The sequence below is a fragment of the Chenopodium quinoa genome, unplaced genomic scaffold (assembly GCF_001683475.1).
Source record: "Chenopodium quinoa cultivar QQ74 unplaced genomic scaffold, ASM168347v1, whole genome shotgun sequence".
Classification (NCBI taxonomy): Eukaryota; Viridiplantae; Streptophyta; class Magnoliopsida; order Caryophyllales; family Amaranthaceae; genus Chenopodium; species Chenopodium quinoa.
This window is the reverse complement of record NW_018744662.1, coordinates 1,118,108-1,261,077: the sequence shown is the minus strand read 5'-3', so window position 1 is coordinate 1,261,077 and position 142,970 is coordinate 1,118,108. Positions and strand designations below refer to the sequence as shown.

The window sequence follows — 142,970 nt, the reverse complement described above, 5'->3', positions numbered from 1 at the left end:
TTTTTAAATTTTTTGTATTTTTTTAACTTTTTTTGTTTTTTTTTAATTTTTATGAATTAAGATAAATGGTCCAATTATATCATGACACGTGTCATGTTTAAACCCTAATTACTAACGGAGTTAACGACCGTTGGTCATTAATGGCACTGGGTGAATTTTTTAAAAACTGGGTGGCATTTGGTGAATTCTGAAAAGTCTGATGGCATTTGGTGAATTTTAAAATTGCTCAGTGGCATTTAGTGAAATAGTCGTTAATTAAATTAACGATGTTGCACGGGAATTAGACATGCAACTTTATTTGAAATGAAAAAATGTGAACTTATTCCCGTCAAAAAAAAGAAAAATGAGAACTTATTGACCACCATTCTAGTATAACATTAATGCTTAATTTAATGATAAAAAATAAGTATTACTGTATAAAAATGGAATAAACTTGTGTGGAGTACTGTAGACGACCTAGTTTAAAATAATATTATTGTAGTGAACCTAAGCTTGTTGAGGTTCATATGCGTGCAACTGATGTCATGTTAAACATAGTAACCCTAATTTTAATATAATGAGTTTTATTTATGGATAATTTGCCAATTACTACCGCAAGTTAATAATACTTTGTAAATTACTACCGCAAATTAAAAAAGTTGTGAATTACTACCGCAAAAAAATTTAAGATGTTGCGATTACTACCAAACCCCATTAAACTCAACTATGATGTCATTATATCCCTTTAACCCGTGTTTGACCATGGTTAAGAGCTTTAACCAACCCCCCCCCAAAAAAAGAAAATGGTTTAGGGATATAATGACGTCATGGTTAAGGGCTTTAACCATAGGTTAAAGTGATATAATGACGTCATAGTTGGGTTTAATGGGGGTTTGATAGTAATTGCAACATCTTAAAATTTTTTGCGGTAGTAACTCACAATTTTTTTAATTTGCGGTAGTAATTTACAAAGTAGTATTAACTTGCGGTAGTAATTGGCAAATTTTCCTTTATTTATTGATTTTCTTTTTTTGAAGGGTTAGGTTAATTATAATGACCCTAATTTTTACATAGTGACTTTTTTATTCATATTATTGACTGGTGTATGAAAACTTTCTTTTTGAAAAATTTAACCTCTTCTAACCTTTAAAATAATGACTTTTATTTTAACATAATAATCTTTATTTTAAGACATTTTTAAAACTAATAAAAGTATGAAACGATCAAAGTGTCTCAAGTATTAGTATTTCACAATAAATTAATGTGAACCCGTTCTATTTAAGATGAATAAAAAACCTCTCTTATCTTAATTATTTATTCTAATCATCATATTAATATAAGGTCTTTTTTTTTACAAGAAGAAAAGGAATTTCATTAATAAAATATAGCCAAACGACTCTTACATATAATTCCTAAGAAATCAAGAATTCCAACACAATTACATAACATCTTAAACCTAAATACATCCATATCGCAGATTTGATCAACAATTGCCTTAATTAAAAACTCCATCTGAAACGATACAATCTGTGAGTTCGCACTAATTCAGCTTGATGTCGTTTGAGTGAAAATACCCACCTTAATTAAAAACTCCATCTGAAACAATACAATCTGTGAGTTCGCACTAATTCAGCTTGATGTCGTTTGAGTGAAAATACCCATGTGGTCCTCAAGATTCATGTAGAGATTATGAAACTCTAGATTTTTAATTCTCGCCATACAAACATAAAAAGAAAATATAATCATCATCTAAAAGATTGATGAGATACATTTATTAAAAACAATTAAAAGATTTTTTATGCTTACCACCAGTAAGAATACCAGTGGAAGCCCTACAAAGATTCACAACTGAGACCAAGAGAAAAAGAAATGATAGAGATGGAGAGAAAAGAAAGAAGAAAACTTTCAAAAACATTAAAAAAACCAAGCAATAGAGGATAGAAAAACCCTTTTAAAAAAAACCCTTCCAAGAGAAAAAGCTTAGAGAAAACTAAAAAAAACCCTTCCAAGAAAAAACCGGAGGGAACCAATGCTTGACTATTAATGTGTTACCATATTAATATAAGGTCTTATTTCAGTGGATTGATTTTCCTTTTTTTTTTTTTGGGCTTTTGTCATAAAAACAAAGATTTTTTTTTTTCGTACTTCAAAGTCTTTCTCCACCGTACCCTTCCCTACCACCACACCAACCACACACCAATCTCATCAATATACATAGCCATCACCACCATTGCATTGGCTCCACACGTGCACCCATGACCCACCCCCTTACCCAATCTCATTACTAGCCATTATTCATTCATCTACGATGATATGTCATTAAGCACATCACCCCAACACACAATTTTTGTTCCACTACGTGCACCAAGGCTATGCTTACAATTGTTGTTTAATCTAGAGCCAAACCTTGAATATAACAGAGAATTGAAGTATGCTTGGAGTATTATTTTATATAGATATACCCTAAGGAGTGTTAATACAATGGAGGCAGTTCAGAAGTATTATATATTGACTCGACCTAACTCGAAAGTGACCCTATTTAGAATTCGATATTTACATGGATACAATAATTTACATGATTCAAATATGTACTAGACTCGATCCGTGTCAGGCCGACTAGTCCCAATCCAAACCTCAAACAATGACCTAAATTGATCCCTCTTATTATAAAATTGGATAGAATATATACAGCGTAGGGCCTGTTCGCATTTACTTAATTTCAATTCAGTTCAGCTTCAATCAGTTCAGTTCAGCTCCTAATTTCCCTTTCTCATAATATATTCATTTCAACTCAGTTCAGTTCAGTTCAACTCCATTCAGTTTAGTCAGCTCAGTTCAATAAATGTGAACAGGACCGTAATCTATCAATGTAATAATAACACTAATCGATGCAAAAACCTTATCATGCAAAATACGTTAGGAGTATTACATAATTCAATAAGGAGTAGTGATATATTAATTAACCCTAAAACAAGCATGAATACATTTCTTAAAAGGGAAAGATATATGCAGCCCGATATAAGAAGATAAAATTGAAAAGAATTAACATAAAATTAACATTTATTACGCCGATTTACTCGTGAATTGTTGAAAAACTCCCAACTTAATGTACTAAAAAAGGAAATATATTAAATGCTTACATGTACCCTTCTAAAATAATACAAAGTTTTTTTTTTTGGTAGATCAAGGTGATAAAAAATTGGGCCGAGATGGGCATAGGTAAAAATTTTCATCCCCAACCCGCTAAATAGTGACAGGAATATTAGATCAAAGCGGGCTTTTAAAGCTATTTTGAGACTGGACTGATACTTCTAACACCTCTAAATTTTTGACAAAAACACTCGTCGATTGATGTATGTGTTAGCTTCTTATGTAGATTTGCATTTATCACTAGATTATTACTCCTCAAAAGAAAGTAGAAATAAAAAAAATAAATAAAAAGTCATGAGATTTAGTGTAGAAGGTAGTAATATTTGTATGGATCCGGTACATAGATGGGTCCACAAACGTTGAAAGGAACAAATAAGAATCAAAAAAAACTTTTTTGGAACTACGTTGCTCCCTCAAATCAAGGCTAGTTTTCTTATTGCGGATATATTTTGTGTGATATATTTTGTGGAATATTTGGTATTATCTTTCATATTGTTTCCTAATTTCTAGTAACCTAATTAAGGTATCTCTAGGAATTAGCATTGTATATATATGTTTTGCTCCAATTAATGAAAGGTTAAGCCGTAAGTTTATACAATTCTACATGGTATCGGAGCCTTGGTTTTTTTTCTCTCTGTAAACATCAATAATGGCCGTCGGGGATGACACATCTCCTCCACCGGCACCTACAAAAATTGAATCAAACTCCCCTTTCTACCTTGGACCGCAAGATCGGCCCGGGGATTACATCACCTCACAACGTCTAAAATTGGACAATTTTCACGATTGGTCTCATGCCGTGCGACTTGCTCTTTGCTCTCGCCGGAAATTTGGTTTTCTTGATGGTAGTATCACCACCTTCGAGCCGCCATGTACGAAGGATGATTGGGTAACAATTCAATGTATGTTAGTTTCTTGGCTCATGAACACAATCGATCCCGAGGTAAAATCTATGCTTTCACATTATGATAATGCTAAGAAATTGTGGGATGATTTACATGAGCGTTTTTGTCTCGTTAATGGCCCTAGAATTCAACAGATTAAATTTGAAATTAATAGATGTGAGCAATTGAAAAACATGACAGTTGCGGTTTATTATAGTAAATTAGCGGTTTTGTGGGATGAACTTGATAGATTGGAACCCCTAATTTCTTGTAATTGTGGGAAGTGCTCTTGTAATGTTGGGAAGCAACACGCACAGCGGCGTGATGGGGATCGTCTCCAACAATTTTTGCTCGGTTTGTACTCTGATTATTATGCTGCTTTGCGTTCTACATTGCTCTTGCAAGATCCCTTGCCCTCTTTGAACAGAGCATACCAACAGGTTTCACAGGAGGAGAATGTTAGAGGGATTTCTCGTACAAAGGAGGATCCTGCTCCTGCTCTCGGGTTCGCTGTACGAACTGCTGCAGGGAGGGGTCGTGCAGGTGGCGCCGGTGGTTCTGACAGGCAGCTGCCAGTGTGTGACAAGTGTAAGAAAGTGGGTCATGAAACCGTGAAGTGTTGGTCCGATAAAATTTGTTCTTACTGTAAAAAACGAGGCCATGAAGAAAACCGCTGTTATGACAAACATGGCTGGCCGGAGGGTGCTGCTGGCAGCCAGGGGGGGCCACCCGCAGCTAGTCGTGGTCGGGGAGCTCCGGTGAAGGCTAATGCAGTTTCGGGTGGTGGCTCGAAGTCGGAGGATACAAGTTCTTTTGCTTCGGGTCGTTTATTCTCTAGTGAACAATGGAAGGCAATTACGGGATTGATGGGTAATGCTACAATTTCTGATAATCGTTTGAGTGGTAAGTTTGATGACACCTCTTGGATTATTGATACAGGAGCTACACATCACGTAACTGGAGAAAAATATTGGCTTTTTGACACAAAAAGCTTCGAGTGCCCGGTTGGTTTGCCCAATGGAGACACGGTGTCGTCGTCTCTTATTGGCTCTGTTTGTTTATCGGACAAGATTACTCTCACCGGAGTACTCTATGTCCCTAATTTGAGTTGTAACTTGATTTCTGTTTCGCAACTCAACGATGACCTTAATTGTACTGTCCAATTTAACCCTTATATTTGTGCTATACAGGACCACACGAAGGAGCTGATTGGAACGGGGACTAGGAGAGACGGATTGTATTACTTTAGCAAAATGGATTCGGTGCATCATGTGAGCGCTGCAAATTCAGAGTTGGAGTTGTGGCATCGTCGTATGGGTCATCCTTCTGAGAGGGTAGTTAAGTTGCTTCCCACAGTTAGTAATAAAGCTTGGTTAAATAAAGGATGTGAAGTATGTATGCGTGCTAAGCATCCTAGAGATAGTTTTCCTTTGAGTGACAATAAAGCATCTAGAATTTTTGAAAAGATACATTGTGATTTGTGGGGTCCGTATAGACATGTTTCGTCATGCGGTGCTCGTTATTTTTTGACAATAGTTGATGATTACTCTAGAGCCGTTTGGATTTATTTACTGAATGATAAAACGGAGGTTTTCCGTAAGTTCTTGATGTTTGTTGCTATGGTGGAAAGACAATTTTCTCAAACCATAAAAATTGTGCAAAGTGATAATGGTACGGAGTTTAATTGTTTGCATGATTTTTTTGATACTACGGGTATTATTTTCCAGACCTCTTGTGTGGGTACTCCGCAACAAAACGGGAGGGTTGAGAGAAAACATAAGCATCTTTTGTCTGTTGGGAGAGCTTTGAGATTCCAGGCAAACTTACCTATTTATTTTTGGGGTGAGTGTGTACTTGCCGCGGCTCACCTAATTAATCGTACTCCTACTCCATTGCTACAAAATAAAACTCCATTCGAAATCCTATTTGATAAACCCCCTATGCTTGGTGCCATTCGTACCTTTGGGTGTTTATGTTTTGCTCATAATCAGAAAACTAATGGAGATAAGTTTGCTAGTAGAAGTCGGAAGTGTGTTTTTGTGGGCTATCCTTTTGGGAAGAAAGGGTGGCGTTTGTATGACCTTGACTCCAAAGTTTTTTTTGTGTCTCGGGATGTTAAATTTTTTGAGGATGTGTTTCCGTTTGCTACTCCGGTCAGTGTTAACATTGAGCCTAATGACTTTGATTCTCAATATGCTATTCACGATGATTTTGTTGAGTTTGAGGAGTGTGATGGCAGTGTGGAACGTGATATGCCCAATGGTGTCCTTGAGGGCAGATATTTGGGTGACCATGACCCTGCGAGTGCATCTACGGCAGACCACCAAGGTCTTGCTTCAGCTCACCCGCAGGAGGAGGCTGTGGGCGCGGGTTCTTCAGCACAGCAGTCCATCAGCCGTGATGAAAATGGCAGTACAGGGGCAGCAGATCAGCAGCCCTTGGGGCGAGGTTTTCGGGACAAAATTCCCTCGGTTCGTCTTCGTGATTTTGTGACTCACTCAGTTTTTGCTAAAAATCCGTCTCCCTCCATTCCGTCTTCCAATACTCCTTCAGGTACTCCTTATCCTTTAGCACATTATATAAATTGTGACAAGTTTTCTGTGAATTATTGTAAGTTTATGGCAGCTATTGTTGGTGGTCATGATCCGAAATCTTTTAGAGAGGCCATGAAACATGAAGGTTGGAGACAATCTATGCAGGAAGAAATTAGAGCCTTGGAAGATAACGGCACTTGGACCTTAGAGCACCTTCCTCCTGGCAAACGTGCTCTAGGGAGTCAATGGGTGTATAAGACAAAGTATTTCTCTACTGGTGATATTGAACGACTTAAATCTCGTTTGGTCGTTTTTGGTAATCATCAGCAGGAAGGCATAGATTATGGTGAAACGTTTGCTCCAGTTGCAAAGATGACCACGGTTCGGGCTTTTCTTGCAATTGCAGCATCAAAGAACTGGGAACTCCATCAAATGGATGTGCATAATGCTTTCTTGCACGGTGATCTTGCTGAGGAGGTATACATGAAATTACCTCCCGGGTTTGAAGGTGCAGATCCTTCATTAGTGTGTCGCTTGAGGAAGTCCTTGTATGGGTTGAAACAAGCACCGAGGTGTTGGTTTGCAAAGCTAACAACGGCTTTGAAAGGGTACGGCTTCATTCAATCTTACTCTGATTATTCTCTTTTTACATATACTAAAGGCACAGTTCAGATTAATGTCTTAGTATATGTTGATGATCTTATTATTTCTGGTAATCATTCCGCTGCACTTGTTGGTTTCAAGGCGTATCTCAGTGATTGTTTCAAAATGAAGGACCTAGGTCCTTTGAAATATTTTTTGGGGATAGAAGTTGCTCGTAGTGCTTCAGGTTTATTTTTATGTCAACGGAAATATACGTTGGATATTATTTCTGAAGCAGGTTTATTAGGGGCAAAGCCGAGTGGTTTTCCCATGGAGCAAAACCACAAGCTCGGTCGTGCCACAGGTGAGCTTCTTGCGGATCCGGAAATGTATCGTAGGCTTGTTGGTCGTTTGATTTACCTTGGGGTAACTAGACCAGATTTAGCATACTCCGTTCATATCTTGTCTCAGTTTATGCAAGCGCCACGCATTGAGCATTGGGATGCAGCTCTTCGTGTTGTTCGTTATTTGAAGGGTACCCCGGGTCAGGGTATCTTGTTGAGTGCTACTAGTGATCTCACCTTGGAAGGTTGGTGTGATTCGGATTGGGCGGCCTGTCCCCTAACTCGTCGTTCTGTCACAGGTTGGTTGGTGTTTTTGGGGCATTCGCCTATCTCTTGGAAGACTAAGAAGCAACCAACTGTGGCGACATCTTCTTCAGATGCCGAATATAGGGCAATGTCTGCAGCCACTTGTGAGCTCAAGTGGCTTAAGGGTTTGTTGTTGAGTTTGGGTGTGCAACATCCTCAGGCGATCAAGTTATTTTGTGACAGTCAATCTGCTTTGCACATCGCAAAGAATCCGGTCTTTCATGAGAGGACCAAACATATTGAAGTGGATTGTCACTTTGTTCGAGATGCGATTGTTGAAGGCTTGATTTCTCCATCTTATGTTCCTACAACTTCTCAATTGGCCGACATTTTCACGAAGGCTCTTGGGAAGTCACAGTTTCACCATCTTTTGTCCAAGTTGGGCACTCATGACCCTAGTGCTCCAACTTGAGGGGGGGTATTGCGGATATATTTTGTGTGATATATTTTGTGGAATATTTGGTATTATCTTTCATATTGTTTCCTAATTTCTAGTAACCTAATTAAGGTATCTCTAGGAATTAGCATTGTATATATATGTTTTGCTCCAATTAATGAAAGGTTAAGCCGTAAGTTTATACAATTCTACATTTCTTCATAGTACGTGAAAACCCATTAAATTATAATTAAGATTATTAATTACAAGTGTATAAAAAAACCATATAGTTGATTCATTTCATATGGGGTCATTTAATCACCCCTTTAAAATCATTGACTCTTTTGCTTAAATAAAAAATAATATATGTGAGAGAAAATTAAACAACATACTAAGCAAGTAGTACGTGTGAAACAAAAAGTCCATCTTCTTCAATTTTTTCCTTACATTCATGCTTAGGAAACAACAATAATACCAACATTAACGGGAAAACTTTCGTCTTCATCTTCTTGGGAAACACCTTTTCATCTTCTAAATATTAATTACATCTTCTTTGTCTTAATTCTTTTTTATTATTTATATATGTAATAATAATAACTCATTCAAGTTATTTCTTTTTTCGACTTTTCAAGGGTTCCTTTATATCTTATGTAAAGAGTGTATAGCACAAACAAATTTTTATAGGTTATGTGGTGTTGATATTATTACTTATGAAGATGAAGAAAAAGAAGGAAAAGGTCGAACCGGAGAGGATCCTGATCCGTTTTTATGCACACACGCATTGCGTGTGTGCATGTTAAAGGAGGACATGGTGGCTCGTAAATTGGGGGAGATTATTGTTGCTTTTCATCCTACGGAAACTTGATCGTTTTTTCGAGTTTCGGCCGCGGCGGCGTACATGGGAAAGCCAGGCATTGCTCTTCATGTTCTCCTTTGTTTCTAATTTTTTTCAAATTTTTTTCCTTATCCATCTATCGTGTAGTTTATTTTGCAAAAAGATTTAAATGTATTTTTTCTATGGTTGATTTTGATTTATATTTTTCTTATCCATCTATCATGTAGATTTTTTTTTTTTAATAATTATATTTTTGTTAAGAAATAGTATTGGTTTTTAAAAAGTGGTGTCCTTCTTAAGAAGTACTCCATAGGTACTCTTTTTTTTTTGGATGAGAAAATAGGACAATAATATTAGTTGTAACTTGTAACATTGATCGGATACCGACTTTTTTTTTTTTTTTTTTTTTTATATAATTAACACAATGTTTATTGAAATAAAGACATTGCTGGTTTTCCCTACTTTCAATTATTTTGTAACAATTGTACCTTATCATTTCATTCAATTCTTCCTTTCCAATAATGTTTTTGCATTGGTATGAATTGTACAACCATTCGATTTTTTTTTCTTTTCATAGTATATCGTTTAGTGAGCATAAAGAGTATCTATGCTGAGTTGTTGACGAGATTTAATCTTAGGTAGTGTTTGTTAAATTGTTATAATAATACTCAAAATTTAAGCCAACTAAAATACTCGTAGTTGGCTTTAACGATGACTATGGTAATAACTAATACGGATCCTTTTTTTTAAATAGTAATAAGGATCCTTTTGCTAAAGGTTGTTAATTTTTTTTTTTCCTTTTATGGAAAAATAAGCATCTGGGTAGAGTTTGGCCATGGAGGAATTGAACCTTAGATAGAAAATAACCATTATCAAGTTTTTTAATTTTTTTGCTAATATTGAGATCTGATTTAATGCTCATTAATTTTGCACTTGTATTCTTTACCTTAAAAAAATAATATTCGAGTATTATTTATCACAACTTGAATTTAGCTACCGTGTATGGCAGATTGGCAGGTAGGGCAAGTACTAAGGAAAATAAGAAAAGACACCTTAACCACCTGAAGAACATTTTCATTGTTGTTGCAAATTGAGAATAGGATTTTATTTCTTCATGTTTGGTACAAATGTAGAAATGCAAAACATTGATGATTTTATATTATTATTCTTATCTAGATTTAATATATATTCAGGTCAATAAATATAAATATGAAAGAAAAGTACTTTATCATTATTCTTTAGAGGTGTTTATGGGTGGTTAACCGTACTGAAAGTATTTGGTCTTTTTGTAAATCATAATTAGGTCCTTACAGTTTTTTGGTCCAATATTTACGGGTTAAATACGAGTTGAGAAGGTTTATTTACAACAAAAATCCCCAATCATCGAGAAACTTACCAAGTGAGCTAACACTTTGTTGGTTTGACATACTGACGTGTGAGTGTATGAAATTTTTTATTTTTTTATTTATTTTGTTGGGTAAGGAGAAAAACCCTGATCGTAGCTCAACCCTCACGGTTTTTTTGGTTCGGTATTTGCGGGTCAGTCACTTTGAGAGTGAGGGGAAAGGGTAAAGGATCCCTATTCTCAAAGTGTTTTTAGTGGGAATTGAATCCCCAACCTTAAGATTAAGAAGGTGATAATCTTAACTTGGTTTTATTTTTAGACACCTTTGCAAAAGACCTAAAAAAAAAAGGTGAGTGTATGAAAATGGGTTGATACAAATTGCAAAGAGTACGAAAATGAATCCATTATTGAGTAGTTTCTAACTTCCTACTTTTGACTTTGCTGCTTAATTGTATTGGGCTAATTGGCTATAAAGTACGACCTATTTCTTTAGTCTCTTGGGCCAGTCCAAAACAATAAATTTAAGACTAATTAAATCTGTTAATTAACATACAAACTATAATGCCTCTTGAGGTCATATCCCAGAATGATTAACCAACTTGAATATTGAATATAAAATACTACCTCCGTTTCATATTATGTGCAATAAAGAAATATTTTATAATCCCTTCGTTCTTATTTGTTAGTCACTTATTTCATTTTGGTGTTCCAAAATGTTAAAAGTTAGTCACATTTGCTTTTTTCAAGTACCATTGATATAATTTTTTTTTACCAAAATTCTCTGAAATTTGCTAAAAACCAAAAATATTTGTGCAAATTTAACTTTTTCATGTAAATTTTGCTTTACCATGTAGTTTAATTACTTTCTCTCTACTTTTATGCATACCCGATGTAATTTTATTTTTTCAATGTACTGTTGCTACTTCTTATTCATGTTTATTAATTCCCGTAAAATTGCCCAAAAGTGACTATCAAATAGGGACAGAGGGATTATCTAACAAATAATACCCCTTTGTTGCACATAGGGCGTGTTCGGCGTTAGCTTTTGAGTAGCTTTTAGTGGTTTGACCAAGTCAAACCACTACTCAACAAAAAATGTGAGTGTTTGGCAAAATAGTGGTTAGGGTAGCTTTTAGTGGTGGAGGTAGCTTTTGTGAAAAGTTAGAAACATTAGCTTTTGAAATTAGAGGTAGCTTTTCAAGTAGTTGTTGAAAATTTAATCTATAGTTTTAAAAATAAAATATTGATTTTTATATGTAACAGCTAGTCAACCACTACTTTACCGAACACTCATATCTAAATTATTTATCTTCACAGCTAACAGCTTGTTGACAGCTAACAGCTACCTACACAGCTAACAGCTACCTCCACAACTAACAGCTACCTCCACAGCTACAGCTACCTTCACAGCTATATTTTGCCGAACACGCCCATAATAAGAAACGGAGGTAATATATTTTCAGGTTTTTCGTTAGTTAATTTTTAATTTTTGTCAAATAGTGTGTGTAAAAAAAAAAAAAAATATTCCATCCGTTTTTAAATACTTGCTCCACTTTCTTTTTTTTTTTTTCCGGCCGTTTTTAAATACTTGCTCCATTTCCTTGTTTGGAAATCTTTTACAATATTTAATTAATTTTTCTCACCTAGTGGACCCAGCATATTATACTGCGTATTCTATTAATTTCATATTTTCTATACTCCAATTCTCTCGACTACTTTGATTCATTTTTCTCGTGGACCCAACATAACTCATACTTCGTATTATATTAATTTCATATTTTTAATTCCAATTCTCTCAACTACTTTTGCTTTTTATAATTTTTTATTCTTCCCCTTACCCCAATACCTCCATTTTTTATTATTTTCTCCAAATTAACCTAAAAATCCGCTCATGGAGAAATGAAGCAAGTAATTAAAAATAGTTGAAAAAAGAAAAATAGAGCAAGTATTTAAAAACGAAGAAAGTATTATCTTTTTCATTTTCTTGGTACCCGCAAAATCAACCCAAAAGAGTTATTCTTTCCGGGACGGAGGAAATATAATATAATCCCTCGATTTCAAATTAGGTTAGACACTTTGACTGACAAGTTTAGCAGTTTAGGAGATAAATTTCCTAATAATCAAATCTCGTTTGCTACTCATTTAACTTATCACCTAGCTTAGTGGCACAATTTTAGTACTCTTTTTTCAAGTATAACCCAAAACATATTTTCTATCTTTATTGCTCTTCAAAGTTATGTTGAAAAAATAAAAGTTGTTCCTTTCCTTCAACCAAGCATGTCTAACACTTCCACTAAACTCCACCAAGTTATTGCCAAAAACAACGCATGAAAACACCAAATTTCACATGTCAATGCCCAATTCAATTTCACCTAATCATATCGAATCTTCTCATCATTCTTTCTTAGATTGTGTAATTTTCAAGTCTTTTTCTTCCCTTAATTTCTTTAGGGTGTTCATTTCAATTTAGTCCATAAATGATAGTTGTGGTAGTGTGCCAATGAAGAGGCTTTGATAGCTAGCATTGATTACTAATAGTACTTCATGGAATGATGGAAACTTAGGATGAGAGTAAGTTAGTAACAAAATCTATCATTTATCAACTTTTTTGCACATGTGGGATATGCATGGCGATATTGGAAAATTGTGAATTGACATTGCTTCAAAGCTATAAATAGTTGGAATAAAGTAGGAATCTGCCAACAATTTCTAGACGTGTTATGTTCTTGAGTTAATATATCACAATTTTCAAGAAGGGTTTATAATTACAAGTGTTACTTAAATTGACTTGTGTCGTAATAGGTGATACAAAGTATTTACCGCGAATTATTTATCCGAATTATTCCTTGCCAGTTAAGCTAGTGGTACTTCTAAATGGAAAACTTTGATAAGTTGATGGTTGCCATTTGCATGATGCAAAGGCTCAAAGCTAAGATGAGCATCTTGGTTTTAGATGAAAAATGTATGACCACTATGTTGATAAAGTTTATGACCATAAACTTTTATAAGGATCGAATGAATAATTATAATGCATAGACATCGTATGCAATTCTTTTTGGCATTCTCCTTTTACATTATGCTTAATTATTCTAAGATCTTTTTGATATATTTGTGGAATCTTGGACCAAGTCCAAGAAAATACTTAAATAATTACAAGTAGATTGCAGTATTCCCAAGCTTTGTCTTGGTTGTACCAAGATACAGACGACGTAAGAGGAGGTAGTCTTACTTTAATTTATCTTTTTTTTTTTATTAGTATTATTTTTTTATTGTGAAATGGTCTAACTTTGCCACCAACTCGTGGGTTTTGCTTAATTAAAGTCATATGTTTCTTTTTTTTTTTTAAAAAAAAAATGTTTTCATAGATATTTATAACAACTATAATTTTTCTTGGATCGAAGAATAAATAACAAATTCATTTGTTAAAGTAGGAAAATAAATAATACTTCGTATTTTTTCTTATGGTTTATGACATGATTACTTTTGGTTGAAGAATGGAAGTGTGAAGCCGATGAAGTTGTTTATTATTGAAGTTTTTGTGCTTTGTTTGAATGCTATTGTTTCAAAATTGACTGATTTTGCAGTGTTTAAGTGCAACACGAGTATTATGTCATGTGTAGAATGAAATTTTTCGTAATTTATTGATTGTTTTGGTATAGACTATAGAATAAGTACTACTTTAAATATATTAGTAAAAAAAAAAAAAAAAAAAAACCATTATTATTTTTAAGAATATTTTTTTTGGTAGGTACACTACAAGTTCATTGTCTTGTAGGCCAACGTAAATAATTAAGAGGTATGTAATATGTCTTTTTTCATAAAAATTATAACATGAGATTTGATCTTGTTTTTTAGACATGTGCAATATATATGCTCTAAACTAACGACTAATAAAAAAAAAAAACCCTTTCTCATCCTTACATGTTACATATTGCTATGAAGATTGCTATGGATAGGATTATGCTTTTTTAAAAAAAAAAATTATTTATGAGTTTTAGTCTAAGCCTCTTAGCTAACATAAAAAATACAAAATAAATTACGGAGTAAAAAAAGGGGGGTAAATTAAATTTCCTAAAATAATTGAACTAACTCATCTCAACAACACAATCACCTTGATGGTGAAATTTTTGAAATTCACATCCTCTAATAATTTAAGTTTTCAATGACACTAATAATACTCGTTACGTTGGTATAAAGTATATTAAATGACATCGTTTAAATATCAACAAAAAATTGTGTTGATACCAACACAACTTATATTTCATGTGAGAAGTACTTTACTGGCTACTAGCCTACTAGTGATATCATCTAAGCACAATCTAATACCAATAAGCATTATTAGAGTTATAAGAGATTCAAGTTATTACATTAGTTGATGAGAATTTCATGAAATATCTAATGTTAAATGATGAAAACATTTAATTTATTGCTTATATAAGTTGTATACTACTTGTATGTAGAGGTGGCCATTGAGGTGGATTAATTTAGCCTACCCCATGTTTACTAGCTGGCAGAGCTTGAAGCAACTCTGACTTGGAAGCAATCAATTTGATCCACCTAATTGGCTAATTGGGTGGAGTCATAGGTTGAACTTGCTATTCGCCAACTTGGTTCAAATTGGCTTATATTCATACCGCTTAAGAGCTTTTATTTATTTTTTATTTTTTTATTTTTTTTAAAAAAAGTAGTTTTAACCGATCCAAATCAAGTTAAGAACCGACATTGTTTCAGCTTATGTTAAAGACTAACCTAATTCATACAATAGCCACCATCCTTAGGGCCTGTTCACATTGACTGAACTCAGCTGAACTGAACTGAATATTTTATAAGAGATGGAAATTATGAGCTGAGCTGAACTAAGCTCAGTTGAACTGAAAATAAACGTATGGGAACAGACCCTTAGTTGCACAAAAGTCATATAAAAAAACAGTAAAATAACACATAAATTGTGACATTGGCTTAAGAAAATCATTTACCTTACTAGTAAAACTTAAACATAATTATGTTTTGGCCAAATCTCATTAAAATCATATATTTTGTATCCTGTTAAAAATTATAATTAGTCCTCATTTCAAAAATACTAATGATGTCATCAAATAGCTCCCCCACCAAAAAATTCAAGCTTTCTCAAATCTCAACGTTTGAAATTCTTGTCCTAACATAAATTTTAATAAAAAATTATCATAATTTATCTCAAAAAAAAAAAAAAAAGGAAAAAAAGTAGTGAGCTGAAGGCTCCTCTAACAAGGGTGGTTGTCAAGAAAGATCGAAGCTGAATCTCCGTCGTGTACTCCTCACCTCTCTTTCTCTCTCCTCTCAATTCCCCGCATACTTCGCAGATTATCCTCTTCCTCTTATTATTACCCCCATTTTGCTCTTTTTCCTCTCAATTTTCTAGATTACACAAGGAAAAAAAATTAATAAAAATCCCACCTTTTTTCCTTGTTTAGTTCTATTATCATCTTTTTTTAATTACCCTTAATGAATTCCCCATTTTCTTGGGATTATTTTGAATAAATTTCCTTTATTTTGTTGTTGATATTTATTGCTGATTTTGTTTGTCTTTATTTGTTTTGTTGTTGTTAGAAGGCTGTTCATTTCATATCCAATCATTTGAAATTGTGGATAAAAAGGAAAGAATTGTACAGTAAATTTATTTTTTGGGGTCAATTTATCTGTTGTTAGATTGAATTTTGCCCATTTTTGTGTGTGATTAGATCTTCTAGGAACATTCTTCTTCAATTTTGAATTTTTATCAAGTTTTAAGGGACCAAGTTTAGGGGTTTTTTCTTATCTGGGTATTGGAAATTCAAGCATTTTAGCTCAAAATTTGAACCCTTTTATCAAATCTAAACATTTGTATCCTTGAATTTGAACATCTTTGATCAATTCAGAAAACCCCAGAAAGAAAAAAAAAATGTATGCTACAGAAAGCAAAAGAAATATGTCATTTGAGTACCAGGCACAAATAATCAATTATAGGCCTAGTCTTCATACAAGGAGGGCAAATTTGACAGTAAAATTTCAAGATATTTATGGGTTTTCAGTTGAAGGGAATGTTGATGATGTGAATGTGTTGAATGAGGTGAGAGAAAAAGTGAGGGAACAAGGAAGGGTTTGGTGGGCATTGGAAGCTAGCAAAGGTGCTAATTGGTACCTTCATACTCAAGTCTCATCAACCCTAAAAGCATCCCTTAAATTATCAGCTTTAGCTAATGCAATCACTTTGAAAAGGTTGATTAGGAAAGGGATTCCACCTGTTTTGAGGCCTAAGATCTGGTTTGCATTATCTGGTGCTGCTAAGAAGAAATCGACCGTGCCTGAGAGTTATTATGATGATCTTATTAAGGCGACCGAGGGCAAGGCCACGGCCGCTACCAAACAGATTGATCATGTGAGTTGAATTGGTTCTTTTTGGGCTGTGTTGATCAGTCTTACAGTTGGATTTTTTATTGTTATTGTTTATTTGCAGGGTGGATTTATTTTCTGTACATTGTAATCAAAATGTGTTGTTTTCTGTTGACTTTGATTTTGATTTTGATGTTAATATGTGTATTTAACTTTTTTAAGCATTATGCATTGTTCATAGCTGATTCTTTTAGTAAGGTTTTCTTATTTTTAATTTACAATCGTCATCAAATTAATGGACTAGTTGCTGGATGAGAACATGTGATTTCTTTGTACGGTATAATAGGTTAACTGTAGAATTTGCCTTATCGAGGTTTCTTTGTTTTGCACTTTGTCAAAGAAGACATGGACCAATCCATCTCCTTTCTCTTTTGTGTGTACTTCATGGTAATTGATGCCATGATGCATAGCATTCATTTGGTAAGATTTGTGTGATGATGTATCTTCACCCTAGTTATGTGTGATGAGCCATGGAAGGGGTAGTGGCATTCCAATGTGGTGAGGCATTCCTGTCATAGTTGGTGGTCATGAGGTTTTGTATGAGTTCTAGCTTGGTGAAGCTATAGATAGAATTTGATAGTCATGTTTATGGCATCACGCTATCACTTTAGTAATTTGCCTACAGATCTCAAATTTGGAGCTCAGTGGATTTTTGTTGATATCGCTTTTACTATAGTTGCAGTCTTGCAGTTCTGTCAGAGCAATTCAACTGATATAGAAGTGAAAGACAAGGGAACGGTTATCCTTGTGAACCCTTTTAATCCTCCAAATGCGTGCAAATCATGTACTAGTAGTTTGTAAATATGGTGGTGTAATTTTAGAGAAAATTAGTAACATCATTTTACAATTGTGATTTCATACATATATGTTGTTCACTCCCTCTAATAAGGGACAATATGAACTTAAAGTGCAGAGCCAAATAGTGTGGCTAGTAACTGGGTTGACAGCTTTCCTGTATGCACACATTACAAATTCATTGCATAACGGCGAATGAATTAGTATAGCAATTTAATTTTTTATATTTAATATCTCCTTGGCCATATATATGTCCATCGTCCATGGCAGGAAAATGGGAAATGTGGCTATGCATTTTGATTTGAGTATATGTTGGAATATGTGTAAATACTTTTGCAGAATTCATGAAGTCTCCTATATATTTGCAGGACTTGCCTCGGACTTTTCCTGGCCACCCTTGGTTGGATACACCTGAGGGCCATGCAGCACTCCGGCGTGTTCTTGTTGGGTACTCTTTTCGTGATTCTTATGTTGGTTACTGTCAGGTGATTCTATTATCTCATTTAATGTTGCAAAATAAGGGAATTGACATTATTAGTGCTGGTACACTTCATGTTTCTCTCATTTTCGTATCATTCAATGATTCTTCAATTGAAGAATTTAGGCTGATTTTAATATTGTTTGTATGATTGTATCAATCGTCATGATTCTTCAATTGAAGCATTGATGCTGATTTTAATATTGTTTGTATTATTGTATTAATTGTCATAAACATACAACATTCATTTCTACTCCCTCCACTCCTTTATATGACAGAAAGGTGTCTTGTACTTGTAGAACCGTACTCCTGCTCCACATATTAACCTAGTTCAATTGGTGTTTCAGGGTTTGAACTATGTTGCAGCATTACTATTACTCGTTATGAAAACAGAGGAAGATGCCTTTTGGATGCTAGCTGTCCTGTTGGAAAATGTGTTAGTCAGTGACTGTTATTCAAATAACTTATCTGGGTGCCATGTTGAGCAAAGAGTATTTCAGGATTTACTCACTCAAAAGTATCCGAGGTACTATTGTATTTCCATTAGAAATTGATTGCCCTATGATATCAACTGTTTTGATTGTTTTCATAAAAAAATTTGAAACAAAAAACTGCAGGATAGCTACTCATTTGGAAGCCTTAGAATTTGATGTCTCCCTTGTTGCCACTGAATGGTTCTTGTGCCTCTTTTCAAAAAGCTTACCTTCAGAGGTTTGATCAAATAATTTTATCTTGTCTATCTGTTTTTCAATATTTAAAGTTTGTTCCCCCTCATAACTGCTACTCTTCTGGAGTCCATTCCACAGACAACTATGCGGGTGTGGGATGTTCTATTTTACGAGGGAGCTAAAGTTTTGTTCCACGTAGCTTTGGCTATATTTAAGGTGAGTCTTTACTTATCCTCTGTGCTATTAATATCTTAGTCTTCCAATTTTTGTTTGTAGGTCAAATCTCTATGAATTAGACATGGTTAGAGTGAGTTTGCGACGATATGATGAACAGATTCTTATACAGTATACTATTTACTTGCAGATGAAAGAGGATGAGTTGCTTCTGAGCCATCATGTTGGTGATGTAATAAGCATATTGCATAAAACTACTCACCACATGTTTGACCCTGATGATTTATTGACGGTAAGCTGAAGTTCATACTGAATTTGCTTTTTGGAGTTGGCCATATCAGTTTTTAGCTTAAAATACTATGCTACTTAGATTCCTCATTTTACCTTAACCTGTGTTGGATCTTCAACACTCCAACATATGCATTGCCACTCATTTGGGACCAAAAGATAACAGGGAAATCTTACATAAAATAGGGATGACACTTTCTTGACTCGAGTACAAGAGTCCATGCAAATTAGTCACTTGTTCATCCTGGAGTGAGCTGTCAATTAATCTGCAATCATCTCCATTCAAAATTTTGGATCCTGATTACTGGGCTACTTTGTGCAGGTGGCTTTTGATAAAATTGGTTCTATGACCAACATAATATCAAAGCAGAGGAAAAAGCAGGAACCTGCTGTCATGAAAGAACTTGATCAGAGATTTAGACGGCTGAATTCCCTTAACGATGCAAGTTAACTATCCAGTTAGCCTGTAGACCTAAAGTGTAATTGTACATGCCCCAGGCATAACTGCAAGTGCAACTATGACCGGAGGCATTTTGATGTTTGTAATATACCGAGTACATTTTCTGCAGAATTGTAGTTACATATTTTGTAAATTAACAGAATGTAACAAAAAAAACTAATTAAATCCCTAAAGAGGGCTGCTTCTAATATATGCCCCTTATTGGCTTGTTCATTTCTCACTAAGAGCAGCAAAGACATAGGGAAACAAGATGGAAACAGTTTTTGTTCAACCACTTCAAATCCAGTTCTCTAGTTTGTCAAATGATGATTAAAAGAAAATCGTGTGTTTTTACGTAGCAAGTAACCAAGATGCTTGATATACTTGAAAAGACAACTTTAGCTTTACAAAATTGCCGTGGCTATACACAATGAATATTGATCGCAAAATAGGGTATAAGTGTGCATAGTTAGCAGAGTTGACAGACTTCACAGCTTATATAGCAGTTCGATAAATATGACATTTTCGCCAACTTTTTTTTACAAGGATCTAAGGAATTTACAAGTCAGCGAGTCAAGAGATAAAGTAACTTGGAGAATTGGTGGGAGAGATATCCATGTCCTCCAGATTGTCAACAGGAGTAACGCACACATTGGCTTCCAGCTGTCCTGCCACATTTGTTACCATTGGGTTATGATTATGTTCCGGAACATCATCTAACATGCGGGGAAGATCACCATACATATTCATCAGATGGGAGAAATCACCGTAACAATCTTGCTGCTCTTCGAGTATATAGTTCCAAGTAGGTGGGCGAGAGCATGGTATTTGACCAGAAATCTGAGAGTGTCCGCACCTGTAGGCAATTTCCCTGTGCTTTCTAGTCCAGTCAGGATGGCTCCAGAGATAAAGGGGAGGAGTAACATTGTTCCATTGTGATAGTTGCTTTTCACGAGTATCACAAGATCCAGGAAGGTAGAATGCCTGACAGCAAACAAATCAATTGCATACCACATACCTCAAAAGTCAGATCTAATAATGAAATAAGGAAAGAAATTAGACTACTTCAAACCACATACCTCGCCAGAGAGTAGATATGAATCCTCCCATATCAAATCATACCTTGTGCGGGTCGGGCCTTTCCCAGAATCAAGCCTACAATGACAATTTACTTTGACAGGGGAAAAAATGGAGTAAAGAAGAGATTCAGTAACAAGAAAACGCATGCCCATACCTCCGAGTTTCTGGTGGGACAATAAAAATGAGAAGCTTTGGGTTAAATTGAAGAGCCTTATTGATGAACTGGTTAGCCAGTGATGCCTTAACTCCGAAAGGAGGATTCAGCCCCATTATCTAGCCAACAGAAAAAGAATAAAGGCACAAGTTCAATGAACAATGAAAAAGTAAATAATATCAAGTCTGAGCCAGGCATTTCACCAGTCGAGAGCCTTCTGCCAGTTCTCCAGATTGAACACTAAACCAATCCCTTCGTTCAAAATTGAAATCATTCTGCAGTACGTTGAATAACAAGTCAACACAAAACAGTATCCCATATTACAATTTTAATCATGCATAGTACTGACAGAAAAATAAAAATGGCCTCTGGATCAAGAACAGAGCGAATAAATCTTATGTGCATTCTGTTTCCTAAACCAGGTAACCTAGTAGAACAAAGAAAACAAAGAAACAGCTGATCTCATTCTTAATTAATATCTAACACAATATATACAAGACCCAGCCAATGATATTCTCATTCTTACCAGATTTTCCAGCTTACAAACAAAGCCCATGATTGATTAAACCTTAAGAAATAAGCCACGGTTAAAAAATTTCAACAACCCATATAACAAAGCATTGTCAATTAGTCCAACCTTCCTAATAATGGCTTTACCACTGGAATTTAATCAACACCATAGAATTCTGGTCTTAAATCCAAATCCTAGGGAGAGGGGAATCGAGACAGTTCTCATTATCTTATCAGTATCATACTATTCAACCACTCAAAGGTCTGACATGGACAATTTTCCTTTATTTCACTTCATAGAGACATTTCTCTTTCAATTTCATTAATTCTATGATAAATTACAATTACTAAGGCTTTTGGAGCTAGGCACATTCCAAGCAACAATTTAAGCCATTTATACAAGCAGGCTAGCAGCATGCTAGCATCTACTAAACAATTATACATATGGAGGCTTCTACACTGGATACAAAATGCTGATTTTATTATTCCTCCCAGGCAAGCCATAAATAGTAAATGGGGGTGATATGAGTCATAGGACGGCTGACATGTTTAATCTAGTATTATGAGCAGCTGTACTATTACCAAATGTGCAGATTATGTGAGAGAGTGGTGGTTTGTGGACTTTCTATGATATCATATTATGTACCAGAAAAGCAGTGTCTTGGTAACTATGTCTAGCTAGTCAAGACTGGAACTAATGACAATGGTCAAAGTACCAAATACCAACAGTATCAAGATGCCAATTATTAATTTATAAGTAATGGTAATGATTCCCCACCTTTGATGGAAAGAGATCGAAATTTTTGAAATAGCACTTCTTCCCAACATCAACCAGCTTCTTTTTCATCAAACAGCTGAATTCATTAGCACCACAGCAGAAGTCCACTATCTACAACACCATAGGCAATTCAAATTACATCAGCAACTCAGTGATGATACCAATAATCATATTAGGATCTACCATCTGACTAGCTAGACTGCTATAATGTTGCCTCAACTAGCTTTGCTTTGACTTTTAACCCTCTTCGCAATATTGACACCGCATATATACACAAGAGGTGCTGCTACATTTTTTTTTTTTTGTAGATTTTTTCAGTGCTTGGAACTTGAGTACTAAATAAAGAAGGTGAGATTAAGGAAAGTATTCTCACCATATCACCGTCTTGGACATACCAATGTAGCCTTTCAACAATCTGGAAAAGTAATTAAAAAAAATGATTATGAGTAAGGGATTTTGGATTTTTTTTTATTTATTTTTGGTACAGGGAGGAGGAGGGGTGGTGGGAGGGATGCTTTTATGTGATTTACAATACCATTAACAACCACATGGAAACTGCAAGGGAGCAAAAGATGTGCTAATCAGAAATCAGGCATCAATGATAACATTTGTAGGTTCCAGCAGTAAAAGATCAAGGGGAGCCCTGCATGGATTTCTCCCCAATTTCAAATGAGCACAACAGATAGTGCATAAACTTAATACTCCAAACCTCATGTTTTATTTCAAATACGTTAACCACTCCCCTACACACAGATTGCCATCATCGTTATAAAAGACTATGCTCATGAATATGCAGCTATATGGGTAGTATAAACAGGAATCAATCTAACAAGGACAGGAAAACAGTAAGCCCTCAACATGTACTTTGCAGTGAAGACTTTGGTCTTAAGTTATATAAGGGGTCAAGGATCTTAAGGAAACCATCTGTCAAAACAATGCTATAACAGCCACATTATATTTTATACACCTGAAGACTGAACCCACCAAAGTCTAACATTAAAACAGCCTTCACAAAAGGCACTTTACAACAGTGTGGTGTGATCTGGAAAGAAAATTAATTCAAATATCATCATGGCTAGCCAATTAAAGCAGTTGTAATATATTTGTACACGTGTGTACATCATAGCCATGATGTCACATCAACAGCTTAAGTTAGTGCAGTGTATGAAGTTAATGTTTGTTAAGTCCAATGACAGCATATAAACCACTGCAGCCAGAATAAATATACACAAAAGGTGAACCAAGATACAAACAACTGACATGAAAAAATCAAGGAATTTTTTTAGAATGACAAGAGAGGAAACTTTACGAGCTATTTTCTCACAAAAAACCTGCTGAGGTTAAGCTAATGGTTTCAGAAGCAGTTTTAATGTAAAAAGAATAAAGAAATTCATGAGATATATTCGAACAGCACAAAGGTGAAGCTGCTAAAACACAAACTCTATTTAACCTCATGCCACTCACTACACTTCTATGTTGTCCATCGCGAACGCAGAGAACAATGTGTTATAAAATTGTTAAATGTTGCCAAATTGTTAAAATCCCACCTCCTTTAGATATTTCAAGTGCTTTCCTAGACTATCATATAATTTTCCTAGGCCTTAGATTACCTTGTCATAATTATATCAATTCATTGTTCACAAGGAAAGCAATGTAAGTCCAAAAAGTTCTTTAGGGAGCAGTGAATAAGCTTCCTACTCAAAGTAGTGTTGCTTAATTATTTGTGTTGCATTGTAGACCTTTATAGATTATGTATTGCCAGACTTCGCCACTTGTTTAAAGCAAACACCCCCAGATTTCCCAAGAGTCCTAAAATAAATAAGTATTTGTTGTCGACTTGTGCCTTCCTTGACATGCTCGCCTTCACGACCCTCATCTCCGCTCTTTTCACCAATAGAAAATTAACTCAACACTTGCTTGTGTTGCCATGTGTTCACAAAATCCCTTTCAGCACTCAGTTTATGCCCTTGTCGCCACATGTACATGAACACGCGTCAGTCAAAAGACTCAAAACACACTAAGACCATGTGACCACATGCAAGAACACTTGAGACCCAGACGCAACCTCTTTTTAGCAGCTACCATCAGACACCACCGTCCTCACAAACACACACACGCACACAAATTATTTCCATGATTTCAGAAAATCAAAAACATACGAACCATAAGTTTCTACCTCAAAATTGTTCATTAATAAGGATAACATTTCAACGTAACACTGTAGCTGATGTGGATCTAAGTGATACAACAAGGCAACGACTTTAATTGTCAAGCTGATCTTACCAAAGAAAGAAAGTTCAGAAAACAATCTTAAGCAACTGAAAATATTCATAGACATCCACCCTTCAACTGGGTGTAGCAGTAAGTATTTATTAAAAAAATAAAAATAAAAAACATGCAATCCCTATGAGCTCAAAAGACTAAGAAACCTAAGGACTTAAAGCTCACAAGCGCAAGGCCACACGCCAACTACAGATTAAAAAGGCTAACTAAAAGAAAGGCCAAAATGTACAACCCATAATTTAAGATACATGATAAAACCATGTTAGCAAATAATCAAAAGAAAACAATAACAACAGATGAAAGCTCACAATTGCAAGCTCACATGCCTCTCTAAGCCTTGATCCAAACTTCCCAAGAGATTACAATCCAAAGCCCAATGTATTTAAGATCTCAAATGGCTCATTAGAAGGAACTTAATTATAACTTGTGCTGATAAACCCTTCCACTTCTAGGAACTCTTGAAGCTTCTTGGGTCTCATCAGTAGCAAGCTTTCTAAAAATCTAGTAGTAGTAACAAAAACACAAGTTCTACAAGAAAACAATCGTAGCAATACTATAATCTTTTCATTTAAAAGGTAAAAACACAATCAAGGAAGGCCCTATAAACTGTTTCCAGACTTTCCACAGTTTCCCAAAATTATCAAAGTCATAGTAGTCATATATTCTAATTTGGTCAATGTGCTTCCAGAATAATGCACTACTGCAGTAAAGCATATTTATAACACATCTTGTACAAGTTCATTAAGTAATTAATGTAACAGTTTTAAAAAAATAAAATTAAAAAAAAAAATCTCATAAAATTTATACACAAAATTTATAACATTCCCTAATAAATTTCTCACAAAATTATACACAAAATCAGTATTATTCCTTCAATCATGACATTTGCAGTAAAATAGCAATTAGTTCACCTATATTCAGTTGTTTGTGAAAGTTAAAGTAGAAGAATCATCATAAAAGAGTTTTCTACTCTGGTAATAGAAGAACTTGCCTCTTGAAGCTTATCCGGTTTCGTGAAGTGTCGTCCATAGGATGAATAGGACATGCCATGTATAAAAGGTGCAAGATACACATTAAGCCTTTTCTGCAACCATATAGCCAATATATGTGCTTCAATTAGCATAAAATAGTTTACTTGAAATCAATCCCATTTAGACATTGTTCCTTTCGCCTTATTTATTACTCTGTTAAAATCAGACTAAACCAAACTAGTCTTACAAAATTCAGATCAAACCAAAACTTTGTATTTCCATTTGCATATTGTCATATACCTTTAATTACATACTTGCAAAAATTATATAAATAAGATTTTTTGAAAAATACACATTGAGACGAATCTAACAATATCCCAATTGATAATGATGTTCTTATACATTCACATACAACTAAGGTCAAAGTTCAGGAAAATCAGACCAAACCAAAACAATTCAGATAACAGACCAGATCAGAATTTAAAAATTCTGTTCAAAACACATTTTTAGGTAAAGAGTACAAAGCCTTAATCCCTTAAGCCATCATCTTACACTTGCCAAAGGAAATGAAGGTGCATGCAGATTAATAAGTCAGCGAGCAGAATGCCAGCCTAATAATCAGGAGCAAGTTGGTGTAAACCTAGAGCAATATGGCAAGAGATTAAGATGCAAGGGTGATTTTCACAATGTCCATCTCAATTTATAACATAGAAACTTACACACTATCCATTGTAGATGGAATGCTACAGATGCACAATTGCAACTTGCAAGTTAGTTGAAGTCATTACCACACTTATTCATTCTAGTATACTAAAATCTGAAATGTAAAAAAAAAAAAAAAAAAAAAAAAGTGAAATATAAATCAAATAAAGTTGTTTCAAGCAAAAGAAGGGGATGCTACAAAATTTCATGCAGTAGAAAAGTTTTTAAACATTCATTTTATCATCACCTTTACAAGGCGATTTCAGCAATATATAAATCACGATAAATGGGTAAGACACAGGCAGCAAGCTGGCATAAAAAGCGTAGCCCGTAATTACCTGCATGTGAAAAAATATTTGATATTCACATCCCCACTTTACCCATCAGTTTTTGCCCAAAGTTTCCATATGGTAAGGGTACAAAGCAACAATAACACAAACCCATCCCCAAAGTCAAAACTTCACTCCAAGTTTATATTATTGTTGGTTGTTATTAAACAGATTTTTCATTTACATTGAATACTTTTGATTCCCAAAATAAGCAAAAGGTTATATCAGAGATTTACCGTAGCATCTACACATCAAATGTCATTTTGGCCTATAGTCCATTAACAAATACTAGTATCCCGGTAACAATATGCACAAACATGATTACTGAAAGGAAAGTTCATTAACAGTCCAAAACTTCCATATTGGGAGTTGGCAAAGCAATCCTGCGCTACAGTGGGTCTTTGGGACGTTTTTCCAAAGTGAGCCAATTTTGGCAAATATTAACCAAAATGGTTGCGTGGCAAAAGTATTTACCAAACTAAGCTTCCAGGCTAAAACGCTGTCTCGGTCAGCGTTTTATGCCTGGTTTTTTTTTAAAAAAAAAATCAACCTAAAAACGCTGTCTGGACAACGTCTTTGTTGTTGACCTTTTTTTTTAAAATTTTTGTAATTGCCTTTTATTTATAAAAATGTTTTAAAAAAAAAAACAGTTATACCAAAGATGCTGTCCAGACAGCGTTTAACTCTGGAACTATAAACGCTGTCTCAGACAGCGTTTAACTCAGGAACTATAAACGCTGTCTCAGACAGCGTTTAAGGTTATTAATGAAACGCTGTCTGAGACAGCGTTTCTGTCGTTTTTTTTTTCCCTCCAACAGCGTATTTCATTTCATTTCCTCCTCCTTCATTCTCAAACCCCTTCTTTCCCAAACTCTAACTTAATCCCCCTCTCTCTCATACTTGAGCTCCTCCGTGTAGACCGCCGCCGGCGCCGCCACCTCCACCGTCGCCCGCCGTCACCTCCACCGCCGCCCTCCGTGTAGCCCACTATACACTCCCCTCACCCTGAAATAGGTATTCATTCAACTTTCTTTGTGTTTTAAATTCTAGGGTTTATGTTGGTGATTTCTAATTTTTTTGGAATTGGGTTAAAATGTTGATGAGGTTGAGTTGTTAGTGTTAAAAATATTGAATTGTTAGTGTTGGTATTGTTGAATTATTAGTGTTGGTAATTGTTGAATTGTTAGTGTTGATAATGGTAGTGTTGATATTGTTAGTGTTGATAATAGTTTGGATAATGTTGAATTGTTGTTGTTGGTTTTGTTGAAAATTGTTGACAATGGTTGATAATTATTAGGTTTTGAACAATTGTAATTACCTACATTGTTGTGTAATAATGGTGATTTAGGGGTTCTTAGTAGTTAATTTGTAGAGTATATAAAAATTTTTTGTTTGATTGTGGTGATTTAGGGATGATTTAACGGCTTTACGTAAAATGTGTTTTGTTTGTTATGTAGAATATGGCTGGACAAAATGTAGCGTTATGTCGATGGGGAGGTGAAATTTTGTGTAATGGATCAAATGTGGAGTACAGTGGAGGGAATATGGACCTTATAACACTTGAACTGAACATGACTGTGACTGTGATGAATGAGGTTCACAGTTGTATTGGTTCAAACCCTATGACTGTTGAACTGAACCTTAAAATGAGGTGTGATACTGGTCATGGGGTGCAAGTGTTACCTGTCTCTACGAACAGACATTTGAAAGGTTTGAGGAGCATGGTAGGAATGAAGGGTTTTCCCAATGAGATATATGTAGAAACAGTGCCTATATGTACCCAACAAAGTACTCGGGCAGAAGCAAGCTACATATGTCTCTGATAACAACACTGCGTCCTTCCAAGAGCCCGCAAACCACATTCCATCGAATGCATATGGGATGGGTTCTTTCACTCGAATGATGCAGGACGACCAATTTCACTTGCCTTTTAGTTCTCATATAGCTTCACCAGTACATGCGGGGGGACGCGTGACAGTGTTCGGCCAGCCTGCTCCGTCGTCATCGAACACCGTGGCATCTTCGCCGATGCAATTGCATAGCTACTCTCCTATGCAAGGTGATGATGGTTCACCGTTTCGAGAAGAGCCAAATCATTTTGATGATGTTGTGAATAATGAATTGTCGGTGTATGATGTGTATGCGGAAATGGATGATGAGGACGAGAACGGAGAGGGGGATGATGAACCTACACAGGTGGAAGATGGTCAGCCGTTGGTTAGAACTCCCATACCTTGGTTCAGTGAGGTACCCGAGAACTATGAAGTTGATCAGTATTGGGCCGAATCGGGTAGCCACACCTCTTTTGTTCCCGGGGGAGAATTTGAGAAGGGAATGTATTTTGAGAGCAAGAAACTGCTTGCTTCAAGAAATGGTGAAGATGTATTCTATTCAGAGGAATCAATTCTACACCACAGTGACCTCGAATGATGGTGTCCTACATCTGCGGTGCAAGAAGAAATGTGGTTGGATGCTACGGGGTACCAAATCGAGTGAGCACTCACGTGGTTTTACCATAGTCACGTACAAAGGCCCGCATCGGGAGACATGTATCACTGAAGTACTATCTAATGATCACCCACACTTGGATTCGTCCGTAATAGCCGAGTATGTGAAGTCCTTTGTGCGGAAAGATCCTTCGTTGAAAGTGGAATTCATACAGGAACTGATCTCGAAGCAATTTCATTTCGATGTCCCGTATCGACGAGCGTGGTATGCCAAGGAGAAAGCTATAGCTGAGATATTTGGGGATTGGGAGAGTTCATATGGCAGACTTCCCCACTTCATGCAAGCACTCCTACGGTCGAACCCGGGAACATGTGTCGTATGGAAACACAAAGCTTTAGTGGATGGTGTATACTACAGCAACATGGAAGTGTTTGAACGAGTGTTTTGGGCCTTCGGTCCTTGTATCGATGGCTTTAAACATTGTATGCCTGTTTATGCCTTTCAATCGAAATTAGTATTCAATATATTGTGTTAGTGTTTGGTGTGTAACGTTTTCAATGAACAGATATCATGGACGTACGGGATAGGACACCCGGACCTGTTGACCCTTCTGACACTACAGGACACCCATCGGAGCGTCGACGTATGGAACCTGACGGTAATGATTCATCTTTAACGTTTTTGGATTCTTTGATGTACTATCTTTTGTTACTTATAAATGCTCCTGTGTTTTCAGGGTGACGTAGCGAAGCCACTACAGTGGAGGCACTACAGGACCCCCTGTGTTGTCCATGATCGCTGTCTTGAGTACGTGACGTACGCTGGCTTTGGCGGTGTACATCGTTTGGGATTCAGGGAGATCGACCGACACCTTGTCACGGCGTTAGTGGAGAGATGGAGGCAGGAGACGCACTCCTTCCACCTACTAGTTGGGGAGGCGACTGTGACATTGCGGGACGTGGCAATACTGACGCGCCTTCCAGTACAGGAGACTGCGGTGACGGGATCATTTCTAGTCGATCCTGTTGGATTGGTTGTGCGGGTTCTCGGGGTGCAGCCGGGTCCCAACGATGTTAGGGGCTCCGCCTTGAGGACGGTCTGGTTACGAGATACTTTCCAGGGCTTGCCTGCGGACGTCGATGACGCCACAGTATAAAGATACGCTCGAGCGTACTTGTTCTTCCTCATATCCGGCGTGTTGTTCGGCAACAAGAGCGGGAGCCACTTGCAGCTTATTTACCTACAGCTGTCAAAAGCTAACACGACATGACAACCCGATACAAACCCAACACGAAATAAGCGGGTTTGGGTCAAGAATTCTCGACCCGTTTAAATAATTGGGTTGACACGAACCCGACACGTAATTAAACGGGTTAGGTTTGGGTTGAAATTTTCAACCCGAAACCGACACGCATAACCCGATTATGTAAATGGGTTGAACAACAACCCGTTAACACGAACCCGACACACTTAACCCGATTATTAAGTAGTAAAAGATACCTGATTTTTTATTCTAAACTTCTACTGTACTGATTTTGTAGAAAGCATTGGCGCTATTCTTAAATTTTGGTAATTGTTTGGCGGTTTAATCTGGCGGTCAAATAATTTTTTTTAACTTTTTTACATTTCCCTTTTTCACTTTAGAGGATTCTAGATAGGCTTACCCGTACTCAGTTATTTGAAGTGGAGCAGCAAGCACAGTTAAAACAAACTTAATCACATATGTAATCCACGGAATTAAGTACTGATGCATGTTTTAGAAGTTATCATTTTGAAGGTTGGGACTTGGGACAACTCTTAGTATTGGTTGCGTTGCTAAAACCACTAGCTTTTTATTCTTGTAGTATCTTTTGCCAAAATTAGTAACTTTAAGCTCTTGTAGTATCATTAATGATGTATGTCTTTTTAATTACTATGTTGAATATTAATTAATTTATTATATATTATGTGGGTTAAAAGGTTACGCGGGTAACCCGTTTAATAAACGGGTTAGGTTTGAGTCAAGGGTTTTTTTCAACCCGTTTAATAAATGGGTTAGGTCAAGGGTTTTTCGAACCATTTAATATTGACACGATCACGAACACGACACGTTTGACAGCCCTAGCTCTATTCATGCTAAACAGTCTAGGCCGCACCCGCCATAGTCCACTTTATAAGCCCAAGATGGAAACCATGTGGCAATCAAGAGTAGCCCCTTAGCCTTATAAAGTAGACATAATTATCTTGTTTCAATGTGGGATACACATCCCAACACTTTTACAGACTTTCAATGTGGAAACACTTCCACCCATATGGATTAGTTCATGGGCACAAAACTCCCGTACATGTGAGTTGTCCATAATGGCTAGATGCCAACCCAACCCTACCTTAGCTCTAATACTATGTCAAACGAGTGTGGTCCACAACCACCACTATGTGTCCACTTTATAAGTCTAACCGATATCCACCTCAAAACCTTATGACAATGAGAGGAGTAATGCCTTGGCCTTATAAAATGGACACAACTTTCTTCTTTCTTCAAAATGGGATACACCATACACATCTTTAACACTTTTACCCTCTTTCTACTACCTCCGTTACATATTAGTTGCAACTTTCAGGTTGACACGGATTCTAAGACAAAATTTCATAATATTGGATTAATGAATTAAAGAAGGGGTAATTAAGCAAGGTAGGAGAGAGAAAGTGTATATGATTAATAAATTACCCACCACCATCAACAACACCCACCCCACCACCGTCGGCCAGCAGTAGCCATCCCACCACCGACGGCCAACAGAAGTCATCCCACAACTGTCGGCCAGCAACAGCAATCCCACCACTGTTGGCCAGAAGCAACCACCACACCACTGTCGGCCAGCAACAGCCACCCCAAAACACACACCTCAGACCCCTTTTAACCCAAACCACTCTAAAACCACCCCTTTTCAACCCAAACCGCCCTGAAACCACCCAATCTCAACCCGAAGCATCGTAAACCACTCCTCTCCACCTCAACAACCCCGAAATCACCCCTTCTTAGGTCAAACAACCCCGAAACCACTCCCTTTTAGCTCGAACCACCTTATCACTACCCTTTCTCAACTCAAACCACCTCGAAACCGTACCCACTTACCGCAAACCACCCTAGAAGAACCACCCCCACTCACTCCCAAAAACCACCAACATTCAACCTAAATCGCCCCAAAACTGACCCTGAACCACACCGAAACCACCCTCACTCACCCTAATCAACCCAGAAAATGCCTCGAGCCACCCCAAAATATCCTACCCACCCCGTAAATCAGTAGATCTAAACAATTGTTTTTCAAAAAAAAAAAAAAGAAGAGAGAGAAAACGGAACACCACAGGAGAAGTCGGAGGCGACGAGTTTGACAGTGGTGATGAGTATTGACGAGGTTCGTTGAAGGTGGTGGTTAGATGTAGCAACGACAACGGTAAAGGTGGTGCAGTGGTGGTCTAATTATTTTGTGGGAGATGAACGATTTTTTATGATTGTTGATTTAATTGGGTAACACTATTATGTTAAATAAGTTAGATTAGAAATTTAATGAAATCTGATTTTGGAAGCTAATTGTGTTTATGAAATCTTTAGTAAGGGTGTTTTTGTACTTTCATTGAAAAAAATTTACTATAAAGGGAAAAATTTGGAAAGTTGCAACTAATATGTAGCAACTCTTTTTGGCAAAAGTTGCAACTAATATGTAACGGAGGTAGTATGTGGGAAAACACTTCCACTCAGATGTGGTTTGTTCATTGGCCCAACAATTCACTTAAACAAATGTTGTTTTAGAATAATAACTACTCCTAAAATCCTAATCTCCCTATTTACTTGAAAAAATATTGGAGACAAAAACGATTAACCCATCTCCACTGATTTGGCAATTCTTCCTATATATGGTCTAGAAGTGACAAGGCTCCTAGCATTGCATAATTTTCCCTTGGTTTAGAAAATCCCCACTAAAACAATAATCATCTTCAAAGATTATCAAGTCTTACTTTCTATCCATAAGTATGACACGAAAAAAGCTACTCAAATTTATCAAATTAGATGCCATAAATGGGTTTCATATAGAAATCAACCTGCTGCAGATTAAAAGACAACTTATTGAGAAGATAAGCACTAGATTTCAAAGTTGCTATCCCCTCCCAATGAAATTCCCAGCTGGCAAAAGCTGACCCAACCCGACAACCCGACCTGAACCCAACCCGAAATAAATGGGTTTTGAGTGAGATTTTCAATCCGTTTAAGTAATTGGGTCAACCCGAACCCGAACTGAAAATAAACGGGTTAGGTTCAGGTTGAAAATCCCAACCCGAAAATAACCCGCCTTAACTCGTTTAACTAATTGGGTCAGTTTCAGGTCGGGTCAACCTGAACCCAACCCGTTTAACCCAATTAGTTTAAATGATATTTGGCCTTTTATTTGCAAATATGGGCCAAAGCCCAACCTATCCAAAGTCTAAAACAAAGTATGAAAGTAAAACCTAACTACTACATTTTCTTTGTCACGCCGCTTTCACCCATTCTCTCTCCTCTCTTTGTGTTTCAATATTTATCATCAAGATTTTCAGATTCAATGAAATTCACTTTTTTTTTTTTTTGAAAAAAGGGAATTCACTTGTTAAAAGGTCAATTATCCTCGCATTATATGTCATTTTGTTCAATCTATGCTCGTTAATCTTCCACCGCTCTTTCGTCAAGGTAATATACCCATCAATTTTATTCCTTTTATAGTTATGCAATTTAATTTTGTTATGAAATGTTGAAAATGTTGATTGTTTATTTGAACTCGTGATTTCTCTACATTTTGCTTGCTGAAATTAGTACTTCCTTGCTTTTGAAAATCTGGTTGATTGTCATTCTTCGGGTATACTTTTGAATTCTAATTATGCATTTTTTTTCTATGCACAAGCTTGAGGAGTCAAATGATGAACGAATGAAGTTTATGAACATAGATATGGTTGAGATAATTTAAAGAAGAAAGTCTACTTAGACTTGAGCCATACTTGTAATATCACCAAGTTTATACTACTATTTTGGTTGGAAATGTAATTGTCTAATTATTTGTGTTAATTATTGATTGAATGAAATTATACAAAAGGTTTTTGGAATTACCAGGTTGAACAATCTAAGGTTTAACCAAAAAAAAAAAAAAAAGGTCAAATCAGGTTGGGTTCAGGTCGACCCGTATAAATTCAGGTCGGGTTCAGGTTCATATTTTTGACCTGTTTATTAAACAGGTCGGGTTCGGGTTGGGGGTGTTGACCCGTTTATGTAAACAGGTCAACCCGAACCTGACCCGACCTGAACTGTTTGCCAGCCCTACTCAAAATGCTAAAACCAACTTCATAATGACTAAAAAACCCTGAATTGCCAAGCTCAAACAAGTCCACAAGCAAGAGACATCACAAGTAATTTTCTTTATTTAAAGAACTTTGAAATTCAAATAAAGCAACTCTATTTAACCTGGTTTCCCAAAATACTTGTCCTTGGACGAGAGCTTATACAAAATTCTTTTATCACACTGCCCATAAGGCTTTTGATCATTATGACAATGGTTAGAATTATATAAACCACCTAAAAAAAATCTAAAGCACTAATTAGATTGAGAGTAATGTGTTACTAGGGTAATAAAAGTCAAACAAAACAAAATGAATGTAAATATAAGGGAGGAGGAAAAGGTGATAGAGTGATTACAAGGAGTTTTATGTAATGGTGGTGTGGTGATACGTGAAGATAGAGGAACTATTACTTTCATTTTGGGGGTAATGGTTACACTAGGGGGAGGGTGGGTAATTATTATCCTCATTATGAGGTTAATGATTCCTCCACCTCTCTCTTTTCCTCATGCCACAAATACCTTACTTCATTTACAAACACCTTATCTCCCTACAACACCACCTCTAAACTTATGTTTTTCAAAGCTTGACTTTTAATATCCCCTTTATTTATTACCCCCAATCCAAGCATGGCCTATATCTAATTACAAAAGCTTTTAAAAGACAATCACTTAATCTAATGGCACAACTTATACACACAAATCCAAAGTCACTTGATATTGAACATGCAAGCAACTCAGCATATACTAAAATAAGATTCAGATGAAGTATACCTCATTATCCAATAAGGTCTTATCACGTTCGGAGGCAAATCTTATTAGTGAAATATGATTCATACAGTCGTCTTCTGAAGGGGCAACCTCATACGTGCTGCAATACATGGCGATAAATATTATTTCTTGGGAATACATGATAATGAACACAATGGATATAATGAATACATGTTGCAAAAAGAAAGCTATAAAACCAAAGAAATCCCACAAACCTGAACACTTTTGACAAGTGGCACCATATAGAGTTTTCAGTAGCCTCTACATTATGTTTAACAAAATGAAGGCAATGGACCGTGATTAGTAGTGACCTAATTGTAGGCTCAAACAGCTTTTTTGGCTTCAGAAGTTTTACCCAAAAGTCACCCTTGCAAAAAACCGAAATCTCAGGCTGTACATAGGAAAGCTCGTATCTCCACGCTACAACTTGTTTAAAAACCTTTCTGAGGCCATCATCAGAAACACCAGTTAAGAACATCTGGAGATTCACAGTATCAACAGGCTTTTCCTTGGGCCAAAGAAGGGGCAAAAATGTAAATGAAACAAGTTCATTTTCCTGGTTTATGAATTGATAATCAGTCACACTCTCTGGGAAAATCTCACCCTCTTCATCCGAAGATTCCATCAAGTAATCCAAAATGACTGCACAAGTCAAAATATATATAAGCTCCACTGTCTACTTCAAGCAGGCCCGTCCCTGCGCCAAATTTGACTTCATAACTAAATCAATAAATCCTAACATTTAAGGGTTCTGCAATACATTAGCAACCAAATTTGATTTAATTATCAAATAAGGCTCATACTTTTAGGGATCTTTGATTCAATTATCAATTTCTTTTCTAACAACATAATCACTGATTATGATCTTTCATAATTTTAGTAATTAGAACCAATAGTTCACATTTTCGAACCCTCAACTTATTATACTGACAATTAGATTAAATCAAAGATAAACCCTAGACTATTAAATGATGAGAAAAAACAGGAACAAAAAAATTCTTGAACAAATAAATTATTCATATTTTATAAAAAGGCGAAATTGATCATAACACTTAAAAAAAATGCAAAAAATTACAGAGCATTGCAGCAACAAAAACAAAGCAAAATCATGTAATATGCAACAATCAAAAATGGTGAAAGAACACAGAGATGGAATTGCTTGAAATTGAAACACATTGCACATAATCAACAAAAAGAAAGGAAGCAGATGAAAATGCAGGAAATTACGAAGCACTTAAAAAAGAAACATAATTATGGGTGATCAAAAGCAAATATAGAATTTTAGAAAATTATAATCATCATAAGAAGTAAAAATAGGGAAGGGATTCATACTGAAGTTGAAAAATCGCAGAAAATTTGGAGCTGAAACCCTAGAAGAGAGAATGTGAAGAAGAAGTGAAGAATTCTGGAAAAATGAAATTGAACGTGGAAGGACGAAGGAGTGGGAAGTTTTAGCAGGATTTTGGTGTCATATTTCAGTGGCGTTGTACACGTGTACGAAGTAGTAAGTATAATACTACCAATTTTAAAATAAAATAAAATAAATTTTGAGTTGTTTTTTAGTTTTCAGTTTTTTGTAAAAAAAATCAAAAATAACAAGTAAGAAAAAGGTGTTTTTACTTTTCCATTATCGATTTTTATAGAATATTATTCATATGATTTTAAAAAACAAAATACCACAATAATGTGATGCCAAACAAAAAACTCAAATGCTTAACTCGTTTTTGGCCTCGAGGTTTTGGCACTTGCCCATTTTAGTATTTTACTGCGAGTATGGAATCAGATATATGAAATAGATTTGTGATTTAGAAAATTTTATTGATTGTGATTCAAGTGTAATTGCAATTCAAATTTTTTAATTTTTTTTTGAAAAATTAATCTATCTATATAAGTAAATTTGAAAACAAAGTTTTATTGAAACCAAAGTTTGTGAAAAAAATAAATAAACAAAATTATACAATACATCGTAATATACAATGTATTAATACCCTAGTACCCATAACGTACATGTACATGTCATGTGCTCGGTATGGATACTATTGTCCATTGAAATACTGGTTAAACTTGTTTTTGGACTATTGCTTCCATAGTTCCATGTTCTCCTAAAAAAAATGTTGTGTCTTTGTAATTCAAAATTTCAAAGTAAAAAACATTCAAGTTTTACATTCTACCCTCACTAAAATAAGTTTCGTCCTCAAAACTCAAAATCTAAAAAAATTTAGACCTAAATGGTCTGACTTACGATGGATTTTTCAAGCCTAACTTTTAGACCTATAGGAAAAATTAGCCTAAATATTCGAGATTCTTAGGCTAAATGGACCGATTTGGGATGTGGTTTTGAGTTAAACTTCGAGCGGGGCTCCAAAAAATGGTTTATTTATCACCTCTAATTTGACTTTGCAAAGTTAGATCGATTTGATATGTGAGAGGTTTCAATTTTATAAAGTGCTTCTTCTTACTAAAAGAAAAATAATAACAATAGATGTATTTGTGGTATTTTCTCTCATAAATAATGTGTGAATCCGAACGAATTTTGATACTAATATAAGTTAATGAACAGTTTATATAAATTATTGAACATATTTACTTTTAAAATTTAGATATAAGTTTTTTGACATTTCATATAAGTTTATGAAAATTCCATACAATTTATTAGCTATATCGGTTTTTGGGTGGGTGGATTCACAGTTGAAACAGACTCACCCAATACTTTATGTTTTCACTTTATGAATGAGAATCTCAAGGGGGGGATCAATGTGAAAAGGAAGGGAAATGAAATACATTAGAGAGAGAAAGCAAATGAACTATAAATTCCGATCCTTAAATGTGATGCTAGAAGTGTAATGGAAAAAAAGAGTTTTACAAAATCCAAGTTTCAATTTCCTTTAAAAAAAATAAAAATTTAAGACATTTGTATTTCCTCAAGATTTGAAATTCATTTCAATTTGAATTGATTAAATTTTAAACACTAATTTTGTTTTTATTTGACATTGTAGCATATGTATGTATAAGGAAAATTTTAGTAATTTTGAGATGATTGCATGTGTGGTCTTCCTAAGTTAAGCACCGTTCGAGTCTTATTGAAAATTATTTCACACAATTTTTGCCGATAAAACACTATGGCCATATATATGAGATATATATATGCACTAAGGGCCTATTCACATTTACTGAACTGAATTGAACTGATTAGAGCTGAACTAAACTGAATAGAGCTAAAATAAATATTTTATGAGAGAAGGAAATTAGGAGTTGAAGTAAACGTAACTTAACTGATAGGAGTTGAACTTAACTGAACTGAACTAATTGGAGTTGAACTGAAATTAAGCTGAAGTGAACAGGCCCTAAGACGGGGTTTCGCTAGCTGTCGCCGTTATTGATGGTGGTGGTTGATCAAATTGGTGGTGTTGGCTGACGGCAATGGTCGTGGTGGTGGTATAAGGCGTAGGGCGCGAGAAGAAATGGGAGAGAATATAGTCAGGGTGTAATGGTCCATTCACACCAAAATAACGACGAGTTTGATTAATTTTGTGGGTGACGTTTAGCGATTCACTTTTGTTATCAAAAATCACAAATTCACAACAAACTAGAATACTAAAATTCAATAAACCCCTGCATTTTGCCAGCTTCCTGCAACCATCATCCAAACCCAGAAAAACCCCACCATTTTCATCACTCTGCAAAATCCTCATCATCTTCTTCCCCTTAAACCCCTCAAAAACCCCACAATTTCATCTCTTACAAAACCCCATTTCAATCCAAAAACCCCATTTCAATGTCAAAACCAACCCCTCAAAGCAATGATCTCTCAAACATAGACCTAAGTCCAGAAGATTTCAATTCATCCCTCCCCATAAAGAAAGTCCCATATGGAGACGTATTCGAGGCGGCTCGAGCCGGAGACGTCGACCGCCTTCGATATCTCCTTGAATCTGGTGTTAATGTCAATGCCAGAGATCAGTGGGATTCAGTGGCACTTTACTATGCTTGTTTAGCTGGTCATCTTGAAGCTGCTCGTATGCTTCTTGAAAATGGCGCCATTTGTGATGAACATACTTTTGATGGTGATCGTTGTCATTATGCTGCCCTTAACATGAAGGTTAGGAAGCTTCTTAAGGCGTTCGAGGCTCGCCCGCCTCCCCTTGGACCGCTTCAGGCCGCTTTGAGGGAGACTTTTCTTGGGTGTACCGCAAACCGGGATAATTTGGAACTGTCTGATAGTCAGCTTCAGTTTTCTGGTCAGTTTTTGTTAATCTGCTTTTGAATTGTGATTTTTATGAGTTTTTTTGCTTGATGTTTTTAGATTTTTTTTGATAAATTTATCAATGTTTTGCCTTTTTTGAAAACTATAGGAGCACATGATTTGGATAAGATGTTATATGATAAAACATTAGTTGCTGGTTAGTTGAGGAAAAAGCATGGTATATTGGTATGTTATTGTGTCAAATGAAGGACATTTACTTTAATCGACCCAAAACGGATGGTTATGTGCTTACGTATACAATTGTAAATGATCGGGTGCTAAATTGTTGGAACTTTAGCAGTGGGAAGCTAGTTTCGTGGTATATGATTATCATATCCATTTGTTTTGCCCATCTGATCAATAATTGTAAGGGGAATGATACCTAGTTGAGGAGCCAAATAATTGGTTGGTTGTCTCACTAGTGCATACATATGAAGGTGTTGCCAATAAGTGAGAAAACTTTAGGAATGGATTTATTTGACTATGAACTATGAAAGCTTGGCATGAATAAAGTGGCAACTGAATTTAGAGTTTGATTGCAAACTTCAGTTCATGACATTCCATTCTTGGAGTTTTGCTGGAGATACTAGTTATAGCTTTTCTATTCGTAGTATTATAGAAGTGATACTTCCTCCGTTCTTTTTTAATTGCAATGGTGGAGTTTTACATTTGCCAATGCACATTTTCTGCCGTTACTAATTAAGTTAAAGTTATAAAAAGGCGATACTTGGAAAGTATATATCGAGAAAAATCAAACAAGTAAGGAATTTATGTGAATAGTGTAAATATCCAAGTTCCAATTTTGTGATTAAAAAGGAGGTAGTATTAGGTATTTTCTTGTGGTGCATCTATACGTGGAAATGGCTGACTTCCTATGAACAGAATTGACAAATATGTTGATGTATTTTATAAGCAAGTAATTACATGGTTTCATCATTCTGTTGGAGAGGTGAGCACAGGATGGGAAAGGTGATATTTGTGTAGTAATATGAGTAATTAAGGCCAGGAATTGCTCTGTTTGCATACATTTTTCTGTGGATAACCAGACCTTGGGGAGTCAAACCTGTTTCCTAATTTAATTATAGTACTTCGCATTTCTAATTCCATCGGGACAATAAAGTTATTACAGTTCAGGAGAATCAGGATTGGACGTACAGGGTGTGGTAAGGTTGTGGAGGGATTAAGGGAGGGTGGAATGATGTTAATTTTTTTCTTTCAAATTATAGTATTGATGAAGGTAATAGCCTGTGGAAGTCACTGTCCTTAACGCCTGAGCATCAGAACCTATACTTGTAGAGATAAAATCAAAATTCTCATATTAAAAAAAATTATAGCTTAATATGACTAAGAGAGAGAATATTTTGAAATTTTGCACCTAAGATTCTTTTGCTCAGTTTGTGGATATTTTAAGGGTTTTTCTGAGGTCCTTGGTTCGACTATATGACTTATGGACTTGTCATAGATGTTTCCTGTAAAAACTATAAGTTATATTTTCGAAGAGATCTATGCTCATTAGTTTTTGGTAATACACCTGGTTCCAGCCACCATCCTCTCCCAGAGCTCTCAGAGATAAAGAATGAGTACACCCTCTGTTTTGTATTGATCGCAAATAATAGGGTGCTCACAAAGTTTAAGAAAATAGGGTGGGAGCCCAAAATAGGATTTTTTTATAAATAAAGTATTGTTATTAGGAGAGAGAAATAAAAATAAAAAGTAGTGTAAGTGGGGTTGGTAGGAAAGAGAAATAGTAAATATTTGTGAAAGTGGGTTTAGTGGGAGAGAGAAATTATAAAATAATAGTGGGTCATTTCCAAATATAGAATTGTTGCAATTAATATGAAACGGATGTAAAAGGAAAGTGTTACGATTAATACGAAACGGAGAGAGTAATATTCAAATTAAATTTCTCCTTGATGGTCATGAATTGAAATACCATTTTCTCCCCAATACTCATTGCATCCTTGCTATTTGAACGCTTCTGGATGTTTTTGGTCATAAATTCTTCATGAAGTTGTATGCCATCTAACTTTTAGAATTAGGGTATTTGACATTCTGTTTATCTTTTGCTCTGCAGGCTCTTCGATGCTAGATGGACTCAATTACAATCACTTTCCTCCAGATATTGTATTTTATGTGCATGGTAGGCCCATAGAAGCTCATAGAGTAATTTTAAGTGCCCGGTCACCATACTTTAAAAAAAAATTTGAGACTGTTTGGAAGGATCGAAGAGAAGTACGATTCTCAAAGGAAAAACTATCTCACCCTGCTCTCTACAGCCTTCTCCACTTCTTTTATTCTGACCGGCTAGAGGTTGCAGTAGATGACATGGAAGACTTAGTCAGAATTTGCAGTGTGTGTCATTGTGAAGCATTACGGAGAGTAATTGAGAAAGAACTAAATCACCAAAGATTCACAGACTTCAAGGCTTTGCGAGAAGTAGACAGTTCTCAGAGACGTTTTATATTGCAGGGTTTGTCCCTTCCCGAGGAAGACCGTCTTCCTGCTGCTTTACATCATATTCTTCTACTCTCCTTGACCAATTCCTCTATGGAACAGGATTTTGATAATGTTGCTGATAGCTTAGTAACTTCTGTTGGTAGATTACAAATCCATGAGCATGAAGATGATCTTGCTGATATAACCGTTCGAGTTGATGGACGGGTTTTCCGTTGTCATCAAGTCATCCTGGCTTCCAGATCAGAGTATTTCAAAACAAGAATATCCAGGATGGATGATTTCCTGGAGGTCAATGATGACTTGCTTAGTCATGCCCTTCCCTGTCTTGAAGAGCATGATCTAAGCCATGAGGCATTTGAGAAAATGATAGAATATATGTATGTGCTTTTTCTCCCATTTCTGCATTTTGCTGCACGTATACTTTGTTTAGTACTAATTGTGGTGAATAGCTTATTAGCTATCTAACTTATTGCAGGTTCTTGAAGACTGTTACTAATTTCTTAGTACATACTACATATCACATGGTTGATTATGGTTATATGGTATACTATTTATGTACTGGTAGTCGTTATTTTAGGGTGGGATTCGTATGCTGCTACATTAGACTTCCTGGATCCTTCTCTAATTTTAGTATGGTTGCATTTGGCGTTAGTCTACGCAAGCATGGTCTGATTTGGCGAGTCCTGTTACGCACATTTCTTATCCTCTTTGGCATTTGCTAACTTTGTACTCATCTCCTTGGTTCAAGGTACACTGATGGTTTAAAAAAATGTGGAACCTCGACAGGTAAGACCGTAAGATGCTTAAATTTTGAAACTTGTGTGTAGATTTTTTCCCTTTTCTGTAATTCTTGACATTTCATCTTATCAGGCTGAGGAGTTATTTGATGCTGCTTCAAGATATCTGTTATTTCCCCTAAAGCGTGCTGTAGCTGATGCACTACTCCCACACCTAGAAATGGCCTCACCTTCAGAACTATGCCATTGGCTGCTATTAGCAGATATGTAAGTACTTCATTGTTAAAGTATCACATATTCTTATCTTCACTAAGTACACCAGATGCATCAGATCAAGTTTCATGCCTTGTTCCTTTGTCTGCCTGCATGTTTTATTTATTTATTAGAATAAAGTATCGCAAAATGTATTATTAATGTGATTTGCATAGGGGATACTCATGGTTTACTAGAGATATAGTTATGACATCCTGTTCAGATTCTAGGTTGAACATTCACACTAGACAGTTGATGTCATGTGTGCCTACCTCCTACATTGATACACTAAGCACACATAAGTATGTATTTGATATGTTGATAAATAAAAATATGATTTTTTTTACAGGCTTGAAGGCGTGTCAATTATTCTTATGTTTATTCCCCATAATAACACGTGGACAATTCAAAGAAAAAACCTATGGATTATGCTTTTATCACATGGCCAAGGCTGCCGCCTATCATAGTGTCTTGTTATTCTGATTTTGCAGATATTAAAAAAACACATATAATACTATAGACTACTTTTGGTACTTGATAGTAAGGTCATTTTGGGTTAATTAGGCTCTATTCTAATCGACTTATTATGTCTGAATTATTTTACTTGTAGTTAGCTTATTTGAACTTATCTTGTCTAGTTGTCTGAAATAATTCAAAAGAATTCGAACAGATTAGGGCCTTAGGCTCATCTCAGGCAGTTCCAAATTTATTACTTTTGGTTAAAATATCTTCATTTTGACCGTGCCAGGAAAAAAGGATGTCTTTACTGTATTAATATAATCTTATCATCATTATTTATTGGATCTGATCTCAGGCCCCCTCCAACAAAACTTACTATTTCTTACTCGAAAGTACACTATTTGATTTGAGTTCGAATTATATTGAATTGGTATATTATCTTTTCTTGTCATACAGACATCAGTATGCATTATGTATCCATGTTATTTATTTGAAATGTCTTGGTGGGTACTCCTACAAAAACTGAATTGAAAATTTCTAAATAAAGAGAAATTCTCATAATTGGCTGTGGACATTGTATGAAAATTCAGTTATTCCTTGTAACATCCTTTCATGAACTTGAATCTCCATGTTCCTTTCTGTAACAAATCACAGCTAGGATGTCCTTGCGTCATATAACTTTTGGTCACTGCAATGTCTTCTCATCTTCCCTTTATTTGGGAAGGACATGCCTAGGCCTGGATCTGGGTTTGGGTTTTACCTTTGTCTGAGTTTGGTGGGTTTTAGAGCTAAGATTTCACTTTTCACTTTGTATTACTCTTTTTTCTGGTTTCTGTTGCAATTTTAAGGGTGATTAGTCTGTAGCTTCTTCACTGAGCTCTGCCTAATAAAAAGGAACCAAGAAAAGAAATTCTGGACAAATCTTTTTCACGTAGTATTAAACTAGCAGCTCAGTATCTATCTTGCTAACTTGGCTGGCTGCCTGCCTATACAGGTATGGTGTCCTGAAGATTAGGGAATACTGTCTGGATGCAATGGCATGTAACTTTGAGACATTTGCTGATACACGAGAATTCCGAGCCATGCTTTTGACTCTTCCTCCACCATCAGGAGACTCCTCCCTCCGAACCACTGCTCCTAGTGCCCCAGGAGCAGGAGGACACAGTGACCAGGGTAATATTCTTGATGATTTGCGAGAGAAGTGGCTTGAGATTGAAGCTGCCGAGCTGGATGAAAGAGATGAGAGTGCCTTGCTTTTTGACAAGCGACTTGAGATGCTGATGCAAACTGTGGAACAAGAACAAGAGATGTCTGATTCCATCGACTAGACAATAGATTGCTCAATGATGCTGGTGTAATAGAGAAGTTTGTTATAATATTTCTTAACAAGCAATTGGCCAATTGTGAATACATAAATCGTTATCATAGTAAGAGAAATCCCATCTGAGTGATGTTCAGGTGCACTCATAAGGCCGAAAGCTGCAGTGTCAGTAAGTAGTTATACTATGGCCAAAGTTAGGTTTAGTGACTTGTGCTTGTATACTCTCATCATTCTTTTTACCACGATACATGAAATGGAATATCTTAAGTTTGTGCCATTGCTTTTGATGAACAGAACCTGTATACACTCATGTCATCTCCCTCATTCTTCCATCCTCATAAGGGAACTCCACTTTGTTCTAAAAATCTGTTTTTTTGAACATACAGAATATGGATGACAAAGTTTGTTGTTTTCATAGCTGTGTATTAATTATTACCTCGATTCCTTTTTGTTTGTACTAGAAGAATTTTTACCTTGAGAATTCATGATACATTATCAGAAATAACGTACGGAGTATTTGTTTGGTTTTGTCAACTTTTGTAGTATGAATTACCTTGTTGAAGATAATGAAACCCAAGTATGTGCATCAAAAAGTGTGCAAAAGTCAAATGGGACAAAATCACAAATAAAAAGATATGAAAAGAGATTATTTTTTTGTGGTGTAGAGGAGTAATACTTTTTTTTTTTTTTTTTTTTTTTTTTGAGGGAAAGAGGAGTAATACTTTTAAGGCTTCATAAATACTTTTATGAAGTTTTTTTTTTTTTTTTTACACATTATAGAGTAATAAACTACCTTTGTTCATTTAAGTTCTACGCACTTATTATAGACACGCAATTAGAGGTGTCCACCGTGCGAGTCGTGCGAGCTGGGTTAGGGTTAGGTGGGTCGCGGGTTGGGGTTTCATGACACACGGCACGACACACGTAGGGTAGGGTGGGCCGGGTCGTGGGTTGGGTCGGAGAAGTTGGACACACCAGGGTTAGGTTCGTGGGTTAGACGAGTCGTGGGTGGGTCGAGCTGGGTTTGTGGGTTAGACGGATCGTGGGTGGGTCGAGCTGGGTTTGTGGGTTAGACGGGTCATGGGTGGGTCGAGCTAGGTTCGTGGGTTAGACGGGTCAAGGTGGGTTAGTGAGTTAGGGTGGGTCGAAGGGTGGGTTAGTGGGTTAGGGTCGGGTGGGTTTGTGGGTTAGGTGGGTTAGGGTCGGGTGGGTTAGTGGGTTAGGGTCGGGTGGGTTTGTGGGTTAGGTGGGTTAGGGTCGGGTGGGTTTGTGGGTTAGGGTCGGGTGGGTTCGTGGGTTAGGGTCGGGTGGGTTGTGTGGTGTTTTAATTTTTACAAAATTAACAATTTGATGGCTTGCTCTTAATTAAGATGCCTACGTATCCTTATATTATAAAATAAGGAATCAAAGCCAGCGTAGTTCTTATATTGTACTTCTTTTGAAATTTGGGGGGGGGGGGCTTGGACCTATCTTTAGAAAACTAAAATTTAATTTTGCAATTAAATTGTAATTTTCGAAAAATAAGTTGCCTACGTATCCCGAAAGAATCAAAGCCCACGTAGTTCTTAGCGTACCTGATTTAGACTTTTCTAGCCACCCATGTTTGTTGCATCATCATCCCCGGAAGCTGCATCATCCGTTGACGACTCCAATATCATCACAGGATCATCTTCATCGTCTTCGTCTTCCTTTAAACCTTGAGTTCTTCTTTCAGCTTGATCCCAATCTTTCTTACAAACACAAATTTGAATGCTTTCCGGAGTTAAGCGAGATCTTTTTTCATCTAACACTCTTCTACCTGCACTAAAAGCAGACTCGGAAGCAACAGATGAAGCGGGAACTGCAAGTATATCTTTTGCAATTCTCGCCAATATAGGAAAACTTTTTTTATGTTCTTGCCACCATTTTATAATTTGAAAGTTGTTGTTGGTCTCATGTTGATATGACAAATAATCATTAATAGCAAGTGTTGAAGAAGATGATGATGAGAATGATGTAGATGCTTTGTGTTTTTTTTTCATAACTTTATCAAGAAAACCAAATCTAGAATCGGAAGTGCTAGTAGTAGTTGGTGTTGCCAAATCAAAACCATAAATAGATGCATAATGATCATAAAGGTCTCCCAAAACAGATTTGCATTTGTTAATATATTCACTAACATCATAATCGATACTTAAACTTGTATAATAAAATTCTAAAAGATTTTCCAAACCTTCAGCTTTGACACCGGGGTCAAGAATAGCAGCAATTCCATAAATGATTGGAAATTCACTAAAATAAGTATGCCACTTACGTTTCATGCTATCAAGAACGGGACGAAGTCCATCAATCTTCATATGCTCTTCGATGGTGTGAACAACTTTAACACACTCAATTATGACTAAATGAACGTTAGGCTCATAAATATAAGAGAAAATATGAGTTGCACTATCAAAAGCATTTAAAACATCACGAACAAAAGAAGCATTAGTCCAATGACTTTCGGTTATTAACTCAGTAGGATCAACACGAGTCTCATTGTAAAGTTGGGTCAAAATATCACGATACTTTATAGCATCACTCAACAACTTGAAAGTAGAATTCCAACGGGTAGGGGTATCAATAGACCATTGTCTTTTCTTAAGACCTCTCTCTTTACACATAGCTATGTACTTTCTTCTAACTGACTGAGTAATCCTAATCCATTTTATAACTGTTCTAATTGGGTTTAGCAATGGTTGCAACTCAGCGAGACCCTCTTGAACAGACAAATTCAAAATATGAGCACAACATCTAACATGCAAGAGACTACCACCCAACAACAAATTCAACTCGGAGTCATTTTTCAAATAGTCAATACACTTTGTGTTTGCAGTTGCATTATCAAGAGACAAAGAAAAAACTTTATTATTCAAGTGAAATTCTTTTAAACAATCCAAAATACGAACTTTGATGTTAAAACCGGTATGCCTTTCTTCCATAGCTTGAAAACATAGTATACGTTTTTGAATAAACCAATCATCATCCACCCAATGAGCAGTAATGCAAAGAAAAGGTTCGCCAAAACTAATTATAATATGGAGAAGAACTTTTTTTTTTTAGAATCTTAAGAATACTAATAATAATATTAAGGAGATTTTTTTTAACAAAAATATAACTCTATATAACACTTGAGAATTTGAGAACAATAAGAATTTTTAAGTAAGAGAGAAAGAAAGCTTGAATTTGTGTGGAAATTTGAGTGAAATGGAATTGGTATTTATAGGAAAAATAGAATGGATGATCATACACTTAAAAAACTAGCCGTTAGATACAAAAAACTAGCCGTTAGATACAAAAAACTAGCCGTTTTTTTTTTAAAATGGATGTTAGGCCGTGCGGGTCGTGCGAATTGTGCGGGTTGTGCGGGTCGTGCGGGTTGTACCGGCCGTGCGGGTTGGGTGGGTCATGCGTGCGGGTTGGGTGGGTCATGCGTGCGGGTTAGGTGGGTTGGCTCGTGCGGGTTGGGTGGGTCATTCGTGCGGGTGGGCCGTGCGGGCTGAGTTGTGCCAGGTGGGTCGGGTTAGGTGGGTTCACGGGCTAGGTGTGTCGAATTAAATGAGTCAAAACGGGTTGTGCGATTTGGGTCGAATCAAACGGGTTAAACTGAGCTGGGTTGAAATGGGTTGTGTCGAAAATTTTGGACCCACGACACAACCCGGATTAAATCCGAGCTGTGCCGGGCTGTGCCGGATTGAAACCGGGTCGGACCCACGTGACCCACCAGCCGTGCGAGTTAGGGTGGGCTGGGTCCAACCCGGCCCACTGGCCACCTCTACACGCAATTTAAGAAATTGTTGAAGAATGTGAGTGAGTATAAGATAAAGTAAGAGGGAAAATGTAAAAAGGTGAGTTTGTGTAAGAAAAAGGTGAATAAAGTAAGAAAGTGTGAAAATGTACAATTATTATGGCATTTGAAGGGTATAAGATGGTATCATGGTAAAAGGGGTATAATAGAAAACAGTAAAGTGAGTAGAGCTTAAAAAAACGGCCTAAAACGGAAAGTGAGTAGAACAAAAAAGATTGAATGGGAGTACATCGTCATCATACTTCTCCGACTGTTTAAGTTCTTAAAAATTTGACTACAAAAATCTAAGTGAAAGATAAAAAGATATCACATGAAATGTTTTCCTAGTATAAACTTTATGCATATAATTAATACAATAATTGTAGCCACGATGTATATTTTTATCTAATCCACAAAGCTTCTTTCACAAAAAAAAAAAAAAAAAAAAAAAAAATCTAATTCACAAAGCTTTCAAGTTTACATGAGCAAATACTTCTTTTCTATTGTTTACAAGCATTGTGAAAAACAAATGTGTATTTTTCCTATATCCAAAACAAAATTTGATTTTCTTTTTTTCTGATACTTTTCCTTTTCTAAAATTTGTATAATTTTATATTTTACGTTCAATTAAGCCCAGAAAAGACAAAAATCGAGGCAGACACAAAAATTATTTGCTGCACTAACTTCATTTCTCCTTTGGCTGGTCCACTACTGATTGGGATGCCTCAGCAGAGTCTATTGAACCTTCAGCAGCAGATGGGGAAGCCTGAGCAGGATAAGTTGAATCTTCAACAGCAGCAGGGGAAGCTGGGTCGGTTGAATCTTCAACAGCAGTTGGGGAAGCCTCAGCAGGGCCAGTCAAATCATCAACAGCAGTAGGGGAGGCATCTTCAGGATCGATTGAATCTTCAGCAGCGGTAGGGGAAACATCTTCTGGGTCAATTGAATCTTCAGCAGCTGTAGGGGAAGCATCTTCAGTTTCTTCGAGAACAGCCAGCTGCCCTGGTTTTTTCTGAAGGCTCCAGTACATGATGCTTGCTGTTAAGGTGAGTATCATCTTCTGATTTACCTGTCAAAGAAATGCATTGCATAGTAAGATAACATCTGATTCTGACGCTACAAATTTTTGTTATTTCTAGCTACCTAACGAAAGACCAAATTGAGAGAAATGAGGATTGAAGCACACAATTCCAGCATACGCACGAAAAGAGAAAAATTCTAAATAGGATGAATTAGTACTGAATATAAATTAAAAAATAAAAAAAAAAACTTCCGAGTTTCTGACAGAATCAGCTTAAAACAAAGAAACTGAAATGGACTGGCTATATTGACCAGGGTACTCCATCCAAGCACAGTTTGTCAAAGACCACGATGTTCCTGAAACTAGGTAATCAGGATTTGGCCTAAATCAAAATTGACATGACCTGAAAAGTAATATGGCGGAGATTGGTTGAATCCCCTATCTAGAATAATAGACAATAAATATGATCATGACCCAAACCGAACTTGATCCAGATGGCCTGCTCGTCACCATTAAACAAAACTATAATCATAAGGTTAAATTAATGAGAAGTAACAAAAAGTTAGCGCCAAGTTAATGGACTCCAGCTCTCACCTCTACGATATCCTCAGGCAACAAAAATATAGAGCATCCAAGCTTTCTGGCAACACTGATTATGTAAGAAGCATTCAGCTTCTTATCCTCATCTGCAGTCACAGAAAATTTATTCAATAGCATTACATTTTGTACCTCTTTCAAAAACACAAAACTATGCATAGAATCATATTTTAAAGAATAGCATTGAACATCAGTGCACATAGAGACAAAAGTACCATTTTCGCCTTTGGTTACAACTGTCCAATCAACCACTCTTGGCTCCACTGCACTAAGAAGTTCCAGGAAAAATATCCCACTAGATAGACTTTTATCCTGAATAAAAATTCAGATTCGAGTGTAAAAGATCAATTCATCTCAGTTGTATGTCATTCAACTTCTAATTAGTTTGGTTACCAAAAAAAAAAATGATATATGAAGTATAATCTTGTAACCAAAAACCACTGTAGCATACGTACTTTGAAGCTATCTATCTGAGAAGATTTCCCTGAACTCTTGACCTTTTTGTTTGCCCATTCAAGAATATGTGCATCTGTAATCTCTCTCCCTTGTGAGAAAGATCTCAAATTTTTCAGTAGTTGGAGCATTGTAAACCTCATCAACTGCCAGAGAAAAGCTGAAAAATATAACATTTGTATAGGTTAGTTGCTAGGTTTCAAAGATCCAAACTAATGCATTATGATGTAGTGTGTCAATTTGTGGTTATCAAGCTTAGAAATATGCAATAAAATCTCACACAACTACTTGGCTTCATTAAAAGCTAAGGAAACAGTATTTTTTGTTAGTCAATCAACAAGAAAAAGAGATATTATGGGTTATGAACAGCTTGACATCAGTTCTGTCATACACTCACACCATCTTTGCAATTATAAAATGGTTCCTTTATCCCAAATCAAAGAACTCAATTATAGACATCTATATCTTTCCCACAGAAAATTAAAGGTATAAAACCACAAGTCATACACGGAAAGATATAGAGAGAGAACCAGCAAGTACTCCAATTATACACATCTATACCTTTCTACAAATTTTCATGTTTTTCTCATGATGCAGCATACAAGAGAGAATCTTTTAAAGAATGGTAGAATAATTGCTTCGCACAAGTATACTGTCCAAACCAGAGAGAAACAGACTACAATTAAATCAATAGGTCAAGGTTTAAAGATAGCAGGATATGAAATAGCATCATATGCAGTGCACCAGTAAAATGAGCAAAAGCAGAGCTTCCCCCCCCCCCCCCCCCCCCCCCCCCCCGTCTTTTACAAGTTAAATTAGCTCAGAACAAAATTTTAAAGCAGCTATTAATTCACTCTCTTCACTTTGGTTAGATGAGTAAAAGAGGTTCCACTTCAATACCAAAATTTCTAGTATCAGTGCAGAGTTTCTAATCAGCAATATCTTTTCATTTACTTGGAAAGCCATAAGAACTGGTGGGTAAGGCACTAAGGCCTCTACTAGAAACAGCATAAGGTACTATCAGTTTTAGAAAGTAAACAACAAGTTAGAATGTACTCTATGTCTCCATCTCCAAAAACTCAAAACAAAGATAAGAAAAAAATCTATTGAATCCAAAAGCCTATACCAAAGCCCTCAAGACAGTATTCCATATGATCAACAAGATACATGCTGAAGCGTTAAAGTTGACAGTATGGCTGCAACCATCTCCAAGAACTCATATTCTAATCAAAAGGATATGGAGAAAATGGTAAGTGCAAGCTAACCTATGATGAGCTTTTTATTTCCTTGTACAATATCATTTCCAGCAACGTTAACTAGGGAGAAGTTCAATCTTTTTCCAATATCAATAACTTGATTGCAATTTTCAACTTTCTTGAATGGCATCTTGATAGGAGGTTTATTAGCATGTCTCCAGTTGACTGATCCTGGGAAAACTTTATCCAATACTTCCAAAAGCACCCATCTGCAAAGGAGGATAAAATATCAGCCTAGTCATACTATTTTATATACGACAGCACAAGACAAGAAGCTTACCCTTGTCTAACATCCTCAAACAAATTATTGACATATGATGAAACTCCGAGACTATTAATCCAGAGTCGAAAGCATCTCTCTTCCCTCGAAGTTTCCAAGTCATCATCTAAAACATTAGTGAGGGAGATCTTCTCTGTATCAACCTCAGCAGTCAGACCATTTCTGCAAAGCCAAGTCACAACCTCTTAACAAGCATTCAACAATTGCATTTGCAAAACTGAGTCATGGCACAGACTCACAGAGTAAAGAAAGAAGAGAGAGAGAGAAGAAATTGAAAAGATCCTTGCATCCAATTTTCCATTTTCTACACGTAAGACTGTGCAATGATGATGAAATGCAAAAAGCTCTTAGGTATCTATGATAAGGCTTTCTTTTCCAAATGCAAACGAAACCAACTCTCTCCTCTCCTCCTTTAAATCACCAAAACGAAAGTAATAACATTTTGCCAAATAATAATAAAAAAGAATATGCCATTAAACTAAACCTGGTGATATACCAGTCCAACTTCCATTTGGCACATCAACTATGAAAACCACGTCAAAGCCATGATTTACTTCATTGTGGTTTTTGAGTAAAAAAAAAAAACATCGACTTCAGTGTTCAGTCTCTAAGAATATACTCCAATTTAGGGAAACCAGGTTACATTAAACAACAAAGTAGCTTTATATGTAGTGATGGACATAGTATTTCCAAACAGTTTGGAAATATGAAAAACTGCTTACCAACAAATGAGATGAAATTTTAAAATAGTACCTATGACCTGATTATTATAGACATAAGTACAAAAGTTGGTTGGGGCTAAACTGAAATAAGCTAAGAGGAGAAAGTGGACACAAATAATTACACGTGCTAAACTAAACTATTCAAAGAAAGATAGTGGGCAAAACAATTACCTGTGTTGGAAAATTTGAGCAACAAATGTAAGATTTAAATTGGTTGATCCCTCTACAATATCCTTTGGACTGATATATCTATTACAATCCAATTTCCCTGCTTGTTCCACGATCAGTTTTGCTCTTTGAGTAGGATCTTTAGTTTCCAAAGTAGAGTTGGTTTTGTGTTCAGGTGCAAGTACATTTAGTAAATGAGCATAAGCTTCACCATCCTGGACAAGTAAAATTTGTTTGACCATTTAGTGTGTTAAACAATTATTATAATATTGCTGCTCATCTAGTCTGAGATAACTATAAGATGCAGCTTCATATATACCCATCAACTGTATATATGATACATCTTTATAATTTCATGTAGCATTGCTTCAGTTCCTTCCAACTGACATATAATTAAATTTGACATTCCAAGGAAAAATGCAAATATCAAAATTTTAGCTTAGGTCAGGGAATATTGCAATAAAGAAAAATAACAGATTGATTGCACAAGATTTCAAAACTGGCTTTCCCCAGATGCAACAACTCGTTGATGTTTCATGATGCATAAGAATCTCTGCCAATCATTAATACACAGAAGAAAACCCCTTCCAATCTCAGTTTGCACCATGTTATTAACTCATTACCCAATGCCTCTAACAAGGCTTCTACCTCAGGCAGGGCACAAAGGAATTAAAATGTATTGTACATGACCTTCTACCTGCAACTGTAGCTAAGTAGCTTCCTTCCAATCTCAAAACAATTACTGAACATTCTATCACCTTTAGCAGCAGGACACATAACCAGACAAGCAGCCCAGTAATTTTGATGAAATATTTTAGTTACATTTCTAGGCTGAGTCATATTACGAATAATTTCCACGCTTCCACATTATGCTCCAGAAAATTTTCCAATACTATAAATGATAATCCGAAATTCCGAACTGCGCACTATGTCCTTAAGGAACATGATGAAGTGTATGTCCATCAGATCATCACATACTAAGCAATGAGAAGTTTGAATAAGCTGTTTCTCCTAGACTATACATGATAGTGCTTAACATAATTGCAGCACATATTAACAACAGACGAAAAGTAGTACATTGGAAAAAGTATTTCAACAGTTAGCCCCAGATGCCGCTCATCCCACTAGTCACCGGTCTATAATAAGGGTTACCAGACTTCAATACAGGAAAGGGTAAAGAATCTTAATGAATAAAAAACTGTAATTTCTCCTCGAGAAATACAGAATGGGCAGCCTATACTTTTTAGTTCAAAGATCAAACTCCCAGAAGGAACTAGATTTATCACACCGGGTAGTTGAAAGTTAATGAAAAGCTTATAAAATAGTTTCTTTCATGCACCTAGTTTGTAAGTATTTCATGTTTCCAGAAATAACCTACTCTTCCCCAACCTTCCCCCTGATTTTACAGATTATCCTACTAACTTATTAACCACCATAAAGTCTAGGAAGCTAGATTGCACCATCCTCAGGTAAACTACATAAACTACTGACTAATTTACTATAAAGCAAAAATAACAGATATTTAAGTTCTGTCAAATAGAAAATCACTTTCAGGGTCATTAAAGAGCTCACCTTTAAATCAGTGGAGAAATTTGTCACCTCCTTTTTATATCCTGATTTCTTCAGCTGGAAGTTCATCCATTTCAACAAGACCTTATCTGGTGGCAAATTCATGAGCTCCTCCACATCCTGCAAAAAGTTTATGCAATCATAAACCTGATGGCTAGATGCAAATATATAACCATTGTTTGAAGATGTCAAAGAAGCTTCAGACCTGATTATCCTCCACCAACTCCACAAGTTGAGGCGTCTTCTTCAAATTAAGGTCAGCTAGCAATTGAATCTGATTCCCAAAAAAATTTATGAGCATTGCATTAATCGAGCATTACTATAGTAAGCTAATCCTAGTTTGTGAGACATAATTCCAATGAGTATGAAGTAAGAGAGACTAAAGACCTTAATAATACCTTAATAATTTGAGAAATCAATCCCATAACCAGATGACGCTACATGATGACAATTAAATGTATCAGCATCAGTAAAGTTTATTCAAATGTACCAAGAAATGCAACAACAAATTGTTAAGAACTTACTCGTCCCTCCACCAAGTCCTGTGTGCCAATGTTAACAACAGTGCAGCCTATAGCCTTTGCGGAATTAAGACAAAGTGTGTGGTTCTCATTTCTCTCCCAAGGATTTTGCGTTTTTTTGGTGTTTATTGCTCTTTCATCTATCGTCCCAGGCACAGCAAGATTAATCAACTTACTGCAAAAAGACGTAACGTTTTAAAGCTTTCCAACAAGTAATAACAAAGATTACAAACTAAAAACCAGCTATAAACTGATGCAAAGAACATCCAGGAGCCATGAGTGTATACCAAAGAAGAACTCCATCTTTGACAAGTTCAAATAGCTGGTTTGTTTTTGGGTCTATAGGAAGATATTTCTTCAAGAAGGGATCCTCCGCCAGATGATTGTTAATGTGTGTAACATATGATTCCTTCTCTGATTCACTAATGACATGGAAATGGGTGGTGGTCGATTGTCTGAGTATGGAAGTAGCTCGTTTATAACCAGTACCTTTCCCACTAGCTCGGCCTTGAAAACCAAGATATTCCTGCTCAGTGCCACAAAAACTTCAAATGATTTTAATTCCTTACATATAATGGCATTGCAATTTATTAAACAACTAAGAAAAAACACATAAACAACAGAATGCCATTCCATATAACGATTTGTAGTCATAGTAACTACCATAGAAAAAAATGACAAATATTTGTCTATGGCAAATTCTGCAATACAGCATGATTACATACAAGGGAACTTACCCTTAGGAAAGATTCGAAATCAATCTCGTGTGTCAAGTCAGGATATGAATCCTCCAATGCAGCTCTCACTTCATTCTCCGTATACATCCCATTAATACCCTTAAGTTTCGCAAAAACTGGTGGCAAATCCGACACTGTAACATGACCAGATTGCAACTTTAACGCAGAAAACTGAAACCAAACCCACAATATTAATGTCATCAATCAAGCAAACATATCATCTACATTAATTAATCAAATAACAACATCTTATACTACAACAACATCAACGATAATCAAATTAACAACAATCAAGTCAAAGAATTCAAAACCTTAGACTTGAGGCTGCGAAGCTCCACTTGGGTAAATTGACTTTGCAACCGAGGATCAGAAACAAGTACACCCTCAAACCCAGACATCTTTGAAATGTGCCAACTTTTTACTCTTTTATTGTTCAATCGTCAATTTTATCATCAAAACTGCAATCAACCCACCATTCTTCATCATCATCACAATAACAATAAATGCATAAAATCAAATGCAAGAAATCAAAATCAAAGAATAATACCGAGTATAATTGATAAAAACCCATTTGTGAAGTAAATTTTATAAACTGACAAATTATATTATATCTCATTATAAACCATATTCAATTATCATCAAAACTGCAAATAGCCCACCATCATCAAAAACACAATAAATGTAACCACAATTAAATGCAAACACTTTAGAAAATCAAATTCAAAGAATAAAAAAAATTAAAAATAATAATCACCCATTTCAAAATTTTAAAAAAAAATGAAAAAGCAAATTACCCATTTCAAAAATTCAATACCCATATAATCAAATTGATGATTCATCTTACGAAAAAAACAAAAACAACCCAAATGAAAAAAATTGAAGAAGTTTAGAGAGAGAAAATAAAAAACAAACCTTGTCATTCAGAATGCAATGCTAGAAATGAAGGAGAGAGAAAGAAAAGAAGAGATAAAAACGTAAGAATAAGGACTATAAAAAGCTTACCATTTTTGTTCCTTGGAGATTAAGGACTCTGTTGATTTCGCATGACAAGGAATTTAATTAATTTATTTAATTATATATTATAAAAAAAATTACAGTTTGATGCTTCCAAGTTATTTTGGGAAGAAAATTTGAATAAATGTTTGACAAATTAAAACAAAAAAATGTTTTTTTTTTTTTTGGGAACGTCTTTCCTACATGTGTGGACGGTGGGGGCGTGGGGTGGTGTGGTGTGGTGGGCCGTACAAATTCGGTTGGACGTGTTTAGATGTTCTATGTTGTTTCCAAACCATTTTCTTCTTTCATTTCTAATGTTTTTGTCTATATAATTGTGTGAATATTAATTTGTTTTCATGTCGTATTAATTTATGTTACTCTCTCCGTCCTTTTATTATATACATATTTTTTATTTTGTATAGGAATTAAAAAAGTTAAAGATTTTTTATAAAACTAATAATCGAGAGTATGAATATAAGTATATAATAATAAAAAAAAAACGGATGGAGTATTAAAAATGATTAGCAATTTAATAGGTTTGATTTAAGGAAATGATACTTGTATTAAAAGTATTGATTTTTATCTTAAATGTCCTTTGCATATAAGGAAGTTAAATAAATGTGATTTTTCCCTCAAAAAATAAATAAATGTGATTTATTAATTATGTGAATATCCATTTAAGAAGTAACCTTTATCTAAAGGCTTCCATTGTATCATTGGACATAGGTTTGTAAAGTTTTAAAAATTCGACCCAATACTTAATGTCATTGGAATGTCTTATATTCATATGATTTTTAATTATCTAAACTTATTTTATTTTTATCTAAACTTATTTGACCTTAATGGAACTCATCTATTATCTATCTATCTATCTATTATACTAAAACTGAGTATGATAACATTACTATTGCCCACGTGTCGCTCTCTTAATAAAAAAATTCCCGCCTAAGGGCATGTTCACATTTACTGAACTGGGATGAATTGAACTGATTGGAGCTGAACTGAACTAAACTGAACTGATTAGAGCTGAACATAACCGAATTAAACTGAACTGCTTGGAGCTGAACTGAACTAAACTAAGCTGAAATGAATATTTTATGAGAGAGAGAAATTAGGAGCTGAACTGAACTGATTAGAGTTGAACTGAACTGAACTAATTAGAGCTGAACTGAACTGAACTGAAATTAAGTAAATGTGAACATGCCCTAAATGCAATGATTATATCATTTTTTTAGCTATCATAATTAATATTTTTAAAATTTAATATATTAGAACCCTCTATTACAACTATATATCAATTTATTGTTAAAATAGCTAACTAATAAATGACCTTTTATATTAAACTATGTATTAGACGACGTTAAATAGGTATGATACTATATCATAATTTTAATGAAAATAAAAAATTTTAAAATTACAAATATTTTTTTATATGTAATATTTATTTATATTCATGTATAATAGCCATTTTGTTTTTTAAAAAATGTACAAATTACAAATAAGATTTATATAAACCGTGCTCGCACGAGTTCTAACTAGTTTTAATTATAATTTTTATCAACCCTTATCAAAACTTATTTTTCTTAAACTTATCTGAACCTATGAGACCTAAAATGTGAAAATAAGGTTAACAAAACATAGCCTAGGATGTGATTTGTGCTAAGTTTTCTTTGTGATACTTATTTTTCTTAAACTTATCTGAACCTGTGAGACCTAAAATATGGAAATAAGGTTTACAAAACATAGCCTAGGATGTGATTTGTGCTAAGTTTGCTCTATTATACCACATGTATGCTAATATTTAATTATAGCTATTTAACTATACATGTCAATTGTATTATGTTGTATCGCAAAAATGCTAGTCAAGTAATACTAACAGTACAACTCAACACAAAATATCGGTGATTAACATTTATATTTATCTCAATGGCAGTTCAAAAGATGGGACCACTTTGTCCCTGAAAATCATGACTCACGGCGTTTACCTCAGGATTCCTTATTCCTCCTACTTATCACCATTATTGGAACAAATTGCCATCTCCTGCTTCTTCCTATAAACCACCATCTAACCATCTTGTTCTTCCCCTCTGATCCACAACTAAAAATCAGCCACCATCTTGTTCTTCTTCCCGCAACCTACCCACCTTCATCTTTCTTCTTCCTGCAACCAACCCACCTTCATTTTTCTTCTTACGCCGACGTCGACACCGACGCCGATACTAACACTGACACCAACACCGATATATTAATGGCAGAATTAAACAAAAATCCTATGAAAAATAGAGAAATTCAGGGTATAGTTAATCCCAAAGCGTAATTTATATTTCTCTCCTCCATTGAAATTCCATCATTGAATTGAAGTCTTGAAAATGAGTACAAACATTTTCGAACTCCATTAATAGGCAAGAAGCTTGAAACTGTGTGTGGTTGCTTTTTTGAGATATAAAAAGCTTAACGGACGTTTGTTATCTCCGTTATCTTACTTTTCTTTACCAACTAGCAATATGTCAAAACTTTTGTTCAAAAGCAAATTTTTATTTTCTGGGCACGAACATCAATGAACTTTTATTATCATTTTACGGATATTAATTTGGATTTTCTCCGAAATAATTGGAAGATTTCCCTAAAAATTGTTGAATTGTAAATTAATTCCCGATTTGCGTTGGTTTAAAAACTTATTCCCACAATATTGTCCACGTAGGTTTGGTAGATTTTTTTTTTTTTTGCAAAGAACCGCTAACGGTGATAGCGCTTCTATACTTATAAAACCGCTAATGTCGTTAGCGGTTCTTGTATTAGGTTCTTGTATAAGAAAACTTCACAAGTTAAAACTTAATATAAGAACAGCTAACAACGTTAGCGATTTTATAACATGTATAGAACCGCTATCACCGTTAGCGGTTCTTTGTAAAAAAAAAAAAAAAAATACCAAACCTTTTTTCAATCCTAAGTTTATGGGAATAAGTTTTTAAACCGACGTAAATAGGGAATTAATTTACAATTCAACAATTTTTATGGAAATCGTTCCGAAATAATTACACATGTGAAAGTGAAACAGTATAATCTTGCATCAGTTTACTTGCATGTTCTAGTCAAGTAAAATACGGAGTAAGAGAAAAGGGAAAGAAACAAGAAACAAGTATGGAGAAGCAAAGGCAGCACTCTTCCTACTGCTGCATATCCCATGGATTCCACCAAATTGCCTCTACTAACCCTAACAAATTAGCCATTATTCAAGCCAAAAATGGCCCCAAAAATCTTAATTCTGAAACTAAATTCAGTAATGCTAATCCTCCAGTATATGAAGGCGACAAGTTCTTCACTTTCTCCGAGCTATCATCTGCCGTTGATTCCCTCAGTTTCAGGCTTCATCTCATTTTCAATGGTGGTGATGATCCCTCCTTAATCAAACCCACCTCAGGTAACATCAAATCAAATGTTACAACAAAAATAATTGGAATTTACATGGTACCTTCAGTAGAATATGTAATTGCTGTTCTTTCTATCTTAGAATTTGGTGGGGTTTTTCTGCCTCTTGATCCTTCTTGGCCTAAAGATAGGATTTTGTCAATAATTTCATCTTCAAATGTTGATATTATAATTGGGTGTTCGAATATTGATAAAATTAGTAGTACCCACTTGGTTGATGAATCACATTGGCTTGTTAATTGCTGCAAATTTCATGTTTTATGCATAGATTTTGATGGGGTTCTTGAACAAAAATGTGGGAAATTGGATTTGGGTTGGACTTGTGAGAGTGGGAAATTGAGAAATTTTAGCTATTTGATGTATACTTCTGGGTCTACTGGTAAACCTAAAGGTGTTTGTGGGACAGAAGAAGGGGTTTTGAATAGGTTTTTGTGGATGCAAGAGTTTTATCCATTGAAAGAAGATGATGTTTTGTTATTCAAGACATCTATAAGTTTTGTTGACCATCTTCAAGAATTTCTAGCTCCTATGCTAGCAGGATGTACTTTGGTGGTGCCCCCTTTTCATGAATTGAAGGGGAATTTTTTTGGTCTTGTTGATTTTCTGTATGATTACTCTATTACTAGAATAACCGCTGTTCCATCGTTAATGAGGGCGCTTCTTCCTGCTTTAGAGGGACGGTATTCCGAGCAAGTGATGTCTTCATTGAAGTTGTTGGTGTTGAGTGGTGAAGTTTTTCCCATATCTTTATGGGAGATGCTTTCTAGGATACTGCCTAAGGCTTCTACTATCTTAAATATATATGGAAGCACTGAGGTCTCTGGTGATTGTACTTACTTTGACTGCAAATGGTTACCAGAAATGCTTAAAAGTGAAATGTTGAGCAGTGTTCCTATAGGTAAGCCCATTTCTAATTGTGGTGTTAGGCTTAGTGAGAAAGATGGGAGCTGTGATGAAGGAGAGATATGTGTAACGGGTGTATGTCTTTCGAGAGGCTATTATATTGATGGTAATATTATGCCCTTGGACTATGAGGGATTGAGAGAAGAATCTGTTTCTGATCATGGGTGTCAGAGTAGTAAGCTTTACTATAGAACGGGGGACTTTGCTAGAAGGCTTCCAAGTGGTGACTTGGTTTTTTGTGGAAGAGAAGATCGCACCATTAAAGTTAATGGCCAACGTATTGCACTGGAGGAGGTAGAAGATACATTAAGAGGACACATAGACATAGTGGATGCTGCTGTAATTTCCTGTAATGAGCAAGAAGGGTATGCCTTTCTTAAAGCTGTTCTAGTGTTGAAAGATAAAGGCAAGTCATCTCAAATTTTGGCAGCTGTAAAAAGTTGGATGGTTGACAGACTTCCTTCAGTTATGATTCCCAAGGAATTTTGTTGTACTGAAACCCTTCCTATGTCTTCTACAGGAAAGGTTGATTATATGTTACTACCTAGATTTTTTTCTCCCGTTGATGGTTCAAACAAGAGTCATGTAAAACTTGGCAAAACTTTAGACCATATTAAAGAAGCCTTTTGTAATTCTTTGGGTGTTGCAGAAATTGGTAACGATGATGACTTCTTTGCAATGGGTGGTGATTCGATAATTGCAGCTCATGTGGCTCATAACTTAGGAATTGATATGAGATTGCTGTACATGTTTCAAAGTCCGTTAGAGCTTCAGAAGGCTCTTGTAGAGAAAGAAGGTCTTTTTGAGGTTGACCACCAAGTAAAGTGGGAAACTTTGCCCAAAGCTCAGAAAGTTGACTCGCCTCCTTCATCTAATTCTGGATTAGTTAAGCCCAGGAAACACGGAGAAACTACATGGACTGATACTGATGAGCAAAGAAAACCTAAGCATCTTAAAGTAGTTTCTGATTTATATTCAAATCTCAAGGGTGTAACCTCACTTAGTTCCATTCTATGGGAATCTCATTCGATGCCAGGCGAATGTGCGATCAGCCGTTGCAACAAGGTTACCTACAATAGCAACTGTGATTTAAAAATCAAGTGGCCTACTCAGGAATTTGAACTTCCTAGTAACAGAAAAGGGTCATTACGAGAAATATGGAAAGTTTCCTTGGAGTCTTGTGTTGATGCATCACCATTAGTTACTTTTAAAGATAACCAAATCTTAATATTTATAGGGTCTCACTCCCATAAGTTTCTCTGTGTTAATGCTAAAAGTGGTTCCATAAGATGGGAGATAAAATTAAAAGGTCGAGTGGAGTGTTCGGCTATGATTGATGGAGATTTCTCTCAGGTTGTAGTTGGGTGCTACGAAGGAAACGTATACTTTGTTGATATGATGAAGGGAATCATAAACTGGACTTTTCAAACAGGTGGTGAAGTTAAGTCACAACCTACCATAGACAAGTGCAGGAACCTTATATGGTGTGGCTCACATGATCATAATCTGTATGCTCTAGATTATAGAAATTATCACTGTGTCTATCAATTCCCTTGCACCGGAAGTATTTTTGGCTCCCCTGCAATTGATGAGGCTCGTGATATGCTTTACCTGGGCACAACCAATGGAAATTTGACAGCTATAATGTTAAAGGCTTCTGCATTCTCTGTTGCGTGGCAACTTGAACTTAAAGCTCCGATATTTGGATCTCTTTCCATAAGTTCTGATGGCCATGTGTTATGCTGCTTAGTTAACGGGGATGTTCTGTCTTTGAACTCGAAAGGATCAATTGTTTGGAGGGTAAAAACTGATGGTCCAATATTTGCCGGACCATGCATCTCTAAGGCACTTGGTTTTCAGGCTCTGGTATGTTCTAGGAATGGGAATGTTTACTCTTTTGAGTTGGAAAAGGGTAGAATTTTGTGGAAGTACAATGTTGGAGGTCCAATTACATCTTCAGCTTTTGTCGATGAAAATATAAAGTTAATATCTGATCCTTCTGTTCCTTCTGAAAGATTGGTTTGCATTTGCTCCAGTTCTGGTAGAATTATTCTGCTTCAGGTAAGTTGTGCTACTGCTGAGGATAATATAGCAGAAGAGGGAGTTGAGAAATTTGCAGAAATTGATCTTCAAGGAGACGTATTCTCTTCACCAGTTATGGTTGGTGGACGGATTTTTGTAGGTTGCAGGGATGATTATTTGCACTGCATTGTTGTTGAAGACTTGAAGCACAGTGGCTAATGAATTGACTGCCTGTGTAAATAGTAGATACATGGCTGTGTTCATTTTTAAGAGATTTCTTCATCAGTGCTCTGCTCCTTGGAGTTGAGGGAACTCCCAAAGCTTGTGAATATACCAACAGGAATGCGGTACTTAACTAACCTCCGTATCCTTAGAATTTGGGAGTGTGAAGAGTTGCACTCGCTACCTGCTTGGTTGAAGAAACTTACTTCTCTGAGGCAGCTAGATGTTCGAGGTAGCCCTTACATACGTGTATGAAAGATGTCAAAATCCGGATGGGGAGGACTGGTCCAACATTCAGCACATCCCCCCATGTTTCAATTAGATAGTGATCAAATCACTTCAGTATTTCTGCTGCTATTAGCAGGTCTAGTTGTCTGCCAAACTTTTAATGTGTGAATGTGTTGCAGAAAGAAGCTGTTTCTGTCTTGATAAGACCCTAACAAGGATATTCCTATTATGATGTAGCTGAACATGAACTTGCTGTTTTTTCTGTAAGGATATTGCTGATAGATGCCTATGTAATCTACTTTTTGTGCTAAATATGGGAAATTTTTGCATTTATAGTACTGATTACTGCAATTCAATCACAAAAAGTAATTGTAGTGAGTTTCTAAATTGCAGACTTTTGAGAAGTGCAGTTTTAGTAACCAGCATTTTTAAAAAATAATTATACCTGTATATTGTGGTGTCATGTTGTTTCCGCAATCTTATTTAATTTTCCGATTAGGTGATAATCCCCCTTGTTTCCTTTATAAGTACTTAGTTATGCTCTGGGTGATGCTTAAAATATACAAACCATGTTCATCAACCAGGAAAATTTATATAAGTGTACTCGATTTTAATAAGCTTGACTATCGCTGAAACTTCGGGATTTGCTGTTTGATTACAAATATCTTAATAGTATTCTGGATCTATAACATGTGAAGCAACTTTATTACTCTGATTTTTTTTTTTTTTTTTTTTTTTTTTTTTTTTTTTTTGAAAGTAGAGTTTGCTGATCACTCACTAATTAAGTATTAACTAGTCTAACCCTTTGGCATTATCATAATCTTTACCTCCCATCAGTCCACCACAGCTGCTGAACTCTGAAAGAAAAATGAATTCCGGAACATTGTCTGTTGTCCAAACTCTCCTTGAAGCACTGCAATGTTCTCAACTCAAAGATGTCTGTTCCATCTTAGGTTACAAATCAGAACTCGATCACCTCTGTGACACGGTCTCTGCTGTCAAGGCTATGATCCACAATGCAGGTGCCCTGCCAGAGGTCCCCCATGAAGCACAACTATTGATTCAGGAGCTCAAGGATGTGATTTATGATGCTGATGATTTGGTTGATGAGTTTGTTACTCTTTCTGAGCAGAAGCAACTCATAGAAGATGGCAAAGTTTCTGAAGAGGTGTGCTCTTTTTCTCTCGTTTCAGCCTGTTTGGTGTTGCTTACAAACTGTCTCAAGGAGTTCAGAAGATCAGAGAGAAGCTAGACACTGTTGCTCATAATGATAATAAGTTTGGCTTCAGTCTTGAGTTCTTACCCATCAGGAGGAGAAGAGAGGAAACTCGCTCATATGTCGGTGCAGATAATATTGTTGGGAGAGAGGATGATGTCTTCAAAATTTTAGGTATGTTGCCTGATTCTGATGATGCTCACCAGGGTGTTAAATTCCTTAGTATTGTGGGACCTGGAGGATTGGGTAAAACTGCTCTTGCCCGACTGGTGTATAACCATGAAAGGGTTGTAAGTGCATTTTCGCTGAGGTTGTGGACTTGTGTCTCTGATCAAGATCAGAAACAGTTCGACGTGAAGGAAATTTTTAATCAGATTTTAAGATCGTGTTTGCAGCAGATGGATGATGGCCCAGCAGATCAGACGCAAGACCGACTTATGGGACAAGTGGCAGGAAGGAAATTCTTGCTAATATTAGATGATGTATGGACTGAGAATCTTGATCAATGGCTTAAGTTGGCAGAATTCTTTATGGCAGGTAGAAGAGGATGTTGGATTGTGGTAACGACACGTTCCAGAGAGACAACAAAAATTATAGGAAATGGTCCTGTATATGAGTTGCAAGGCTTGTCTGAAGAGAACTCCTGGGGTTTGTTTGAAAAGATGGCATTTGAACAAGAAATTCCCCCAGAGGACTTGGTCAAGATTGGGCGAAAAATCGTTGAAAGATGTGCTGGTGTGCCTCTTGCTGTATGGGTGGTAGGAAGTCTTCTACATGGTCAAGGCAAGAGTAAGTGGCTTTCAATTCAGGAGTTTGGACTAGCAGACATCAGAAACAGCAAAAACATCATGCCGCTATTGAAGCTTAGTTATAGTCACCTTGGATCTTCGCTGAAGAGTTGCTTCAATTATTGTGCATTGTTCCCTAAAGGTTTTGAGATAGAAAAGGAGTGGTTGATTAGCCTTTGGATGGCACAAGGCTTTGTTGTTCCATTAGATGAAACTCAAAGCATAGAAGACGCCGGTGAAGAATATTTTTCATTGTTGTTTCAGAGATGTTTTTTTCAAGATATACAAATTGATGAATATGGTGAGGTTGTCTCGTGTAAGATAAATGCTCTCATGCATGATATTGCTGAAGAATCTGCAGGAAACGAGATATGTGTAGCAAATCCTTTCACCTGCAACATGGATGGTAAAGGTCACCATCTATCCGTTATAAGAAGCAAATCTGCAGTTAATGTTTTCCGCAAGAGTCAAATTCGTACCTATCTTCAGGTTGGCAGGGTGGATCAGTTATCTACAGAGCAATTACTGGAAAATATGACTTGCCTAAGGTCATTGGTTTTGAAGGATTCGGGCATTCAAAGTCTACCGAATTCAATTGATAAGTTACTACATTTGAGATGTCTTGACCTCTCTGACAATGTAATTCTGGAAGTACTTCCTGAATCAATTACAAACCTCCATAATTTGCAGACATTAGTATTAAGATCTTGCATCAGATTGAAAGCGTTGCCAAAAGATTTGAGCAAGTTGGTTAAGCTCAGGGTATTGGATGTAGTGGCATGTTATAGGTTTACTTCTATACCTTCTGACTTGGGTAAGCTGACTTGTCTTCACACACTGACTAAGTTTCCTGTGAAAGCAAGTTCAAGTCTAAAGCAATGCTCAGATCAACTAGAAGGCCTAAAAGCTCTTAAAAACCTCAGAGGACAACTTGAAATCCATATCCAACTTCCCAAGAATCTGAAATATGTTAAGCAAGGCTATATGGAAGTATCATATCTAAGGAGCAAGGATCGTCTCAATTATATTCGGTTTTGTATTGAACATGCAGAGAGTGATGCAAGCATTGCTTATGAAGAAGCCATGCTGGAAGACCTGCAGCCGCATTCGAATCTCAGGGGATTGGTGTTATTTGGGTATCACTGTGTAAGAATGCCAGGTTGGGCAGGGGATGATAGCTTGGCAACCTTCCTCCCGAATCTGGTTAGGCTAGAACTATCATATTGTCATAACTTGCAATACCTTCCTATTCTTGCAAGCCTAAATCATCTGAAATTCCTCTCTATTTTCTACCTGCCAGATTTGGAGTACATTGATTCTTTTGAGGCAGGGTTAAGTGAACACAATCTCCTTTTCTTTCATTGCTTGAAGAGCTTCGGTTATGCAAGCTGCCAAACCTGAAAGCATGGCATAAAAAAGAGGTGGTAGGAGATTATCTGCGCGTTGGTGGCATCCGAAAGCAAACATCTCTATCATCATCATTTCCCTGCTTTCCGCAGTTGAAATTATTGCATGTACAAGAATGCCCGGGGATGACCTCAGTTCTGTTGTGTCCAAAGGTTGAAGACCTGGAGCTGTACATTTTTAATAGAGCACTGCAAATAAGTGTGATAAGAAAGAGTTGGGATGAAAAATGGGAGGTCACTTCATCCTCTTGTCTATCATCATCACTGTCAGATGCTAAAATTTTGAGTCTTCCCAAACTGAGATCCCTGAATACAGATAACATAGAATGGTACAAATCGCTCCCAACAGAAGTTTTCCAGTGTCTTACTAGTATTTGTATATACTGGGGCAAGGAGCTGGAGAGTTTGTCACAAGTTGAGGAGGTTTTTCATAGCTGCTCGTCTTCTCTGCAAACCCTGATAATATGCCATTGTCCTGAACTAAGAAGTCTTTCTGAAGGGTTGAAGCATCTCACCGCCTTGGAAACACTGGTTTTGGAATATATACCCAATCTCTTCACCAGCCCTGAATCAGAAGAGGAAGATGGAATGCCATGGAGATCCCTTGATCAGTGCCTCCGTTCCTTGGAATTGAGGGAACTCCCGAAGCTGGTGAATCTTCCAACAGGAATGCAGTACTTAACCAACCTCCGTATCCTTAGAATTTGGGAGTGTGAAGAGTTGCACTCGCTACCTGCTTGGTTGAAGAAACTTACTTCTCTGAGGCAGCTAGATGTTCGAGGCTGCCCCCAGCTGTATGAAAGATGTCAGAATCCGGATGAGGAGGATTGGTCCAACATTCAACATATCCCCCATGTTTCAATTAATTAGTGTTCGAGTCACGTCAGTACTTCTGCTGTTATTAGCAGGTCTAGCTGGTACTCTGGTAGTCTAACTTTTGGTGTTTGAATGTTTTGCAGAAAGAAGCTTTTTCTGTCTTGATAAATTGATAACACCTTACAAGGAATGTTCACATTATGATGTAGCTGAACATGAACTTGTTTTCTGTTAGGATCTGATAGAAGCCTATGTAATCTACTTATTGTGCTTTATATGGGAAATTTTTGCATTTATAGTACTGATTACTGCATCTTAATCAGCATTTCACAGTTCTTACTGTTTTCTTCAAATATTTTTTGTCTGGTCAGTTTATATTGACTTTGGTGTATTGTAAATAAATCATCCTCTTCTAACCCTGGTTAAAATCGAAGAACAGGAGCAGGAGCAGGAGCAGGAGCATCTCACTCAATCGTTTTCTTTCCAGATTCGCACTTCGTACTGACCATGTTCTGAAGATGATTTACAGCTTATGGTGAATGAAAATCTAGTTGCAACACATCTTAATTTGAGCTTTGGTGGCAGCAACATCCTGCTACGTAGTATAGTTAACCAGCAAGATCTTAATTGGTTATAGGTCGTTTTAACTTGTAAGTGATCAAACACAAAAAGTAATTATAGTGATATTCTAAATTCCAGACTTTTGAGAAGTGCAGTTTTAGTAACCAGCATTTTTTTCCCCATAATTTACCTACTTAAAGGGCAGGATTGGTTTATAGTCCCACACTTAATTTCTAAAAATTTTGTACAAAATGTAACAATATTTCCTCAAAGCTTATAAATTAAGCTCATAATGTCCTATTTATTGACTACCATCTCCTTCTTCAACATGCCCCCAAACCCAGTCTCAGTCGCCACTCTACGCAGCCTTGCTTGTGCTCGCCTCGGAAACCCGAACCCAGATTTGTGTCCTTGAAGACAGAATAATAAAAAGAAGCTAATCAATTATGAGGTGAACAACTGAACATTGTCACACAATTACCATGACAAACAGCCCTTCCCTTTATTACCTTTGCTCATTTTTAGATCACTTCTTTAGGACTCCAAGTATATTTGTCTGTCTGTATTAGCATAAAATTCTTTTCCCATCAAAGTGAGCAACTTGATGAAAACAAAAGAACACCTAATGTGGCCCACCAATAATTCATATTACAGCTTTGGTCTTTCCTTCATCATCAAGATCCAAAGTATAATTAAATGCAGTCAAGATTAAGAAAACATAAAAAATGCCAAGTTCTATAAAAGAACACATGGGCAACATATATATTATTGCACATTTGTACATTTAATCAGGAATCAAAATGTATAACATGACAGACATATTTATATGTCAAGAAGAAAAAATAAACATAACCAACAAATCTGAAGAACTAAAAATGGACATTGACAAAAGGTTTTTGAAACCAATCTCACATTCACATACAATGTTTTTCAATATAATCTCGTCGAAAAAGGGTGGAATAAATGAATGATGAAACAATCAAAGGTACTACTATTGGGAAAATACCCACTTCATATAAGTTAAATCAACAACAAAATCCCTTCTTACAAGAACAGGGCAAGTCCTGCTAATGCAAGAACCAGGCTAGCCATGACTCGACAGGAGGCCGAAGAATCTAAGGGTTTTTTAGAGGCAGCTGGTGAGTCTCCGTCTTTGGCCACATCTGCAGGAGAATCAGCAGCAGCAGGGGCGATTTCAGGAGCCGGTGCTGGGGCTGGCATAGGAGGAATGTCAGTTCCAAAGATGGCCTCAGGAAGAAGCACCTTGTCAACCTGGTAAATGGCAACAGGTTCAGTAGAATATACACTGCTGCTAACTTTGGTGACACTCCATCCTGAAGTCAGATGGATTGTGCCCGAGACATCGGTGAAGTTCAAGGTGTAATCACCACCAGCAAAGGTGTTGACAGGCCCTATGGTACTGAGGTTCTTGAACTCGGCGAGAGAGTAGTAGTGTGGCAGGGCATGGAAGAGGCACAGCTGCTTAAGCTGGTCATGAGTAAGGTTAGACAAAGAAGGTTTCTTAAGGGCTGAGAAGGCACTGTCCTTGGGAACAAAGAGGGTAAGGCCTTCATCAGTGTTGTTGGCTTGGTTTTGCAAGGTTTCAAGCACTTTGGTGGATTCTAGGTAGTTTAAGAATGTGTGGAAAGGGCCAGCAACACTCAGTAATTCAGTCAGGTTCGTATAGTCTGGAGCCGGTGCCGGGGCCGGAGATGGGGTTGGAGTTGGACTTGCAACAGGTTTGCTCTTCTTTTGAGCATTGGCCAAAGGAGAACTCAACATCAACAAAGTAGTAGCAAATAAGAGTACCATGGTTTTCTCCATTTTTGCTATTTTAAGCAATACTCAAAGTTACAGATTTGCCCAAATTCACCAAATTCCTGCAAATTGACCAAAACCCATCAAAGATTTACACTTTATTTGAGTAAATCTTACAGAAATTGACATTTTAACAAACCCCAGAAAACAAAATGTGTAATTAAATTAACAATAATTACAGATCTTGGTTGGTCAACTAAGAAAAGTAAATCATCCACTACTAACAAAATTGTCAGATTCAGAAAGAACCGAAGAACTAGTCACATTGAAGCTACATGCAATGATTAAAGTAGAGCTAAGCAACTGAAAATGTATCAAATCAGTCAAAATCTAAGTAAACTGAACTTAAAATCAGCAAAACCCACTTTAATTAGGCTCAAATTCTTTGCTTAACATACATTAAACTTCCTACAACGGTCAAATTCATCAGTTTTCTAAGTAAAACAGCAGAATTATCAGTACAATATTGCATGTACATCAGCAGTATAATGCAAATAGATCTAGATCAGCTAATATAACAGTAAATCAGAAACACCCACAAACTAATACAGTATTCTCACAAAATGTGAATAGATCAAAAGCTAGATTAACATAGAAATCATGAATAAAATGAATGAAAAATAAAGAAAATGTAGAAGACTGACCTGAAAAGGGAGAGTACAGAGAAGAGGTGAGAGAGTGACAATTGGTAAAGAAGATCTAAAATGTGAGAGTATTTAAAGGGTAAGTGTAATTGGCAGGTAAAAGCTTACAAAAGTTGCTCATGAGCTGGGATTTTTATGTTAAAATAAGATTTGGTTGGTGCTAAAATTAATGTATGGTTTTCTTTTTTTTTTTTTTTTTAAATAAATTAATTATCTAATTAATTTTCAATATACAAGTAGTAGTGTATAATGGTATGTATACTTTGTATATGATGAGTGTTTTGTATATGATGAGTGTTTTGTATATGATGAGTGTTTTGATGGAAAAAGAGATCTAGAAAAATGGTCAAGTAAGGTGGGATTTCCAAATCAACCCTCTCAAAACTTATAATTGTTGTGTACTATTGGGGGGGTCTCCAACCTTGCACTCTACCCCATCATTGCCATTTTCTTGCAAAATTGCTTGGTTATTTCCGGAGGTGTATTTGATTAATAGATAGTAAAAAAATGTACAATGTATTCGAGTCAAAACTATGTGGGAGCCAACTTATTTTAACTTAAGTGATTAAACACGATATCTTTTTAAGTTGATTACCATAAGAGTAATGCTATCTATGGTATAAAGTTATATCGGGGGATGGAGAAAATGACAAAAAGTTATACCATACAATACCATTTTCGGTACAAATATATACCACCTACACCATGGCTTGCAAAATTACTACTCTATATAACTTTTAAAGCATTTTTTTAAACATATTTAATTTATATTAGGGTGTTAAAAGCATTTTTGCTAACATTGTTATTATTGTATAACACTTTAATAAATAAGGGTAACTTTTATTCATTTATTGGGTTTTTGGGTCTGTTCACATTTACTTAATTTCAGTTCAGTTCAGCTCCAATCATTTCAATTCAGTTCTATTCAGTTCAGCTCTAATCAGTTAAGTTTAGCTCCTAATTTTCCTCTATCATAAAATATTCATTTCAACTCAGTTCAGCTCAGTACAGTTCAGCTCCAATCAATTCAGTTCAGTAAATGTGAACAATCCCTTTCTTTAACTTTTTGGTTATCTTTGTACATTAGGAAGTGATAAAGATGATGAATTTTTTAAGGGAAATATTACTACTCCTAGAAATTAGGAGTAATTCTATTTCAAGAGATCTAATCATTATTTTATAAATTAAAGATACTAGCTTAATCAATTTATATCGAGGTAATTTGTGATCAATAACTTTATATCCATCTTACACTATATATTGAAAACCCGCCTAGCTAGATTAAGGGCATGTTCATATTTACTTAATTTCAGTTTGAATCAGTTCAGTTTGAATCAGTTCAGTTCAATTCTGTTCAGTCCAGTTCAGCTCCTAATTTCCCTCTCTCATAAAATATTCATTTTAGCCCAATTCAGTTCAGTTCAGCTCCAATAAGTTCTATCAGTTCAGTTCAGCTCCAATCAGTTCAGTTCGGCTCCAATCAGTTCAGTTCAGCAAATGTGAACAGACCCTAGGAGCCCATAAAATAATAATACGATGACCATCGATCTTGAACATCGTCCATAAATAAAACAATTTTACAACAAAACTAAGTTCATTCCTCCGTAATATTTTAAGTGTTCTAAAAATAAAAAATAAAAAAGTTCATATTTAACAAATTAAACATCAGATTATTACTAGAAACCTAAACTTGCCAAAGTTTTTTTTGGTTTTTTTTAAGACAAAGAGGAACATGCCAAAGTTGCTACCATTATCCTTTGTATTATACAAAAAATTAAAGAAATAAATTTTTTGAGGACAATTAAAGAAATAAATTTGCTGTAAAGTAAATTAAATGTTTGGGCATGATGTGGCATGATGAATGATGCAACTCGTTGATGAATGATGATTAAAGTGGGCCAAAACTAAAATCTCTTGGTTGTGCCGAGCTATGATTGTGAATATCATCATTGTCAGTAATTTTCATGATTATTAACAAGTCATTCTACTCGTACTAAAGTTCACATTCAATCCAGATCGACAAAGTCTTAGTTCTAAAATGATTTAAAATCGCTATATAAAATGCTAAATAATAAAAGACTTTGTTTCAAAATGATTTAAAGTCAGACAAATAGAAACCGTCGGCCATTATGTAACGAGGTAATCAATAATACAAAAACCTTAACACTTGTGTTAAAAGAATTAGTTAATATTGGATAGCTTAGTCTTTGATATTAAATATGTGATGTAGGAGATTAGTCAACATCAAATTGTCACATTTAATTACTAAACAACATTAAAATGAGAAAATAATGCTAGTTAGAATTAGGAATGTGAATGTAGGACCAACCAAATGATTCGGTTTCGGTATATGAGGCCTGAGGGTGTCGGTTGTATTGCTTGTTTGATTTCTAGCAGTAGAAGCTAAACATATTGCTATTTGCTGATGTCAATATATCAATGTGTTTTGAATGACAAATAATTTGAATAATTAAGTTGATGGTTATGGTAATTATATAGTTACACCCTTAATATGCTATTAAGGCCAGTGCGATGTCATTTTCAATTTTAAAATTTTTTGGTGTTTTTTTAATTCTTCTCGGTAGGTGAAAAATTGATTCTAGGGTTTCAAATATGTCATCTAATATAGGTGGTATAATTTAGTGAAAAATAATGGATAGTTTAAAAATTGACTGAAAAGCACCCTAGTTTTTTTTTTTTTTTTTTTTTTTTTTTTTTTTTTTTTTTTTTTAGTTTTCAAAGTAAGAGTGAAATAAATTATAGAAGCAAATTTCACATTAAAATCGTTGATGAAATCTAGTGTGCCCACAAATGTAATAGGCCATCAATTTTTAGTCATATATTCTATCCTTTTCTGAATAATTGACAAAGTTTGACCAGACGTCTAGACACACGTGTCAACGCATAAGTTCAACGGATAGAAGGGAATAGTTTTTGTAATATGCACATAATTAATTTAAGGTTACTTGTAATTTCTTTAGGGCTGGGTGGGCTAGCTCTAATTTTTTTTTGTATTATTGTAATCTGGCTGGGCTGTACAAGGTCTGGATCCCAAAAAGTAAGCCCACTTGTTTTTAGATAAGAAGTAAGGTTTCTTTTGGATTCAACCCAAAACTTTGTTCAAACTTTAAACACTAAACCAAAACCAATGTCAAAATAGAAAATTCCAAAAATCACAATCATTGATGTTTGTAGGGTGTTCTTGTAAAGCCACAAAATTACACTTGAAATGTTCAATGGTCATGCAACCAAGTACAACCAAGTTGATTGCACCCGGCAACTGATTCAAGTGACCGCCAAACCATGTGATAGCCAAAGAGTTTTAGCAATGGCACAACACGAGTTTGACCCTCGGTGTCTCAATCTCCACGCAAAAGCAATGAAGGGTGGGAGGACAGTTGGGCTTCGGCACTTTGTAGAATACTAGGTATTCATGTTGGTGGCTTGTAATAAACTCGAGCTCAGCTGAACTGCTAGAGAAGTACAGACAGAAAGAAAAAAGAACGAAACTTCTACATTTTCTATTAGCCTGAAAATGGTTTGAGTCTCCAAGAATCAAAGGTAGTGCAAAAAACAGCAAACTGAACAAAGTCAGCTACTCCTATTACACAAGAACATCTGAGTTTTTTTTTCTTCTTTTTTGTTCTTTTCCCGTTGAAACATTTGAAAAAATAAAAAAGAAAAGAAAAGAAAAGAAAATGTCGCAGCCATTTCAAATTTGAGAACCTATATTCATCTTGAGAGGATAAATCCCGAGTAAGGAGTTGGATATAATTTGGTGAAAAAATACTCGATCATGCACAACTTTTATGTAGTTAACCAATCTTTACGAATGTCAAATGTGTAATTGATCTCCAAGTAGCATTTGTTATCATCGTCAAGAAACTGCAAAATAAACAGGAAGATATGTTTTAGTTCATGACACATCTTTATGCCTTTCAAGTTGCACCGCGACTTTTGTCAAATGCAAGCTGCGCAAACATAATTCTTTACATGGTATAGCCAAGCAAGCAACATTAGAGAGATCACAGTTAGGCTAGATGTTTTCCCCAACACAGATCATATGGAAATCCAAGATTTAGAAACCGTGTAAATTTTTTTGTATGTTTATAATGAGGCAATGTTAAATTATTTGATGATTAAAATAGAAATTATGATTCTTGTGAACCTTCTATGATTTAGGAAAACAATTTATTAAGAACAGGCAAAATGGGGAGCGTGGTACCCTGGACTGAGACAGCAAAATTATAAAGGAGTAATAAAGATAGATCACTTCACATCTTTCACATGAATGTTGGTGACCATCAGTGCGAATATGCAAGATAACCAAGGTAAAAGACCCAAACAATTTCTAAAATTCAAAATTCTTAGAACTGTGGCCGAAAGCCATCATAATGGAAGGAAGAAGGATACAAAACGTTTCTAGTTGATAAAAAATAAAATCAGGGTACTCCGGGTATTTGTGAATAATCAGCAATGTGTATACAATAAATTCCATTGTAAAAATGTGGGAACCTATAATTGATAGTGATACACTGATACTAGATATATTCAAAAAGTTGAGCACATAAGCAAGGAATATACGACGAGTATACTTAAATGTGACTAACCTTTGTTCTAGCAGTGTATGAACCTCGCACAAAGTAACCAGAAGGGGTAGTCTCCTCCGGCATCTCATGTGTGTATGACTCCAGTTGCGGACTAAAGGTTCCAAGCATTTCCTTAGTTTTGTCCACTGTAAATAGGATCAGTTAAGCCAAAGGTTTCCACTATCTTTGATCTTCAGTATTCAATATTCAAAAGAGCTGAAGAAATAATGTAAGACAAGCTTACCTTTTATGCCAGTTTTCCATACAGTGTTAGTGTACTTTAGCCCAAGTACAATGTTATTGTTAACCTGGAACGTAAATCTCAATTTGTAACGGCTACCTTCCTTCAAAGTAAACCATGGTGATTTTGGTTTTCCGTCCTCAGGAATTGGCAGAAAGATGTCAGGTCTGTCTGGTGAAAGAATCGAAAGGCTTAGGATTTTCACTTCTGGTTCTAGGGCTTCTGCAATACACACAAAAACCGAATTGTTACATGAGTAGCATGAAATCGAAAAAGTTTCATGCAGTAACATACTAAATGATTACAGATTGTGTTACAGTAAAAAACATACGAAATACTAATGAATAATCTCCTTTTTACTAACCAAATAATATAATGCTTAAAGTTTCCTCATTTACTTAACAAGTAATGATGAAGATGATGCTATAGTGTGGCCTGGAGATGCAGTTGCTTTGAAATTATTAATTAAAGCATTAATCATCATGTTGGACTACCTTCCCCCATATACACAAAATTAATTATTACGCGGGGATAAGTTACATGCCACGTGTCACCTAATCCATTGGAGCAGTGACTTAAATGAACTCATTATTAAAGCCAGGACCCTTCAACACAAAGAGTCATTAACAAGGAATGAATTAGCAAATCAACGCAAGCGCAGTAGAATTGTCCATCTATACACCACTTTTTTCTTTTCCAAACACGGCGGCTCAATGACCTCAATAAAGGAAACTTTCAAGTGGTACCATATTTTCACCCCAAGTTAACTATAAGCAGTAAAGACTACGCTAGAATCAGGTAAGCCTTTTTCCACACCATTTGTTACTGCAATTCTTTGATTTAGCTTCCAATACCCGTGTGATCATGTTAACACAAACTAAACTCCTAAAACAAATACATGTACTTCAGCATTATTATGCAAAATTTTATGGAAAAATATAGAAACAACAATATATCATGTCGGTTTATGATTAATAGATAACCGAAACATTCATAGAACTTGAGTAACATTACTTTTGACATCACTGAAGCACCAAATCCCCTCGAAACTCTAATCTTAATTGTGTACCAGGCAAATGTAGTAAATCATCAATGATGCCCTTAAAACTCATATTAATCCTTTCCTCAAGCTGGCTCTAATTTGAGAATGTCAAATTTTTGAGGCATGTATGATCCCTAACCAAACGCGTATAGATGTCCTTCCCTAACTTGGTTCACAAAAAGCCGCCCAAAGCTTCAAATGAACTCTTTAACTAGCCTAATCAATCAGGATCTTAAGAATTAAGATTGCCAATTTACCACCCCCCCCCCCCCACCTCATCTGAATGATTCAATCATTGTTGAGCTTCAAACACCAAAAATCATTGACAAATTTTCGCTATAATTCGGTGCCCTTATTGTACATAGATCAGGAGGCAAACTGATTGCATTTACCTAGCTTATATAAAATGGGACAATTTTTTACAAAATTGCAGGACAAACATCATATAATATACAAATGACAATGCAACACCAAAAGTTCTTTTCTTTTATAATATAATTGAACTATCATGAATAAATCTCTTTAAAAAAAACTATAATGTATATCCAATCAAATAAAAATAATCAAAAATAAAATTATGAAAATAGAATATACCTCCAATTTCATTCAAATCAACACTTCCAAGGAGTTGTTCCTTCCACTTCCTCAAACTCTCATCATCCTGCATTCCCAAATTTATAACATACCATTAACAAAGTTTCAATCTTTTTACAAAATTCAAAAACAAAAATTAACAAAATTCAAAGAAAAATTATGAAATATTTTTAAAAATCATAAATTAAAAAGAAATAACAGACCTTATCTTTTTCTAATTGCTCTTTAATGGTAAATTGTGGGCCCAATTCAAGTTTATTCTCATAATCTTCTTCATCATGATCAGTTGTATAGAGAGAATTCTCACTCATTTGCCTCCCAAGTTTGTCTCTTTCATCATTTTCTGGGTTTAAAATCTCTTTCTCTGCTCCACTTTTCTCTCCAATTTCCTTATTTTCATCAAACCCCATTTCTTATAATTCAATGTTAACCCAATTGAAACAAAAATTTGCAACAATGCAGGATAAAATTAAACAAAAAAACAAAAACCCAGAAAACAAAATAACAAAACAGAATTCCCTTTAACAGAGGAACCAAAAAAAATGATGAAAGAGAGTAAAAATGGAAAGTCAAAAGAGAGAGAATGAATGATTGATTGATTGAATGTTGATGATGTTTGTTGTTGTTGTGGGTTGGTTGGTTAACTGATTAGAGAGAGAAAGAGGAGAGAGAAAGAGAGAGATGAAAGGGGGGAAGAAGAGTGGAGAAGAAAAGGCTTCTTCTTTCTTGTGGTGATCCGAAAGGAGCGAGGAGAGAGAGAGAGAGATCGTGAGGTGTACTAAGAAATGATAGATGATCGTGAGGGTCACTAACTTAACTAGTTTTGTACTTTCTCTAAACAACGCATTCTCTGTGCCTAAGATTGAGGCTTATAGAATTCTTGTCTTTTGTCTGTTGGATGAGGATGCCTGGATGGGTTTGTTGGAGTTATGGCTAGCAGTGTCGGATCCGGAAATTTTGTACTCTGTAACGCATTAAAATTGATAATGCATTAAAGTTGATTACATTGGAGGTTATCTCATTAATGTTATACGAAGAATTAAGTTAGTCTCATTTTTATATGAGTAATGTTGTATTTTACGGAGTACTTTTATAAATTTTATACATTATAATAACTTGACCTGGTAAAATTGATTTGAACTAACCAAATTATTAATGGTTTTATTAATGATGATTATTGTATTTAAACAAAACATATTGAATTATTGATAATAGAATTGAAGATGACCCGACTTAGATCGATCTAAACCTGAAATCAACCCGAATGAGTGGATACCCGATAATGACCTGATTCGAACTACCTAATTGACACCTTAAATTGGCAACTCGTGTGCAACCATATGACAACATAAAAATAAGAATTCACATTACTTCAAATGAACTAGCCTTTAAAAACTCAACTGATAGAGATGAGACCATCTTATATCGACAAAAGGAGTAATTTTTAACCTAAATAAAGAAGTTTGATCCAATTTCCAACTTAAATACCGGAGAAATTTAGATATCTAGCTCGATATAATTGGATTAAATATACTAACCGAATTATAACCAAATTTGGATCGAATACAAATTACATATTTTCTCATTTTCATGTTTATGAATCCAATCCATAGTTCATTTTTTTTAACAAGGGTTGTTGTTATTATTATTATTATTATTATTATTATTATTATTATTATTATTATATCACGTTTCATTAAAAAACCATTTTTATATTGGTTGGTCTTTATATGAAATCCAAGGAAATACGTAGAGAGTACTTGTCTAGTTGTGAATTTTGATATATCCTTGACATTGCTTTTGGCGTTATTATGCTCATATTTTAAGAAATAGATTTAATTTAAAGTTCATATATTTTTCAGATAAAATTAAAACATTTAGATTTAAACATTTAGCTTAGACTAGTGAAAAAATTTATATTTAAAATCATACTTCATTATAGACTATTTGTGGGTGGGGATTCCTTTACCTTTCCTCCCACTCCCAAAGAGCCAGATTGACATGTGAGACGTTTTGGCTCAATAGGGTCTTTCTCTTTAAAATAAAAAATCATTATATTGTTAAAAATTCATATTTACATTGGATAACCAATTTATTCACCCTAAATCCTAAAGTAATAGTAGCTAATATCATTGTTTTGCATGATTAATACATTTTTTGTTAATGAAAAAAAAAAAAAGCACAATCGGTACTGTGCCTTAAAACTAAATAGAGATAGCAGTATTCTTTTTTCATTAAATTCAGGGTTAACATTCTCTTAAAGCACAATCATTAATTTCAAATGTTGTGTTTGGAAACATGATATTTATTTCAAATGTTGGAATTGAATTTCAGAATTTGAAATCTAAATATTCAATTCCATTTAATGTAATTCTATTGTTTAGATTCTTGTGTGATTGATTTTTTTTTTTTTTTTTTTTTTCCTGAATTATAGGTTGTGTTTATATTTAGGGCATGTTCTCTTACGTTGAAATTCAGTTCAGTTCAGTTCAGCTCCGCTCCTAATTTCCTTCTCTTATAAAATATTCATTTCAGTTCAGTTTAGTTTAGCTCAATTCAGTTCAGCTCAGCTGAGTTCAGTCAATGAGAACAGACCCTTAGTTTGTTAATTCTAACTAATCTTTAGCAAAAAACATAAACCTATCAAATAGAAACATCAAGATTGGGACTTAACACCAACAACTTAACGGTTCGAATTGATACAATGACTAAAATCAACAATGCTAATACAGTAACTATTGCCTCATCTGCTCGAGGCTCTCTCAATGTTCATATTCCTTCGTCTTCGATAGAATCTTATTTCTGAAATGTAAGTTACTCTATGCAACAAGCTAACTATGTTCACATAGATGATGACCTGAAATATATCATCTTCTAACTAAAGTAGTTTCAGTACATGCAGCATTGGTGTTGTAGAGGACATCTAGTGTTTACACCAATCTATTGGGCAAAATGTATATACAGATAACATAGAAATGGCAAAAGGCATCATATCATACGCGCCCCAAAACTCAGGTAAGAAAGAAATAGGCAATAATCCAGTGTGATAACAGATGGAAATACAAAAATGAAACTCTTTCAAGCCTTAACAGTTGACTCCTGACTATTGTTTTTGTTCTTTCTTCCCCAAACTGGAGTACTCTCAATGAGCTTATGAGGGACCAGCCGATGTTCCCGTTTTGTAAGCTTCTTGAAATTGCTGACTCTGAGTTTTGCAATTTCAGCCTCTTCGTCTGGAGTCAATTCTCTTACCGCCACTGTCAGTCTACACTCTGGTTTCATTATTATCCCATGTCTCATTTTGGCATGATAGCTTAGTCTTTTCTTAAAAATTCCTTTACCAACAAAAGCTTCAGCTGCAAAAACCAGAGAATAAAGATAGTTGTCACAAATTAGCCGTCTTTTGAATGCATTATGCTGTAGCAATACCTAAACTCATAAGATATGCTATTGTAAAACATACCAACTAAAAGTCTGTCTGGATCTAATCCATGATTATGGACAGCATTTGCACGTGCCGAGTGTACCACCTGCATATCAAATTAACACTATGTTCAAGGATAATCAAGAGATAGGACGGACATCAAGCCATTAAGTTCTTCACATTATTTAAGATCATCAGTAAATGTCAAACCACAGGCAAGAAGAAGAGGACTGCACCTAATAGTAGGAATAGCAAGTTGGTACTCAGAAGAGAATAAATGGGTAGGAGACAAGGAGGTGAGAATGAAACAGGCCCCCCAAAACAGGCCCCCCATGACACCGTCCTAGACCTCAAGGGTCTCAGACCTTATAAAACAAGATAGAACCTGGAATGCAAACATCATTTAGAGCTCCTTCAGCCAGGAAGTAGCAGAAGAAATCCTAGCAATGGCCATTTCTAAAGCTGATACAAAGGATGAGTTTGAATGGATAGGTGCAAAAACAGTAAGCCCTCAGTGAAGTCTGTATACTGGCATCTCATTGCACCCCGCAAGATCATCCTCAAGACATCATCTGGAAAAGCCTATGGAAGGATGCTGATGAAAACCCTTACACCTATTTAGAGATTTTTCATCAGCTCGCCTCTGGGTAGCTTCAGAAGATCCCTTCCCGAGGCTGGATTTGAAGCACCCTTCTACCGCATTCAGCAAGGACAAGCTTGAAAAAAGAGTAATGGAATTCATGGCCACCATATGGGCAATATGGATACATAGAAATGAGATCCATTTTTAAAATGGTACTGTGTGCCTGCTACGATCATGGAGCTCAGTTGAGGATCAAGGTGCAGAAGGGTAAGAGCAGCCAGAAACACCACTGCTCGCTGCCAACTTGAGAGAACAAAGCAGAATGAATCAAGAGTAATGGTATGGCAAAGGGATCAAATACACCAACTGCAGATGATCTCCATCTTTGTTGATGCATCATGGAAAAAGACGGTCAAAAGGAGAGGAGAATAGAAGGCAGCAGTGTTATGGGTAGCAGACTCTCCTATGAAGACAGAGTCAATGGTTCAACTAGAGTATGTGCCGTTTCTCTGCTTCCGGCAGAATGCTATGCCATCCAACTCACACTCAAGACAGTTCCCCAGACTTAAAAGATGCTATTCTAAAGAGTGATTGCCAGGTCACAATTAAGGCCAACAACCCCAGAAGAGGACTCCGCTCAAATCAGGAATATTGCACATCAAATTCAACAGGAAGCTGATTGTTTGACCACTGTACTTGCATAAAAATTACTAGGTCGGGTGTCTATAAAGCCCACCTTCTGGCAACAGCCACAAGGGAGAATGACTTAAGTTTCTTTGTTTACTAAAAAATCCTCCTCTTGAGGAAAGTGGGGAGAAATCCATCTAAAGTCAGATGGACACATCAGTTAAAAAATTTCACCTTTCTAGTGTTAAAATTAAACTTTAAAATTACCATTTCAAGATGTCCTAACTATGAATTTAAAGAAAGGATATTTTTCAAGTTTTTTTCTTAGAGAAGAAAGACTACATGATATGGTGAAAAGATAAAATTTTCAGATAGGGAAAAATATTTGTGGTTTACTCAATTTCATACAAATATGGTCTATTTATAAGGGGCAGACGGAGTAAATACAAACATCCATGCTGAGAAGAAAACTGATTTCCTAATGCCATCATGACTTCATGAGTACTCCAAAAGCTAAGTGAAGCCTCAACTCTCAAGCTCTTTCAAACACTGTTTGCAATTTTCAAATTCAGGTTCATTTTGATTTCACAAAGTAAGTTTCAATCTCTATTCTGAACTAAAGCTATTGCACATTAACTTTTCCAAAACCAAATACTGATTTAAGTCCAGGAAAAGAACTCAAACCTGATAGACAGTTTTTGAAGCCCGCTTCACAGTCACTTGCAGCTGTAACAAAGCATCTTCAACGCGCATTCCACGGATCAAAGCAGCAACCAAATTTACCTTTTTAGGACTCTAGAAGCAGCAATTGAACAGAGTTGTTAGACAGGCTGGAATACTAGTCATAACACATAATGTCATCTTGTCATTAAAAAATGCAACCTCACTCAACCTAGCAAAATGGACTAATATGGTAACAATTCACCAAAACAGCAAAACAACACACAGCAGGGAAGCACGGAATGTTACTACATCCAAAATTTGATTTCAACTAAGGCAGTTGCATAATGTATAAGCTGACACGTGAAGAAGATAGAGCATTGAGGGTTATCAACTTCCAGGGGAGGGAACTTTGACTATTATAATGGATCCACATTGAACCATTACCTGCTTTATTCCTTTCAAGATTGCCTGAACCTTTTCAGGCTTTGGTTTTACAGCCTGGTTTTCAGTCTGGTCATCAGTCTTCCCAGCTCCAGCCGCTGATATTGGGATCAAAGGGGAAGAGATCGGCGTTGCATCAGAGGGTGAATTTGCAAGCAACGTCCTTGAAGTAGAAATTCCCTGAAACTTTTAGGGGGGAAAAAAAACTAGAATGAATTATAAATTCTGAAAGAATCCCTTGACATCCATCAGAGAGCATCAATGATGTATAAATGCCACCTTTGAAAATATTGAGTGCTACTCAAATGCAAATTGTCAAACCATTCATTAAGAATTGAATTTACATTTAAATGCCTACAACATTGCTTTCATGGTTAGGCTGAAAATAAAATATTATGAGATACAACCCCCTTCCCCATAAACCTACAAAACAATTCTTGTAAAAATCCATATACATAACTTAACAAAAATTAGCAATTACATGCATATTGAATCCATACATAGGAGGATTCTGCTTCAACGCAAGTTTAGACTAGAGAAGCAAACATAAACAAAAATGCTTTGCAAGTTGCAACTCGTGTTCTCTGTCCTTTCAACTACTCTTAAGGGTATGTTATGTTCACCTTATTTCAATTCTACTAAGTTCAGTTAAGTTTTGATAAGATAAGTTCATGAAAAATAAGTTCTAATAAGGGTTACCCAAGTTCAAAATTCAACTAAAATACGTTTTTAATAAGGTCTAATAAGTTTAGATAATTTCATATAAGTTTAGATATGTAAAAATTAGATGAATAGAACACACATTTTTTTTTTTTTTTCGTTATATGGAACTCATTCTACTAAAGCATTATAACACTCTAGTTTAAGGTACCAATGTAATATTACTTGTTAGCTTTCAATACCAATGCAATGTTAATGCGGAGTGATCCCTTATTTTGTATGCATAAATACCATAACCTTCAAAACACTCAATTTAGAATGGTATATAAATCAAAACCCACCAGCAACTCCAAAAAACCTCCACATTTTCAATGGATCAAAATTAGAAAATCGACCTAATCAATGGATCAACTTTCAAACATCCAAGGAATCAAAATGTAGCAAATGCATAGGACCCTAAACCCTAAATTAAGCTTAATCAAAGAATTAATCAAAATACCTGAAGATTGTGAAGCTTAATGTAATCCCAAACTTTCTTCACAGCTTCAGTACGATAAGCAATGGGTGCAGTAGGTCCATCTCTGAGCCAGGGCAAGAACACCCTTTTCATAGTACCGTCCTAAAATCAATTTAAGGGTTCTTCAACAAACTAGCAACCAAATTGACCCATTTATCAAATTAAACTCTTCTCGATTAAATTACGAACAGAAAAATTCCAGTATTTCAGTAATTATTAGATTATAAGCAATATATATAGTTCAATAATCAATCCACCTTAGAAGAACCCTAAATCAAATTAAAATGGCGATTAACACTAGATAGTGAAATTGATATTTGGTGATTAAAATGAAAAGAAAAATGTTACCTCAGAAAGCTGCTTCAATGGAGGAGAAAAAGGTAGATTCAAGCTGTATTACAAGCGGCAGTTTCAATGGAGAAGAGAAAACTTGCACCCAAACTTCGATATTTCTGTGATTGATCAGATCAGCCCAATCCTTTTAAAATCAGCCCATTATTTAAAAAAATAAGCCCAATTCTGTAGGCCTGCCTGGTTTTTTGATACACTACTAAAAAGACAAATACTACCTCTGTTACATATTATTTGCAACGATTAGACATTTTCCCTTTCTACTTTATGTCAAATCGTTGCAAATAATGTGCAACGGAGGTAATACTTAAAACTAAAAGTAGAAGGGAGGGTAAAGAAATCCTTACCTTTGAAAATAACTTTTGTATACATCCTCTGTATAGTAATTTACTATACACTGATGGTCACTTTTTTTTACCAAATTTAGGGTCACTTTTACAATTTTTTTGGGTAACTTTCATCAATAGAGAATAAATATTTCGTAACTTTTATTTATGTCAGGGTAACTTTTATTCATATTAGAGTAACTTTTATTCATATTAGAGTAACTTTTTCTCATTTTAGGGATAAGTCGGGTAACTTTATAACGGATGTACAATATTTATTGTACATCCGATTTATTTAAAAGTTTGTCGAAAATGAGAAATAACTTTGTTGAGGTCTATCCTGGGATGAAAGGAAGATTTTTCTAGCTAGAGAGGTTTCAGTTCATGAATACATAAACTACATGAGACTCTTATAATTTATACTCTTGGTTTCATACTCTCATTATCCATGTAAAACATAAACATAAACCATTCATCAATTCCCTTGGTTTCATACTCTCATTATCCATATACGACTAAATGGTTAGCTAACTTAGTAAAAGAAATGCACTGAATGTAAAGTTTAAACTTTCAACAAGGTAATAATAACCTTACGGTGTAACTATCATCTAGTGGTGATTATTTGCCGGGCCGGAGCTAAAAAATTAAGCCCGATTCTCAGGCCAAGCTTCGGGCTGGATTTTTGGTGCTCAAACCCGTCCAAAATAATCGGGCTTTTTAGGCCATTTTTGGGCCGGGTCTAAAAAATGCATAAAAACGCATTTCAAAACCTGCCCAAAAATTTAAATTTTCAGGCCGGGCCCGACCCAATTTTGGGCTGAAAAATTCTGCCCAAAATCGGGCCGGGCTAGCTTTGATCTCCTATACTATCACCCTTTCAAACATAAGTAGTTTTCGGCTTGTGTAGCAAATGAGTTGATTATTTTCATTAATTTAATTCATGTTGGTGCATAACCTTCGTGTGATGACTAAATTGTGATGGAGGGATTGATAACAAATATCGATGTTTAAAGTTGTGCATTACCAAATTTAACATTAAGCATGATAATATGGGATAGAGGATTAGAGGGAGATCAAGTATTAGCTCGGTTTTTACTTCTTCATATTATTCCTATTATTCAAACCATATCAAACTAGACAAAATCATAAGGACTATATGAAAAATAATAGTATGGTTTTTATTGATCATGACCATTAACTATGATTCATTAATCTATATCGTGTGTGTCATAAATAATAACACTCGTTTGGATCATATATAAATAACAACACTCGTTTGGATCATATATTAACCTTGTAAAGGTACAATAAAATTATTTTCTCACTAGTAGAATTCCCACAATCCAAAATAAATTTCCATCTTAAATCACTACGGATTACTAAAAAAAAAAGATTATCTTTAAAATCAATTAATGATGAAAAGAATTATTCACTAGAATAAACATATAAACCGTACACCCAACCCTATTATGCCATTTATGAATCAATGAAGAAATCATGCAATTTAGTAAGGAAAATAGACTAGAGTAGCGGATTTGACAAGGAAACACGTAGGATGATTAATACTTTTTGACAGGTGGCAAAATGTGATTGGCCATGAAGCTGTAAAGATGTGATTAGTGGGGCCTAATCACCGTCCATTTTTTTTAATCGGTCATAGTACATGAAATCATAAAGCTAAGCAACTTTTGGAAAGGGGGCGTTAGCCGTTTGCCCAAACGAGGAATTGGAGGTTTAATATGGGATGTGTAGTGACAATAAAACATGGCTCTTAACACATTAATCAATTCACTTTTAATAACATAAACGTACGAAGTCTTCAGTTTGGGTTTGCTATAATTGGGATCTACAATATTCTTTTACCATGCATACATTCTTCTTCTTTTTACAATATTCGATAAAAAGATAATTAGTCGAGTAGATGTGATTTACAAAACATGCTAGTAGAATAATCAAGATGTACTTAGAAACAAAGTTATAAGTTAGAACGGTTATTATGATTTTATCGGTCATGAGAAGGCCAATTGAATTTTGAAGGCTAAAAATGAATAATGAACATGTTATTTAGCTTGAGTCGTAGATTTTAAGGGTTTAGTGGTCGTTTGATTAAAATTAGAAAGTATAATACGTAAGTTGTTTAGTTGATTATAGAATTTTAGAGTTTTCGACATGCATTTATAGGCAATTATATAAGAATATTTTTAAAAACTACTTGATCTAAGAATTAGAACTTCCTAGCCATGATTGTATATATTATGTGCTCTCAGGGCCTGTTCTGATTTACTGAAGTGAGCTGAAATAAACTGTATTGATTGGAGCTGAGCTGAACTGACCTGAATATTTTATGAGAAAAGGAAATCAGAAACTGGACTGAACTGAACTGAATTGCATTGAACTGAGCTGATTGGAGCTGAACTGAAGTAAACTAAACTAAACTAAACTGAAATTAAGTTGAAGAGAATAGACCCTCATTTATTTAACAGCTCTACTGGCATTTACTAAAATACACAACTTTACTTATACTTATATGTCAATAAAACGACTACTATTTATTTCTTTCTAATAGTTGTTTCAATTAACTCACAATTACCTGTTACCCTAAAGGGTATCTAGTTAGAAGCTAGCCTAGTAATATTTCTATTGACATGTAACTAGACATGACCACCAATATGAGTCCCATCCAACAAAAGCCAATGAAAATATGGAGAAAAAGTGGTTTAGAGAAGGACTTTCGGTGGCTGATAAGTGATAAGTTAGGTTCCAATGGCTAGATCTAACCATCTTCAAAATTAGCACCAATAGAATAGATATACATGATTATTCCATTTGCTTACGCAAGGTTTTTGAAATTAAGGCTTTTTTTGCTACCTTATATAGTGTCGTTTTATGTTTCTATAATGAAATTCAGCAACCATTTTCAATTCACCATGATTCTAGGACTTAAACCTAACATATTGGCTCTTTTCTTTTATTATATGTCTCTTTTACTATTTTAAAATCAAAGGCATGCATTTGCATTCTTCCATGCATGTCACAGTTTTTCTTATGATTGTCCTTATTGTAAGTTATCACTTTGTTTTTGTTAAAATAAATTTATAATATAGATAGAAAAGGGTTTGCTTTTATTAATTATTAATAATCAGGAAAATACTTTTTTTTTTTTTTTTTTTTTTTTTAGAGAGCCACAAGAGCGGCTGATAAATATCGATCCCAAGATCACAGAGCTCTAACTACTTGAACTATCCCTCTCTCTCAATTAGGAAAATACATTAAGTAATGGCTAACATTTTATGTTCATTTTATTACTCCAAACCAAATTATTTTTCTTTCAAACAATGTTAAACATTTAAACAGGATCGTTGTGCAATTTCTTCCCTAAACATTTATTTTCTGGTTCTACAATTTACTTCGATCCAACAAATTATAGAAACTCTAAATTGTTTTTTAAGCTGTAAATTTTGTAAAATTCAATTCAATACATATTATTTGTTATATTATCAAAATGTGAGAATATATAAACCCATCCAATTTGAAAATAAACGATAATTAAATATATACAAGGATTGGACTAAGATCTATATATAACAACAATCTTGTTAAGTAAAGGATCCAAACAAAAATGGAGCATTAATCACATAAAGTCTAGAGGTATATTTGTACACTTTTAATTATTTTGTTTCAATGAATTTTACACTAGGGAGATGGTCTACGATTTAGAGTTATTGTATATATTTCATAAAGATTTGTACAAAAAAGGTGGATATTATCATTATTCATAAATAGCTTAATATTACACAATTTAACATGCACGATCTCTTGGATTTCGCCACAAAAAGATATAAAATCTCGAGTTAAAATAAATAATTCTACTTTATGAAACAATAGCTTCTAGCATGAGATGTATGTGATCGTGTAATGGTAGATCCCAGTGTAAAAAAAGTCTTGAATGAATCATATTTCTAGTCCCTAAGTTTGACTTAATGAATACGTAACAAATTCACTAAGATAGAAATTTGGGAGGTTGCTAGAAATAGCCAATAACTAGGGATTCTAGCAGTATAATGTATGAACATGAGTGAATCATAGTGAGGTTACCCTTAAGAGAGACTGCACAAAGCACAGCAGCACACAACTCCAAACATTGAATCATGATATCAAACACAAACTAAACAAGATTTATCTCGGTTTACCCTAACTTCCTTTCAAAGAACTAAATAATCGGTCACTTTCTAAATATAATGTTTGTAAGTTCAAATTTGAAAAAACTATTTTCATACTACAATTCCCTTCTTCAATAATTATAATGAAAAATACTGTTACATTATTGTTGTATTGGCTACATACATGTAAGCTAAGATTTTATAGAGTGAAAGGTTTTATTTAACACAGATTCATAGTGTAAATAATTGGCTTCCAACCAGATAGATCTGACTTAAAATCTTACTTTATTTAGAATTTTAAGTTAATTTAAAAATTTATAACTTAGGGCCTGTTCTCATACGTTGAAGTTCAGTTCTGTTCAATTCGATCAGTTCAACTCAGTTTAGTTCAGTTCAGTTCCTAATTTCCTTCTCTTATAAAATATTCATTTCAGTTCAATTCAGTTCAGTTCAGTTCAGTTCAGCTGAGTTCAGTCAATGAGAACAGACCCTTATTCAATGTTATTATATATTTAATATCTTAACTTTTCTTCTTCTTCATATTTTTAATAACCTTTTTATTTAAAAAAATCATTTTTGTTCCTATTAGATATGGTAAAATCTCTGATCTTTTTGACATACCCATATTATACCAAGCAAACATGCTAATTTGACCTTAAATTCAGTGCTTTCAATTTGATTAAAGTCCCAAGATTCTTCAAAATACTCCCACTAGAAAACCCATTTTTTTTCCTCCCTTTTTTGGTCCCACCTAATAAAATTTGTAGATGCACCATCACTTGATCTGCCCTATAAATACTCTTTTCCATTGATCAATTTTTTCATCACCTTTTCTCAGCTCAGCTTATTTACTTCCCTTATTTGCTTTCTTTTAACACCCTTTTCTTGTTTTCTTTCTTGATCACTTTCATCATTTTACTCAAATTCCATCATAGCAATGGCCACTGTCCAGGTAAGATAATTCAATATCATTTCGTCTATTGTTTTGTCAATGAAGTCATTTTTTTTATAGGTAACAAAATTAAAGATTAATTTAGTACTCCTCATATTTCTTGTGTTGTGTTACGATTGATAATATTTTTAGCGTTGTATTATAATCGTAATAACTAAATTTAGACAGAGGGAGTACATAGTATAGTGATGCAGTACTATATGTCTATTTATATTGATTGATCAGTACAATATGTATAGTCAATAATGTCTTTGTGCATTATTGATCATTTTGATTATTGTACTTGAGTGTTCCTTACTAGTATTTTAATATTTTAAATCCTCTCACTAGCTAAATTTCATACAGTATTTGAAAGCATTTTTTTATTAAGGTTTTTGATCATGTGCTTGTTTAATAAGGATTGCGTACATTTTAACCTTGTTAATGTCATTTGTAGTGCATGATTACAAAAGTAGTATGGAGTATCTCATTTGCTACATCTGTTTATACAATAGGTGCATCATTTTGATTTTTCACACTATTCCTACACTAACTTTGAGTTTAAAATCGAATTTCATTATTTTTAATTGTTGTTGAGTTAACCTCTATGTAATCAATCAAAATAATGCAGGAGAAAAAAAATTTATTTATTGATATGTAGCAACAAATTGTTGGTTCACTAGCAACTTCATATAGATCCATATTGTTTTATTTGGTTAATTATTTTGTTAAGGTTAAACCTGAGCAGGTTGCTTCAGCTCAGACAGCACTGCCACAGGAGAAGAAAGTGGAGGAACCAGCAAAAACTTCGCCACCCCAAGTAGAAGAAGAGAAGGCAGCAGAATTCGCCGAGCCAGAGCAGCCTAAGGTTGACTCTGCTGAAGAGAAACAACCAGCACCACCATCATCAGTAGAAGGTGAAAAAATTGAAAACACTGCAGTACAAGAAGAGGCGAAAGCTGAGGCAGAGCAACAACAGCAAGCAGAACCTGCTGCTGCAGTTGAAGCAGAAAATGTTGCAGAACAAGAAAAAGAAAACACTGCAACTAAGGATGATGATCAAGCAGTCGAGGAGGCTAAGGAAGCAATAGAAGAGCTGGAGGTTGAGGAAAAGAAGTCGTCTACTCCTGTCGAGGAGTCCTCGAAGGTGGCACCAGAGCCTGTGGCAGAGGAAAGCAAAAAGGAAAACAAGGAAGCAGAAGTCAAGGAAGCAAAGGAGGAAGCAGCAGTGAAGCAGGAAGACACTGCAGAAGCGAAGAAGCCGGCTGAGAAGACTGATGAAGTGAAGGCTGGTCCTGCGGCAGCACCTGCAGAACCTGAAGCAGATGCTGCTGTTGCTGTTATTGAGGCTGATACTGCATGATTTGGAAAAGAAAAAAAAAACTTCTGTTTTCTGAGATCATGTAATGGATTTTACCTTTCATTTTAATTTGTGTGTGTGTTAAATTAGATGAATATGTTAAATTGGTCTGCTATATGTATTATGTAGTAATGGTTGTATTTTCGATGTGGTCGAATTAAGCCCATTTTGGTGAAATAAGGATGTAATGAGCTTTTATCAGACTCTTGTATGTTTATCCAAGATGGGAAGTATGATTCTGGCTCGCTATTAGATCAATGAAATACGGCGTATTTTGTTTAATACTTGTTTAGAGTAAATTCACTGTCCTTCATTTTAAATTGAACATACTTATTACTTGACCTGCTAGCAATCTTTTAAGTCGTTTGTGTCAAAATCCTTAACATTTTACTCCATGTTATTGTCTGTGATACAAAATTTTTACTGTCCAGCTATATGAAAAGACGTACGAGACATACACTAAAATTATTATACACCCGGGGCACACAAAAGTTTTTGTAGACCGTTTATGGTTATAGTTGTAAATTAACAAATGTGCCTAGTCAATATAGTCCAAGAGATGACGAACCTAGAAATATTAAGATTTGTAAGACAAAACAATCGCGGTCGTAGTCCTTGTATATTATATAAAGGACCAAAACCAAGCTAAAGACATTATTAATTCAATATAATGATATCCAATGTAAAAAGGATGGGTCTACCACTACTGACCACTTATATATGAGAAAAGCAGTAAATTCTAAGAGGCTAACCACATTCTGTGTCTAAATTTGTCATTACAGCAAAGAGGTGAATTGATCATAACAATGGCCATCAACCTTCCCGGAAATTCCTCATTCACGGCGCCGGGAAGAGGCAGAGATGAAATTTACGTGGCCACGATGCCTCTACGGGCAACCAAGGGACCTGCTCAATTACTCATGTCTGCTGCCTATTCTCTCAACTTGTGGCATCTTCAACATTTCATGCTCATCATCAAACCATCCATCACTTCTGCCTCTCCTCTTTCAAACTCCCAGGTTGCTCTCTTGTATCACCCCTCCCCCAAATTTAAAGTTCGGAAAATTATTTCATGCTCCTGGGAGCACTAACCATGATGCTCCGCCATAGTGTACAAGACTCGTGATTCACTGTGTCACTATGGTGATCTTAGGAGCACCATATAGAAATAGACATTGCTTATTTGTGGATAATTTTATTGAAGAGATCAGACTTGATAAAAGAAAGTTGTTTATTCTGTAGGAATGGTTATTGTTTGCAGGGGTTAGTGTTTGATTTTCAGCCTCAGGATCCTGAAAACATATATGTGGCTCTGGCTGCCTTATCTGGTAGAGCTATCCCAGGTAAGCGAATACTGTTATTTACTCGTCTTGTGGTTTGTAACTCCATAAACCGAAGCAATGTACCATTTTGTAACTCTCTTTTGCTTTACATCTTGATTGTGTAGGAAATATTTTGGTAAGAAAAATTAGCAAGATTCCTAAGAAAAAGTGTTGGTACATTGGTTCATCCAAGTTATCAAATGCTGTAGAAGCTGCCTATAACTTCAACAGCAGCTGGCAAACTGATTTACGCATTGGCCACCATGATTGTCGTCACTATACCAATGGTAAATTTAAGACCACTCTGTTCCCTGCTTTAACAACGACTAATATATTTGAATGAGCTCTTTCGAGGAATAAATTAGTACTCGCTTTGTCTAGAATTAGTCGTCACATTATATCTATGTATTTTCTTGTTTGAAATCTCTGTATATCTGCTTGCTAGGACTGGCTGAAATGTTGATTGGAGAGAAAAATGTACTGGACAACCTTCAGGAGAATCAACAGGGGATGGATTACTAGATGATGCCGTGTCTCATGTATATTTTCATATTAATAACAAGCTCTTTAGGCCATGTCTGGCTACAAAAGAAACTACCTTGCTCGCCTGTGAACGGGGTTGTTGGTCATATGAGACATCGCACCAGAACGGGGTTTAGCATAAATTCACACGGACAGCTTATAGTTGCTAAGACTAGCTACTTACCATCTAGCTGATTTTGTGGCATAATTTTGACATAATAATATACAGTATACGACTCACTGAGGCTTGCATTCATTTTGAGAACTATTTTATATATTGCCAACATTGAGCTTGTGAATTGGGTTGTTGGTCAAAGTCCAACATTGAGCACACCGCGTTTGCAGCTTGAGCTTGTGAGCTTTAGTCAAAATCCAACATTGAGCACACAACTCTTCAAGCTGGGCGTAGTACAAGACTCACTGAGTACAGCTCAAGCTAAGTCAATTTATGCTCAACATGCATCATCATCATTCATTATAAAAATTATGATGTCTTTTGTTAGATTTGTGGTTCAATTTCCAGCAAAAGAGAAAAGATGTAAAAACGAACCTTCAAGGTGTGCTGTATAATGGTGTAATAAATTCATGCTTCAAGCGTTGTCCTAAGATAGCATAGAGAAATGCAAGATCAATCACAGCAATAGGCAATTGTATGCCAAATGTACAGACCAAAGTCAGAAAGTCCTCACAGCACACCAAAAGCTGTAAAAGGCTTTGGATATATTAGCGTTGCCAAATTAGAATCTCTAGACATTAGACAATCATATAAGTATTACACAAACTAACAAGTCCTCAATCAAGAACCAACACTGATTCTACCAAGCCTTGCCCAATCTACAAAGAAAGTAATGCTTCCACCTTTGCTACGGGATCTTCCTCCTTTTTAGGGGTTGGACTTCTATTAGCCTCGTCATACATATCATGCTTCCACTTCTCAACCTGGGAACCACTTGAACGATACCCTTGTCTTCCACCAAAATTATCCCTCCCCTTGAATTTGCCATCATTATCAGCACCACTAAACCTGCCTCTGGGAGGAAAGCCAGTATTTTCAACTCGTCCTCGGTTTGAAAACGACCTCTCCCTTACATATCCTCGGTCATGCTCGTTTCTTTCCAGAGGTCGACGATCACGAGCTCTGTGATCCCATCTTCCAGTACCACCAGTAGAGCTAGCAGGATGGTCAAACTTACTAGGTTCAGGAACAGCATCATTTTCATTCTCAGACTTCAGAGGAAGTTTCTCCTCTCTAAACGGACGTCTTTTTTTGGTAGGTGGATGTGCATCAGATTCCGCTTCCAAAAATTTATCATGTCGCCAGGCATGGTTGATACCACCTTGAGCTCGAGCTTTTTCCTCCCTTACTTTTGGATTAGAGGGTGCTGATCTATGTGCTGCTCGGTCTTCGTCCCTGGAATCGCTCCACCATCCACGTTCTACGCAAATAGATAGCAAAAAGAATTAACCAACAAAAATAATTAAAAATTAAGAAAAGAATATCAAGATATCTAGCTCAAAGTGTATAGGGGAAGGAACTTGAGGACTTTTTCCAATTCTCCAAGGACTATCAATAAGCTGTAGATCCTAATGATATTATAGAGTTTGTCAAAAGTTCTTACCAAATATACTACAATGAAACCAAGGAAGAAAATAATGAGTATCTGACACCCAAGTCACTGATTTAGTTTGTGAGAATAATTTGCTCAAAGTAAAGCCCTCATCTCCTGCAATTAACTTAATGCATATATCCTAGTACCTCAGCTACTCCAATCTAACAAATGCTCTCAAATTTTCATCATCAGTGGGCAAAAACTGTGACAAGTGTCTGCTACCTTTCCAGTCCCTCGTCATCATCCATACTTCCACTTCCTCCAGCTACCAACTTATATACCTTAATTCATTCCCCTCTTTCCCTTCAGTCTAATGGCAGTAAGCACTAAAGTCTAGACATTAAGTTACCTGAGACTTCATTCACTACCAATTACCATCCTCTTCCACTGACCAAGCACAGCAGCCAAAAAATCAAATGGGAATTTAAAGAGTACCTTAAAAAACTTAGTAACATAAGAGCACCTTGAAAAGCTCAAACAGTCAGTAATTTGTGTCTTTTTATTTACAAGAAATTTACTTTTGGGTTTTGTGATGGAAAGGTTCCCCTGGTTTCTTTATTTTCCCTTGCCCTTTTTCAAATAATTTCCCACCTCAGATAAGAATATGAAGATTTAGAGTTAAACACGCACCTTCAAAGAGAATTCCAGCCATAAACGAGCTCAAATGGCCACCAATACTTTTAACACTCTTTAGTATATCTAATTTGGTACAAGGGGTATTTGACTTTTAAGATACCCATCTGACAAATTAAATTCGACCAATATAAGTTCTTCCAGACAACCACTTTCATACAATAAACCTTTGACTTCTAAATCACTCTCCACAATACTTTTAATACTCTTTAGTATATCTAATTTGGTACGAGGGGTATTTAACTTTTAAGATACCCATCTGACAAATTCGACCGATATAAGTTCTTCCAGACAACCACTTTCATACAATAAACCTTTGACTTCTAAATCACTCTCCACCCCTTGCACCCAGTACTCTAGATATCTTACTTGCAGATAAACACTGAGAAGTGAATCCGACATCAGCATTGATTTCAAACAAAAGAAAAGGAGAGGGAGGGGGGATGATATAGAAGGGAAGGAAGATAAACACTGAGAAGTGTTTATAGTCAAGGAGAGGACAGGCAAGGTTGCAAATCTTACAGTCGTCTACTCCCACATCAAGAAAACTCTCTCCCATGAACTTCCTCATGATAATGGTAAGACTACATTCTAATTGTGTCAAGTTATACCGTTATACGGCCACATTGTAGCTTTACTATCATCCTATGAGAAAGCATCTAGTACAATGTCAGAAATTTTGAGGGTCATATGACTCGTATCCATGCATCCTCAAAACTAAGAACATTTTTGTAGAGGAAAGGTAGCAATTAGTGAAAGAAGAAAAAAAAAAAAAAAAAAGAAAGAAAAGCAACCACAAGTTAAGAAAGAAAAAAACTTACCAGATGTTGATCTGCGTCCAGAGCGGCTGCCATCTCGGGCGGCAGTTCGGCGGTCATCATGCTGTTACAAGACATGAATAGGCAAGCCTAATATAGTTACACTTACACGGGGGCACTGAAATCATTGGACGAACAAGTACCCTCCTAGTTCAGCCCAGTAAATGGATTTGCAAATACTGAATAACCACCAAGTGATCAAACTCATAACTTCATAAGTATGCCTATTTGAACAAATAGCACATTCAGAATAATACAGACATACTCATATCCATGCTAATATCATTATACTGGATATTTGCACGGTTAAAGCACAAAATAATCAGTTGTAGCCTTAATAACTTGTCCAAGCACTGTAGAAACATAAGCACTTCATCCAGCATACATGCACATGTGTACACACACATACATAATTTTTAAGACACATCTCTTCCTGAAAACACTCAATTCACTTTAAATTTCCTTCATTTTAATTGCCAAAAAAAAGGCTGTAGACAAAATGGAAACACCATAGAAAAGTAGCAGTAAATAATTATATCAGCAGAAATAAATAAGTGATACACATAAATACATTGCAGAAATAAATAATTGCAAAATAGAATAAAAAAAAAATCAAATTGATTTATTTAAGGAAACCTGATGATACGATCCACGGGAGACTGCTGTTGGATTAGAGTGACTGGTTCTTTCACTTATTCTATTAGTCTTGCTATCCAACATGGAACTTGCATCTTTGACATCCTGCTTAGATTCAGAAGCTGGTGAACCCTCAAGCAGAAAAGCATCTTGACGGCGATGTCTGTGATTTTTATCTATATCCTTATAGCCAACTTCTGATTTAAGTTTGTTGGGACTTTTCTCTGTAGGCATTTTCCCTTTGCTATCAAACGTTCTGACTTATTACCAATCTGACATGAGGATCAACTTACTATTATATTCACAACTAGAAGAATTAGACAACATTGTTCTGCTAGTAAACAAGACATGGTCAAAATTCAAAGAAAGCAGTTTATCTAAATGATCTGTGAGTCTGTGAATAACCCACAACTTAAAGAACAAGAGAAGGAAAAAACACAAACAAATACATCCATCTTACATAAGCTATAAGCATACTAGAACACAATCGGTTACAACTGCGATCAAACAATATCATAGACCTAATATCTCAGAGATAGCACTCAATTCCCACCAGTCACATATATGAGAAGTTAAGCAACCTTCCCGGTGAGCACAGAGACTCTTGCTCATGCTCGTCAATCATGAATTTCCTGTTAATCAAATGCAACCCCAAACAAAGCCCAAATATCTTGGGCTAAATCAATCAATGACACATGAGTCATCGAGTCTTAAAGTAACCGCTTTCTTTCAATCAAATGCAACCCCAAACATAGCCCAAATATCTTGAGCTAAATTTAATCAATGACTTGAGAGTCGAGAGTCTCAAGAATCAAGACTATCAAAGTAAACGCTTTCCTTTCAATCAGATTCAACCCCAAACAAAGCCCTATATTCGTCAATGCACAAAACATTTTTGGACCCTAGAACCTCCTGTCAATCCTAGTATGTGGTGCCAGAATCTAACCCTAATTTTCAACAGCAGATAAAGTTAAATTGGGATTCCAAAATAAACAAATAAACTCATTCAGAATAACCAACAATCGAAATCATACAATGCGCCTCAGTAAACGCTCAATTTCAACGATTCTAAATAACCCAACTCTGAAATTTCAATATACAATCAACCCTCTCAAAATCAAAAACAATAATCCAACAATTTACAAATTCAATTGAATTGAAATCAAAGCACGCATGGTAATAACGGTCATAGTGAATTAAAACTAAAAAAAATTAAAGTCACAATAACAATAAATTCGAAAATTTGAATGTAATAATCTAAGAAATACCTGAATTGTAGAGGAAGACGGGAGTTTTGTGAAGAAATGAATTGTGCAGAATCGGAATTTGAGGTTGAATGATCTGAGAAATTAGGGTTTGAGAGCTTCAGGATTTGAGTTTGAGCTCAAACTTCGGGAGTGGAGGACCAGAAGGTGTGGATGACTGGATGATGCTTATTTGGCGGCACGACAGTACGAGACCACGAGGGATTGGGAATTTGGGATAGGCAAGGTCGTAAACAGACCTAGCAAATGGTTCATTCAGGTCGGGGACGGGTCGGGTCAATTTGGGTTAATAATGTTCGATTGGGTTTAGATCAGGTCAATTTATGTTTTGGATTGAGTATTGGGCCAGATTCCTCTTTCTCCCCTCCATTACGCCTCAGTTCTCTCTCCTTTATCTCCCCTCCATCCTCCATCTCCTTCTCTTTCTTCTCTTATCTCCTTTCTAAGCCTCCCTTCTTTCCTTTCTCACGCCTCACCACAACGAAGAGCGGCGAACACCGAGTACCCAGCGACGAGAATGAAGAAAACGTCTGGGTTCAGTTTTCCGGCTCGGCGTTAGGGTTCAGATCACTGCTTCTCAAGTCATATCTCACTTGATTTTCCGGTATTTCATTAAACTTTTAGCTAATTTTCGAGTTTTTGCATATGTTATGTTTGTGTATAATTTAAGATCTGAACCCGGTATGTTTGTGTATAATTTTCGAGTTTTTAGCTTTAAAATTTTGTTGTTTATAATTTAAGATCTTAACCCGGTATGTTTGTGTATAATTTTCGAGTTTTTAGCTTTAAAATTTTGTTGTTTATAATTTAAGATCTGAATTTTTTTTTTTACACAAAAGATCTGAAATTAAGTTAATTATTGCTGTTTATTTTTTCAATTTATTGTTTGGCAGATACGGTGAATCGGGATAGGGTGGTGGTGGTAATACGGGTTAAGGTGGTTGGTGGTGGCGGCTGGTGGCACGCGCGGATGGTGGCGGGTGCGGCTGATGGTGTGCACGGCTGGTGAACAAGAGCAGCATCAGTTTTAATATGCTTGTATTTTTTTTTATTTATGAAAATGTAATATTACAACAATTAATTAATAAAAATATTAATGTTTTTGCATATATTATGTTTGTGTTTCAATTTAATTGAAAAAACTAAAAAAAAAATATTTTTAATTTTTTATACCCATAATGGACAGCGGTTTGGCGCCAAAACCGCTGCCCTTTCACTACAAATGGCAAGCCCCCCAATGGCATGCGGTTCAAAACCGCTTCCCATTAGGGGGTTTGAACCGCTTCCCATTACGTTTATTCTACTAGTGATTTTCCCTCCAAAATTTTGATAACATTATCTTTTTTTTTCAAGATAAAAAAAAATGTTTGGAATTAGTAAATTAATTGCATATTTCCTAAAACATTTTATGCTAAAATTGACTAACTACACAACTTTTCCGTGTTAAAAGTTAGTGGTAATATTTTATTTTTCTAGAAACATTTTTATCTCCTCCTACTTTATACATTTATAGTGTTGTTTTTGGTGTTTTCATTCCTTATTAGTTCTTAAAAAAATTAATGAAAGATAAACCAGTGAATTAATGCTAATATCTTATAAATAAGTTTTAAATTTTATTTAAATTAAGAAGCATATAGTATAATATATGATTATAATACTCTATATTTAATATCATATCTTTCGTTGTAGCTCAATCTTATCTAATAAGAAGACACACTATTCATTAGTGTTTTTCTTAAATATGTATTACATACAAATAAATAAGCAAAACAAATATTAAATCGTGCATCGCACGAGACTAATCTAGTTATTAACAACTAAATCCAATAATTATCATGTTGTCAATAGAGAAGTCACCAAGTATTTACCTATTTAAGTTAAGATTGATATATAAGAAATACATGAGTTGGAGCCAAGCTCGATTGAGCGTTCAAATTTCGAATGACTTGCTTAGCACGTTATATTTTTACTTGTTCGAGCTTGGCTCATGAGTAGCTCATTAAATTTGGGCTCGAGGTGACCTTGATCAAAATTAAACGATCTTTTAATAAGTGAGCATTGATAAAATATATATTTTTATTAAATGCATTGATAATACTATTGTAACACCCCAATAATTCTCTCTTTAAACTTGTGAGTACCCTGAACAAATCCAAGAGAATTATTGGCGTGCTACCGCCACGTGTTCAAACGTTAAGGCTATATTAGAAATTAGCAGCGGAAAAACTAAATCAGTTACAAATAAGTTTCAAAACCAACAAATGAAACCAAATTAAGTGATACAAGATGGAACCATTAAGGCCTTTATTCAAATCCCAAGAAAATTAATGTAAATAAATTAAACCAGAATTTAAATAAATTCAAACTTATGAAAAGAAATAAACTGCGAACAATAACCAACTCTCCACTCAAAATCCCACCACCTTGATTCCAAACTATGTAAACACCTGTGGTGAGTCTGCTCCCCAATAATATTACAAGTGTAAAGATTGGATCATTACAGGGTCATTGAAAGGCGCAGGCCATGACCAAAGAAAGACACACAAAAGTACGTAATCAGCAAAGCTGAGTACATACAAGCTAAGAAAGATAATAAAAAATTCCTAGCATGCTACTAATAACCAATCATCAAATATAATTTAATTATAGACTTAGGGTCTGTTCTCTTACGTTAAAATTCAGTTCAGTTCAGTTCAGTTCAGTTCAGTTCAGCTCAGCTCAGCTCCTAATTTCCTTCTCTTATAAAATATTCAGTTCAGTTTAGTTTAGTTCAGTTCAGTTTAGATCAGTTCAGCTCAGTTAAGTTCAGTTCAGTTCAATTCAGCTCAATTCAGTTCAGTTTAGTTTAGTTCAGCTCAATTCAGTTCAGTTCAGTTCAGTTCAGCTCAATTCAGTTCAGTTCAGTTTAGTTCAGTCAATGAGAACATGCCCTTAAACACATGACTCAACTGTTTACATTACTAAGACTTCACTAATTAATAATAGATAAATCATTTATTTTATTCATTGGATTAAGCAATAGACAAGGTTGTCCAACCCATGTTCCATTTGGAACATCAATAAAAGAAAAACCCCATGCCTCCTTTCGGAAACATCAATAAACATTCAACGACCACGGGCGCGACTCTGTGACCGTAGTTAGTATGAGATCTCACCTAACTCATAGTTTTAAAAAAAAATATATTTAAAATATAAGAGACTCGTAGATCAGACGGCCTCGAGAAAAGTACACGACTAATACCTCATGTACCCCAACCCTTGATTGTCATTACTCCAGATGTGCACCAATCCAGAGTTTTATTGCTCATCCATCTTGCACTTTACGTGATTTACAGGTTTAGACTTATTGGTGTCTCATATGCATAACAATACAAACATTCCAAACACAATTCAATCAAGCGAGCCAAGTTTCCAATCAATTTCAATTCTTGATTTATTAGTGACAAACAACATTTATTATTTAATCCTTTAACTACCTCAGCTCGGTGTATAAACACCTTGAGTGCATAAAGCACCCCACAAACTTAACCTCGTCATATAAGACTTAAATTCTTCCTTTACTCATCCTGTTTGCATAATCATGAATGAGTAATAAATTAATCATTACACCAATCACATACCTTTGCCTCTAAGCGCACCTTGCATAATTAGAGCACAAATAATACTTGCAATATAAAATAGTGCACGTCATACGAAATTCACAATGTATAACCAAACGATTTAACCCTGTCATCCCTATACATGATACTAAGTTCTCGATCCGTCCTTAAACATGCACCTAAAAGCAAGGTTTCGTAACTTGTACATACCTTGTGTAAACAATTCGATTGGCCACTTTAAAACTAGAAATCGCCTTCAATAAACTCCTTTCCTAAACCAAACAATAACATCTCAATCAATACCCAATCAATCAAATTTACAGCAATACTAACTTACTTTTAAAACCTTCAAAATCCAAATCGAACAACAATTTAAAACTAACCTTCCCTTTAGTTAAAATTAAAGGCTTATATATAGTTCTTTAAATTTTCTTCATAAAAACCTTAAAATACACTCTTATACGTGAAGTTACAGCAAGTTTAAAGTTTAATAAAAATCTGAAAATTATTTAAAACCCCTAATAATCTCCCCTTTAAATGGGTGATTAAATCCTCTTAATAAAACATCAAAAGTAGTACTTAGAAACTATTTCCAGCACTTAAAACTTCAATAAAAACATATATTTATGCTTAATTAACTTTAAACATAATTAATTTTATTAATCAAGCTCAAGGATAATATTTTAAGTATTAAAAAAACTTCGTTAAAATCAAAAACTGCCCAAAAATCATATTTAGAGGCTGAATTTGGCCACGAGAGGGTGGTGCACACTACCAAAGGTAGTGATTCTTTCTTTAAACGTTGTTTCCACATGGAAAACACTACTTTTTTTTTTAATCAAAATCGGATGAGTTCACAACCTGATCGGGATTGAAACGGGATTAATATTAACGAACGGAAATCTAAAAATTAAAACACAAATTTACGTGTTCAAAATAATCTGGAATTAAGTTTAACTAATCAGTAGTTATAATCACCAAAATTTCAAAACAACATTACTATAAAAGCCTTAAATCAATTGTTCATAAAAACCATAAAATCATGATTTTCAATAATTAAAAACCTTAGGTTATAAAATTTACAAAATCTGAAAATTATAACATTTATAAAATCTGAAATTATAAAGTTTAATCATCAAAATACAATTTGATACTAATTAAATTAATTTCAAACAATAAAATCAAAACCCATAAATCAATAATTATAATTATACAAATTAATAAAACAAAGGAGAAAATAAGACTAACCTTTTTGTGTGGGAAATTTTTGGAGATTCATGGGGTATTTATAGGAGAGAATTATAGGGTAAATAGGAAGATTGAGCCTCATAAAAAAAATGGGTCAATTAAGTAAACAAATGGGTTAGGCTTATTTGATTGGACATAAATTGTAGAATAAAGGTGCATAAAATAATTTGTTCAAATAATTTTCGACCCAGATTAATAATTTGAAACTTTTGAAAGTAAATTCCGGAAAATAACAAATAATAAATATTATAAATAAAATAACATTTTATTTATAAAATATTTAAAAATACGGGAGATTACAACAATATTATGTGTTTCATATAATTTAGTAATATTCTCAGGGTGCATCCATTGCTATTGGCCAAACTAAATAAATACCCAAAGAGGAAATTTAGGAGAAGTGGTTTATTAAAATATCACTTCGCGACAATTCTTGGTTACTGGGATACCCTAAGTGTAAAGTGGATAGATTAAGGTAATATCTATATTTATGGGGATGCGGAAGTGTATGCAGTGTCCTAAAACGCCTGTTCATAATTATCTTTCATACGACCGAATAAAAAGATATCTTATCTTATGAGGAAAATGGGTAGAATAGAGAAATCATAAGCTTGGCTTGATACGTAATGGTTAATGATGAGCTTTGTAAATGATATAATCAATCATAAGAATATGTTTTGCAACCAACCTTTCAACAAAAAAAAAGCCAAACTGTTAAACTCAAGAAATATGTGGAGAAAACGGCTTGGCCTTTGTATTGATATAAAACACATATATATACACAATGCATTGAGAAACATAATTAGCCTAAAACTCCTAATAAGATAAACTTTCCAAGTATACAATATAATTAACAAACCAAACTCTAATACTCCCCCTCAAGTTGGAGCATGTAGATTACGAATGCCCAACTTGCGTAAAAGAAAACCAAACTGTTGTCGCCCAAGAGCCTTGGTGAGAATATCTGCTAACTGATGACCTGTCGAGACATATGAGGTAGAAATATTATCGTTAATCAACTCATCACGAACAAAATGACAATCGACCTCTATATGTTTCGTACGTTCATGAAACACTGGATTCTTAGCTATATGCAAAGCCGACTGATTATCACAAAACAACTGCATAGGCTTTGAATGCTTAACACCGAGAACAAACAATAGAATTTTCAACCATTTCAACTCACGAGAAGTTAGATCCATAGACCTGTATTCAGCTTCAGATGAGGATGTGGCGACAGTAGGCTGTTTCTTAGTATTCCAAGAAATAGGAGAGTGACCTAAGAAAACAAAATAACCAGACAAGGAACGCCGACTTAACGGGCATGCCGCCTAATCACTATCACAAAACGCCGTCAAGCGTAAATCCGTCGTAGGACGCAACAAAATACCTTGTCCCGGGCTACCCTTAAGGTAGCGTAAGATACGGATGGCCGCATCCCAATGAGGAACCTGCGGAACACTAAAAAACTGTGCCAAAACATGCACTGATTAACTCAACTCCGGCCAAGTGACCGACAAGTAAACCAAACGACCAACTAAACGACGATATTGTTCCGGATGTTCGAACGGTTCACCGGAAACATGGGCAAGACGATGATTTTGCTCCATCGGAGTATCAATGGGTTTACAACCCAACATTCCTACCTCAGTCAAAATATCCAGAGCATACTTTCGTTGAGAAAGAAAGATGCCCTCGGGACTCCGAGCAACCTCAATGCCTAAAAAATACTTAAGCAAACCCAAATCCTTCATATAAAACCATTTGCTCAAATAGGCTTTAAATCGAACGATGGCATCATGAGAGGAGCCTGCAATTATTAAGTCATCGACATATACAAGAACATGCAAAGAGACACTGCCCTGTACATAGCTAAATAAGGAGTAATCAGCATAAGAGTTTTTAAACCCAAAACCTCGCAGAGCACTCGACAATTTTGAAAACCACTGTGTCGGGGCTTGTTTCAAGCCATATAAAGATTTCCGCAACCTGCAAACTTTACTAGGTGTCGGAGTCCCGTACCATGGAGGAAACTGCATATATACTTCTTCATCCAAATCACCAAGAAGAAATGCATTATGAACATCCATCTGATGCAACTCCCAATTCAAAGACACAGCGACAATTAATAAGATACGTACCATAGTCATCTTCACAACCGGAGCGAAAGTCTCATTATAATCAACGCCTTCAACCTGACGGTTGCCATAGACAACCAAACGAGCCTTGAGACGTTCCACCTTTGATTTGTTGGTGTACTTGATTTTATACACCCAACCACTGCCAATCACTCTTTTGCCGGGAGGAAGATCCTCAATGGTCCATGTGCCATTGCGTTCTAAAGCATCAATCTCATCTTGCATAGCCTTACGCCAACCGACATCTTTAACTGCCTCCTTAAAGGAAGACGGTTCCTTTCCCTTAGTGATCGTCACCAGAAAACACTTGTGTCTCATAGAAAAACGATTATATTCAACATGACAAGCAATAGGGAAAGGTTTACCTGAGGAATGTGATGGAGGAGGGTCGATAGTTGAAGTAGAGGGGTCTATATTTTCGGTGATGATAGTGTGAGTAACATAATTTCGATGCCACGAAGGAGGTCGCTTTTCACGATGACCACGACCCAAATTTTCCGTTGAACTCCCCTCAAATAATCCGGGTTCACAAAAATATCAACACCATCTAACTCGTGCTCCACGATAAGTTGCGGTTGCTCAACATCACAATTTAAAACACCACTATTTAAAACACCACCATCGGAAACACCACCATCCAAGGCCACCACCGGCTACCGGACCACCTGTGGCATGCCGGTGGCTGGCTCGGACTGGGTTGGTAACACAGCAGCCTGCTGCCGTGGTTGTGCAGGAGCGCTGCTATGCTGCCCTGCTGCTGGGCTGCGGCTGGGAGCCTTCTCCCGCAGTCTGGCTGCGGTTCCGTCTGTTGGGGGCTGCTGGCAGCCTGGCTGGGCAGTCCGCTCCGTAGCTGGGCTGCGGTGGAGCTCTTGCTCCCGCAGCCTAGTTGCGACATAAGTCGGATCTTGATTTTCACCCTCATTTTGCATATCATGTGCAAAAAATCAACATCGACATCATAATCCCACGTAGGTGGGTTTGAGAAATATTTCTCCCATAATATTCGTCGTTCATCCAGAAGAGAATCAAGATACGGGAATTGATCTTCAAAAAATTGAACATCACGACTTACAAAAAATTCATTCGTCTCTAAATCATAAAGACGCCAACCTTTCTTACCATGAGGATAACCGACAAAAATACACCGTCGACTTTGAGAATCAAACTTGTCTTTAACCCGAGGACGATTCGCAGCATAAGCAAGACAACCAAAGACACGCAGACTATTATATGAAGGAGACTGACCAAATAAAAGCTCATGAGGGGTTTTACCTTTCAAAACCGGAGTAGGTGTGCGATTAATGAGATGTACCGTAGTCATAACACACTCACCTCAAAAATACTTTGGCAACTTTGCCTGAAATCGAAGAGCACGGGCCACATTTAAAATGTGACGATGTTTACGCTCAACTCTACCATTCTGCCGAGCCGTGTCAACGCACGTTGTTTGATGCAGAATGCCCTTCCGAGCAAAGTTAGTCCCCAAACTCAGAAATTCTTGTCCATTATCACTACGAACCACCTTCACTTTCTTTCCAAATTGAGTCTTGGCCATAGCACAGAACTCACGAACCAACTAGAAAAATCATCAACAATGGTTAGGAAATAACGAGCATTTCAACTAGAAACAATCTTATTTGGACCCCAAATATCACAATGAATTAAATCAAAAATTCCAAATGCTTTATTCATACTTATTGGAAAAGAGTTTTGGGGTTGCTTCCCCATAAAACAAATAGAACAATCAAAAGAAAAAATTGAGTCACTACTGTTTCGGGGTTTTCTGATGTCCTGCGGGAGAGTTACAATTCCGAGACTGGAACCGGACGCCTGTACCTGCAAAACAACGGAGACTCCTGGTGGTGGGAGCTCCGCCTCCAACGGTCAAGTTAGTACTTGATTAAGGAGTAATTAATGCGGAAATTAAAGTGATTAGGTCTCTCTAGGTGAGAGTGTTTAATGTGTGTAATCTGCGTTGTTCGCGTCATCTCCCTTAATGAGGATTAAGGGAGGTATTTATAACCTCGGGAAACGTGCCAATCTAGGTTTAGGTTAACCTTGGGCTGATTGGGCTTCCCTCGGAAGTTGGGCCTAGGTGACCGGCTTCTCCATTAGGCATGGAGTATGCCACGTGTCATGACATAATAAGTCCAGGGTGGACGAATAAGCGTGTGCCACGTGGCAAGCCCTGAGATGTCCAATTGGGGGACACTTGGCAGGACTTGATTGGCCCACGTGGCGCATTCCGATTGGTGGGAACAAAATCCCCTAATCATTTGCCCCTCACAGGTGGCACGTGACTGGTCACGTGTTACCTGTGACAGGTATCGCCCTGTAACAGGCGACGACCTGCTACAGGTGTCACTCGGCGAGAGGCCAAGAGATTCTCCCGCCAAAATTTTGAATTCTGGAAGTGACCCTTCGCCTTCTCACTTTGCCTATATAAAGGAGTGTTGACTTCGGTCATTTTCACACTTGAAAACTTTGTGAGAGACATTCGGACCCCTGAACTTGCTCTGACATTTTGGACCCTTTCTGCCTACCGCCTGCTCTGACAAGCCGACTGCAAAGGATTTTCAGAACTTCATCAATCGTCACTCGTTCAGGTAACCGTCGGTTCTCTTACTCTTAATTTTCTCTTTACTTTATTCTTTTTTGAAATGACACCACGGAAGCACACGACACGACCTAGGTTAGTGATCAGCCGGTCACCGGGGACGGCTGAATCTAGGACTAGGAGTGCCGCTTGCCGTTTTCTGGACCCATCTTTGCCCTTTATACAAAGTCCGACTGTATCTTTGTCTATGCAGAGCATGATGGCCAGAACAAAAAAAGACTGCCAGGATCTCAAACTCAGACGGCTCCTCCCACAGGGTGCCGATTAGTGAAACATCTGACCAGGCGCCGGATGTGGAAGTGAAACAAAGCGGCTTGAAAGCCGGCAGTTCTGAGGGAGGAGTCAAAGTGACCCCTTCTCATTTTACAGTTGACAATTCTACATTCTCTCCTGCTCCTTTTAAAGGAGAGGAGGCGGGCCCCTCCGGGAGAGGGGAGAAGTCGTCCTCTTCGGACTCGTCAGAGGACGATTCCGAGTCTAGCTCTTCTGGCCATGCTTCTCTGGACACAGAAGAGAAAAACAGTCGCCTACAAGAGGCGAGGCTTTCTCACGCAGTTGAGAAGGGGCATGATTGGGCGGAGCCATCCGCCTCTCACCGAGAGCAAAATACCCCCTACTACTGCACGGTACCTCGGGGCCGGATCACGGCCATGCAAGAGAAAGTGGAGAGCTTTATCGCAAACCACACAATGGGCCCCGGCTTTTTAGTGTTCGTGCCGGATCCAGAAGACACAGTCGTCTGGCCGGCTGGTACCAGTTATGATGGCGCCTGCTTTGGCTGCTACGAGGCGGCCATCAAGGCTAGGCTGCGCTTCCCACTACATCCGGCTGTTCAGCGGATCTTGGATGGGTATGAGTTGGGGTTATGACAGTTAGCCCCGAACTCCTGGGTCAACGTACTCGGCTGTGTGGTCAGGTGCGAACTGCACGGGGTGGAGCCGAACTTCGAGGCTTTCGCCCACATGAACTACCTCAGCCGGACCCCTAAGGCAGGCGGTACCGGCTGGTATCAATTGACGAGCCACAGGGGCTACCTCATGACGAGAGGTAAAGCAAACAAATGGAAGGACTGGCGGAGCACCTTCCTTATCATTGAGAGTTTAGACACAGAGCTGAACAAGCACTTCAACAGGTGGAACAGGAATCCGCCCCTTCTTGCAGGCGGCCGCATAATGCCGCCTGTTCCCCCCAAGGCTAAGAAAGAGATCCTAGATAAAGGACTCTTCAAAGTAGAGTCGAAGGTGAACTCTACTTCAGGGGTACGAGAGCAAGTACCCCTGCACTGCGTCCCGAGCTTCAAATGGCTCTACGACGAGTACTTTTTGGCCGCCTGTGGCCTCAGCAGTCGGTGCTCAAGAGGTAGCCGGCCTATCGAATACTCTGTTGTTCCATGCATTTCTTGTTATGACTTTTATTAACTTTGCTATTTGTTTTTGCAGCGGACGCCATGAGCAAAATTACCGCCTCCAAGACTGCGACGGCCATGTTGCGGGCCTCCATCATGCAACAGTCTTCAACCGACTCCCCCAACAAGGGGGCACCCTTGGTGGGCTTCGAACCTTTCACCATCTTTTTGGAGTTGTGTTTATGCATATACTGACTCTTTTCTTCTTTTTTAGACGGGCGCTCCAAGAGCTTCTTCTTCCCAACAGCCGGACCCCAAGGCCCGGAGGACGACTGTTGCGAGCTTTCCTGGTTCTGCCAGGAAACATGTGGCGGCTGAGAAACAGCCGTCCACTTCTTCTAAAACTCCAGCTGGGCCACCTAGAAGTATGAAATTGTCCTTGTAAATTTTAGACTTGCTCCCTCCTTTACTAGGTCTAATCCGTTTGTTTATGCTTAATGCAGCCGGCCCTCAGGAGCCTGACTTGGTCGAAGTGGCCAAGTCTATGATCAAAGCCGTTCCTCCAGCTGAAAGGGAGGCGGTCAGGGGTGTCGGCACCCTTGACCTAGACGGGATTGCAGGGGTCCTTGCTGAGGTATACTTAGCATATTTTAGAGTATTTGAATTCCAGGACGCCTGTTTTCTTTTTTGTTTGGAAACTGACGCCTATTCCCCTTTTTACTTAGGCCCTGCTCCGAGTGAACGGCCTTCGCAAGCCGCTTGACCGGAAGAACAAAGAGGTAAAGGCTGCAAAAGCTATGGCCGCCTCTGACTGTGATAAGGCAATGTTTCAAATTGCCCAAAATGAAGTTCTGACCATTGATATTCTTTATTATCAGGCGTAGGCTACCGCCGCTATCTGGGCTCAGTTAGAGGCGGCCCAGAAGAGGAATAGTGAGCTGGAGGCGACCATCAACAACCTCAAGGCCGAGCTGAGACCTCTTCCCCAAAAGATGTCCTCATACGAAACCTTGGAGAAATCCTTGGCGAGCGTAAAGGTACGCCTGGTGACCCAGGAGAAGAGTCTTACTCAGGAGCTCTCGGAAAAGGCCGAGCAAGAAAAGAAAGAGCTGGTCCGGGAGATGATGGAAGACTCTGCTCAAATCCAGCGCATGACTTGGGGCCGCCTCTTCCCCAATGCCGACTTTGCCTCCTGGGAAAAAACGTACTGCCTGTGTTCTGATAGATATAATCAAGAGATCCTGGCGGCTGCTGAGGAAGAGGCACTGGAGGAGGAGAAGAAGCCGGTGGTGGCGCTTGTGCCGCTTGGGGTCAATACATCAAAGAAGGATGCAGCTGAAGCCGAGTCCAGCAAAAAGAGTGCTGACCAGGCGGCAACTGCCAATATTGAAGATCTGCCCCCTTCATAAGCTTTATGTCTTCTTTCCCCGGCCTGCGTGCCGTTTGTTTGTATTTAGCCGGCCAGGGGGCCGGGGCTCTGAATATTTTGCCGGTCTTTAATGACCAGCTTCTTTTTAATGAATATTTTTGTTTTGCTTCAAATTTGTTTAAGTATTGAATATTCTGATATCCAATTGTACACTATACCGACTGTTTTACATGGCCGATAGTTGCAGACAGGTACGGATAGTTAGTCACGCCGCCTATGCCCCTGGACGACTGGTTGTCTATTTCCAGGCTAGACGATCAGTCGGCCATTTATCCAATCGGTATTCGAACCATTTTAAAGACTGGATCCCCTTTAGGCAGGCGGTCCTGTCATTTGTAAAATTAACCAAGTAGGAAAGTGGTTTCCTACTTGTCATGCTTTTAGGCTAGAGACTTTAGGCCGTCTTGGCCGACTGTTCCCCGCCATATTTAATCTAGTGTGAACAGGTGCTGTATGAACACCTTTTTAGTTTCATACTAAATTTTTAAGGAGTGACCAAGTAAACATGATTGTTACCTAGTCGCCAAGTAACTGAGTAGTAGAGGTATCAAGTGGTGGGTACCGGTTGTTCCCCTTTATTCGCCAATGTTTGTTGGCTTTTAACTCATAGGTTGTTAACCTAGCAGGAGTAGTGGTTGAGAGCCCCTGTTTGCTAAAAACAGGCGGACGACTCATACCTTTTAGGCTCCATACTAAGTTTGAGAGAGTGACTATGAGTTAACTTTGGTGTTACTCAGTCGCCGTCACTCCTGCTTGAGTAGTAAAGGTACCAGGCGGCGGAGGCCGACTGAACCTTTTGATCGCCAATGTTTGTTAGCTATTAACTCAAGAGGTACCCCCTGCATTTATCCCAAGTAATACAGGCGGTCATCTGACTCAGATGTCAACTGCTACCACTGGTTTGGTTAGTGATAGAGTTATCCTTGTCTCAAAAATAGCTACGTGGTTGCCCTTGGGGACAGTCGTATAGGTGTCGTGTAATTAGTTTATAGAGCAATGTTCCACCCAAAAGGGAGTTGCTCTCTGCGACGAATTTCATCCGGAGGGATGCCGCCGGACGCCTGCTATGATGTTGGGACAGGTCGTATTAGTTTAAAGATTGGATCAGTTGGCTTGGCGCCTAGACTGATCATTCGGCTTGTGGCCTTGGTTAGTTCTTGGTGAACGTAGGTGCTAAGTAAGAGGAGGGTAGCCGCCTGTTTAGGCACAGGGTCGGCCAGGCCCTGATCTTTTTTAGCTAAGTATAAGGGGGGTGGTTGTGTGCTTTGGAACCAGTCGGCCCTCTTCTATGGAGAGTAGCCGACTATATATCCAGACGGCATGCCCCTTTAGTGATAGAGTAAAATATTCAATGGAGAGTAGCCGACTGTAAAGGTACAGGCGGCATGCCCCTCTGAAGATAGAGTAAAATACTCAATGGAGAGTAGCCGACTGTAAAGGTACAGACGGCATGCCCCTCTGAAGATAGAGTAAAATACTCAATGGAGAGTAGCCGACTGTAAAGGTACAGACGGCATGCCCCTCTGATGATAAAGTGAAATACTCAATGGAGAGTAGGCGACTGTAAATGTATAGGCGGCCTGCCCCTCTTAAGTAAGAATAAAAATTAAACATGGAGAGTAGCCGACTGTTTGTCAGTAGGCATGCCCCTCTCAAGTAAAAATGAAAACTGAGTATGGAGAGTAGCCGACTGTTTGTTAGTAGGCGTGCCCCTCTTAGTACAAAATTGAATATTAAGTATGCAAACTTTTATTAAGTAGCCCTTGACTATTTATATCATTTAAAAGAAATATTTCTTAAGATTATCTGCATTCCAAGTTCGAGGCAACGGTTGGCCGTCTGGTGTTTCCAGACGGTAGGTAGCGTCCCTGACCTCTTCACAGATTCGGTAGGGTCCTTCCCAGTTGGGAGTTAGTTTGCCAGACTCATTAGCCCTTCCAACTGCTTCCATTTTTCTAAGTACAAAGTCCCCCACTTTGAGTGGACGCCTGTGTACTTTTTTGTTGTATGATCTAGTCATTCTCAGGCGGTAAATTTCATGGCGCAAGACAGCATTGCCCCTCCTTTCAGGAAGTGAGTCTAATGCCAGGCGCATGGCTTCCCAGTTTGTCTCTTCGTCATATAGCATTACTCGAAGAGTCGGCTCGTAGTGTTCTATTGGAAGAACAGCTTCCGCACCATAAGTTAGGAGGAATGGAGTTTCTCCAGTCGCCCCTTTTTTCAGTCGTCCTAATGGCCCAGAGAACATGTGGTAATTCATCCGCCCATAGGCCGCCTGCTCGTTCAATCTTTTTCTTGAGACCGTCTGAGATGATTTTATTAAAGGCTTCTACCTGGTCGTTTGCTTGTGGACGGCCGACAGATGCAAAGTAGTGTGCAATTCCTTGGTCACCCAACCAGCTTTTGAGAACAGGCGTCTCAAATTGGGGACCATTATCAAAAACCATAGACATGGGAACCCCGAACCGAGTGATGAAATTTTTCCAAATGAATGAAATTACATCCTTCGTCTTGATTCCCTTTACAGCCTCCGCCTCGACCCATTTAGTGAAGTAGTCGACGGCAAACAAGTATGTACCTCCTTCCGCCTGTAGCAGGCGTATATGGACCCAGAATATCCATGCCCCACTTAGCAAACGATAGTGGGCTATGAATGGTAGTGAGGTCAGTAGCCGGACGGTGAATTAGCTTGCTAAACCTTTGGCACTTGTCACATTTTTTCACCATCTCCATTGCATCTGCTTCTAAAGTAGGCCAAAAGTAGCCCTGCCGCCTTGCCCGTTGAGCAAGCGTCCTACCGCCTATATGGGAAGCACAGTAACCAGAGTGAAGATCGTCTAGTATCTCTCGTCCCTTTTCTGGAGTAACACACTTTACAAGGGTTGAAGGTACCCCCTTTTGTGAAGTTCTCCTTTATTATTTCAAAACTGGTTGCTCGTTTTTTCAGTGCTGCCGCCTGTTGATGATCATCCGGCAGGGTACCGTTTGTCAGATATGCCCTGATTGGATCCATCCAGGTTGAACTTCTGTCTAGGATTCCAATAGGGTCTTCCTCGATGCTTCTCTTCTCCATTACTTCCCAAAAAACAGTTCGAGGAGTATCCCAGGAGGCGGATGATGCTAATTTTGAAAGTGCATCCGCCTGGTTGTTTTCTGATCTCGGCACTTGGGTCAGATGGAAATCCTCAAGGGAGCCGACTGCTTGTCGGACCGCCTGTAAATACTTGATCATGGCCGGATGGGTTGCTTCGTATTCGCCATTGTACTGACTCACTATCAATTGTGAATCGGAACAGGCGTCTATTTTTCTTGCCCCTGCCGCCTTGCACATGCGGATTCCGGCTAGTAAAGCTTCATATTCTGCCTCATTGTTTGAGGCCTGAAAACTGAAGCGTAGAGCATACTCGTACCTGTCGCCCTTTGGCGACTGACATATGACGCCTGCTCCACAACCATTTGAAGTAGAGCTTCCGTCCACATATACCTTCCAGACTTGGTCTGGAACTTGAGAGTCAGGAGGACGAGTCATCTCAACAATAAAGTCAGCAAAGGCTTGCCCCTTCACTGCTTTTCTAGGCTCGAAGGTAACTTCGAGGCTCTGTATTTCTATGGCCCATTTGATCATTTGGCCTGACGACTCCATGATGGTCAGTGGCCGCTTGATAGGTTGGTCTGTATACACGACGACTGCATGTGCCAAAAAGTAGGGCTTCAATTTTTTAACAGCCATGAAGAGTGCAAGACCAAATTTCTCCACTAAGGGATACCTCAACTCGGCATTTTTCAGTACGTGACTGACAAAGTAGACCGGGAGCTGACAGCCGTCTCTTTCAGCAAGGAGAACAGCGCTTAACGCATGATCAAAGACGGCCAGGTACATGTAGAGTACTTCTTTGGGCAAAGGGCTGACCAGCCTCGGTAAGGAATGCAAGTGAACTTTCAATTTCTGGAAGGCCGCCTCAGCATCCGACCCCCATTCAAACCTTGCCTTTTTCTTAATTGCCTGGAAAAAGTATAGGCATTTGTCGCCTGATCGGCTTAGAAATCTTCCCAAGGCCGCCAGACAACCTGTTAACTTCTGAACCTCTCGGATGGTACGAGGCGACTGCATGTCGATGACCGCCTGCACCTTCTCAGGGTTCGCCTTTATTCCTCTCTGATTGATAAGGAATCCGAGAAATTTCCCAGACTCAACTCCAAAGAAACATTTCCTGGGATTGAGCATGACATGGTGCCACCTGAGTGTGGCGAAAGTTTCTCGGAGGTCCGACAGATGATCTTTCTGAAGTTTAGACTTGACAATCATATCATCAACATATGCCTCGACATTTCTCCCAATCTGATCAAAGAACACAGTGTTTACCATTCGCTGGAAAGTGGCCGGGGCATTCTTAAGACCAAACGGCATGACCATGTAACAGTATAACCCCTGATCAGTGACGAAGGCCGTCTTCTCCTGATCTTTCTTCCATAAAGGAATTTGATGGAAACCAAAGTAGGCGTCCATAAAGCTCATCAAAGCATGGCCGGCTGTTGAGTCGACCAGGTTATCAATTTTAGGCAGAGGGTAATTGTCTTTGGGGCACGCCTTGTTTAAGTCTGTGTAGTCTACACACATTCGCCAGGTGCCATTCAGCTTTTTAACAAGCGCCACATTTGCAAACCCAGTCTGGGAAGTAACATTGCCGAATGAACCCTGCATCAAGTAATTTTTTAACTTCGACGGCTGCCGCCTGACTTCTTTCTTCGCCATGGTTCCGCTTCTTCTGCCGTGCCGGCTTCTTTTTCGGATCCACGGCCAGTTTATGTACCACCAGATCAGGACTAATGCCTGGCATTTCATGGACTTCGAATGCAAAGATGTCCTTGTATTCTTTCAATAGTTTGTGAAAGTCGTCACCCAGGTCCCTTAGAGCAGTCGTCCCAACCTTGATTGTTCTGTCAGGACGCGAGTCATCTAAGATCAGGTCCGTATGCTCACCAGCTGGCTGAGGGCGGAATTCATCCGACCGCTCCTCTGCCAATGATTGCTATTTTCTGTCTTTTCTTGCAGCCCCTGTCTGGGATGCCTTTCTCTTCTTGCCGCCTGCTTCTTGAACAGGCGCACTCTCCTTGACATTGTCAAGGTCTATTTTTCCACCTCTCGACCCAGTGGCCATAACAGTGGGCTTGACATCCGAGAGATAGCACTCTCGGGCCATCCTCTGATCTCCCCTTAGGGACCCGACTGTTCCATTATCCCTCTCAAACTTGAGTAACATAAGAGATGGGATTATAACAGCCTTGGAATTATTCAGGGTTGGTCGTCCCAGAATCATGTTGTAGGCCGAGAGTTCTTCTACTACCAGGAACCGGACTACCATGTGTCGTCCTTCCCCTTTTTCGCCCAGGCGGATGGGTAAATCCACTCGTCCCAATGGGTGGACGACTCCTCCTCCAAACCCTACTAAAGGGTGGGATGCCGGATGTATGCAATCAGTCTGATATTTTGGTTTCGACAGACATTTGCTACTGATGAGATCTGAGGAGCTTCCGGTATCTATGAGGATTCGGCCAATTCTCTGGTTGGCCACTTTACATTCAATAACGATAGGGTCGTCATGCGGCCCTCTTACCCCTCCTAGATCTTCTTCAGTGATGACAATCTCAGGAAATGAATATTTGGAGGGCCGTTCTTGGTGAACGGAATTTACATCTAACCGTCTGATATTGTCTTTGTTGCCCCTAATAGTGGGGCCGCCTCCTGAGAAGCCGCCTGCAATGGTGTAGACGACTACATCATCTGTATCGGAGCTGTCGGCCTGTTGATTCTTTTTGGCCGACTGCTTTTTCGAGGAAGTGTTCCCCGTAGATTTCTTGACATAAGTGTCAAGGTCACCTTGCTCAGCCAGGCGGTCCAGATACCGCATGAGACTGATGCATTCATTGGTGTGATGACCAACATCTTCATGATAATCACAGAATTTTTCTTGGTTCCGATTGTTTGCAGAACCCTTCATGGGGACCGGCTTCTCAATTGAGATCCGTCCCTTGATTTCCTTTAGGATAAATTAGCTATCCTTGTTAAACACATACTTTGGGGAGTATGGTTTTGAATTCTTTTTTCTTCTTCTGGACGGCTGTTTAGAGGAATCAGTTGCCTAGACCTCTTTTCTCTTCTCGTCTTTGTTTGACGACTGCTTCTGTCGTCCTTCTCTTTTGTCGGACCTTTTCCCGTCTGACTTTTTTACCGTACTACAAAGATCAGTCGCCTGGATATAGGCTTCCGCTTCAATCAAGGCCTCTTGAAGAGTCGCCACCCTCTTTCGGACCAAATCAAAATTTGAAGGTCGACCCGTCTTTGAGACCTCTGAAAAAAGTCAGTATAGGCTACTTCATCCGGTAACCCTTGAATCTGTATTCTCATCAGGTTAAACCGCCTGATGTAAGAACGAAGCCCCTCCTTCTCGCCCTGCTGAATTGTTCCTAAATCAAGGGTCGTCTTCTTCGCAGGGATGTTCATGGCGAAGTTGGAGGTGAATAAGTAAGCAAGCGTCTTGAAGTTATTTACACAACCAGTCGGCAGGTTGCCGAACCATTGTTGTGCGATTCCTTTGAGAGTCGCTGGGAAACACTTGCACCAAGTGGGATCATCCAACCCTTGAAGGTACATCAGGTTGGTGAATGCCATCAGATGGTCTTCTGGGTTAGTAGTGCCGTCATAGGCGCCTACTAATACATTTTTCACTTTGGCCGGCTGAGCGGCTTCAGTAATTTCCTTGGAGAAGGCCGACGGCTGTTCACCCAAGTCTAAAGCAACCGTAGCTGCCAGTCCATAGGTTGGACATTTTTTGCTGCATGTCCACCAAACGGAGGTGGCTGTAAAAAATACTGTTGTTGCGCTTACAAACGGTAAGTTTGGTACCGCCTGGTCGCTATGAAAGCCGGACTGACGGGAGGTTTCGCTTGACTGACCCTCATGATACGACTGAGTATGCCTCATCGAGGTATTTCGCAGACTGTCTTGGAAGTTTGAAGTAGAGGCCGACTCTGACAATTCGGTCACTCTTCTTCTGCTCTAGCAGTAGCCGAGCGTCTGTGTATGTTTTCCTCGACCCGTCCGCCTGAATATGACGAACAGGTGTCCTATTTCCTGGAGTAGGAAAACGGTATTTTGTGAAATCAAGGGCAGGTGGATCCCACTTCCTAGATTTAGGATGAGGGGTCGCCTCTCGCCCTTGAACTGGCTTCCTCTTCCGTGAAGTGGAGGGTTTCTTAGCCGACTGCTCCTTGTCCAGAGCAGGCGGCTTCTTGTTGATCAACTCTTGAATTTCTCCCTTGAAGTCCCTCATGAAGGTCATGAGTTCGTCCCTTGTGATGGGAAGCAGACCCATCAGTCGGCTGCTGCCGAACAGGCGGTGCGCCTACTGGCTCGCTTCCAGTTTGAAGATGTTCCCGTTCCCTCCTTTCGGTATGACGGGTACGTCGGGCCCTTAGGGTCCCGTCTGAAGCTGTGTGAGCTTCAACTTCAAATTCATTTCTCAGTATCGTGGTCCGACTGAACTAGAGGGATCGTCCAGGGGACGTCTCTCTTCAGGAGCCGGTACAAACGTGGGTGCCATCTCAGAAGTACTCTCCCCACAGACGGCGCCAAAATGTTTCGGGGTTTTCTGATGTCCTGCGGGAGAGTTACAATTCCGAGACTGGAACCGGACGCCTGTACCTGCAAAACAACGGAGACTCCTGGTGGTGGAGCTCCGCCTCCAACGGTCAAGTTAGTACTTGATTAAGGAGTAATTAATGCGGAAATTAAAGTGATTGGGTCTCTCTAGGTGAGAGTGTTTAATGTGTGTAATCTGCGTTGTTCGCGTCATCTCCCTTAATGAGGATTAAGGGAGGTATTTATAACCTCGGGAAACGTGCCAATCTAGGTTTAGGTTAACCTTGGGCTGATTGGGCTTCCCTCGGAAGTTGGGCCTAGGTGACCGGCTTCTCCATTAGGCATGGAGTATGCCACGTGTCATGACATAATAAGTCCAGGTGGACGAATAAGCGTGTGCCACGTGGCAAGCCCTGAGATGTCCAACTGGGGGACACTTGGCAGGACCTTTTTTTTACTCCACAATACTATCTAGATATAGTTTTATTTGTATTCTATATATATTCACTTACTGCCACCAAAATAAAAATATATTCACTTACTTTGAAATATTAATTTTATTAATAAAATCACACAAAAAGGTTGTCTGATTGATAATCTAAATATACATTAGTTACATATATATTTCTCAATTTTTTTTTTTTTTACCAAAAGAATTGGAGAAAAAAAATAAAACAAATTGGGATCTAAAACCTTGGCTGTGATACCATGTTAGATTTCGGGAAAACTCCTCAAGTTGGAGTGTGTACCATTGATTAATATTTATAGAGGTTTACAAGAGTCGTACTCCTATTTTGATAAGGATACGAAGTATAACAGAATATAAACAAAATTATCCTAATCTGCGACAAATATAATCGTAAATATAATATCTATCAGATATCATTTTAACTCATATCAAAGATATGGATCAATGCGATAAAAAAAAATGCAAGGTTAAATAGATATCGAATTTTGAAGGAAAAGCGACAACGCCTATTATATCATTCACAAAGGTCAGATAATCAACTAAGAAGACCACTCAGTGACATATCAAATTGTAAGTTTTTGCTTCTATGACTTCAAATTAGTGAGAAATTTTTCATTTTTGTTGTAATTTAGCTGCCCTTTAAAAAATCTCAATTTTACAGTTACAAATGATTATGAACGATCATTTGTCGGTCAATGTCAATTGGGTGCTCCGAGTGAACTAGCGTCTTCCTCTAATAACACCAGAATAAGCAACGTAGATTCTAGCCTATAGTTTGGTAGAAATGAAAGTTCACATCGTTCACTTAAAGCCGGAAAACACATTATACAAAACGGAAAAGTTATACAAGCATCAGAAGGTATTATCATTTATTTATTTATTTAATTTATTAATTTTTAATCACTACCTAATATAGAATCTGAGCTTTTATATGATGAGCTTAGTGATGATGGTTCGGATATTGACACAGAAGGTATGAACAAACCAATACTCTGTAATTTATATTGTGATATGATTCATATTATTATTATTATTAGTTAATATATAATTATAAATTTTTTATATTCAAATATGATGCTTTTCGGTTTATTTTCTGAAATTTTAGGTGGCAATATATCTGTTGATACTGCATTTGAAGGTACTTAAATAATAATTGTTAAAAGTTATATAAAAAAAATTTAATTTTTTGTGGTGATAATAACGTGCTATTTGAAAAAACATATGCAGGCTATTGGGACATTGGAGACCCAAATTATACTTGTGAATATTGTGGGGCAATAATGTGGTTTGAAGAAAGAGCTATAAAAAAACAAACTACAAACCCCAAATTTTCTCAATGTTGCATGAAAGGGAAGGTTCAGCTTCCTAAGCTTCAAGCTCCACCTGAAATGCTTCAAAAGTTGTATAGAAATGGAGATGCTAAGAGCAAAAACTTCCTTGAGAATATAAGGCCATATAATATGATGTATGCTTTTACCTCCATTGGTGGGAAGATTGATTCATCAGTGAATAGAGGGCGTGGTCCATTTACCTTTAGGTTGTGTTTGGGAAGATAGATTTCATTTCAAATGCATCATTTGAATTATGGAATTTGAGTATTTCAAATGACATGGTTTACCTTCTCTTTTGAAATCCTTACCTTCATGGGTTATTACTTGGTAGTTGTATAATTTGGGCAAATTTCTCATTTGAAATTCTTGGACATTCAAACACTATAATTGTCCCAATTCCGGAATTTCAAATGAAATTCTAGAATCCAAACACACCATTAGGTTGCATGGACAAAATTACCACAGAATAGGGAGTTTATTACCCATGGTCGGAGCATCTCCAAAGTTCTCACAACTATATATATATGATACTGAAAACGAAGTCTCCAACAGAATGCATGCTTTTAGGTATGTTAATATGTTTACTTCAAATTATTATGAGTATATGACATTCATGAGGTGGTTTTTTTTTTTTTTTTTTTTTTTTTTTACTAGGTAACTAATTTTTATGGTCTATACTCTATACAGTTGATTTATTGCAATGCTTGACTATTTGAATACAATATAAAATGTACATATATTAAACTAATTTCAGTAGTTGACATTTTTGAATATGATAAAGCACAAATAATCATGATGATAAAAGCCTAGCAATGTATTTAAGCAGTAAATAATCAAATTATTTATTTTATTTACAAAAAATGTAACCAAATGACTGCATGTAGTGACTTTCTAATCACTTTAATGTGTTTTATTATGTACATTCATACCTTATAACTAAGCAATATGAGTAATAATGAATATTATTATTGTTTTAATTATTCTCTTTTACAATCGTTGTTGTGTTTTTACTTTATATTTTCAACGCTAATCAAACAAATCATACATGAAATCTGATTAGCTCTAATAATATATTTTGGTTTATATGCAGTTCAAAAAAAGCAAAAAATTCTTTAGATGGTGCAATTGTTGAGGATCTACGAAAAATGATTGATGAGCATAATCCTCTAGCAAAGGCATTTAGAGTGGCTAGGGACCGATTTGCATCCAATAGTGATCATGAGGGAGTTAAGCTTAAACTCATTGGGAGAAGAGAATCTGATGGAAGGACTTATAACTTGCCAACTGCTTCCGAGGTAGCTGCTCTTATTGTTGGAGATCTAGGAAGTTCATCGAATGAAGAAAGGGATATCATATTAGAGACACGAAGCGGTCAATTACAACGTATTATTGAGTTGCACCCTTCTTATCTAGCTTTGCAATATCCCTTACTATTCCCATATGGGGAGGATGGTTACAGACTTGGTATACAATTAAGAAATATATCTGGTAATCAAAAAAGAAATAAATTGTCCATGAGATAATTTTTTGCTTATAGAATTCATGAGAGACATGATGAGGCTACTACTCTTTTGTGGTCTCGAAAATTCTTTCAACAATTTTTGGTTGATGGTCTTACAATGATAGAATCTGAGAGGTTGTGCTATATCCGAACCCATCAAAAAAAATTGAGGGCATATAATTACAAAAGTTTGAGAGATGTTGTATTAGGAGGAAGCACTAATGCATCATTGATCGGAAAACGTGTAGTTATACCTTCATCTTATACATGTAGTGATAGATATATGGTCCAAAATTATCATGATGCTATGGCTATTTGTAGATGGTATGGCGTATGGGTATCCTGATTTGTTCATCACTTTCACTTGCAACCCAAAATGGCCAGAAATTATGAGATATGTACAACAGCGAGGACTCAAACCTGAAGATCGACCAGACTTACTTTGTAGAGTTTTCAAAATCAAACTCGATCAATTGACAAGAGATCTAAAGGATGGAAAAATATTTGGAGGAGTACAAGCTTGTAAGTTCTAATTTTATTTAAATTTTGTACATACATTAACTAAATCAATTTCTAATGATTTTTATGATCCATAATTTCTCTTCATAGACTTCTATATTGTTATTAAGCTCATATAAAGCTCTTTAATAATATATTATTATCCGTGCAGTGATCTACACAATTGAATTTCAAAAGCGTGGTCTATCTCATGCTCATATTTTATTGTTTTTGAAACAAGAAGACAAGCTTCCAACCGGGGATGATATTGACAAGATTATTTGTGCAGAAATACCTGATCAAGAAACAAACCCTCAATTGTATAGCTTGGTTAGAGACTCCATGTTTCATGGCCCATGTGGTTTATTTAATGTGAACTCACCGTGTATGAAAGATGGAAAGTGTTCAAAACATTTTCCTAAGAAATTCAATGAAAGAACCACAGTTGACGAAGATGGATATCCTATCTACAGAAGGAGGGATAATGGTAGGACAGTAGAAAAGAATGGAGTTCTTTTGGACAATAGATATGTTGTTCCATATAATCCTCATCTACTCATAAAATATGGATCTCACATCTTACAATTTTAACTAAAGTTAATGAAAGAAAGTATTAATGTTAGACTATTTGTTTGTATGACATTTGAATACCTAGACAATCATCATTAAATTGTGTAATTTGAGAAAATAATTGCAGGTACATATCTCCATGTGAAGCGGTATGGAGAATTTTTGGATATAATGTTCATTACAGGACTCCTTCGGTCGAAAGGTTGAGCTTTCATCTTCCTAATGAGCAAAGTGTTGTATTTGAAGAGGATGATACAATTGAGGACATTATTAACAAAAAGAGGAATGATCAATCAATGTTCTTAAATTGGATGGATTGCAATAAAAAGAACCCTCGTGCAAGACAATTAACTTATGCTCAGTTTCCTACTAAGTTTGTGTGGCACAAAAAAGGAAAACGATAATGGAGGGAAAGGAAAAAAAGATTTTCTACTATTGGAAGAATTTATTATGTTCCTCCGGGTACCGGAGAAATGTACTGTTTGAGTATTTTGTTGAACATAATTAAGGGTGCGACATGTTATGAAGATATCAGAACTATCAATGGTGTAGTGTACTCTTCATTCAAAGAAGCTTGCTATGTCCTTGGATTACTTGATGATGATAAAGAATATATTGAAGGTATTACGGAAGCGAGTTTTTGGGGATCAGCGTCTTATTTAAGGAGTCTTTTTGTGACTTTATTATTGTCAAGCAGTATGTCTAGACTTGAATTCGTGTGGGAGCATGTATGGAAATTCCTTGCAGACGATATTCTTCATAGGCAAAAAATCATTTTCCAAATTCCTGGTACGACATGACTTTAATGTTTAATTATAGTGACATATATGATAGTTGTCAATTGTTATTATAATTATTTTTAGCATTTTCATTTATGTAAACATATAATGTATTTTTATTAGTAGGTTATTACACGTAGAACATAATAGCATTATAAAAATATTCAATTAACATTGATTCGTGTAAGCATATATAGTCAACAACTAATTTAATTTTAAAAGTATGATAATATAAAAGATCCTTCACATTATCATTAAAAATAATTAAGTAATCAAGGAAATATACTTATGAGATTACGTTAAGAGCAATCTTGAACTAATCAAAATCATAAAATTAGTAGCAATATATATATATATATATATATATATATATATATATATATATATATATATATATGCACTATTGACTTTAAAAATATATATGATGTCAACATTCATGTGCTTTATATTATTATATTACCTAATTGATAATATGATTTATATGCATATTTTGAGACATGTCATATCAATAATATTATGAAAGATATCTTTTCAAAAAAAAAAAATAATGATATATACTATATAATAGTTTCATTACAAAATATATAGTTAACATTGATTTTAATTAGACAAGTAAATTAAGTCGGAGAAAATTAGTATGATTATAATGTTATAGAATAATACATTATTTTACAGTAGTTAAGGTTCATTGCTTATTTTTTTAGTAACATAGGGTGAATAAATTAGTGGGTCTTTTGTTTGTTTGTTTTTTTTTTCCTTATTAAGTAGCTATGCTAAGTTTGTTAGGAATATTCTAACTCTATTGTTTAGGTTATATGCATGCACTTAGTGTGATCTGACATAGCATTAAGTAGCCAACATACCATATATATTATATGTCGTATAAGTAGGATATTACTTTCATAGTATTTATTATAATTATATGTTGTCAAACTAAATAATTATAGAAAATTAAACTTTAACCAAATTGAAAATAACTCTCTCTTAACTTATAATTTTTATTTGTATGATGATAAGACTTGCAATTGAGTGAAGAACAATTGAAGAACTACACTTTAGCAGAGGTTGAGAAATTGCTTCAATGCAATGGACGAAGTCTTACAAATTTTCCTCCAACGCCGTTGCCGGATCAAATTTTAGTCTCTGATGGGCTTAATAAGCTCATTCAAGAAGAACTTCGTTATGATAGAGCAGAAATGGAGATAGAGCACAAAAGACTACTTTCATGTCTTACAGATGAACAAAAAGGGGTCTATGAAGAAATAATGGGTGCTCTTGCAAGAGATAAAGGAGGTGTTTTCTTCCTTTTTGGATATTGTGGCACAGGAAAAACATTTATGTGGAAAACTCTTTCGACTGCTGTTCGAAGGCAAGGTGAAATTGTACTTAATGTTGCATCAAGCGGAATCGCATCCATGCTTCTTCCGGGAGGCAGAACTGTTCATTCTAGATTTGTAATTCCTATTAATGTACATGAAAATACAACTTGTGAGATCAAATAAAGAGTCCCTTTAGCTGAACTCTTAATTAAGACAAAGCTCATAATTTGGGATGAAGCACCTATGATTCACAAGTTTTTTTTTTAAGCTTTGGATAGAAGTCTGAGAGATATTCCTAGATTTTCTAATCCATACAGTATGGAGCAACCATTCGGTGGGAAGGTTGTTGTTTTTGGTGGAGATTTTCGACAAATTTTGCCGGTTATTCCAAAAGGAAGTCGACAAGATATTGTTCTTTCGGCTATCAATTCATCATATATATGGGATTATTGTCGAGTCTTATCTTTGACACGTAATATGAGATTGCAAGTTGGAAGTTCAGAGAATTCAAATGAAATTAGGGAGTTTTCAGAATGGATATTGAGAATTGGTGATGGTAGAGAAGGAGAACCTAATGATGGGGAAGCAACCATAGAGATTCCTTATGAAGTTTTGATTAAAGATGAAGCCAGTTGCCCTGTTACATCTATTGTTAAGAATGTGTATACTTCTATTTTGCATAATTTGGATGACCCAAAATACTTTCAAGAGAGAGCTATTCTTGCTCTAACACATGAGTGTGTAGAGGTGATCAATGAACATTTATTGAATATGATACCGGGGGAAGAAAAGGTATATTTAAGTTCAGATAGTATTTGCAAAGCAGATATGCAGAATAATCAAGAGTTATATTCAACAGATTTTCTTAACAGTATCAAATGTTACGGGCTTCCGAATCATTCGTTAAGATTAAAGGTAGGTGTCCCAGTTATGTTACTTAGAAACATAGACCAACCTTCTGGTTTATGTAATGGCACAAGATTAGTGATTACCCAATTAGGTAATCACGTTATTGAGGCTAAAATTTTATCGGGTAACAACATTGGTCACAAAGTATTTATTCCTCGCCTGTTGTTAACTCCATCGGACACAAAGTTACCTTTCAAACTTCAACGAAGACAATATCCATTGGTTCTTTGCTTTGCCATGACAATAAATAAAAGTCAAGGACAATCTCTTTCACATGTGGGTGTATATCTTCCAAGGCTAGTTTTTACTCATAGTCAACTATATGTTGCAATATCAAAAGTTACAAAAAAAAGTGGGCTGAAAATTTTAATATGTGATAAGGAAGGTAAGACATATAATACTACTCAAAATGTAGTATATAAAGAAGTGTTTCAAAATGTGACATGAGGTAATTTTTTTTAAAATTTAATTAACATTTTTTGGTAAAATTGCTTGAAAGTTCTTTTCGTTCACTTAAATTTGGATATTAAAACACATGATACAGAATGGAAGAATTGTACAAGTAGCAAAAGGAACAATGCTATAGTTTATGGGTGCCAATACTTCTACAGGTATTACTTTCATTTCATTAATTATACTTCCAATAACATCACATGTATTTATTTGCCTTTATATTTTCTGTTTTGGTTTTGTTTTGCAGACACGTAAAGGAGGCCTACTAGATTGAATGATAGATAGAATAATGGCAGAGAAAGTGATGAGTATATTGAATAAATGAATGATGAATAATGTAGGGTCATTGGCTTAATTTTCATCTCAACATTTTTTTTGGAGGAATTATCACTCATTTCCTTACTATGTTGATTAGATGCTATTGTTTAATTTTTTCTATGTCAAGTGCTATTATACCCTCTTTAGGATCGGTTAAGTTTGATTTTATAGTATTAGTTAGTTTCTTTGCTTAAATTGGTAATCGAATTGGTTAAGTTTAAATTCATATATTAGTTAGTTTATATTCATATACTATAGTTAGTCAGTATCAGTTTGATTGATTTGCTAATTGAATTGGTTAAGCCTTATGTTTTTCATAGTTTTGATTAGTTTTAATGTGCTTAAATTACTAATTGAATCGGATAAGTTAAGATTAGTTTGCTGATTGAATTCGTGAAATTTAAATTCACATATGTAGTACAATGTTTAGTTTGGGTTTGATTATTTTGCTAATTGAATTTGTTAAAGCCTATATTTTTCATGGTAATGATTTGTTTTCAATTGCTTAAATTACTAATTGAATTGGTATGTTTAGATTCTTGAAGTACTAATGCTTAACTTGCGATTGGGATTGTTAATTTTAATTAATATATTTTGTCCTTATAAATAAAATATATGTACCCACCACGGCCTTATATATGGATCTAAAAGTTTAACTATAGAAATGTTGGATGGTAGTTTTTTTTTAAAAAATCAATATTAAAGAACAGTCTTGAGACAATATCTTTAAACTCATTAGTTTATATATGTATTAATGTATATAATTATAAAAAATGGCCAAACATTTACTAAATTAACTTCCAATTCTCCGTAAAAAAAATATATTAACAATACCGATTATAAAAAGGTTGTCTTATATTATGACCATTATTAATCATAATAATAATAATAATTTAATTTAATATGTGCATGGCACGGGTCTTACACTAGTATGCTAATACATCAAAGAACATGTTCTTTTTGTTCTCAGGTGGTTGAATTTAACATATTATTTTTTTATGTACATTCATTAAAGAACCTATAGTTCAAACTCAAATAACATAATAATCAAACTCAATGAACATATTATGCTCACATTCTTTATAAATGTCTATGTAAATATAGCTAATGTTCTTTCCGGGTGCACCATGCAGGTGCACCAACCACACATTAACTAACTTATAAATGACTTGGTTTCCGTGTTGGACTCATTACCACTGCTTTGGCCATTTCTCTTAACACAAATTTTTGAATCTTTCCCGTTGAAGTGGTGGGGAGCTCATCCTTAAAAACTACCCGTTTAGGTACCATGTAATGAGGCAATCTTGCCTTACAATAGTCAATAATCTCCTTCTCACCCGCCTCTATCTGACCGCCTTTGTTTTTTAAGCATATAAAAGCACAAGGGGTCTCCCCCCAAAATTCATGTGGTTGCGCCACTACTGCAGCTTGTTGAACCCCCGGAAAAGTATATAGCACTGACTCGATCTCAATACTACTTATATTTTTACCTCCACTTATAATTACATCCTTGGATCTATCTCTGATCTCGATATATCCATCTGGGTGGATCACCCCAAGATCCCTGGTCCTTAACCACCCGTCTTCTCCCATACACTTTAACCTCCCTTGAGAGTTTTTGAGGTAGCCAAGCATAACCGAACTCTCTCGCATAACAACCTCCCCAACAGTTTCTCCATCTCGATTCACTGGTTTGTTGTTGGATGGATCAATTATGTCTAAAGCTGTCATCCCAAGGGTACGGACCTGTTAGATTATGTAAATAATCTAGTATATAATTAGTTTGTAAATTACTAATGCCACCGACGTTCTAGATTCGGGTGAGGAGGCTCACATCTCACAATCATCGACGGTCGCATTTAATTCGCAGCAAGGCAAGGCGAATTCTGATTCTTCTCGCTCTTCACAGCCTGCTCTCAATTTTGCTCTCTCATTAGCTGGAAGCCCATTCCACTTAAGATTCCACGCACAAGAAACAGTTACCCCACCAGTTTCGGTCAATCCATAACCATGTGCGACAACAAATCCAAGTGATTCAGCTTGAAAGATTATCGAGGCTGGTGGAGGAGACCCAGCAGTTAGGATGTGCACCGGGTTTTGAAGGGTTTGTGTAGCATTTCGACTTGAATGATTGATGAGCATATTTAAAACAACGGGAGCAGCGCACATGTGAGTCACATTATGCTGGCTTATGAGATTAAATATTTTAGCACCATCGAATCGTTCCAAGCATATATTACTTGCGCCTACAGCCGCCATCCCCCAAGTGAAGGACCATCCATTGACATGGAACATCGGTAAGGTCCATAAGTAGACTGGTTCTTTGGTACAGACCAATCCATCAACGAGTCGAGGGACGAGATATAAGACCCTCGATGACAGTGGACTACACCCTTGGGCGAAGAGGTGGTCCCCGATGTATAGTTGAGTACAATCGGGTCCCATTCGCTCAAGGGTGAAATCCACTCGAACGTAGCATCTCCTCTCGCTATTAAATCCTCATATGAAGCACAAAATTCACGTGGGGTTGGTGTGTTATTATCCTCATCTGAGATGAGGACGAGGCGAGGGCGAGGGTGGTTGGAGGGAAGGAGGGATGATGCATCAAGAACTAAAGAGCATAGTTTGTGATAGACAAAGACTAGTTTTGATTCACTGTGATGAAGGATCACCGAGATCGTGGCGGGATTGAGTCGAATGTTGATGTTAAGTATGGCTCCTGCCATAGGGACTGCAAAGTGTTTGACTATGCTTCAAACATTAATTAATTAGTTGCTATTTTAGTGCCCAAATAAATGTAAGCAACGTTAGTATTTGTTCTTAGACTAAGTCAGTAGTTAGTTGAGTTAGTGGAGTCAAGAGTGGACTATGTTTATCCACTTTATTTGTTAGTTGCTTAATTCTAGCTAGTTTAGGGTTCGTTTGGCATTGTTGCGGTTTTTAGTTTATTGGTTTTTTGTATTTTAAAAGTGTATGGTATATGTCATATAATGAATAAAAAAAAATAGTCAAACTTATTAAAATCATGCTAATTTTGAAAACTGACAACAGAAAAGTGAAAACATCTTTTTCTTGTTTCCTGTTTTTGGTTTTTTGTTTTCAAAAAAACTGAAAACTGAAAACAAAAAACAATGCCAAACAAGCCCTTAGTTTTTGGTTTGTAAAGGCTATATATTGGCCTAACTTCTTTCTCTTTGATTTATGAATGCAAGTAGTAGCTTTTGATTTCTTATTTTATTTACTCTTATTCCATCAAAAGTGGTATCAAGAGCTTCAGGTTAGATCCGGGATAAGAAAAAAAAAGAAGGGAAAGAGATGAAGAAAAAAAAAAAAAAAGAGAAAGAGAGTATTAAAAAAAATTGAGTATGGAAACAAGCAACACAGCTTGATTTCATTGTGTGTGAGAAATTAAAAAAAAATATCGAGTGAAATTTTTTAATTATGCGTGTTTCTGTTTAACCATGGAAGTAATGGTTGGTTTGGTGTAGTGTTGGTTGGGTTCCCTTTTAGCCGATGTAATTGGATTTTAGTCCGGTAAAAAAAGAGGGCAAAAAATTATTTTAAGGTAAAGATCGTATAATCTTTACGAGTGTGAAAGTCGTAATCAACGCAGAGACGATTTCCAAGACAATACCAATTAAAGATTTTTGGTATGATGCAAAGGTGACATGGTCAATTGAAGGACAATGTCAAAGAGAGTTTATGGAGAGATGTGCTCCATTAAATGTAAAGTTGGTGATAATGTGCATCAACAAGATCGAGTAGTTGATGAGAAGTAGTGCATCAACAAAAATGTCGATGTTTGGTTGTGCGGAGAGAAGTGCTCCGAGTGTGTAGGTGATGAGATGTGCATCACAAATTAAAACGTCTAGCAAGATGTTATGAAATTTGAAGAGGAAGATTAGCTCTTCCATAGTCGAGTGTGCGGTTAAGTGTTCTTGTTGAGATCAAAATATGTCAAATTTAAGTTAAAGTCAATTGGCAATATGGAATATTAAGTTTAGTCGAGTGTATGAGACTTTGAATCAAGGGGGAATGTTGGATTGATTCAAAGTAGTTAGTAATTAGTGCTCCAAAACTAGTGGAACGTTAGTTGCATATAATTTTCCTAAATATCAGTTTATTAGAACGTTATTCCAAGTACTTGAGTTAATGGTGTAGTGTTTGTTACCCACTTGTTTATTAGTTCCTACTTTATAGCTTTATTAGTTTTTAGAGTTGTAAGTCTATTTATATGGGCCTAGAGTATCTTCGTTTTTAGTGTGTTAATGTAAACAGATTATTCAATTATTTATCTCTTATCTCTCTCTTTATAGTTTCTACATGGTATCTCTCTATACTTAGCCACTTACGTGTTTTTGGATGTATAGCTTATGCTTTGGTTGATTCTCAACTTAGAAAAAAACTTGATGATAAATCTGTAAAATGTATCCTTGTCGGATATAGTACTCAATCCAAAGCCTATAAGTTATATGATCCTGTGAGTGGCAAAGTGTTGGTTAGCAGGGATGTTGTATTCAATGACGATGCTAGTTGGAACTGAAAGGAATGGTGTCCTTCGAACAAGTGTATTATTCTGATAGCGGGTTCAGAATTATTAGAAAGCTAATATATTCAGTAAGGTCAACTGATCGGAATGCCTGGGTGGAGGCCGCTTCCGATCAGTAATATTAATATAATTAATATTACAGTTTAATCATGACTGAACCCTTCGGGTCACACCCAAGCAAAATATACGAACCAACTCGACGAATTAATTCGGAAGAAATTAATTCGTCGCCCGAGTGTTAAACATTTAGACGTCGGAATTTTGAGCTTGGAGCGTCGAAACCGAGCGTCGGAGAATCTCAAATGTCGAGCCAAAATTTAGGATTTGGCGAGACGAGAAAATGCATCAAGTAACAAGTAAAATCCTAGCCACGCAAAAGGCTAAGAATACATGCCCAATAGGAGCATGCCACGTGGCAGCACACATGGAAAAACGCCATGTGGCAACACACATGGCCGCCACGTTGGCAGCCGCCAAGTGGCAGCAGCAACATTGGCAGCAGCAACATTGGCAGCCACCAAGTGGCAGTGTGCCACGTTGGCAGTGTGCCACGTGGCAGCGCCATGGTGGCGGCGCGCCACGGTGGCAACACATGTGGATATGGCCGTGGACTCGGGTTGATGGGTCATGGACACGGGCCAAAATAAAATGGGCCAACCGAACCCAACTTGGGGCTCAAGGTTGGGTGACACATGGTTAGTTCACATTGCATGTGAAATGCCTTGGGGACCAAGTGAGAAAGTGGTCCACACCTAACCATGTGACACTTGTCACTTGTTCCTTTGTTTATTTAACTAAGGGTTGAATTCACCAATCTTTCCATGTGAGATCTTTTTATGAAAAGTCCCACATTGAAAGATGAGTGAAATTCACAAGACATACTTCCTTATAAATAGTCATGGAATGACTTGAGAATTCTTTGCTTGAGTGGGAGTTAAAAAGAGCATTCCATAATTTTGGGAAAACTCTTAAACTCATATAGCACTCGGGTTTTGGTCGGACCTCGCTAATCCCCAGGTAGTAGACCTTAAAGTTGTGTTCGCCTTTTTGTGGGTGGATACCGTCAGAGGCGCGGCGCTTGACGTGCTCGTAGCTTTCAAGTAAGAGCCCCGGTTTTTGGGCGAAGCTCGCTTCGAGGGTAAGATTCGTAATCTTTTCTTTGTGATTATTTATTTATGCTTTATGATTTTAATTATTGCGAGTGGTTCCTCGGGTAGGGGTTTGTTTCCGCGGTGAGTTGGACTCACTAAACCCCAACAGCAGTATCGGAGCCCCGCTCGTTTATTTTTATAATCATGTTTCTTTTTCAAGGTTTATTTTGGCTTAATTTTCTGGTTTAAGTTACTAATTAGATTAGTAGCTCGGTTTTATTTATTTTAATCCCGTTTTTAATGTCGAGTTTGGCCCAGAACCCAGATTTTCGCCCAACACTAGTGAATTTTGGGTGGAAAACGTGTTCTGGAAAGGTTTTTACCCCCAAGGGAACTGTGATTTTAGCCAAATTCTGACCAGAAATGACTTTTTCGAGGGGTTTTTCGTTTTGACGAAAAATTTTAAGTCTTTTCTAACCTTGAAATTAATGGCATAAATAGTTGATTATATGGTTGATTATTTGCATTATTTTCTGCATTTTTATGTCCCCTTAAAGCACACTTACTTGGTAGTATTTGATGCTTAAAGGTTGATTTATTTTCACATAATTGCAAACTAATTGCCTTTTAGTGTGAAAGTTTTATTTTTGAGGCTTCCTAAGTGTTAAAGATTCAATCTTTATTTGTGATAAGTGATTGAAACTTTTAAAACCACTAAATTCCATGTTATTTTGTGTTAAACTTTGATGTTCTAATCTTTTTGAGTTGATTGGAAACATAAAGTTTCGATTTTTGTGATAGAAATTTGGTTATCTTCATGATGGAAGATATAATTTTCAAGGATTCACAAAATTTAGATGTTGGAATTTTCATTTGAACATTAAAGTTCATATTTTTCCAACTTCCCTTTACTTTGTCAAATTCTCAAGTTTAATTTAAATTGATTAAATTGAAAGTAAGAAATTGCCTCAATTTTATGTTGCACCAAGCTAAACCAATTTAATTAAGAATGGTTCTTGGAATTATTTTGGTTATTTGCACTTTGAAAATTTTATTTAGTTAGACTTGTTTAAAATTTTATTTTGCTCTCTAAATTACTTCTAAAATTAATTTAGAATTAATTATTGTTGTCTCGCGAAAAGGGATCAAATCCCGAGGTCGTGGCACGCAAAACGAGGCAATGCATCACCTTGGCGAGCCGGGCTGCATAGCAGCCCATATGTGGCTGCCAAGGTGGCAGCGCCGCCTTACTTGCGGCCACACGCGCGGCAGCAGCCACGCACGGCAGCAGCACGCGGGCTGCAGCAGCCACGAGCGGCTATGCCGTGGCAGCAGCTCGCGGGCGTGTGCCGTGGGTCGTGTGTTCGTGTTTTTTGGCATGTGCGTATGCTTGGTGCGGTGAGGTGACTAGCCATAATATTGCTTATTTTGCCGTTTTATATATTTTAATTAATTTTGTTTATTTTAATTAAAATTTTGGGAGGCTAGGCCTCGGTTTTGAGCGGCATTGGCAAAATTTCATTTTGACAAGTTTGGGTGCTACCGACTTAATTAATTAGATTAATTAAGGAAATGCGGAATTTAGTGGGAGCTTCAATTATTAATGACGTAAATTATATAATCGGTTTTAATTAGGCGTGTTAATCGGATTAACCACCTAGATTAGTTACTAGTGCGCGCGTTGTTTAAATGCATTTTATTTTGTTTTAATTTGTAAATTGCATGGGCCATTCAAAAATAGTGAATGGATGAATGGAATATATATATATTCTCTCTCACAGGTTTTATGAAATGGCAACTAGTGGGACCCGACTAGAATAGAAAATACGGGCTACGTGCCGTTATGTATTTTTTTAAATCTAAATACGGTCTACGCACCGTTAAGTATTTTTGTACTTTAATATTTAGATCATTCCTAGTTGTAGACTCTAGTTTTTTGCATAGTTTGGTTAAGTCTTGAAGACGGCGTATCTTGGAAGACAAAGCCTTGAATTGCAAATGAAGACCTTTTGAAGATATAAAGATCTCAAGGGGTCATGCTAGTTGCCAATATGCATCTATAATTTCGCTTTATATTTTATGCTTATATATATATATGTGTGAATTATTCGTTAGATGAATGTTTAGGTTTTCTTGATGTTGCGATGATTAGTTAAGTTCACTTAAATCAACCAACATAGAAATCCTAGGTCCCTAATAATATTGAGTCAAACTTGCCTTTCCAAAACAACACTTACTAATCGAACGAGAGTTATGTTAGACTAAGCCAAAGCGAGGTGCCATCACTTCTCCGGGGGGCATAAGGCACACCGGGTGTGCACGTTGGTTTTGGTTTAACTCATCGGTATGAGTGAGGAGTCCTCACATACCGTGGCAAAAGAGATACATCGTCAAAGATGCATTAGATGCGACGATTGTCTAACCAAGAGTGGCTTAGAGCCATTAGAAAGGCAATTATTACCCTAGAAGATTGAGTGTTTAAGACAAGCCAAAGCATGCTTAACCACTCTTTGTTTCTTCGGATCTTGGAATCGCCTTATTTTCGCCGAATAGGGACAATTATTATGCGTAAATAAGACGTTTAATAAGATTGAAGTTTGCATGAATGCTATTAAATTTCAAACTTATTATGTTCTTGATAAATGATTATACTTAGCACTTATATTTATGGTATTCTAAATCAAATAATATTGTTTCCATGATTGGTAAAGGAAATCCTTGAGAATAGTTGTCAAAGAAAGGAAAAGCATTTCTAAAATACAATTCTCATAAATGACTTTTATAATTAAGTCCGAAAGGACGGTTGGACATCATGTATTCAAAATACTAGGTAGTTTTGATAAAACATGAGGTATTGAGTTGCAAACTCAAGATTGTCAATGTTTGACAACCAATGTATCTTTTCGCATCACAATTGAGTAGGACTCATTGATGTAGTAATTCGAGTAAGAATTAATGGAAAAGATGAAACTTTGTTTAACGGCGCACTAGGTGCTTGATTATGCCTAACAAAGTATAAGAGTCAAGGTACTTAAAGAAATGATTCTTAAAGTAAGATTATGAGATACTGTATGATAAGAAATATAGGAAAGAAGGAACGAAGAAAAGGAATTAGATTTCATTTCAACTCATGAGTTTATGTTATTGTAGTTAACTTAGCAAATCGTTATCTTCACAAGTATCGGATACTGCTTGAGTGTTCCACTATGATAGTGACCTCAAACTATTGAAGTTAAGCTAAGTTATCGACTTACAAGCTTAGAATGAAGCAAGAAGAGCTACATCAGTTGTAAGGTCGTATGTTTTGTTTAAAGACCTTTTAAGCCAAAGGCTGGAACAAGTAATGGTTATTATGTTCCATAATCAGCATCTGATCCGTTTACACACGGAAAGACTCACATTCAAAGTAATGAGCAATAGTTGCGAGATTTATTTGAATGGGATGGTTATCCAAGTGTTGAGTTAAGAATGCTTGATTATAAACAAACATTTCTCTAACATGATAAACTCACTAAGTTCAAGTCATGGGCTTGATTTGCGTTCCAAACATCTTTAGCAATGTCACATCGACAAGAACGTACTCAAGGCTCCATTAAATAGGCTCTTGATAGTTGCTCGATTTGGAATCGTTCTAAGACAAGCAAGTCTTACTTGTTGAAACCAACAAAACAGAGAGCTATTGTTCTTGGTATAGACAGTTGACTCCGAAGGCTAAAGAGGATTCAATTACTTCAACGTTTCACAAAGAATTTGAAAGGATATGGCTATATTCATCAAATGTGAACAAACTTGACTTGAGTAGCTCAAGAGTTCGGTGAAGTACAGAATCAACTTGGCAAGATATCAAAATGTCTAGATTAGATCGAGCGATGTTTGCTTGAGCCAAGCGTGACTATCTCAAAGTTATGAATGGAAATTTTCATAAATAACTCCACAAAGAACATGGTGTGTCTTCATGGAGACCTCGGTGTCATTTGAAAATGACTCGAACAATGATGGTTCACAACCCTTCCTATAAAGTTCTTAAAGATTTGCACAAATGACTAATGTTACACTAAATAATGTGTCGAAGCTAAGAAAGGACGCCATATTCAGTTGTGGATAGAAATAACTTCTAAAAGTCTTTTCAAGTATATGTCTAAGGCTCTTAGTCTCAGTGGGAGTTCACTAGCTCAGTGGGAGCAAAGTGGCTCAGTGGGAGCTAGGTGACTCAGTGGGAGCTGAATGGCTCAATAAAGACTAAGATAGCTCAAGTAGGAGCTAACTGTTTGTTTTACAACGAACTTTTACCCAAAGACAATATACATGTCTCTTTGTAAGCATTCAAGTGAGACTACGGGTATTACCTCCACATCCCAATTGAGAACAAAAAAAATAAAATAAAATTGTTTGTTGCTCTAAGTAGTGTCTTTCTGGAAAGTAACACGTTTCCAAAACGACAAGTGAGAGGACAATGAACTCGATGACCATCGATCTTAGCAACAAACTAGAACTGAGAATCTCGGAAGACCTTAAAGGACTTCGTGATAATGCTTGATCAAGAATACTCAAATGGACTTTACAAGTGCCTTAAAAGAGAATTCATTACTCACAAAACATTAAAGATGTTGGAGTAAGATCAACATAATAAAAGAGCTTTCAAAGCGCCTTAAAACTCAGTGTTTGATGCCCCGTATAGGTATAGAATTCACCAAAGGCTTGGATTGAATCCTATAAATTTTCTATTAAGTTAGAAACAAACCTAAGACTTACAAGCATACTACTTACTATTAGATAGTAAAGGAATAATGTCTTGTAAGATAGCTACGACAAATCCAAATTCTGAATAATGGTTAAAAGCCATGAAAATCCGAAATAGACTCCATGTTTGAAAATCATGTTTGAAACTTGATTAATTTGCATGAAAGGTGAAAGACCCATCGATTGCAAATAAATTTTCAAGGAGAAAACTAACAAATGTGGAAATGTATATGCATACATAGCTAGATTGGTTGTAAAGGATATAATTAATATCAAGGAGTTGATTTTAAAATCCCATTCACCAATCGGAATGCTCAAGTCTTTTCGTGATTGATCTAGCAAAATTGCACATATGAAATATGGCAAAATAGATACAAAAACCGCCTACCCAAAATAGGATTTTGGAAGTGACTATGGAATAGTCGAAGGGTTTTGAAAATCTAAATAATGCTAGATTTGAAAGCAAGCACATGGAATCCGTCATGGGATTAAAGGAAGCATTGCATGAAGGAATTGGAACGTGTTTTCTCATAAAGTTAATAAGAGGATTGACTTATGGAGAAACATAAAAAATTCTGATGAACAAGAAGTTTAGTGGGAGCAAAAGTAATGCTCCAACAAGAAGTTTACGAACTCTATTGTGAAACAACCATCAAATGCTAAATGTTTAGATTTGAAAGTATTTTCGACAATGGACCGAGCTAAAGACGATACTTAGTACATGTTGGGAATTAAGTTCTATGGTATAGACTTAATTAAATGTTTAAATGAGTAAAAGAAATTACCATGTTAAACATGAAAGACTTTGAAAGGCTTTCAACCCATATGTATTAAGCTAAGTAAATGTTTGAACTAAGTATAAGCTAGGCTAAGTACTAAATCAAACAAGAAAGACTCTAGTAAGAGACTTTCAATCATATCATACAACGAACAATTTGGCAAGACTCAGTGTAACTGTATGAGCTAAATGTCACATGGATGGAATAAAATTGAGAATCATTCTAGAATTAAATCCATCATGTAAGGCTATGATATGGAATCGTCAGATGACTTACATGCTTAGAGCATGTGAAGTACGTATATAATACCAATCGACATTAATCTAAGTATTAGATCATTAGATTATAGTCAAGAACATCCAAAGAACTTAGATAAGTAGTTGGATGAGTTCTTGACGCATGGAAACAAATATAATTTGAGTTTTGATGTTGCAAGCACAAACCTTAACAAGGATTAGATCCTTAGAAAGGAAGCCATTTATAAGCACGAGGCAAGAAGTGTCGTGGCTTGAGAATGGTAACTTGGATGTGCATCCATGTATAATGTGCGGGAATTTAAGGAAAATTTCTATGATCACAAGTGATTAGGGTATCACAAATTGTTGTGAGTCTCTTGGAGTGAAACCCAAGCAAGGCATCATCCGGGAGTCTACTAAAATATATGTTGAGAATATTGTTGCCTTAAAGGCAATAATAATATAGATGTTAAATGGAAAGGTTCGTTGTTGAACATTAATGATTGTAGGTTGTCAAGTAGAAGGTCTCAAATCATGAAAATGAGTGGGAGCCATTGCTTGGACAATAAATCCTGAATCACATGTAATCCATTAACACTCTCAAAATTTTATCATCTTATTATGGAAATGGTGGATAATGAAGATGCTAAGGTTTGCAAAGTAATTTTAACTAAACCTTTGCAATAAGTGAACGACAACATTCGTAATTGCATGAAAGAAATCAAGCATATCAGATATGGGTGTGATTTCTATGAATGTTTTATGAAGAGTATTACTCTTTAAACATTTGGGAAAAACCATTTATCATAAGATGAAACATTGTGAAGTTTCATAGTGGAATAAAATATTTCTAAATATTCCACAAAACTATTTAATTGTGGTTTAGAATTAAATAATGAGTCCATTCGATTTTAATAAATATTCAAAATAGGGTATCAAGTCAATGGCTTGGATAAAGAAACACCTATTAAGTGAACATTGAATATTTTAATCGAAAATTATCCCTAATAAAGGTCATATTTTGTGGACGATTGATGACCATCAGAGATTAGTGTGTAGTATGATTTATAGCACCGTTTCTTGTGCTATGAGGATATAAATCATTTGCACAAGTATTGGTTTAGAACCATACTGGATCGACCTATGAGGATACTTTAAGAGATTTAAAAATCGTCATAAGTATTTTCTCATTATTACTATCGGAACTCATTTCCTTTGACCATGAGTAGTGGGAGATCTCTTGTTTGAGTACTGGTCCGCTTTGGTATCCGCCAAACGTCTGCCGTAACTGGGGATTATAAAGACAGATATTGGGCGGGTGAGTCCTCTTAGTAAGAGAAGCTACATTACAAGACTGGAAATGTCCCCCTACTAACAATAGGGAACATGTCTTGTTGTTTACAAAGCCTCTCGAAGAGCGAGATTGTGAAAAATGCATGGCCGTGCTCAGATGGATTTTAGAAATCATCTACTTATTAACAGTCAAACTCGGATTTCGAGAAACACTTCTGGACGTAACAGAGATGACTAGTAATCTTATTCTGTAGTTCATGAAGAGACATGAAGAGACATAGGATAAGCGCTATACACTAAATTCACACTTGTCTGGCCGGACAAGTGGGAGATTGAAAGAAATGGTGTCCTTAGAACAAGTGTATTATTCTGATAGCGGGTTCAGAATTATTAGAAAGCTAATATATTCAGTAAGGTCAAGTGATCGAAATTCCTGTGTGGAGGCCGCTTCCGATCAGTAATATTTATATAATTAATATTACAGCTTAATCTTGACTGAACCCTTCGGGTCACACCCAAGCAAAATATACGAACCAACTCGACGAATTAATTCAGAAGAAATTAATTCGTCGCCCGAGTGTTAAACATTTAGACGTCGGAATTTCGAGCTTGGAGCGTTGAAACCGAGCGTCGGAGAATCTCAAATGTCGAGCCAAAATTTAGGATTTGGCGAGACAAGAAAATGCATCAAGTAACAAGTAAAATCCTAGCCACGCAAAAGGCTAAGAATACATGCCCAATAGGAGCATGCCACGTGGCAGCACACGTGGTCCCAACTTGGGGCTCAAGGTTGGGTGACACATGGTTAGTTCACATTGCATGTGAAATGCCTTGGGGACCAAGTGAGAAAGTGGTCCACACCTAACCATGTGACACTTGTCACTTTTTCCTTTGTTTGTTTAATTAAGGGTTGAATTCACCAATCTTTCCATGTGAGATCTTTTTGTGAAAAGTCCCACATTGAAAGATGAGTGAAATTCACAAGGCATACTTCCTTATAAATAGTCATGGAATGACTTGAGAATTCTTTGCTTGAGTGGGAGTTAAAAAGAGCATTCCATAATTTTGGGAAAACTCTTAAACTCATATAACACTCGGGTTTTGGTCGGACCTCGCTAATCCCCAGGTAGTAGACCTTAAAGTTGTGTTCGCCTTTTTGTGGGTGGATACCGTCGGAGGCGCGGCGCTTGACGTGCTCGTAGCTTTCAAGTAAGAGCCCCGGTTTTTGGGCGAAGCTCGCTTCGAGGGTAAGATTCGTAATCTTTTCTTTGTGATTATTTATTTATCCTCGGGTAGGGGTTTGTTTCCGCGGTGAGTCGGACTCACTAAACTCCAACAGGAACTTCAATTCTAATGGTGTACATTCTGATTTCTCTTTGGCAAGTAATGATGAACCTGTTGCTGTAGAGGAGTTCCCTCATTGGTCAACTCATAGCCGCCTGACCTGGGTAATCTAAAGAACGACCAAGTCTTCGGGAACCGGATGTCCAAAAGACATCAGCCGGTGATCGACCAAAGTTCTAACCTAGATTACCTTCTGAAATTATACAAGTCCTCCCAATGGGGTAGAAGGGCATTGAGAGTATAATTGGATTACAAACACCCCAGGCGGCCATTTGCCTCCTGCACTGTGAAGAGTCAGGCGGTCATTTGGCTCCTGCGCTATGAAGAGTCAGGCGGCCATTTACCTCCTGCCCTATGAAGAGTCAGGCGGCCACTTGCCTCCTGCCCCCAGGCGGCCATTTGCCTCCTGCCTTATGGGATGTCAAGCGTCTCAAAAATATTCTAAGTCACCCAAAGGTCATATGACCACCATAGTGGGGCTAAAAGAAAAAAAAGTCGTCATTTGTCTAGTTCAGGCAGCAATCATTATTATGATTGATTAACTTAGAAAATATCATACCATTTAAGGTATCAAATTTTCCAAGTTAATCAAATCTCTCTTTTATTGAAATAGACATATGCCGCCCATAGAGCTTTTGAACAAGCGGAAAATAAAGCCTTGATTTCGAAAGGAGTAATTCCTCTTGAAAAAGAAATTACCCCTTCCGAGGGGCTAATGTTTGGGGGTAAAAAAATACCCCCTATATGTGGACCAATGTTACCTCGACACGTGTCTGCAAGATCATCGCTCAATGAGCCAATTAGAGCATGACACGTGTCACTCAATGATAGAAGGGTGAAAATGGGCTTTAAGCCCACAACCCTAGAAACCGTAAAACGGTGGGAAGCCAATCTACTTAGGTTAAATAACCTAAGAGGCACATATCCCAATACTCTATAAATACTGATCATTACATCAGCTTTAAGGGATCCAATTCTCTCTCCAAGGGCAATGCCCCCCACATTTACTCTCCCTTCTCTCTACTTTCTCTCTCTAAAATACATTATTTCGCTCACTGACTTGATCGTCGGAGGCGGACCTCCGCCCCCCCCCGGGGTCCGTTGTTTTGCAGGTGATCGGGCCGTTCGAGTGTTGCATTGCATATCTGTCTCCTGAGGGACGTACACACCCTCCATTCGGGTACGTACAAAAAACCCCAAAACAATTATGATTGTTATAATAATTGTTGTTATGATTATGTGGATATTATTTATTTTTATTGTTTGATCACGCCTTTTATGCATGTTTAAAGGGAATTTGTACTTGTAATCACGCTTAATGAGATAATTAATAATCTTTTTTAGGGTTATTTTTATTATAATTCAAGTGATCGCCAATAATAGATTTGTTTGTGCATTAATATTCAACCAACATAGATAAACAAGTTTAGGGTAATCTTATTGATTGCATGTTAGTCAGAAAGCGCACATGAATACGATCAAAATAAAGTAGAGGCCTATTATTAGGGCAGGTTCAATCTCTTTTAGGTTGGATTTGTACCTTCATCCCCGAACACCAGTCATGGTTCAAGACCTATTGGAGTTAACGATCTCTTGGATCGTTAAGGGGTGTAACTTTCACCTCGTGAACGGTTTACAAGTTCCTTAAACTTTTTGGCGACTCTTTTGCTCTAGCTTTCTTCCCTTTGGACGCCACCGTACTTTAGTGTATGATCACAATGGGGTTCAAGTTTGGGATAATGCTTGAAATATTCCCTACAACAACCCATTTAAAAAAGTGAAGGTATATACTCTTTCAGACATTTGTTGCTAGATATTTAACTTTTAAAATAAAATGCTATTGCATTTACCAACCATTTATATATGTATATATATTGCATGCTTAATTTCACGATCAAAACTTCTTATATAAAGATCAAACAAGTTTAATGGGGCGAAAGGATATTTAAACTTCATAAGTATCATTTTCGTACTTTTTTTGAATTGTATGGAATAATACTTGTAGCTCTTTAAACTATGTTGTTATTTATTTATTTATTTAGCTATTTCTTTAATTATTATTACCTAATCTATTACTATTAAATAAATAATTATTACCTAATAAACTCTTTCAACATTGTCGACCTAACAATTATAGGAAAAGGTAATAAAATAAGTATTTATTTTATTTCTAGGAATCGTGCCATCTTCCATAAACATTGAAACGATATTTATTTATTTATTTATTTATTGACAAGCTAAGAGCTTAAACAACAAGAAAAAACTAATTATATGACAAAATTAAAGGAGGATAGACTACAGTTCGCCATCGTAGCAAGAACGTGTGCTCTGTCCACCACTGTCCGATCTACCTTTAGGATGCTACAACCATCAAAACTGTTGCTAATTTCCCGAATGCGAGCAACTGTCCATCGAACTGAAACATCAGAATCCTGTGCATCCTTGCCAAGTCACACTTCATAGTAAGCCCCAATACTCCGCTATCCTTACAACAGTCATTCAAGAGTATTTTGGGCATGTTGCAAGTGGATCATTTCGCAAATCACCTCGGAACCCCAATTGGTGACTTGGTGGGAGGAAAAGGGGCCGCATTTCAATTCATTGTCGATAACATCAGAAAACGAATTTCGATTTGGAATGCAGTAACTCTTTCTCAGCCTCAGAAATTAATTTTGATCAACTCTATTCTCATTGTCATTGCCTCCCATGTCCTCAGTTGTTTTGAGATGCCGATCTCGGTTTCAAATAAGGTGGATTCTCTTGTTTGCGGGTTTCCTGTGGTCTAATGGAGATAATAGCGGAATACACTGGGTGAGTAAAGACAAAGTGTGCATGCCTAAGGGTATGGGAGGCCTGGGCAT

General features: G+C 36.5%; 11 protein-coding genes and 3 pseudogenes across 18 annotated transcripts; 7 read left to right on the top strand and 7 right to left on the bottom strand.

Annotated features, from left to right (window-relative positions):
- Positions 1 to 15,356: 15,356 nt before the first annotated feature.
- Positions 15,357 to 19,819, top strand: LOC110701930 (TBC1 domain family member 2A-like). Its single transcript, XM_021879540.1, has 7 exons — positions 15,357 to 16,729; positions 17,907 to 18,023; positions 18,364 to 18,542; positions 18,634 to 18,727; positions 18,823 to 18,900; positions 19,049 to 19,150; positions 19,469 to 19,819. The coding sequence occupies exons 1-7, from the start codon at positions 16,253 to 16,255 to the stop codon at positions 19,595 to 19,597; spliced, it is 1,176 nt and encodes a 391-aa protein (XP_021735232.1). The 5' UTR covers positions 15,357 to 16,252; the 3' UTR covers positions 19,598 to 19,819.
- A 112-nt stretch (positions 19,820 to 19,931) lies between these two features.
- Positions 19,932 to 36,495, bottom strand: LOC110701929 (protein ENHANCED DOWNY MILDEW 2-like). 4 transcript variants are annotated; one of them, XM_021879537.1, is made up of 10 exons: positions 36,286 to 36,495; positions 35,169 to 35,665; positions 34,957 to 35,053; positions 25,382 to 25,474; positions 22,481 to 22,522; positions 22,108 to 22,218; positions 21,023 to 21,094; positions 20,820 to 20,938; positions 20,665 to 20,740; positions 19,932 to 20,569 (listed from the first exon to the last, which is right to left on the bottom strand). In XM_021879537.1, exons 2-10 carry the CDS (start codon positions 35,576 to 35,578, stop codon positions 20,159 to 20,161), a joined length of 1,431 nt encoding a protein of 476 aa, XP_021735229.1. In that variant the 5' UTR covers positions 35,579 to 35,665; positions 36,286 to 36,495; the 3' UTR covers positions 19,932 to 20,158. The 4 variants fall into 4 exon arrangements, with proteins under 4 accessions (XP_021735229.1, XP_021735228.1, XP_021735227.1 ...); XM_021879536.1 differs by having other exon boundaries at positions 35,169 to 35,650; positions 36,286 to 36,494; XM_021879535.1 differs by having other exon boundaries at positions 35,169 to 35,595; positions 36,286 to 36,488.
- Positions 36,496 to 38,339: 1,844 nt separating this feature from the next.
- LOC110701927 lies at positions 38,340 to 44,699 on the top strand (annotated as a pseudogene).
- Positions 44,700 to 48,245: 3,546 nt separating this feature from the next.
- Positions 48,246 to 56,679, bottom strand: LOC110701926 (fimbrin-4-like). 3 transcript variants are annotated; one of them, XM_021879532.1, is made up of 15 exons: positions 56,554 to 56,679; positions 55,863 to 56,009; positions 55,552 to 55,722; positions 55,102 to 55,340; positions 54,818 to 54,989; positions 54,692 to 54,730; positions 54,499 to 54,567; positions 54,297 to 54,413; positions 52,728 to 52,939; positions 51,835 to 51,996; positions 51,564 to 51,763; positions 50,301 to 50,458; positions 50,061 to 50,157; positions 49,843 to 49,934; positions 48,246 to 49,296 (listed from the first exon to the last, which is right to left on the bottom strand). In XM_021879532.1, the coding sequence occupies exons 2-15, from the start codon at positions 55,947 to 55,949 to the stop codon at positions 48,913 to 48,915; spliced, it is 2,199 nt and encodes a 732-aa protein (XP_021735224.1). In that variant the 5' UTR covers positions 55,950 to 56,009; positions 56,554 to 56,679; the 3' UTR covers positions 48,246 to 48,912. The 3 variants fall into 3 exon arrangements, with proteins under 3 accessions (XP_021735224.1, XP_021735225.1, XP_021735226.1); XM_021879533.1 differs by lacking the exon at positions 56,554 to 56,679 and adding an exon at positions 56,464 to 56,536; XM_021879534.1 differs by lacking the exon at positions 56,554 to 56,679 and having other exon boundaries at positions 55,863 to 56,453.
- A 2,890-nt stretch (positions 56,680 to 59,569) lies between these two features.
- LOC110701924 (putative acyl-activating enzyme 19) lies at positions 59,570 to 63,137 on the top strand. The gene has a single exon (XM_021879530.1). It carries the CDS (start codon positions 59,689 to 59,691, stop codon positions 63,118 to 63,120), a length of 3,432 nt encoding a protein of 1,143 aa, XP_021735222.1. The 5' UTR covers positions 59,570 to 59,688; the 3' UTR covers positions 63,121 to 63,137.
- A 1,569-nt stretch (positions 63,138 to 64,706) lies between these two features.
- On the top strand, positions 64,707 to 66,788 carry LOC110701925 (putative disease resistance protein RGA1). The gene has a single exon (XM_021879531.1). It carries the CDS (start codon positions 64,744 to 64,746, stop codon positions 66,754 to 66,756), a length of 2,013 nt encoding a protein of 670 aa, XP_021735223.1. The 5' UTR covers positions 64,707 to 64,743; the 3' UTR covers positions 66,757 to 66,788.
- Positions 66,789 to 68,987: 2,199 nt separating this feature from the next.
- On the bottom strand, positions 68,988 to 70,769 carry LOC110701923 (fasciclin-like arabinogalactan protein 7). Its single transcript, XM_021879529.1, has 2 exons — positions 70,601 to 70,769; positions 68,988 to 70,018 (listed from the first exon to the last, which is right to left on the bottom strand). Exon 2 carries the CDS (start codon positions 69,960 to 69,962, stop codon positions 69,183 to 69,185), a length of 780 nt encoding a protein of 259 aa, XP_021735221.1. The 5' UTR covers positions 69,963 to 70,018; positions 70,601 to 70,769; the 3' UTR covers positions 68,988 to 69,182.
- Positions 70,770 to 74,094: 3,325 nt separating this feature from the next.
- Positions 74,095 to 77,868, bottom strand: LOC110701922 (rho GDP-dissociation inhibitor 1-like). Its single transcript, XM_021879528.1, has 5 exons — positions 77,270 to 77,868; positions 77,067 to 77,133; positions 75,434 to 75,652; positions 75,211 to 75,335; positions 74,095 to 74,485 (listed from the first exon to the last, which is right to left on the bottom strand). Exons 1-5 carry the CDS (start codon positions 77,474 to 77,476, stop codon positions 74,408 to 74,410), a joined length of 696 nt encoding a protein of 231 aa, XP_021735220.1. The 5' UTR covers positions 77,477 to 77,868; the 3' UTR covers positions 74,095 to 74,407.
- Positions 77,869 to 79,792: 1,924 nt separating this feature from the next.
- Positions 79,793 to 84,458, bottom strand: LOC110701921 (54S ribosomal protein L22, mitochondrial-like). Of its 2 annotated transcripts, none has more exons than XM_021879526.1 (6): positions 84,330 to 84,458; positions 83,964 to 84,083; positions 82,808 to 82,990; positions 82,385 to 82,495; positions 80,530 to 80,596; positions 79,793 to 80,422 (listed from the first exon to the last, which is right to left on the bottom strand). In XM_021879526.1, the coding sequence occupies exons 2-6, from the start codon at positions 84,072 to 84,074 to the stop codon at positions 80,145 to 80,147; spliced, it is 750 nt and encodes a 249-aa protein (XP_021735218.1). In that variant the 5' UTR covers positions 84,075 to 84,083; positions 84,330 to 84,458; the 3' UTR covers positions 79,793 to 80,144. The 2 variants fall into 2 exon arrangements, with proteins under 2 accessions (XP_021735218.1, XP_021735219.1); XM_021879527.1 differs by having other exon boundaries at positions 83,964 to 84,113; positions 84,330 to 84,446.
- A 5,159-nt stretch (positions 84,459 to 89,617) lies between these two features.
- LOC110701918 (major latex allergen Hev b 5-like) lies at positions 89,618 to 91,391 on the top strand. 2 transcript variants are annotated; one of them, XM_021879524.1, is made up of 2 exons: positions 89,618 to 89,770; positions 90,498 to 91,391. In XM_021879524.1, the coding sequence occupies exons 1-2, from the start codon at positions 89,756 to 89,758 to the stop codon at positions 91,110 to 91,112; spliced, it is 630 nt and encodes a 209-aa protein (XP_021735216.1). In that variant the 5' UTR covers positions 89,618 to 89,755; the 3' UTR covers positions 91,113 to 91,391. The 2 variants fall into 2 exon arrangements, with proteins under 2 accessions (XP_021735216.1, XP_021735214.1); XM_021879522.1 differs by having other exon boundaries at positions 89,621 to 89,770; positions 90,483 to 91,391.
- A 292-nt stretch (positions 91,392 to 91,683) lies between these two features.
- LOC110701920 lies at positions 91,684 to 93,559 on the top strand. The gene is made up of 4 exons (XM_021879525.1): positions 91,684 to 92,128; positions 92,371 to 92,452; positions 92,557 to 92,718; positions 92,877 to 93,559. Exons 1-4 carry the CDS (start codon positions 91,916 to 91,918, stop codon positions 92,951 to 92,953), a joined length of 534 nt encoding a protein of 177 aa, XP_021735217.1. The 5' UTR covers positions 91,684 to 91,915; the 3' UTR covers positions 92,954 to 93,559.
- Positions 93,560 to 93,568: 9 nt separating this feature from the next.
- Positions 93,569 to 98,105, bottom strand: LOC110701917. The gene is made up of 4 exons (XM_021879521.1): positions 97,919 to 98,105; positions 96,651 to 96,922; positions 96,018 to 96,078; positions 93,569 to 94,389 (listed from the first exon to the last, which is right to left on the bottom strand). The coding sequence occupies exons 2-4, from the start codon at positions 96,882 to 96,884 to the stop codon at positions 93,788 to 93,790; spliced, it is 897 nt and encodes a 298-aa protein (XP_021735213.1). The 5' UTR covers positions 96,885 to 96,922; positions 97,919 to 98,105; the 3' UTR covers positions 93,569 to 93,787.
- Positions 98,106 to 119,470: 21,365 nt separating this feature from the next.
- Positions 119,471 to 125,753, top strand: LOC110701800 (annotated as a pseudogene).
- A 1,482-nt stretch (positions 125,754 to 127,235) lies between these two features.
- On the bottom strand, positions 127,236 to 128,833 carry LOC110701799 (annotated as a pseudogene).
- Between the last annotated feature and the right edge of the window lie 14,137 nt (positions 128,834 to 142,970).

What these genes read in the sequence shown, in the direction of transcription:
- LOC110701929 (XM_021879537.1), bottom strand. Translation starts at nt 35,578, where the DNA reads ATGGAATCTTCGGATGAAGAGGGTGAGATTTTCCCAGAGAGTGTGACT. An exon ending in CACTTGTCAAAAGTGTTCAG is followed by an intron (nt 35,054 to 35,168) that starts GTTTGTGGGATT and finishes CATGTATTGCAG; the next exon opens with CACGTATGAGGTTGCCCCTT. An exon ending in ATGTCCAAGACGGTGATATG is followed by an intron (nt 22,219 to 22,480) that starts GTGAGAATACTT and finishes ATGGTGTTGTAG; the next exon opens with ATAGTGGACTTCTGCTGTGG.
- LOC110701921 (XM_021879526.1), bottom strand. Translation starts at nt 84,074, where the DNA reads ATGAAAAGGGTGTTCTTGCCCTGGCTCAGAGATGGACCTACTGCACCC. An exon ending in TCTTGAAAGGAATAAAGCAG is followed by an intron (nt 82,496 to 82,807) that starts GTAATGGTTCAA and finishes TGCTGCTTCTAG; the next exon opens with AGTCCTAAAAAGGTAAATTT. An exon ending in CTTCAAAAACTGTCTATCAG is followed by an intron (nt 80,597 to 82,384) that starts GTTTGAGTTCTT and finishes TTTGATATGCAG; the next exon opens with GTGGTACACTCGGCACGTGC.
- LOC110701923 (XM_021879529.1), bottom strand. Translation starts at nt 69,962, where the DNA reads ATGGAGAAAACCATGGTACTCTTATTTGCTACTACTTTGTTGATGTTG.
- LOC110701924 (XM_021879530.1), top strand. Translation starts at nt 59,689, where the DNA reads ATGGAGAAGCAAAGGCAGCACTCTTCCTACTGCTGCATATCCCATGGA.
- LOC110701925 (XM_021879531.1), top strand. Translation starts at nt 64,744, where the DNA reads ATGTTGCCTGATTCTGATGATGCTCACCAGGGTGTTAAATTCCTTAGT.
- LOC110701922 (XM_021879528.1), bottom strand. Translation starts at nt 77,476, where the DNA reads ATGGGGTTTGATGAAAATAAGGAAATTGGAGAGAAAAGTGGAGCAGAG. An exon ending in TGATTTGAATGAAATTGGAG is followed by an intron (nt 75,653 to 77,066) that starts GTATATTCTATT and finishes TGTGTATTGCAG; the next exon opens with AAGCCCTAGAACCAGAAGTG. An exon ending in CATACACTGCTAGAACAAAG is followed by an intron (nt 74,486 to 75,210) that starts GTTAGTCACATT and finishes TTTATTTTGCAG; the next exon opens with TTTCTTGACGATGATAACAA.
- LOC110701920 (XM_021879525.1), top strand. Translation starts at nt 91,916, where the DNA reads ATGGCCATCAACCTTCCCGGAAATTCCTCATTCACGGCGCCGGGAAGA. An exon ending in CTCCTCTTTCAAACTCCCAG is followed by an intron (nt 92,129 to 92,370) that starts GTTGCTCTCTTG and finishes TATTGTTTGCAG; the next exon opens with GGGTTAGTGTTTGATTTTCA. An exon ending in ATCTGGTAGAGCTATCCCAG is followed by an intron (nt 92,453 to 92,556) that starts GTAAGCGAATAC and finishes TTGATTGTGTAG; the next exon opens with GAAATATTTTGGTAAGAAAA.
- LOC110701917 (XM_021879521.1), bottom strand. Translation starts at nt 96,884, where the DNA reads ATGCCTACAGAGAAAAGTCCCAACAAACTTAAATCAGAAGTTGGCTAT. An exon ending in CCCGTGGATCGTATCATCAG is followed by an intron (nt 96,079 to 96,650) that starts GTTTCCTTAAAT and finishes GTCTTGTAACAG; the next exon opens with CATGATGACCGCCGAACTGC. An exon ending in TGGACGCAGATCAACATCTG is followed by an intron (nt 94,390 to 96,017) that starts GTAAGTTTTTTT and finishes CTATTTGCGTAG; the next exon opens with AACGTGGATGGTGGAGCGAT.
- LOC110701926 (XM_021879532.1), bottom strand. Translation starts at nt 55,949, where the DNA reads ATGTCTGGGTTTGAGGGTGTACTTGTTTCTGATCCTCGGTTGCAAAGT. An exon ending in AAATAAAAAGCTCATCATAG is followed by an intron (nt 50,459 to 51,563) that starts GTTAGCTTGCAC and finishes TATATTTTTCAG; the next exon opens with CTTTTCTCTGGCAGTTGATG. An exon ending in TGCCTGAGGATATCGTAGAG is followed by an intron (nt 49,297 to 49,842) that starts GTGAGAGCTGGA and finishes TTTCTTTGACAG; the next exon opens with GTAAATCAGAAGATGATACT.
- LOC110701930 (XM_021879540.1), top strand. Translation starts at nt 16,253, where the DNA reads ATGTATGCTACAGAAAGCAAAAGAAATATGTCATTTGAGTACCAGGCA. An exon ending in TAGCTTTGGCTATATTTAAG is followed by an intron (nt 18,901 to 19,048) that starts GTGAGTCTTTAC and finishes ATTTACTTGCAG; the next exon opens with ATGAAAGAGGATGAGTTGCT. An exon ending in ACCCTGATGATTTATTGACG is followed by an intron (nt 19,151 to 19,468) that starts GTAAGCTGAAGT and finishes TACTTTGTGCAG; the next exon opens with GTGGCTTTTGATAAAATTGG.